This window comes from Halichoerus grypus, chromosome 6 (assembly GCF_964656455.1).
Source record: "Halichoerus grypus chromosome 6, mHalGry1.hap1.1, whole genome shotgun sequence".
Classification (NCBI taxonomy): domain Eukaryota; kingdom Metazoa; phylum Chordata; class Mammalia; order Carnivora; family Phocidae; genus Halichoerus; species Halichoerus grypus.
Window position 1 is genome coordinate 149,575,305 of NC_135717.1, and position 144,179 is coordinate 149,719,483.

The following is a 144,179-nucleotide window of genomic DNA, read 5'->3' on the forward strand; positions in this document are numbered from 1 at the left end:
ACATTTTATTTGAGAGAGAGAGTGATGAGAGGGAGAGAGAGTAGGAGCAGGGGCAGGGGGAGGGATAGAGGAAGAAGGAGAAGCAGACTTCGGGCTGAGCAGGGAGCCCGACACGGGCCTCGATCCCAGGACTCCAGGATTATGACCTGAGCTGAAGCCAATCGCTTAACCAACTGAGCCACCTAGGCACCCCTAATGATTGGTTTTTAATATAAAACAGATGTTGTTATAATAGGTGTTTAAGCAAGGAGAGGAAAAGGATCAGAGAATGTTTTCTGATGTTTAATCTAGGATTAGTTTGTCAGAGAACTTGGAGCAGGAAGTGACTAGAACTGGGGAATCTGTCCCCTCTCAAATCCATATTACATATGCCATAAATTAGGGCATCTTTAGTGGGAAGAGAGAGGTAGAAACATATGTCAGAAATGTATGGAGATAGAATTCACATTGAATTACTAACTTGAAAGAGAGCAAGTAGATGCAGAGATTTGGAGCATGGGTGACCATGACAGTGGGGGTGGGGGGAGATACTGAAAGCACTTGGGGGAACACAGCATTAGAAGCAGGTTCATGAGGGACATAATGAATTACATTTGAACTAATGAGGTTAAGATGTTGAGATTCCTAGGTGGAGGCTTTCAGAGAGTGGGTAGGACTGGAGATTTATATTTGGCAGTTGCTAGAGTAATAGCTAAAGCTGCTGGGATATATGAAATTACCTTTGAAGGACCACAGAGGAAGGCACAAAGAAAATTTAAGAATCCCCTAATTCGGGGTTGGGAAGAAAAATGATCTGAGAAAGAGAAGGGAGGCCAGAAAGGCAGAAGAAACATGAATGTTCAGGGCTAATGCAACCATGGAGGACAGAGATTCTAGATCACAGCGGGTTCAAATTCCTGGGGAAGCTTGAAGTGAACGGCATTTGAGGAAGGCTGTTTAAATTGGCTACAGGGGATTACTGAAGACCATTACAGCAAGGACAATTTAGAAAAGTTGCATGTGGGTAGCCAGATTTTTTTTTTTAAGATTTTATTTATTTGTCAGAGAGAGAGAGAGAGCACAAGAGCATAAACTGAGGGGGGAAGGGGAGCGGTAGGCAGAGGGAGAAGCAGGCTCCCCACTGAGCAAGGAGCCTGATGTGGGGACTCAATTCCAGAACCCTGGGATCATGACCTGAGCCCAAGGCAGATGCTTAACTGAGCCACCCAGGCGTCCTGGTGGGTGGCCAGATTATAACACTCAGGAACTAAAGGCAGCGAACATGGACTACTCTGATGAGAAGTTGGTTGGCAAAGTTTAAGAGTATGATAATTAAATTATTTAGGCTGAGGGAGGAGCACGGGTGAAGAAAATTTTCTTGGAATGTAGGAGACCTGAGCTAAGATCTACATTTGGGGCATGGAGGTGTTTTGCATGCTTTGGTCTATTGTTTGGCTACACTAAATAATCTGAAATGGTGAGTTGATAAGAAAATTGGAGCAGATGCATTCCAATCTGCACTAAACCTGGTACTTTTCTGATTTGTTGTAGAAAAATGATGTAATTCCATTTCTAAATTACTAAAACTGGCTGTGGAATGGCAGACTAGACCTCTGGAGGTGGTCTATTCTACCTGCTGGAGATGGTACACCCTGACCAGACAAATAACACTCATGCTGGTCTCCTGGTAGTGGTAGTGAACAGGATGATAAAGAATTGTAATGTTACAATGACATGCTAGACTGCCAGTCTGATCATACCATTATGAATGGACCTACAGCTATGTGTATTTGAAATTTTGATTTAATGATATGAGAATTATTGACTACCATTTCTGGTTGGAGCTGGAAGCAATATTCCCCAAGGCTGGTAGAATGTATATTACATATGAGTGAATGTCTGTCTATGTATCTATCTATGTATCTTGTATTTATCTATCTACACACACATATATAATAACTACTAGTTATTGAATGCTACTAGATTGAAGGTATGATAAAAGATGAATTAGAAATACCATCTATAATCATCATCCATACTTTACAAGGTAAAGAATATTATCCCATTTTTATAAATGAAGAAACTGGAACTTCAGAAGTGAAGCTCATTGTCCAAGGTCATACAGTTAGCAGGAAATTGTAATTGGGATACAAACCTAGCACTGCCTTTCATACTCTTTCTCCCTTTTGGATGTATAAACAGGGGACACACACAGGGATGAGGTATATTTTGTAAGGGATAGGAGGAAGCTATTATTGGAAAGTGTGTCCTGAATTGCATTGAATTCATGGAGCGACCTATTTTTCTTCATCTTTTATGGAACTTGTTGCAGAAAGTAGGAGTTGGAACCTCATTTTTGGAAGCCAAGGCTAGAGATTTTCTCAGCATCATCCAGGCTACTCAGACACGAGTAGCTGAGCCATGGCTGAGCTGGGACCACAACGAGATCTCCTGTCTCTAAGTCTTCAGTCTACTGTCCCAGGTCTAGCTTAACATGTATGAGAAAAGGTGAATTTATGGATTTCTCAGTGATTTGCTTACATCATTTAAAGGCTTCTTAGCATTCTGGGCAGAATCTCCTTGTAAACCTCTGGTGCCTTGAACTCATGTGGATTTTGTTATGCTAAAAAGTTTTCTCAGTAGGGTTCTGACTATTATGTTTTGACTGATACTTCATTTTTCTTTTACAAACTGAACGATATAAGGCTCTAAGGTGTATGGTGTAAAAGTAATTGCTAAAATAAAGAATGATGGCATGTCAAAGCGATTTATATTGGCAATTTAATTGGAAATACTGCCATTAGCATAAAACATTCCACTTGATATGGGTTTTATGTTCCCATTAAATAAGAGGGAGTTAACCTCTGCACAGCAGAGGCATATACAAATGATGATCGATACTGCAGTTTTTTTGCAGTGATATTTTATTAAAGCAGCACGAGCATGATGATCCTTCGGGTAGCGCATATTTATCTAGAATAAAGTCCGAAAGCTTCTTAAAGAAGTTTTGGCTTCTTCCAAAAACTGGCATGGGTCTGCACTTATATAAGGCACTATTGCTCCTTTTATTGTGGCTAAACTTTAGAAATAGATGCTGCAGAGATAAAACACCACCTGGGGTATTTCTCTCTTAAAGCAGGACAGTAATTGTAACAGGCTTGGTGCTTTTGTGGGTTTATTTTAAACATTCCTAAAAAAAGTCGGGTTTGTAATTTTCCTTCAGATTACAAGCTGACATTTTGAAAAAAAAAAAGTAGCAGGGAATGCAGTACTTCTGCGTGGTGGCAGCTGATAATTACCATAGTGTGAGTGGGGCTAGATATAACCCAGGCATTTTAAGAAACATGGCTGATTACAGTGCTTTAAGAGTAACTCAATTCGGGAATTTTGCTTTGTTAGGCAAATTGAACTGTCTTGCTTTACCGAACTCATCTCACTTCCTATTTTTGCTTTTCAACTAAGAGCCACCTTTCTGTCTTAAATTGCAGGGTTGTCCCTAGGAAGAGCTATGTACAAAACTAAAAAATGAAATGTAGAAATCTTCTGAAGGGAACAGTATGAAACTGAGTCTCACCATGTGTAATGCCTCTGGAAAGGTCTACTCTGCAGTAACATTTTGCATCATTTAAAATGTTTATACTCTTTTTTTTGCAGAGAAAGTAAGAAATCGTTTTGTAGCTAATGTCAAAATTAGAAAATGTCACACTGGCCAGGCTTGGATATGTGCACACCCGGGGAACTATGAGAAGAAATGAGAGAAAGACAGTTCCCCATAAAAGAAAAATGGGAAGGCTTCAAACATGTATTTTTGACAACAACATATACAATTTACTTTTTAAATTAATTGTACAGTTTAGTTGCCCAGTTCTGATTGTTGGCATAAAAATAAATGTGTCTATGGAGTGTGTGTGTATAAAAGAGAGATAGAGAAAGTGACACAAAGGGACTAGTACATGACATGACCAGGATGTTTCTGAGCACCTGTGGTTTGAAAGTCAGTCGAAGATCCAAATCCACAAAAACAAAGGTTATAGTAACTGCTATTGCAATGAAACATTATTATTCAAAGGCCACATTTTTATAATACATTACAGTTATAATTTGTCCCAAGTAGATACCCATTTCTAAGAGTTTAGCCTAAGAAATGCCCCAAACGTTTATGAAAATGGCTGAAAATACTTGCAATCAGGGACAGATGCAGGTTATTTGGAGTCCAAAGCCCTCTTAAGGAAAGAGACTACGAAATTATAAAATTAGAGCAATGGTTCTAGAAAGAGCTTTGAGGGGTGCTAAAGTTGAATTTCATTAGTTTTGTGGAAAATCCATTTCTACTCAGGAAAGGGTCTAGTTTATACAAGACTGAGGTAGAAACATCCACATTTGATGATCTATTGTTCTTCCAGAGATCACTATGGTAGTTAAGGCAGAGCTACCTTTGTCTTTATTGGTTACTTTCTTCGAATTCCAATCTTTTATCCCACTACGTGTGCCTTCATTAATTTCTACCCTCTCACCTACCTAACTCATATGATACGACCCTGCTTTGTATCTCTATCACTACTTCTCCAAGCCTACATCTCCAGTAAATACTATATATACAGTGAGTGTTATGAGCTGAATTGTGCCTCCCCTAATTCAAATGTTGAAGCCCTAACCCCCAGTACTTGACTATATTTGGAGATAGGGCCTTTAAAGGGGGTGATCAAGTTGAAATGAAGCTATTTGGATGGGTCCTAATCCATTTTGACTGGTGAACTTATAAGAAGAGGAAGTTTGAACACATAAAAGAACCAGCAGGGATGCACATATACAGACCATGTGAAGAGCCGGCAGCAAGACAGTGTCCATCTGCAAGCAAAACAGAGAAGCCTCGGAGGAGGCCAGCCCTGCTGGCTCCTTGATCTTGGACTTCCAGCCTCCAGAGCTGTGGTAAAATAAATTTCTGTTGTCTAAGCCACCACATCTGCAGTATTTTGTTATGGCAGCCCTAACAGACTAATACAGTTAGCGGAAATGTATCAAATAAACTGTCAGTAAGCAATACCCTCCTCACCTCAGTGTGCTCGATAACATAGGAGAAGCTAATTGTCTACAGGCACATCAAATATACTGATTGAGTGAAATAACAAGTGCTTGCATGCATGCATGCATGTAATTAGGGTAGATTTCAACAGGGATTCATGATGAGAAAAGCTTCCATCCTTACTTTCTTCCCTAGGACAATGTCAAACTAAAGAGAAGACTGTAGTGATGACATAAAACCCAGGTTTACTGATGATCAAATATATATATTCATTATGTCTGGATGCAATGGCATGTAGAGAAACAAAAGATGACCAAAGTTCCCTAAATGAATCAGAGCACTAAAATCATGCCGGACATTCCTTTCTTGATAGAAGGGGGTCCACAAGGTACAAAGTACACTTCTTTACATGGCATACGTGCACTGTACATTGGGATGGCTATTTACCACAAACCTCATAGGCTGCTCTCTGAAATTATAGAATTTCCTTGGGTTTAAGAACCTACATGGTCAGATCTTGGAAAAAACTCTAGGAAAACTGGTTCATACAACCCACATCTCATGGAACAAAGGGCTAATCTGTGTCCGAAAGCCAATTATATAACTTATAATCAGTTATAAATTACTATCCTTGTGAGTGTGACAATTCAGGAGAACTAATTACGGTCTATGTGGATCCTTGATGAAAGCATATGAAGAGCAAAGAGAAATAGTTGTTCTTTTTTTTTTTTTTTAAGATTTTATTATTTATTTGAGAGAGAGAGAGCACACATGCCCGTGAGCAGGGGGAGAGGTGGAGGGGGAGGGAGATAGAGAGAATCCCAAGAAGACTCTGTGCTGAGTGTAGAGCCCAACATAGGGCTTGATCCCAGGATCCTGAGATCCTAAGATCATGACCTGAGCCAAAACCAAGAGCCAATGCTCAACCGACTGAGCCACCCAGGTGCCCCTGGTAAAGGAGAGTTTCATCTAGCTTTAAGTGCCTTCTAATGAGTTGGTTTTCTATTTTCTGTAGATAATTTCATTTGGATTTAGAAGACTACTTATTCATTCATCTACTGTACTATTCACTTGTTTGATAAACATTATTTATTGAGCCTCTACAAAGGGCCAAAAATTGTGCTAGGCATTAGGAATACAGTGATGAACAAGGCCAACCTTAACTCTGTCTGAGTGGAACTTATATTTTACTTGTCATAGCTTAGCTAGTAAAAGTAACCATTTCCCATTGAGTAACATTTCTCTTTGGCTCAGAAGTGCTCATCTTTACCATCAGCAGTGCTTATTTCCATAAATGTCTATCAAAATATTGCATACATCTAATAAAACCCTTTTTGGAAGACTGATTCAAGTTTTCTATAAAAGATTAAGGCATTCCAAATTCAAGGTTCCTATGGCTCACACTTTAAAGCCCTAAGCATCATAACACAAATCAAAGTGACAGAAAAACGAATCTGAAAAATATCTCCAGGTAAACACATTTATTTCATAATTGGTCAAAATGCAATTAAATATTGAGATCTATGCATTTTCCCCCTGTGCTGGAAGGAGTCTCCTGGGCTAATTCTCTAAAAACAGAAGAAAAAAAAATCTAATTTCTGGGGGTTTCTATGGATCAATATTTGATTTTAGGTTTTCTCTTTCTATTGACACGAAATCAAATGAAATTTTGACTTGCCTGATTCTATGCATATACGTCAAAGACACCTATTCCTCTTCTCATGACTTCCTTGCCTACCCACCAACTTACTAAGATAAAATTGTCTGACCTTGATGAACCACAGTCATTGTTCTTGATGCCCACACATGGATGAAATAATTTTCTGGTTTAGGATGTTAGAAAAAAAGAAAAGAAAACATCTAATTTCAAGGCACCTTCTATTTTCTGGGTTGATTCCCTAGATTTTTATTCAAGGAGTGAGTTTGTAAAAGAATTGCCTGAGGTGGAAATGTATGAAGGCAAAGATCTACAGAAGCGGCCCTTTATCTAACCATATCACCTCTTAGAAGCCATGACCCCAGTGAATTGGATAAAGTGGCTGAGGCGTACAACAGCCTGAAGGGTACAAAAACTAGACATCTGAGGAGACTTTCTTGTTTCAAGGATATACCTAACCTACTTTAAAAATATTCCTTTGATGGGGAGTTTAAAGGAAGTTCCTTCCTATTATGAGGTCAACAACTCCCTAGTTAGATCTTCCCTTTGTCATTTTGGGTGACTTTAAATGGGATACTGCAATATTATCTCTGAAGAGAAGCCTTTGCTTTTGGCTTGCAGATAAATTAGATATGTCAAGAAGAGCAATTCTCTGCTTGTAGACACTGTGTACTTATAATTTCTTATTAGAGGCTGAACCAACATTTAAAAATGCTACTACAATGCACGTAAATACTACTGGCAAAGCTTTTATGGCTATTAATGCCACTGTAAAAATATGCCTTCATTTTAAGAACTCTAGAGGCTTTGTACATCTGCATAGCTCTTGAGTTCTCTCCTTCGTGGGGGAAGAACTAATGGGGAAGATGAGATCATTACCTACCTTCTAACCTGGTTTGAATTTGTGAGAAGCCTGATTAGAAAGTACTTTTCCTTACTGTAGTTCTGATATACTGAGTTTTATTACCTTCATAAGTTTATTAGATACATAATTGTCCTTATAAACATATTTTTAAAAATAATCATTGTTTAATCTTATATATTTGGTGCATTGTATTTTTTTAATTCACTTATGGGGATAAGCATTTTATTTTGGTCCTGGATCTTTTCATGCTGGTTAAGTGTAGGCTGATGATATACACAAAGAGAATCATGTCAAGGGCCTTTGGTCTTTCAATTTTTAAAGTTTTGTAAAATTATATGTGATTTTATTTCTCCTCCAGCACAACTGAGTACCTCCTTGACAGTGATTTCACTGTATTCTTCTTTAAGGATTCTTAGTGGTTTTAAAGGGTATCATCAGAGTTTCATATGGTTCCATACACCTTTGCTGAAAGAGATCAGACTCAAGAAAACACAGTCTTTGGCTCACTGTCATTTACTGAATTAATTTAATGAGATGTAGAAGAATGAGCTCCCACTCAGGTGTAGTTTTATGTGCAAGGACTTATTGAGGGACGGAAATTCATTCAACATTTGGTCACACTTAATCTCAACCTTAATCTCTCTCTTGAGAGTGGGGAAGGGAGCAGGACTGTTTGGTATTAATGTAGCTGTTCTGCCTAACTTTCTAAGCAAAATTCAACATGCTATTTATAAGAACATTTGAATACTGTACTTAAGATGATTATTTCTCTCTGTTTATGAATTTTGCACTATTTCTAGGTACTAGAATATATCAATTAAAAAAAACACAGCAAAGATCATTTCCTTGGAGCTTATGTTCTAGTGAAGAAGTAGGAGAGCTTGACAATTAATAGACGTAATAAAAAATTAAATAATGCAGTATGTTGTCCTATATCCTATGTACTACAGTATGTAATAAATACAATGTGGAAAAAAAAAGTTGAAGGGGGTTAGGGGATTAGGATGTTGGGGGAGGTGGTTTGTAATTTTAAATAGGCTTTGCAAGTGGGTTGCAGAGAGAAGGTGACATTTGAGCTTGAACTAAGTGAGGGAGTGAGCTGTATCAATATTTAGAGAAAAAGTGTTCCAAGCAGAGGAAACAGAAACCACAATAACACAAAAGTTGTACAGTGTCCCTAAGATATATCAAAGGGGCTAGGGTGATTGGAGCAGAGGGAACAAAGAAGAAGCAAGGGGCAGGTCACATAGGGCATTAGCTGAGCATTTTCCATTTGCTTCTCTGAACCCATTTTGTTCTCTTTCCACCCTGTTCAGTGCTTTGGAGGGCCAACATGGACTCTATCAACAAGTTCTGCCCACCAGCTACCAGTGGGGTTTAGCCAATGTGAGTTACAGACAGGGAATCTGAGGGCTGGAGAATAGTAAGTTCAGGAAATTTGTTCTCTGGCTTTCTCCTTGCTCGGTTGCTGTTTGTTGACTTTACCTTTTTACCAAAGGCCAAAGCTCCTGTCAGGCAGCCCTTTCCATGAAGCTACTCCCATGGGCTCCTGTAACTGTTTTCTCCTCTTGCTCTAGGAGTAAGAATGGTAATAGCTCCCCACTGTTGCTAGCCTCAGGGTAGTGCATCATTTATGTGATTTTTTTAACCCTCACCCTCACCTTTGTAAATTGTCCCTTTATTGAACTCCTCTCAATTACCAGTTTAATTTTACTACCTATCTTCTTTCCAGGCCCTTGATTAATAAAAATGTTGTAGATCATTATAAAGATATTGGTATTTATTCTGAGAGATGTGGAGAGATACAGAAGAGTGACTTTTATTTTTAAAAGAATCAGTCTGTCTTGTTGAAAGTTGTCTGTAAGAAGGCAAATTTGAAGCAAGTCAAACAGTTACGAGGTTACTGCTATAAACCAGGTGAGACACATTTCTCATTTGTATCCAGCTATATAGGCCAATTATTCTCAATCAATACCCAGTCAATCTCAAATGCATCTTTTTATTTTTATTTTTACTTTTTTTTAAAGATTTTATTTATTTATTTGACAGAGAGAGACACAGTGAGAGAGGGAACACAAGCAGGGGGAGTAGGAGAGGGAGAAGCAGGCTTCCCGCTGAGCAGGAAGCCCGATGCAGGGCTTGATCCCAGGACCCTGGGATCATGACCTGAGTCGAGGCAGATGCTTAACGACTGAGCCACCCAGGTGTCCCATGCATCTTTTAAAAAAATATTTTGTTTATTTATTTGAGAGAAAGAGTACGAGTGGAACAGGGAGGAGCAGAGGGAGAGGGAGAAGAAGGCTCCCCGCTAATCAGAGAGCCCAACATGGGGCTCGATCCTAGGACCTGGAGATCATGACCTGAGCCAAAGGCAGATGCTTAACCGACTGAGACACCCAGGCACCCCTCAAATGCATCTTACAAACCCTGCCACAAAACCATAAACTTTTACTATGGCCTAACATCCTAGATGGCTTGTAAAAAGCAATTTCTCCACAGCAGTTCTGGTTCTGTTGAAGCAAAATCCTGTGTATTACTAGTAGAATAATTAGTGATTATAAATAGAATTTTTAAAATTGAATTAAGTACCCATAACTTATTAAATGTCATTCCATTTTTCTTCATAGGTCATCTGCTCTCTGCTTTAAGAATAAAATGTATTTTTAAACACATTTTTACTGTTCTTTTAAAAAATTATTTTATTGTCATAAGAGCACTTCATATGAGATCTATGTTTTTAACAAATACATTATTATTGAATATTGTTGCAATGTTGCACAGAAGATCTCTATAGAGTTTATTCATCTTGCTCAACAGAAACTTTATGCCCACTGATTAGTAACTCCCCTTTCTCCTCCTCCCAGCCCCTGCCAACCATCATTCAACTCTTTGATTTTATAAATCTGACTATTTTAGATAACTCATCTAAGTAGAATCATATAGTATTTGTCTTCCTGGGACTGGCTTACTTCACTTAGCATAATGTTCTCAAGTTTTATCCATGTTGCTGCATATTACAGAATTTCCTTCTTTTTTTTAAAAGGCTGAATATTATTCCATTGCATGTATATACCACATTTTTTTTATCCTTTCATCTGTCAATGGATATTTAGTTTGTTGTTTCCACATCTTGGCTATTGTGAATACTGTTGCAATGAACATAGAAATGTTGATTCAGTTTTCCAACAATATTTTTGAACACCTACTATATTTTGTTCTAGGCAAATGTTTCAAAATTAAGGAGGATGGGATGGCAGTGGGGTTGGGTAAATACTAGTTGAATACAAAATTATAAGAGCTGTAATGGAAGGATACAGGAGTGCTGAGAGGCTATAGCAAGGAGACCTGACCTAGCTTGAGGACTTCCATGGAAGACTTCTCTTGCAAAGCAATATTTGATTTTTATAATAAATAGAACTATGTTCTACCTATAGTAGTGATACATACTTTCACCAAGAATAGGAGTTCCCTCATACTTGATAAAACCAGAATTCTTTTAGTAAATCTTCCACTTGGTTTATTTGAACATAAATGAGGCTACTTACTAGTTTGGTCAAAGCAATTGAGGTAAGATATAATCTACTTGCTCATGGTTGGGTTGTGGCCATGAGGTTAGACTTATGTTAGGGCCCCTCTTACAGATTCTCTGTGTAATTAGTTATATACATGACTTATTTCCCCCAAGTAAATTGTGTTTTGTTCTGAGAGAAGGGGACCGGATTTCCACATATTGAGTACAAACTCTGTGCCAGGCACCATTCCAAGAATTTGAGCGCATTCACTCTTCTCTCTTTCCTCAGAGCCCACATCTGATCTAGTCTGTCAGCACTACCATGAAAAATATACCCCCAATCTGACAACCTCTGCTTTTTCTGCTTTGGTTTAACCCACCACCATCTCAAATTTAGGCTTGTGTAATAGTCTTCTAATTGGTCTTCCTGTTTCTACTCATGTGTTCCCATAATCAGCTCTCCACACAGTGGCCAGACTGAGGTTAAACAGTTAATCAGAGCATGTCACCCCCCCTATTCAATGTTCTTCAGTGGTTTCCCTTTGCCTTGCCAAGCAAATGGGAACCCTGTACATTGATGGCAGGTCCTGGAGGATCTATCCTTTGACTTTCCACCCATCTTCTACTGCTCTCAGTCTCTTTCATCATGATCTGGCCTAATGACATTCTTGGTACACTCTAAGTATGTTATGACCTTGCAGCCCTGGCACTTGCCATTGCTTCTACTTTAGCCATACATACCCTTCACACAGATGATCACATAACTCATTTCTTCTCCTTATTCAGGTTTCTTCTCTAGTTCTCAGAGAAACTTTGCTGATCAGCTGATTCAAAATGCCAATGTGTCCCCTCAGTTCCTCACTCTTGCTCAACTTCGTTTTTCTTCATAGCCTTTACCACTTTCAATATAATGTGTGTTTATCTGCATATTTTCCAGGATATAAGTTTCAGGAGGACAGAGACATTTCCTTTTTGCGAAGATCACTCCGTATTCTCAGAACCAAGCACGGTGTCTGATATATAAGCATATTCTACAAATATTTCCAGAAACACGGACTGACTGATCTCATCCAAAACTCTTTGCCTATAATGATTGCCAAAAGTAAGTGCCAGAAGTTCAGAACCACTCCCTAGTAGTATGTTTGCATCCCTTTCAGTGCCTTGAACATAGTAGACATTTAGCAAATATTTCTTGAATAACAAATGGATATGATCCTGAACATTAAACTCTGCAAATTGCTGTGGAAAGGCAATACAATTTTATAGTAAGTGTGTGGTCTTTGTGGTTAGACTGGGCTGTTTGAATTTTGTATCTGCCATTTGCTTTGTCAGACTGAGCAAATCACTTAACCTCTCTGAGCCCGAGTTTCCTGACCTGAAAAATTAGGTTCATTATAGGACTAGCCTCAGGGAGGGTTGTTGTGAGGGTTAAATAAGATAAAGAATGTATGCAGCACTGAGTCTGCACGTGTTATCAATAAAATAATCCTCTAGCTTTTGTTAAGTAACCTCTTCTGTCCATTGGGGTTTCTTGTGGCAGAGCAGTTATCTCAGTCAATGTTTCCTGTTTGTCTGCTCCCCTACTAGGTTTTAAGCCTTTGAAAGGTAAGGACTCAATTTTATTAACCTTTAAATTCCCAGAACCAATACATTGAAGGTCCTTAATGAATCTGTTTTAAATCGGATAGGACTGAATTAGAGGTGACAACTCTTATTGTGCAAGAAGAAGGGCACCATGATATTGACTGGTGTCAATTTCAGTGAGTCCTTAATAAGTATTGATAAGGCACAGACACCTACCTGCAGGCATGTTTGTGAAAAGTTATTAGCAAAATCCATTCTAGACAAGCTGTAAACGGGGTGGGGGGTGCATCATTGTGGTGGTGGTGGTGGTGGTGGTGCGGAAGAGTAAATGAGGAAAGGAGTGTCTGCTGGAGGAGCAAGTCCTCCAGTACCTCAGTGCAGACCTCGTCCCCTTCCCCTGCCACTACCAGCTTTTGCCAAAGCTGGCCCCCAGAGGCTCCGGTTGGATCCTTTACCAGTTGGTAGGTACAGCCAGTTGTGCCAGCTGAACAAGTGGAAATTTCTATTCAACTTATAAATAGTTGAAGAGCCTGTCTTGGTGAAATGTGAAACGAGCAAATATTCCATTTTCTCCCAGGAGGGTGGATCGGGAATCGGTGTATGATGCTGTTACGTCAGCTGTGTCAGGGCTGTTGTTTATGAGGACACACAGCTATAAGTTATTCATGGGAACATAACAAACAAAGACTTAGCCTTAGCAAATAATGAGCATTCTTCTCCCGAAGCTGGCTCTCCAGCTAGAAGCTGAGACGCGTGGGGTCACCCTGTCAGAAGTAGGAATGGATCTCACATTCTTTAGGGTTAGTGTACTTTGCAAATACAAAAATGATGCACTGAGCAATTCAAGGAAGCTCCGGGAACTTCATGCTCTCCCCGGGGATGTGGCGGTGGGTGGGTGGTGGTGGTGGGGTTGGGGGTGGTGGTTCTCTTTTTCATTTCTACGGGAAGCAGACAAGATACTTCCAGTGGTGATCATGTTTCTATCCTGGTTGAATACCAGGTGTTTTTTGTTTGTCTATCCTGGTTGAATACCAGGTGTTTTTTGTTTGTTTGTTTTTGTTTTTTCGGCATGTGTTTTCTTAATATCGTTTCCTCATATATTCAGGTGTTTATTCTCTGCTGCCTATAACTAAAAGACCCGAGAGAAGAGAAATTTCTCAGAGTGACATCTCATTCTTTTATGTGTAACTACTATTATTATTTAAAGAGGATATAATTTCACAGAATGAATGAGAGTTTGTAGAAAGAAGTTCTTTTTTGGTCTTTGACTTGGAGGAGCTCGGGAATCTTCATGGTGGACAGTGGAAAAAAGTATTGGTTTTGGAATCAGATACAAGTTCAAACTCTAGGTCTTCTCTGAGACCAGAGGCAGGTTACCTAACTTCTCTGAGCTCTGTAATGGGGGAAATTAAGCCTTAGAAAGTTCTTATTAAATGACACGGGATGCCCAAAGCATTGAATACTCATCCTTTGTATATTAGGTGTCCAAAAAATGTTAATGTTAATTCCTTTTTTCTTCCAACATTTCTCAGAAACAATACTCTCCTTCTCATTATTGACTTATTTGAACATTGGTTTTTTGTTTTCTCGTCACCCTTCTGGTTATACTCACTACTCACTACTCTTAGCATAAATTCAAACTCTTTAGTCTCTTGTGCTCTGCTATCCCCCCTCGCTCACTGGCCACGGTTACCCTTTTTTGGTCCTATCTTCTCCATGCACCTAGCTAACTCATTCTTCAACATGTACCTTAGCTGTAACTAGCCACATGCCTTTTCTAAGTCTCAAGTTTGACTTCTGTGCTCCAGTGGGGCACCTGTTAGTGCCTCTTGTATAGCTTGTGCTATATTGTACTTGATTTTTCTGTATCTTCCACCAGACTGTAAGCTTCAGGTACCCACCATAGTGACTAGCAAATGGTGAGTGATTAATGAATGTGTTGAATGAACAGATAAATGAAAGACTAAATATCTTGAAGGGAGTTAAAAATGAAGACTTTTTGTCAGTACCTAAGGTATGCCTGGGCCAAACATCAAAGTTTTACTTCTTTTTTTTGGTTCAGAAATTTGATAGCTTATGGGTAATTCTGTTATTGTGGGCAAGAATACAGACTCTGGACCTTGATTGCCTAGGTTCAAATCCCAACTCTGCCACTGATTGCTGAGTGATCTTACATTAGTTACTCAATCTCTCTGTGGCCCAGTTTTCTCACTTGTAAAGTAAGGATAATAATAATTCATATTTCAGGGATTATAATGAAAATTAAATTAATTAGCTTAAAACACCTGTAAGAGCTTATACAAGCACATGGCATATTATAAATACTAAAAATTAAAAAAAATTAAAAAAGCATTCTTACAATTAAGTGAAAAGGACCAGATGTAAGCTCTGAATAGGGCAGAGTGCCCACAAACAAGAGGCATTATAAGATTGAAAGCATCTTATTACCCTTCAAAATCTGACAAAACTGAAGAATTAACATCTCTATAAAAAGTAATATCACTGCAACTGCTCCTTCTCCCCCTCCTATGTAGAGTGGGTGAGTTTAGTGACAGACTGTTTTGGAAGAGCTAGAAATATCAGTTTAAGAAATGCTTGGCAACCACTTTAGAATGATTATCTGACTTTGGGAGAAAGGGAGAATACTGAGGTATTCCTCTTACCCAAATTTAGAAATGTCATGGAGGCATAATGAATCATCTCTTAGAGGCTTTAAAAACATTTTTTCCCATACTAAGTGTTGCCTATTGCTTTCCATTGCTGGCGATTCTGAACTTCAGGATAACCCAGCAAACCCTGAGGAAGCTACCCAGTTTTGTGAATGATGGGATCTGCTTCAGGTCCAGTTCCTTTACCACACCTGGGTGGAAGCTGTGCTCGGCTCCCCAGCCTCTCTTCTACTCTGTCCCTGGTCCAAGTCAACAAAGGTAACCCCATCCCTTCTATCAGCCATGAGCTCAGACACAGGCCAATGCAATACAAGGAAAGGGATTTGGGTGAAAGAACTCAGTCTTTCTCTCCTGCTGGATGTTAACAAAGAAGCATGTTGCTCTGATTGCTGTTGGCAGCCATTTCCCTGCAAGGCCACCAGCCTTAGGATGAACCAATGCTGTGACTGGCAGCTTGGAGAGGTGGGAGGAAATGCCACCCTGACTACAGGGTCGAGCTACTAGAGTCTGCCCTAACTCTGTAATTCCTCTTTTGCATGACACTTAACTTCCTTACTGTTAAGCTAGTTTAATTTGGGTATCTGTTATGTGCAGCCCAAAAATTATTCTAACCAAACACTTCATCCACTCTGCCTTGTAAGGCAGTTATTTATGTCCATGTGGGTGGGTGTCCCTGTTAGATTGCCCATAACCTGAGGGCTGCCATGTCCCATCCATTTTTTATTTCTTTCAAAACATTTGACATAGTGTCTTACAAATAATCACAATTTCACTACTTGTTGATATAGAACAATGTTGAAAGCAATATACCCTGATACCCTTCAGCCCCATTTAGTGGCATTGAAGCCCCTATTAAAGCACAGTTTGCTTTTTCTGATCAGTAATCATAAAAGCCAATGCTTGGCAGAAGTAAATAAAAGCATGGCCTTTCAGTATCTTTTTCAGGTGGCCCATGCAATTGTTGGATATAAAAAATATTATTACAAATTAAACCACTGAATTATGTTTTCATAACATGCAACCATGTACACTCCCCCTAGTTTTCCTTCTATCAGGACTAATTTCAGGCAGTCCGTTTATCGAGTGGAGATGAATTTTATTGGTGACAAATGCACTCCTGCATTAACAAATTAAGTGCACTCTCAAAGGAGAAAAAACAAACTCGGAGAAAATTGGGTTGTCTGTTCTTGAAGTCTAAAAAAGGACTTCTTTCCTCAGGGGACATTCAGTATTTTCATAATCACATAGAAAGGAAAACATGTGCCTCTTGGGTATAACATTAAAATAAATTAATTTTGCTGTCTTCTTCATAATGGCTAATGGCAAACTGGGAGTGTTTATTTCTAGAGTCCTCTTGCTCATAAAACCAGAAAACTATGACCTCCATCTCACAAAAGATGAATAGCTGTGTCAACTTATAGGAGATGAAGAATGTGGTCTCTGTTTCTCTATTCTTGGCTTATTATTAATAGGTGAGTGGTCATGAGGAATAACAGGACCCTAAAGCCTCAAGATCCTGACTTCATGTCACTAGAATATCATCTTCTGCTTTTTGCTCTGTTGTTCTTGGGATATAAAATGTCTTCTATTCCTTTAGAAATAGCTTGCCTTATGATCAGACAGATGACAGTTTTTATTTTCCTCTATTCAGCCTAACTTGTGAATAGTTTTTATCCTTCCTTCCTCCTAACATACACTAACATAAAACATAGGCTTTTCTTCATCTGTTCTTCCATGAGCAGCTTCTGTCTGCATACCCATTCTCCTGAAATAGCAGAAATGCCACTAAGTCATGTGCAGCATTTCTTTGGCATTCTCCAAATCTAGTGTGAAGAGGCACCAATCCATCACACATAGAGGTTACTACATACGGGAGCTTCCAGTAAGATGAGATCCCCATTATATTTTTACTGCAGGATATTATAATTTTAAATACTTGACTTTCATGATGTTCAAAGTATTGGAGAGATGTGAATGACCTCTGCAACGGACACCGGAGTCACTGAGAAATTCTGAAAAATAGCAGTGTTTTCTGGAATTTCCCCAGCTTAAAATCTTATTTTATAGAGAAATATTGTAGTCATTGATGGGAAACTTAGTATTTCTTCACACAAAAAATAAGCTTTTATAAATAAATAGTTGCCATGTGATCATGAGTAGATTTGCATAAATCTGGGAATATTTTGAGGGCCCATACATGTGACTGTTACTTCTGTGCTCTCTTTTTTTTCTAAAGTTATTAATAGGGATAGCATTTGGCTAAGAATCAATACTATCAAAACCTGTTTTATACATAGTTGTATGCTCACTCACTCAGGGTAAATAATTCTTTCTAATACGTTGATTAGAGAATACAGGGTTTTTTTTTTTTTTTAATGTACTTACTTGCATTGGAATTTTTTGAAGGCATAGCTCTTAATCACAAGGTAGAATTAAGCCTGAGAAAAATGAGAATCATAACTCTTACAGGAGAGACTGGGAACAAAACACTAAACTGAAGTTCCTTTTGGAAATGAATCTCCCTAATATCTGGTCAGTTAGAAACTGGTTGAGCTGCAGCTTGTCTTGTCCTTGGTCTCGTCCCGCCTTGGAGCAGAGGTAAGTGGCCAAATATGGGAGGCGAGAATCATAGGGAAGATACTGTTCTCTGCAGGTATACCCCAGCAAGTGTAGAGGGATGTGTTATCTAATCCAAAATAATTCTTCACTTATAAGAAGAAACTATTTTTTATTTTTTTAAGATTTTATTTATTTATTTGACAGAGAGAGACACAGCGAGAGAGGGAACACAAGCAGGGGGAGTGGGAGAGGGAGAAGCAGGCTTCCCGTCAAGCAGGCAGCCTGATGTGGGGCTCGATCCCAGGACCCCGGGATCACGACCTGAACCGAAGGCAGATGCTTAACGACTGAGCCACCAGGCACCCCAAGAAGAAACTATTCTTTAGTAAAAGTGCTAACACATTTCTTGAAGCCATTTTTCTGACCTTCAGATTAAATTTGAAATCAAGATTAAGAAGTTGTCTTGTTACAACACATTCTGTCCCCTAACCTATTCCTGTTAGTTTTAAACATGATTAACCATTTGACATGACTACCCAAATGATAGACTGTTTGTATTAAACACATATTACGATTTATTTTCCTGTATATAATTAGGAATAATCATTGCTGCCAGAATCTAGAATGACACGTCAACGATAAGTAGAGGTAATAGCAGCTGCGTGTAAGACAAGGCGTACAAATACCTGAAGCCTGTAATTCCATCCCCTCCCACCCCTTGTATTTGTGTCATGATGCATCTTAGGTAGCACAGACCTTAGGTAGTCATTAAAATCACATGAATATGCTACTAGGATTTAATGCAAATGCAGAGGTATCTCATGGGTGCATGGATTGTCAATATCGAAAAAGGCTAATAACTTAGAATGCGTTTTACCAAAACAAAATTTCTTTTCGGAAAGTTTGAGTTATGCATCATCTTTATATTTTTATGCATTTAACAGGATATCGGCTCTGTGCTGAATATGGTGCTCATCACTTCGGAGGATACACAAAGGAGTGAGGCACCGCCTCCCCTCCAGAGACTTACAATCTCCCCAGGAGGTGAAAACAAGGCAGAACAGGTGAAGCGAGAAGAAATAATATCATACCCATCTACTGCTTCCTAAATTGTATACTCTGGAGAGCATCAGGGTTGCAGGAGTTTGGAGAGAGATCAGGAGGGACAGGGAGAGGATAGTTTGAGCTGAATCTTGATGGCTAAGAAGATTTATATAGGTGTAGACAGGTGTCAAAGATAGTGCCCGTGATCTAAGTTTCGTGACTTAGAATTAACTAGATTCTCTATTATCTGAGCTATATTCTATTCTCGTATTTAACCAGCATTATCTAAAATACAGATAATTGCATTTAGCTGGAGAGAGAGATTCAAAAAAACAAGAGGCATGCTCCCCTATCTGATCAGACTGAGCAGCAGAACAGACATCCATCAAGCTACTAGATAACAAATACAAAGAGAAGGTCTTTGGTTTTATCTCTATTTTAATTCCATGGGTATGAGGACCATATGGCTCTAAACTTCCTACCTTTTTCTCTACTCATAATTTAAGACTTTCTACACGGTAGGCCAAATAGGTTTTGGACAATCCAAAGACTTTTACAGGGTTCAATTTGGGGCAATGTCTGGCAGGTAAGTTGGTCAATTTTGCTTTCATTTGACTTGTTGAAAATGAAACTTCATAAAGCCATAGATTGACTCACAATGTTCTGTAGATTATGTTTTAATTCATGTAAAGAGAGAGATTTTTGTAAAGATCTATGATCCTTTTATTTTTGATACTAAACATTATTTTGTTCAAGTTGGCTGATTATCTATTTCTATCTGCAAAACACAAATCGACCATCCTAAGTCAATGACTTTACAGAGTTATTTAGGCAAAACATCTTAATCCAGTCTTGCCTAACATTATAGCTAAAGGCCAGGTTTGATTTTAGTGACTTAAAATGTTTTGTGACTGATCTGTGCTGACTTGTATAAGGATAATAAATTCCCTGAAGAGGTGTTGAGATCAGGAAATAGTAACCTTGATTTTATCTTTGAGCTATTTGTGGTCTTTGAGGCCCTTTTGGGCTGTTCTTTGTGAGAAAAATTGCCTCCAAGATCCCTGCTCACCCAGATATCACAGAGTAGTGAGGCCTGTAAAGAGTAGACCCCATGGTTCAGGATGCACCAAATTGTTTGTGTGAAAGCAACAGATGCAGACCAATGCTCTTTTCTAACCTGGTGGAGCTATAATAAAGACCTTCTTGTGATTCTGCAAGGGTACAATCAGAGAGAAGTACTCAGAATTTTAACTCTTGGAGAGCACCATCACAGGATCATCTCTGTGCATTGGCACAAGCGTTTTCATGCTCTCCCTGATTTCATAACCACAGCTTATGTCATCCAGATGCATCATGAGAATCAAATCACAAATACAGTTTTTATTTTAGGCTCCTGTGTAATCACATCACTTAGACCTATTGGGGTAGCCTGATATCACTACTCACTCATAAATACTCTTACAGAAAATAACACAGTCTTGAACCAATTAATTAAATTGTTATTGATTCAAGACAACAAATAACATAATACTTACTGCCAGGGTATTAAGTATTATGAGCAATACGCAGGTCATAAAAGAAAATCCTAACCTCAAAAAGAATGTAAAATCTAGTAAGAGACATTAGGACAAGAACTTACTAAACACTAATCAAAAGAGGAGAGCTATGTGCTTTGAAGTTGTGATAAGGTCCACAAAGAAGGCAGAACTATAGAAGAGAGATAGAGAAAAAATGTGTGTGTGTGTGTGTGAGAGAGAGAGAGAGATGATTTCTGAGTCAGAAGCATCAGAAAAGGCTTCACAAACGAGGCAGAACCAGAAATGGAACAGAAAGGGGGAACAAAGCAAATGTGATCTGATTTTGCAACTGATTTTTTCTTTTCTTTCTTTCTGTTTTTATTTTTTTGTTTGTAAATCTTCATTCCTGAGAATGGTTTTATTAAAAAAAAATCCTAGAGGCCCATAAATGAATGATTGTGCTATGGAGTAATAGCATCCAATATTCTGCAGATCACGAAGTATAAAAATGTGATACAGAACTTAACTCTGTGATATAGAACTGAATATTCAGCTGACACTGACTACACTTTAAGAGAGAGACGAAGGGATGTCTGTGTGTATCACTTATTTGGCTTGTTACTGTAATTACAACTTATTACATTGGTTATTGCAACTGAATCCTTTCATGCTGGAGTTGTGCTGCTGTTGATGCCCTTCCCCTAGAAGGATAGCATTACAAGTCTTGAACAGGTCCTAGAAATCATCTTATATGCCCCTTTCCCTTAAATTGTAGATGTCCAAACTAAAGCTAAGCCCAGAGAGAGGCAAAGTTCCATCTTTGGTAGCAGAATTCAGACGTTAACTCAGTTTGGTAGAGCTCAGTTTCCTAGAACTCATTCTACCATGCATAAAATAAGACCCCTCCTTTATATGGTTTAGCTTAATTGGGTGTGTCTCAGCTCTGCAAATGTATAGTTTCTGTAGTAGTTGCAGTAATTTAGTAACTTTCTATTTTGACTTATTTTGTTCTTCATAAAACCACCAGGAACATTTCTGAAACAACTGTGTCAGTGGCATTGGTCTTTACTTCCTGTTAATGGGTTCAAATATACATGAAAATAGTTTTGCATAATGCAGTTAAGATTAAATACATTCTGAAAAGTTCTAGAAAATCCCAGTGTTGATGTAAAAGGCTCTTTAATTTCTAAGAAGTCTTTCTATTTGGAGACACACACAGAGCTTACCAGTACTTTCTTTGGTTATTCAGGTGTAATATTAACTACAATGATACAAGTTAAATAGAATAAATTATAGATGTAATCTAATTTTATAAATTTACTACCAATTTTAAGGCAATTCTCATTTAGTGTTTTACCTACTTGTGAGGCCACATGTAAATAAACCTTGTCTCATATCGCACTTTGACTCATACTATGTGTCAATAAGTTTACTTGAACCCTGAGACTGTTGGAAAAAAATGATTGTAGATAGCATTCTAGGTTAATGAGTTTAGACCAATTCAACTTCTGAGGCTGTTTTATGACATACTGTGTAAAAAGAAAAAATAAAAAGGAGAAGGTCTCTTGTAAAAACAAAACAACAAAGTAATGTCTTCTTTTATCAAAACTTTTTATTGAGGTTGTCGTAACTTCATTAAAAACCTCACAGGTAGTATTGCAGGGCACTGGGTTCAGCCAGGAGAGGCACTGGGGTAACCTCCGTGCCCTGTGGAGACAGACACACTGATTGGAAATAAATCTACCCTTGGACTCAATAATCAAAATCTCGGTATTTGTCACAGGGAAGTCCTCTGATAGAGAAAACGTATGTGGATGCAAAGGGATGTGCCATGTCCTCCTTCATAACCATGTATAATTAGAAAAAATAAAGTTCGCGTCTAGTAATGTGGCATTAGCTGAGTAACTTATTGTGCATCCCCTGGGCCACATAGGATAAGGGCACTAAGAGTGCCTTTAAAATTATTTTTCTCAAACATTGCTATTATAACATCTCAACAAGAAATGTGACAAAATGTAACAATAATAAGGTAATCTTCAAAATACACATGCCCTTTTTGAACAGAATTATTAGTTTTGATATGTCACATGACATCAGACCAAATCCTTCAGCTACTTTGACTTTGAAATCAAAATGAACAAATAAATGTACTGCTTTGATTCCAAAACTAAACAAAATAAAGAAACTTAAGCACTGTCTTTTCAAAGAAATGGCCAAATGGCACCAGTAAAATAATGGTATTATATGAAGTTGTGAACTGTATGATAAGCCTAGATTAAAGCATTTACATAATGTTGTAAAATTAGTGTCTTTAAAACACTGATGCATCTTTCAACTCCAGTAATTCCTAATTATATGCTAAGGCCTCCCACCCATTGAAACTGGCATTTGCTGCTTCAGAAGGAAGATAGACACAACTACTACGACAAAGTTGTCCTCACTTGGCTCCAAATTTCATCTTTTTTTTTGAAAGTCCACAGCAGACAAAATCCTCTAAAAGCCCCAATATTGTCAGAAGCCACTTGGCAGAAAAAAGTTTTCACTGAAATAAAAAAAATTTGACTTGGTAAACCAAGAGCAAAGCCTACCAAACGGAGGTGCTGAACTTAGACCCTGCACCACACTCTGGAGGGATTGTGATACCTTTGGGACAGCTTTCCTTCCCACAGGGCATCTGGAGACCTTTGAGCCTTGTGAGGCTTAATTAAGGGAGCAGATCAGGGAGGATTTTCAAGGGAGAGCATGAGTGTGGATGTTGGAGATGGTCATGCTCCTTGGTCTCTGCAATCAAAGCTCTTCAATCAAAGATTAGGACTCTAATGGGCTCTGAAAGGAGGAAGTTCTGAAAGGAGGAGGGCTGATGTCCTGCTTCCTGTCTGGGCTTCTGGGAGGAGATATCTCTCAGGCTCTACATCTGGGTGGGCCTGCCAGAGTAGATGGAAATGGTGGTACAATACTTGGAACAGGGAAGGTCTACATTCCCTCTTCACTGCCTCACCTCACTACCCCCTTCGATGCATCTAGGAGATCTGAAACATTGTGCCTGAGAGAATATGACATGTAGTTGAAAACTGCCAGCCTTCTGCCAGGAGTCATCAGGGTGCTGAGAGGGCCGCCCCATGGTAGAGACTCAGGTGAGGAAGGCTTAGAGAATGAGCAACTGGAGCAAGGGCTGAGCCCACAACATAAGAGCAATGCTCCCTGAGTGGAGTTTGACAATGTTTGTTCTGGAGACTGGGTCGCATCACCATCTGGGAACACACCAAATCTGGCTGTAACACCTAAGACAGGAAGATGAGGTATGTGGCCTAGAATAGAGAAGGACTCTCAGACAAGAAGCCTCTGCCCTCAAACCAGGATGCTATGTAAGTTCTGAAAACTTAATCTCTCCTAAGAGAAAGGAGAAGAACTGCAGATGCAGTGGGGAGTGGGGAGGTAGGGAGCAAATTGCTAAGAGCCTGAGTTTGAAAATAGAAGAATCTCTTATCCTACCATTAGCAGAAATGGAGGCTTAAGGCCTAGGTTACTTTTAACTGTAAGAAATAAAGAAGTTTCTATTTCTGCACATCTGTGTTTTTGTGTCTCAAGAATTAGATACCTGCTAAAGTTTTGTGTGCATGTGTGCATGCATGCGTGCGGGCATGTGAGTGTAACACATATAAACCTCAAAGAGAATGAGATTTGTTTTTTTTAGTGATTCTCTGGCCTCAGAAACACACTGAGGCCTAAATTACAGTGGATCAAAGCTGGACAGATGAGTGGTAAAGATGCGGGGGCAGCAGGTGCAGAGGCTGTGAGAAAGAGAGATCTATCCTTGGCAGGATAGATAAGATATGGTCAGTAATCTCAGATTCACTTTTTACCCAGACAAGGTTGTAACTTTGGAAACTGGAGAATGGCTAGCAATTTGTCTAATCTGAGGTAAATCAGGGTTAGTCTGGTGGTTGGGAGAAGAAACCAATTTGTTTAGATCTTTAGATCCAAGATCTAAGAATTCAGGAGAGCCAAAAAAAAAAAAAAAAAAAAGAAAAGACTACAAACCATGGTATTTGAGGCATATTGCCTCTGGGATATTTTTACTTTGTTACCTATAAAAGTCAGGGACACAACTGGTTGCTCCTGGGCATATGGAAGGGACTGTTGCAGCTGGTTAAGAGTAAAAGAAACCTAGGGGTACCTGGTTGGCTCAGTCAGCTAAGCATCTGCCTTCTGCTGGCTTGGGCCATGATCCCAGGGTCCTGGGATGGAGCCCCGCATCTGTCTCCCTGCTCAGCAGAGAACCTGCTTCTCCCTCTCCCTCTGCCTCTGTACCCTCCCCCCACTTGTGCTCTCTACTCTCTCTCTCATGCTCTCTCTCAGATAAATAAATAAAATCTTAAAAAAAAAAAAAGAGTAAAAGAAACCTTGGTTACAAGTGTGCTCTGGGAGTGGCTCGGGTGAGAAGTAAGAGGTGCCGTAGAGTGTTGCAGAAAAGTGGACAATGGAGTTGAATGCATCTGGATTTAAATCCTGGGACTTCTGCTTACTTGGTGTGACTTGGGCAAGTCAATTTCTTCATCTGCAACATGGGAGCAATCACACTTGTGCTGCCAGGTTTCCATAAGTGTCAGGGCCACAGACAGAAAGCAGGCGACTCCTTCTCCAGCTCCTCTCTGCTAGGTGCTCGGTAAGTAGCCCAGACCACCAGAAAGAGATATATTCTTTGTGGGGGATTGTTTTACTAACACCTATCTTTTTGTTTTCTGTGTCTTCACCAATTATATAGATTTCTGTAGCTGCTATAACAAATTATTGCAAATGTGGTGGCTTAAAAAATCAGATTTGTTCTCTCATGGTTCTGGGGCCAGAAGTCTGAAATCACGGTGGTGGCTGCCTCTGGAAGCTCTAGTGGGTGAATCTCCTCCTTACCTCTTCTAGTTTCTGCTTGCTGTTGGCATTCCTTGGCTTGTGGTTACATCTCTCCTCTGTCTTCACATCACCTTCTCCTGTGTATGTGAGCCTAATCTCCCTTTACTTCTCTCCTAAGGGTACATGTGATTGCATTTAGAGCTAACCCAGACAATCCAGGATAAAGTCCTCCTCTTGTGGTCCTTAACTAAACCATATGTGTCACCACATCAGGTAATATTCACAGTTTCCGAGGATTAGGGAGTGAATATATACTGGGGGGCTATTTTGTCTGCCTGCCACACCTGTCTAAATCTTGTGCTATGCTGAAACTCTTAATGCCTCCTGTAATTGGATGAGGAGGTGGGGCCTTTGGGAAGTGCTTAGGTTATGGGAGTGGAGCCTTCATGAATGGGATTAGTGTTCTCATAAAAGAGGCCCTTGCAGAGATCACTTCACCCCTTCCTCCAGGTGCAGATATGATGATAAGTCTGCGAGCTGGAACCAGGCCTTCCACTCGACCCTGCTGCACCCTGATCTCAGACTTCCAGCCTCAAGAACTGTGAGAAAGACATTTCTGTTTGTTTCAGTCATGTGGTCTGTGGTATTTTGTTACAGCAGCCTGAACAGACTAAGACATCTTGTAAGAAAGTTTTATTAAAACTAAAGCCGAACAAAGCAAGATTTCAGAAACACATTAGACTTTGCCTTAAAGTGGGCTGAGGAGAGAATATGTGTGGGAACAGGGGGCCTAGTTGTGAAAATTAAGGAGAAGAAAACCCCAAAGATGAGCACTTGAAATAAAACAGGTGGGAAAGTGAAAAGGAGACTTGGAAGAAAGAGATATCTTTAAAAAATGCAGTATCACTTACTTTCCCAGATATTCTGACACATTTAGCTCTAAAGTGAATCCCTAGAAATCAAATCCTATTTTGCTACTGATTTCTACTATATAACTGAAAGTATGCGTTTGCAGAAAAATCTTCTCTGTCATCTGAACTGAAACTTTTTTCCAAGAGACTTACAGCCATGCCCATTCCCCTAGCATTGTATCTGTTTAGATACTGATGGTATAAATGTTGCTTACTTTACCTTTCTAAAACTGTTCTGAACAGTGGGAGTGCCTTACTGACTGGAGAATCACTGAATTGTATATTGGCAGGTTCTTTAATGATCCTCTACAAATAATATTTAAATATGACCTTTGGATTTAAGTGACATATATAACATATTTCCAGCTGCTTATTATTCTGTTTTTAAAGAGTATAGATGCATATAAAACATATATTTATATTGAAGTATAAAAATAATTCTATATTTAAAGCCCACTTAAAGGGAAGGAGTTATATGCAATTAGCAAAATGATGCTTTATTTTTTGTGTAGTCAGATTTTTGCCTGCAAAGAAATCATCTTATACTTATTCTTAAATTTGAGATTTCTTTCTTTCTGGTCCTGATATCAGCAATAGTTGTGCTATTCCAGAGCACTTTGTTTTGTTTTGTTTTAATCGCAGTGACACTGGATTGTGTAAATGGCCAGATTTCTGTTTTCATGTTGATAATTAAATTTATTGCCTGTCTGTAAGAGGAAGAAGCTGTTAAGACAAAAAGAAACCAGAACTTTGATGATTGCAAATATTCGAAGCTCAGCCAGATTGCGTGTTCTGGAAGCAGAGCCAAGGGGATTGCTGGACAAATTTTCCCTGAAGAGATCAGGTGTGTAACTCATGGATCTAATTAATCATTTCAGCAGAAGGCAGAAATGGAGATGGAGCTGTCCAGGAAACATCTATGGGAAACCCTCATGTCTGATATTGAAGATCCCCATGATATCCATGAAGACTGGTAAGATTTTTGAGAATTTTATACCAGCTGAAAAACTGCCAGCCTAGGCTGACAGGAACAAAGACGAAACAAAGTGAAGGAAGAATGGCTGAAGGCAGAACCATGGATGCAGAGGCCATGGGGAGCAGGACAGCCCATCCTGGAGAAACCAAAGGACAGAACACTGAGCCACAGAGGATCATTGCAGGCCTTCGAAACCTAATAGGATTTGCTTTCCCGTGTTGCAAACTGTTGTAGACCAGAAATCCCTTTATTCCTTGTATCTTTTCCCTTTCAGAATGAGAATGCCTCTTTCTGTCCCACTGTTGTATTTTGGAAGCAGATAACTTGTTTTCTAGTTTCATGGGTCTGTGGACAGAGGATAGAAGATACCTAGAGTCTCATTGACATTTAGATGATTATTTAGATGAAGAGATGTGAAACTTTTTTTGAATTGGTGGCATTTCAATGAGAATTTTGGATTTAGCGTTAATGTGGGAATGGCCTAAGCCTGTTTGGGATGTTGAGATGAGCTGAATGTATTTTGAACATGGGAAGCACATGAATTTTGGGGGGCAGAGGCAGACTGTAGTGGGTTGAATGGGGTCCCTCAAAAATTCATGCCTTCTTGCAACCTGTGATCTTATTTGAAAATAGGGTCTTTGCACATGTAATCAAGTTAAAGATAAATTCATACTGGGTAAAGGTGGGACCTAAATCCAATGTGACTATCATTCTTATAAGAAGAGGAAAGGGCAGACAGACACAGAGACACAGAGAGGCAAGATCATCCTGTGAAGATGGAGGCAGAGCTTGTGGCATTGTGTCTTCAAGCCGAGGAATGCCAAAGATTGCAGTCAACCACCAGACAGTAGGGAGAGTCAAGAAAGCATTATTTCCAGAGCCTTTAAAGGGATCATGACTCTAACATACTTTGATTTTGAACTTCTAGCTTCTATATCCACGAGAGAATAAATTTCTTTCAAGTTACCTAGCTTGTGGTATGTTGTTACTGCAGCCCTTGGACATTCATACAGCATCCATGTATTTCAGTGTGTGCATGTGTGTACTTGTGCATGTATGTGCAGTTTTACATCTGAGAGATGTTATCACTTCCTTCAAATTTTTGCCATCTAACTTAATTTTTTAACTGAAATTATTAAATAAATAAATATTCTTCTCCTATATTACTTAGATTTTATCTCTGTTTTTTTTTCAAGGTAGTTATTGAGATATATCCTCTTTGGATAAAAATGTGATGAGTTATATCGCTTCTAGGACAATGACCTAGGAGAGATTTTCTTAACCTATGTATTGTCCTGACTCTGTCAACAATAACCTTGATGGTATTTTTCAGGAAGTTGCCTCAGAATTCCAAACAAGGCTCAACATGATGAGGGAGCAAGTGACTTCTTGAGAGACCAGAGATTCCCTCTGTGTGGGCATTTCATTAAGATGAAGTGCATCTGGGATTTGCTAAGAGATGGGTCAGGCCAGCACAATCCAGGTTTGTCCCTCTATGGCATCTGCCCTATTTCGTGTGGTCACAGCAAGCAGATGCACTGGAGACATTTCCTAAGACAGAAACAGATGAGTGACAAAGGCATTTTCCCTCCTCATTTCCATTTTATGCATTTCAGGGTTTGGCAGGGGTGAGCTCTGCTTTCATGTAGATGATAATGCAATGCTGTAAAGGAATCAAATCAAGTAAGATTCTCTCTGAGCTACAGACTGCTTCCTGTTATTTTTTTTAATGTTTTCTTTTATTCTTGAAAACAGACAACAGTGAATCTTAAAAGCAGGGAGGCAGCTTTTAAGTTTGCTATCGTTATTCAGATCAATTTGGAACCAAGTACCACCTCCCATCTCTTCTAATTTTGATGTACATTCTCTGTTGGCCAATGGCCAGAGCAGGATTCAGGAAATGATAAATACTCATTTATTCCCAGACACAGCAGTTAGTGCTGAAATGGGTGTCAGCATTTACAGTCATTAAACCTATTGCATTTTTTGTGTTTATTAATATCAGCCTGGGTTAATGTTGGTGTCATTTCCACTAGATAGAGATGGTCAACTTTTGTTCGCTTTGGGAACAGGTTTGTTCTTAGTGACTTTCCTGCCCAATGGTCCGCATTCACTGTCTTCAAACTTCAGCAATGAATTATTATTATTTTTTAGATTTTTATGTATTTATTTGAGAGAGAGAGAGAGGAGGGGGAGTAGCAGAGGGAGAGGGACAAGCAGATTTCCTGCTGAGCACAGAGCCCGACATGGGGCTCGATTCCACGACCCTGAGATTATGACCTGAGCCAAAATCAAAAGTCAAACTGTTAACTGACTGAGCCACCCAGGTGCCCCTTCAACCTTCAGCAATGAATTATAATATGAATGCCAAATTAGGTTGAACCAATCTGGTTTAACATCAACTGGCCATGACCAGCTATCGCATAGCTGAGAAACTTCTTATAGCTTGCTATGGCAAATATCAGAGAAATCCAGCCCATCTTAAAGAAAATATCTTTAGAAGAGGAGAACAGCTTGTTTGTTCTAGTGCTCAAGGAGAAAAGCATCTTCGATTTTTAAAATTCTGAGTGTCTCGGGATGCATGGGTGGCTCAGTTGGTTAAGCATCCTACTCTTGGTTTTGGCTTAGGTCATGATCTCAGAGTTGTGAGATCAAGCCCGGCTTCCGGGCTCTGTACTGGGCATGGAGCTCGCTTAAGATTCTCTCTCTCCCTCTTCTTCTGCACCACGCTCCCCACTTAAAATCCTAAGTGTCTCTTGGCAAATAGGTCAGTTAGGTAACACAATGATGTTTTTTTCTCACTAGACAATTGGGTTGATCGTCAAGCTGAAGTTAGTGGAAGAAATACAAATCACGGTTCTCAATTTCTTGCTATGTTTTCATGCATTTGATACTCTGAATTGGCCTCAACCAGATATCACATAACTGAGAAACACCTTACATTCTTGTATTTGACAAGCATTACAAGCATCTGAAGCAATGAGTTGGCACAAATACATCAAGCCTTGGCAAAAGCATGGCCGGGCTTGATATGGTGTCCCACACAGACAGCACCTGCCCCTGAAATCAGGCCCAACGCTCTTCAAAAGACAGCCTCTCCCCCACAAATATGTCCTTTTATTTGTTAATTTTTAAATTAAAGATCGACTAAAGAAAAAAGAAAGCACAATTACTTTGGTTTGGACACACATACAGCTATGCAATTAACTTGAAATTACAAAGGTAAAAAGCACACTGACTAAATTATCATTTAATGGTTTGTAATAAAGAGAGATGTTTGCTTGCTTTCAAAACAGAACCCAGAAAAGGGAATGCAAGGTATGTGAGCATGACATGAAAGCACAGAGTGATATTTTGCTGGATTAAGTAAGACAAAGCACTTGAAAAATTAGAGAGGTGATTCCAAGCAATGTATAAATATACAATTTATACATTAAAGCCAGCCTCTGTACCTGGAAACATCAACGTCTTTAATCTAGCAAATTTATGTTTACTAAAAAGATTTGATCCTGTTTCTCCACCATATTTTTTCCCTTTTGAAAATTATAGATTGTTTATTTGTTTCTTCATGTACTTTAAGCTCAGTGACATCATTAACAAGAAGAGTTTCATCTAAACTAGAAGAATAAAAGGGATTAAACCTGAGGCAGTAATGATGGAAACAGAGGAAAAGGAGAAACTTCATGGTCAAATTATTATGAACTGTAAATTATATTTTTTCCCTTTTACACAGATGTTTGTTATTTTATTTCCAGATAGCATCAGAATGTCAGTATGATTATTACAATGTAGTCCTAAAAGTAATTCAGTATATTGATTCTATGATATGACATGCTTGATGCCATCAGGTATCTGATACCAAGCATGGTACCCAGAAGCAGAAACAACTCATAAAACATTGCAAACTGTTAAGATAAAACATTTTAGACAAGTAAAGTCAGACAACTTGAGTTTGAAACATGCTGCTATTCAACAGCTATGATCTGGGGCATTTACTCAACCACACAAATTTTCAGTTTCCTCATCTGTAAAATTAGGATAATAGTAAACCTAACACATGAAATTGTTGTGAAGACTAAATGGAGTAATGCATGTAAAGCCTCAAACAATACCAAGCACATTATAATGGCTTGATAAATGTTAGCTAGAATTAGTGTTGTTGTGCCCGCTGAAACACTAATTTTCAAATGAGCCATACAGCGCTTGAGCATCGTTTGGGAACTGAGCCATGATGCAGATGAAATCACCAAGGATTTGTTTTTGTTATTTGCATGAAAAGGGAAAAATGACAGCTAAAATTATTTTTAAAAAAGATTTTATTTATTTGTTTGCCATAGATAGAGTGAGAGCGAGAGAGAGCACAAAGCAGGGGGAGCGGCAGGCAGAGGGAGAAGCAGGCTTCTCGCTGGGCAAGGAGCCCGATGCAGACTCCATCCCAGGACCCCGGGATCACGACCTGAGCCAAAGGCAGATGCTCAACTGACTGAGCCACCCAGGCATTCCCACAGGTAACATCATTTTGTCCATCACGTGAACTAGATTATTTCTGTATTGGCCCTTGGTACACTTGATACCTCCTTGGCTGTATCCTGTATTGTAGGGACTGGAAGTCTGAGAGCTCTACATTTCTCTGTCTCCTTTGCTAGCAGGGTTCTGAATTTGTATTAAGTTCCATCAATGAAATACATATGTATAATATTGGGAAGGTAGAAGAGAGGCAGAAATCATGGTGTACTGACCTTGCTCATACAAGCTCAAAGAAAGCAATTGTGAGCATCTCTTCCCAGCTCTGCATTCAGTGGCTTTAAATCAGTGGAAGTGGGAGTATTTACTCCACAAAACTGGCAAATACTACAAATCAGCACTTTACTTCTGCACACCACTGAGTAGAAAGTATATTATTAATTTACTAGTATTGGCAGGCAGATAACCAGGCATTAGTAGAAGTGAGGTTTTGCAGTAATCTCTGGGTGTTCCTTTGCTTATCATCCCCTGTGTCAGTGCTGCAGACATCTGTGAGCATTGGGGGCAATTAAGTTGAATTCCTGACTAGGGATATATTTGTAATTTTCTGATTGTCTGAATCCAGTGGTAAACCTGTGCTGGGCTAGCCTCCTTGGGCCTTTGCCTTTCCAATAGTTTTGTAAGCACCACATTCTCTTTGTTAAATTACTTCTTGCCTAAAATACCTAGAATATATTTTCCTGATGAAACTTTGATAATACATTATGACTTAAATATGTGAATGAGTATGATTATCTCGGCAAAACTCATGTCAACTTGAAAAAATTAATAAAGGTTTTGAAAAATCAGTAATAACAAACATTGAGTATATCTCTGAGGGTGCCATCACTGAATTTACCTGAATGTGAAGATAAGCTCAATGGAAGACTTGAAGACTTTGGTACTTACAGGTTTTAGAAAATTTAAAATCAAAAGAACAGAAACACTGCTTAGCACTTTGAGTGAGGGAACCTTCTTTTTGCTTTTGTGCAGTCAGAGAGTCAACAGACTGTTGTCTTTGAATAAACTGAGCTCTTTCTAATAGAGCTGAACCTATACGTCAGCAACCCAATTAACATATTAAGAGAATATTTAGTGAAAATCTTCTGTGTTGAGTTTTGTGGTAGTGGTCTAGGGGAATATAAAGATAAAAAGATATAATTCTTGCCCTTAAAAATACTATAAAAGAAATACTCAAGTATAATTCAAGCTAGAAAGTTACAAATTTCTTACAAAAAAAACAGGTAAAGAACTCTGTGAATACTAATGTGAGAACATAATGCTTCCAGGTGAGTAACTCAATATTCTCTATTTAGTTTTCAGGCTGAAGCATGAGTCAATTTTAAAGGACTAGGTGGAAATGAGCACTGAGGTTGTTTGATGGGATGATAATGTGATAGAGAAGCTGGGTAAAAATGGAGAGGAAGGAAGTATTAATTCTGCAATGACTTCTTAGTATATATCATGTGCCAAGCTGACCCTGCAGTGATGGTCAATGTGGATATAACCCTGCCCAAGTCCATAGTCCCATGGATAAAACTGACAAGTGTAATGGGTTGAATAGAACCCAAAATTCATGTCCTCAGGAATGTAAGAATGCAACCTTATTTGGAAATAGTGACTTTGCATATATAATTAGTTAAGGATCTTGAGATGAAATCATTCTGGATTTAGGGTGTCTTTATAAGAAGAGGAGAAGACAGACACAGAAAAGAAGTCCATGTGATGACCAACCCAGAGATTGGAAGCCAAGGAAACCCAGGAACCACCATAAGCTGGAAGAGGTAAAGAGGGGTTCTCCCTCATACATTTCAGAGATGGTGTGACCTTGCTAAAACCTTGATTTTGGTTTCCTGGCCTCCAGAACTGTAAATAAATTTCTGTTTTTTTTAAGTTACCGAGTTTATGGTACTTTTTTTTTGTTGTTGTTTACAATAGCCCTAGGAAACTAATACCATGAAGTAAATAAATAGGTAGAATGTTGTATGGTAAGTTCTATAGTAGAAGATTAAGTAGCTCTATATGAGTAGATAGGAAAGTTGCTAACCTAGAGTAGGTGAGGTAAAGATTCGCTAACACTTTCTTGAAAAAAGACATATAAACTGAAGTCTGAAATATGGGTAGGAATTAGGAGTTAGCAAGGCCATATAAGTACACAGAGTATTCCAGGTAGAAATTGCTTTTGTGGTATGAGAGAGGCCTGAAGAGTTTAGGTCATTTTTAACAAGATCATTTTGGCTCAGTTATGAACAGTGAATATCAGGAAAACCGAGAGATGAGGCTGGAGAAGTAAATGGGAGCCAGATGATAAAGGAACTCTTGAGCCATTCTAAGAAATTTGGACTTGAGTAGCAATGGGAAGCCATTGAATGTACTTAGAAAAAGAAAGAACCTGAAACTTTTGGCATATCACTTATGGATACCATGTGGAGAATGGATTGGAGGGGAAGGGGGCAAGACTGGGGCCCGGGAGATTGGTTGGGAAATTTCTGAGTGATGCAGAGGAGAGATGAGAAAGACCTGTCTAGGCTTGTGACACAAGGCACATAGAGGAGTGGACTTTGATTTGAGATATGTACTGATTATAATAATAATACTAATAATTATGGTATTTATAGCCATAGGCAAAAATTATTGAATGCTTACTATGTGTTGGATGTCATATTTGCATTATTTTATTTACTTCTCAATAGTCACTATTTATATTTCTATTTTTTGAAAGGTGACACTGAAGCTTAGAAATCTTAAGCAATTTGCTCAAGATCATGCAGGGACTAATTTACAGAGCAAGGACCAACACTGTTCTCTAAACTTTTGAACTAAATATTTTAGAATATACACTTGGTAACTGGGAGTTAAAGATAATATGCACTGGATCATGGTGTCATTTGATGGTTACAAGGAACAAAGAAGAAGGAGCAGATTCATGAGGGAAGATCACATCATGCATTTAGTTTTAGACATGTTGATTTGGAGGTATCTCTGGGGCCCATATATACAAATCACTTGGGGGGAAGTTGAGGGGAGAGAGAGAGAGAGAGGGAGAGACAGAGAGAGGAGAATATGAAAGAGAATAAGCAGAGATAGCAATGTAGACTTGGGAGTCATCAGCATGAAAATATGAAGTAAAAACCATGGGATTTGTTGGGATTGTTCAGGAATATGGGTCAAATAAATTATTCATGATAGATTCCCAGGAATGTCAAGATTTCAGGGCTTGACAAAGGGAGAGGATCCAAGAATGAGACTAATGAGGAGTGTTAGACAAATGAAGATGGTTGAATACGTTTAAATATTTATGGGAAGAAGACAGTGGGAGTGGTGAAAATTTGTGAAAGAAGAAATACAGTAGAACAAATGCCTTGGGAGTCCTGGAGAGGATGTTATCCGAAGTATGAACACAGAGATTAGGTTTAAATAGAAAACATTCATTTTATTTATTTTTCATTTTTTAAAAAAACATTTTATTTTTTTATTTGAGAGAGAGAGAGAGAGAGCACAGGGGGAGACAGAACAGAGGGAGAAGCAGACTTCCCGCTAAGTAGAGAGCCTCATGCAGGGCTCAATCCCAGGACCCTGAAATCATGGCCTGAGCCAAAGGCAGATGCTTAACTGACTGAGCCACCCAGGCACCCCAGAAAACATTCATTTTAATAAGAAGTGCAAAGAAGGAATAGATGGCAGATGAGTCAGTTTGGAGGTTTGACTGCAGTAAGTTGGATTCATTGTATTTTCTAAGGAAGGTAAGATGCCAGGTTGCTCAACTGATCAGAGGTTTGAGAGGAGTGGAGAAAGTATGGAAACACTGTTGTGCCAAACATGAGTCCTGACTATGGAAGGTTAGTACTCATGGAACTGTGGAACTATGGAACAGTGTCTGGGCATCATCAATATCCTAGATGCACTGAAATTAAAGTGGCAGCAGTTTTTCCAGCTGGGTGATTTTCCCCAACAACACTCAGCAGATTGAGCACTGGACTAACTATAACTGGTGCTTTGCTAGGTGGGTGCCATGAAGGGAAAAGTCAACAGTCAAGAGAATTGAGAATGTTGGCAAGAGAGTGAGCACAGTAAAAGCCAGTGATGGGTAAATGGAGAGGTAAGTGGGGGGAAAAAAGTTCAGAATCTTGGGTTCTATTTTGGATCTACCATTAGCTAGTTGGGTCATGTTGGTGATATCTCTTAAACCCTGTGGGCTTTAGCTTTCCTTTTCTATAAAGTGAAGAACTGAACTACATGACCAATCTCTAAGGTTATTCCAGCCTGAAAATTGTGTGAGTCTATGACTACTACAGGAAGCAGTGAAGGCAGGATAGAAGGGAGTTGAAGGGTCAAAGTAAGCTGTAAAAACTCCCAAAGATTTGAGACTCTTGAATGTATTTATTCCAACTGAAATGTCTATATAAAACAAAATACATTGCTAAGTTTCAGCAAAAACTCTATTTTAATCAGAATTCTACTTGAACATAAAGAAACCTTGACAAGTCTGATTATTCCCTGTAGTAAGATAATTGGTATATTCAGGAATCCACAGTGAGATTTATGAGGACTGGGATACGGCATGTCCATGATGGAGGAGGCACATCAACTAGAGGATGAAGTCGAAACTGTGGAACCCCTTCCTAACTCAGCTACACCCACATGAGAAATGACACAACCTTACTTTATGAGTAGATAGTGAATAATTTGGTAGAACACTAGTAATCTCATGTTGGCTATGTAATTTGTAACTCATTTTTTTCAGCTGTTCATATCCTAATTTAAACTGGTTAAAATGAGTGAAAAGTCATTTGGGATTAAAGCTGAAGCTTTTAAAAGCTAATTTTGGAGACTTAGACTGCTTTTCTGTGACTGCCACTTACCATTATAAAATTAAGTGAATTCTTATAGAGTAGACTAAAGTCTAAGGTTATAAGGAATTTCCTTATCTCCTTTTGTATGGTTTTGTCCTGAATGGGAATAACAGTTTGAAGACTCTGAACCCAGTCACCCCTCACTTGGGATCTTTAGCACAAATGGCCCCATTTTAAGACTGATACACATGTCAGTGGATCTGGTGGTACATTTTAGGACATTTTGGGATGAAACATCCTTCTGTGTAACAGGATGCAACTGACATGACCTCAATATGTTATGACTCACTCCAGGAAGCTCTATAAGGAAATAAAATGGAAAAGAAATAAAATTTTCCAGTGTGAAGTTAGAGAAAGATTTTTGTGTGAAAGACAGATGATGGCATTATTAATAGTGAAGGGTAAAAGCTGAAACATTTGAATATTCGGCTAAACATCTCTAAATTTCTCATTTCAGTGTGGATAGAAATAACCACTCTTGAGGTATTTCCGTAAACTCAGTTTCAACTCTAGCCAGGAATCAAGAGGAAAAAAAAGAAGTCCCTTCTCAAGCAGTTTATAAACTAAAAATAAAGATGACAAAAAGTCAGATTCAGATTAAATTGGAAAAGCTGGTGGTTTGGAACAGTAGTTTTATCTCCCCAAGACAGAAATATATAGGCTACAGTAAGAGAACCGTAAGTATTTACTGACATACACAGAGAGAAATAACTAGTGCCCAGCCTTATTCAATACTCATTAACACATGATCAATTAAATTTTGGCAAACAACACTGATTATTAATGAGTCCCAAACAGTCACATTTTCTGATCACTGAGAGCTAGAATCTAAAGGAAATAATGTGTACCACTTGTTATACAATCCCTGTTGAATATATTCCAGGACTTTGGTGAGCTAAGACAGAAAAATATAGCTCCAGTTCTGCTGAGTTGTTCCCAAGGACTATAATTATATTTTATAGTATTTAGCTCAACCAAATCATTTTTCATTTTAAGTATAATGTAGCAACAATAGCTTGAGACCTTTGAATTTTGCCCCAAATATTATTGTTTTGTCACATATGTCCTAAAGCCCCACCTGTACCACAAGAGAACCCCAATTATATGCTTTTCCTATAATGTAACTCTGAGAAGGGGCTGTCTTGGTAAAATTTCAACCTTAGAAGTTATATATTTTGTCTTTACCGGGGAAGGCAACCTTTTAGAGTGGAAAGAACATTTAGTCTTTAGGATATCTGGCTTCCAGTTTGGGCTTTGTCTATCTGCTGTACGACCTTGGAGAACTCATAAAACTTCTCCGGGCTTTATTGGCTTCTATGTCAAATGAAGGATGGATTTAGACCCTCCAAGATGCCAATGCTAATTTTCATGATTCCATGAACACATAGGCAACTCACAAATGTGGATGATATCTATCAGCATATACTGTAATTTTCTGTTAAACAGATCTATGAGAAGTTGTAGAAGTCAGAAGTACTGGCTTCTGCTTTTGATTTGATTTATTGTTTTTAAAAAGTATCTCTGACACAGTTTGGGGTGACTCATTTCAGGGAAGGGTAGAGAGAGCAAATAAAGAGAAAATAAACTAATTTCAAATGGATGAATGGAGGAATGAGTCATCAAAAACAAAATTCAGACTTAGAGAAAAGCACTTGTGTAATCTAGATAATCTGTGAAATATTACAAAAGAATTATAAAAGAAGAAAAGATATAGGGCTTACAAATTTGGTGAAAGAAGTAAGAAAATTGAAAATATTATCCAGGAAGTTATTTTTTACTTTGGGATATATATATATATACATGAATATATATTTATGTGTGTATATATGCATACATAAATATACAAACATACATAATACATGTGCATATACATAAATATATAAATTAATCTCTCTCTCTTTTTTTAAAGATTTTACTTATTTATTTGACAGAGAGAGAGACAGCGAAAGAGGGAACACAAGCGGGGGAGTGGGAGACGGAGATGCAGGCTTCCCCCCTGAGCAGGGAGCCTGATGCGGGACTCGATCCCAGGACCCTGAGATCATGAACTGAGCCGAAGGCAGTCGCTTAACCAACTGAGCCACCCAGGCGCCCCTATAAATTAATCTCTTTAATGTGTACACCATGGAAAATGAGAGGGATTCAAAGACTGCTTTGTATGCTCTCACCTAAAGTTGAATTACCCATGGTAGAAGATAAGTGGCTTCTTCTATCTAATCTACAGATGTCATCAGAGATAGAGCATGGGGTTGGGTGCTAAGAAATGGTCATGCTAATTATGCTCATTTGCTTTCTACTGTCATAGACTTACTGAGAAGGTGTGCCATCTTCATGACAAGGACCAAGTCTTACTGGATGGGGGTGGGATCTCAGTGACTCAGGTGAGTATGGCCTATCCAGAGAACTGTGAATTGGAGATCCTTAAGTTAGTGTTAAGAAGAGCTTAAGATGTATTACTATTTGTTCTGGAGCAAGAGGAGAGCTATCAGGCTAGGTGATCACTGGATCTGGTGACTGCTAGTTACAGCAGCAGCAATGTGATGAATGCCTTCAACATGTAGAACACATCCTATAAACTATACAATATGGCTGTATTTAAGCTTCACAATAGCAGGACTAAAAGAACTTGAGATGGATTAGTGATTCTGGAAGAATGGTGATTCCACATGGTAAAATGGTGGGCCAAGGGTGATGTTGTTGACGGGCATCCAGGTTAAAATGGACTCAAATCCATGAATGATTTTGAGCAACTTGATTTTAGGTAAGGACCCGGGGTTTCTGGACAGCAGTAGTTTATACTGTCCAGATGAGAATTACAACTTCCACTGGGGACTTTGCTGATAGTATTTGCAATGGGTGACATAGAAACATTCCATTCATTCATTCATTCATTCATTCATTCTCTTTCATTCATTTACTTATTCATTAACCCATTTATCTAACTTTGCATCAGACATGATACAAGGCACTTAATGGTCTGAAAATGTGGTTCCTACCCTTTAAGAGTTTAAAAATTAACAATATCATATGTATTAACATATAATACATTTAATGTAGTAACATGATACATGTAATATTGTATAATGTGTATATGCATATGAATTGCACGTATATATTATATATACATATACACAAACGGTCATGGATATACAGACTAACTGAGGCTACTCTAATTGTCCTGGGGGTAAAGACCTTCAGATAGGCGAGGGTGGGTATATTTGAGGGCAGTGAGGAAGTTGGTGTGGCTGGAGCAGAGTTTCCCAGGAAGGGGTAGAAATGGAGGAGATAAGGTCAGAGAAGTGTTAGCATAAGAAAGCTCAGTAGGCCTTTGTGAGGACTTTGGCTTTTACCTTGAGTGAAATAGGCAGCCATTGTAAGATTATATGTAAAGTCAGAATTAACCACTTAGCGGGAGATTTCTCCAACAGAGTTAAAAAAAAAAAAAAAAATGACGAGTCTTGAGCTCCAAATCACTGGCCTAAAACTGATGGTATTCTATGAGTATAAACCAAAACATCTTTTTCTGTTTATGCCCTTTCTCTCAGGTACCACTGAATTTCCTGGGCTCTGGGTTCTAGGATTATGCTTTTGCCTGTGATAGTGCTCTAGAGGCTGGGGATTGGCATGCTCTAATTTTGTAGATGTGGGAATAGTGCTGTGAAATCTTGTTTCTGGTGGGAAGACCTGTGGCCTGCAGTTTGGGCCCATTTGGCCAGATTTGAGCCATATCCTCAAACATAGCTTACTAAGAATAAAGATAATATTTTGATCTCCACTTGAGATACTCCACTTTTATCTATCTCTCAATTAGTTCTAAAATGGAAGGAAAAGAGGGGTGTTAAAATCAATGTCTAAAACATGCTCCATTTGTTTCCACCTAGTGCCTAGGTGCTGCAGCTGAAGGCTAAGAGAAAGAGACAGGGAAAGAGGCAGAAGAGAATGAGGGTCTGCAAGAGGAATAATAGTATTTTTAAAAAAGATTATAATTGTAATAATTCATTATATTTAGAATTATATTTAAGAATATATTTGAGAATGCATCCTCTCTCTGTTCCTCAGTTTCTTGTCTCTCAGACCTAAAGAACTAGGGCAGTGATCAATTAAATATTCCTTAAGGTGCTCTGTTATGATGACAAAATGAAAACTCATCAACTAAAATGAAATTGTTAAAGGAAACAAGTAGATGCGGCAAATTGGTGTTGGGTGAATTGGTTTTCAGTGAAATGGCCATTTGGTGGATTGGTCAATTGGCAAACTGGCTTAAAACAAATTTGTCTTTAGCAATTTGACCTAGAACAAAATGATTAATGGATCCTCTGTGTAAGAACCATGACAAATGTCATCCAGCCTCAGCTTAAACAACCAATAATGAGAAATACACTGCAGTACAAAACAATCCAAAACAATTAAAAACATTTGTTTTTAAATACTTGCATTATATATGTCTCTTCATTTTGTACTAAAATTTGTCCACAGGTCATTATCTGACCCTCAGGACCAACATAGAATTTTTTTCTGGTCTGTTTTCCATATGTAAGCCTACTAGTAGAGATTAAATAAGCTATTGTGTCTTACCTACATTTTATCCAGCCTGAATAGTTGAGTTCCTTGGGTTGTCTCTTTTGTAATTTGATTTTTGCATCCTTTCTCCATCTTGGTAGCTCTGCCAACATCCTTCTTTAGGAACATCATACAGAATAGAACATAATCCTGGTCTGAGCACTGCTAAGAACACGATCATGTCCTTTATTCTGAAACTTATTGTCCCTGTTATTTTGAACAAGCAAACTTTGTGAGATAATCAAAATGTAAGTTTTTTGTTTTTTTTCTATCTTCTAATGTCCCTTTAAAATATTTCAATAGTGGAAGTTCTTCTCTTCCCTTCGAATAAAACAAATCTGTCAGGTTCCTGAGTTTTCTATCCATTCTAAGGTAATATTGAGGTATCTGGCCAATGTAATTCAACAAATACCATCTTAATTTGGCAATTAAAATAGCAACCTTTAGGTCTTCATTCCAAGTTAAGACTTCCTTCTCGAGCTAGGGCTTGACTGTAGGCAAGTGGCCTGCCTTCTAGAAAGTGGTGTTGTTGACTATTTGTCTCAGCTTACCTCCTTCTCTTTCAACCTACTAGCTGCTCTTTCTGGTTTCTTCAGGGTCTACTGATGGTGGGAGGTAGGATGGGGACAGATAAAGAAGTAAGAGGATAGGGTATTTCTCACTTGATGTTTACTCCTATAAAAAATACTCCTAGCTGGATGTTCTCTAGGTCTGGAAGATGGTAAAGCTTTATTTTTCTCTCCTGGGCACTTCTGTGGATTCTTAAGAGGTTTCCCTGCTGGTCCATCAGAATACTCATAATTCAAGTGATTTAGGTATCGAATCCAATACCCAAATTGGGCAATGTCTGGGGACATTTGTGATTGTCACAACTAAGAGGGGCTCCTGGCACGGAGTGGGGAGAGACCAGGGATGTTGCTCAACACCCTACAATGCATAGGATGGTCCCACCCCAGAGAATAATCCAGCCGCTGCTTCAGATCTCAACCTCAGACTCTGGTTTTCCATGGCTTTTCGGCTGCTGCTTCAGATCTCAACCTCAGACTCTGGTTTTTCCATGGCTCATTCCACACAGACCCTTGTTTGAGGTCTCTTATTCTCTGAATGAAGTCCTCTTGGGCAAATTCCCATCTAAAATGGCCACACCGGCTCTCCGGAAAACACATATTTATTCTTTACCTTGGTGAAACTCAAGAAGTTCAGACAAATTCCAGTGCAGTGGTGTCTCTCTCCTGACTCTGCCCTCAGGCCTCTCCTCTGTAGATCCCTAGGCAACTCTGGCACCAGCACGGCATGCTTCCTGACACCCAGCAAATGCACATGAAGCTCTCCGCAGGTCCTACTGAAGCCCTGGTCTCTGTGCTTTAGGCTAAGGGAAAAGTGTCCCACCTGCTGCTGTGAGGCTGGGAGCGGAGATTCAAAGTGCCAAAGCTGCTCTCCCCAAAAGATCTCTTCACAAATCTACTCTTACTTACTACTCCTATACCTTTTTATATCTTTCTCATGGACTTTAGAGCCTTTGAATCTGTCCTAGGTCATTACATTAGAAACTTCTGCTCACTGGTCTAACAGCTCACTTTGGAACCCAATATCGTACATACGGGGTTACCTCAGCCAAAACTTCCTATCTGTGCTTCTTTTAAATGCAGCCTAAGATCAAATTAAATTTTGTAGTATTTTTATGACTCTCTATCCTTCCTTGACCAAATTGCTCTACTTCTTAGTCTTGTAATTAGGGTGTTCGGAAGAAATGATAAGGTATTAGAAATAATAATACAGCTTAAGCATCTGTTACATATTTATTAACTACATTTAGAAACCTCTTTTGAGGAGCTTGAGGGCTCACATATCATACACAATCTTAAAAATCATGGCTTTTTGTACAGCTTGCCAGCTGGAGGAGGTAGAAAGAAAAGGAGGAGAGGGAGCTGAAGGCAAGGGAAGGAATGGTTGCTGTAGCCAGTGCACCAAGAGAATAAACAAGGCAGGAAAGCATCCACTCCAACCCTGAGACACAATTTCAAGGGCTGTGTTTACTTCCCTGGGACACCGATTGTTTTCCAAATAAGGTCTATGCATGGTAAAGAAAAGAGTGGCACGAGTTCTCCGGAAACTCATTCAAATGGAAAATAAATTCTTGGATTTAATCCGGTGCAAATTATCTTTCTAATCAGATGAGGGTATACTTCCATGTCCATATATAATATAAAAATCTTGAACTGAAATAAAACTCATACCCAAAAGAGAACAAATCCCCAGGAGCCATTTTCCACCAACCTGTTTTTATCTCCTGGAATTTATTCTCCTCCTTTACCAAGAGATTCCTGTGAAAGTATGACTCAGTTCCTCCAGCAGCTCTTGACAAGTACCTCTGAGACAAATTTCAAAACTGATCTTACACATTTTAAGAACGCTTATTCACACAGCATTTTCTGACACACTTTTCAGTGTTCTGGAACTGCTTCTTCATTCCATCCCCCACTCCTCAAATCCTTGTCCTTTATTTTTAGCCCCTCATTATAAAAGTAATGCACATTCATTAAAAAATAAAATACAGACAAGCAAAATCACATAAAGTACACTCGTGATTCAGCCAGAGATAACCACTATGAATGTTTTTCAGAGTATTTTTCTAATATCCTTTTTAGATGCATATGTTATTAATCTATAGATAGGAACCACATTTTAAATGCTATTATAACCAACTATATTAAACCAATCCAACAGTTCTTGACCACTTACATTGTGACATATTTTCTTACCATAAATATGGAAGAGAAGGAATAGTTAATGAGTTACATGTAAATAGCAAATATATACGGAAGAACTTTGAATACTGATTTTGAACAAATTTTCATTTTCACCAGATTATTGTGTTCTTCCCATGCTTCTAACTCTTTTCCTAAGTTCAGTTTGGTTTGTATCCTTCTACACTTATGCTCATTCTTATGCACACAAGCACACACATTTTTTTTTCTAAACAAAAACATACACACACATGTAACACCTTGGTGACTTGCATTTTTCACTTAACAATATCTCTTGGACATTATTTCATATCAATAAAGGTAGACCTAGCTAATCTTTTGAATAGTGGATTATAAGCTTTTGATTTTATCCTTACAAATAATGAAGAACTTAATATTTTACTAAGTTAGTATACCAGATGGCCAAATAGATTCTTTGATTGCTTATGGTAAGTAGTCTCTTAGAAATAACAATTTTACTTGCAGATTGAGACACTGCAAAATAACTCACTGTGGCTGACAATTATTCAAAGGCAAGCTGCACAACATCACCTTATACACCAATGTTACTATCTACTTCAAAGTCAAATACCAAAGAATTAAAAGTGAGAAGTACTTTTATAAATTATTTTCTCTATAAGTTAATTTTTAGAAAGCATATTAATAAAAATTACATTATATCCTTTTTGGAATAAGGCAAAGAGTAAAATTAAATTCATTATAGTTTTTAAAGAACTCTAAACTCAAATTTTTTTTAGCATTGATCGTGTGTGTGTATTTGTATGTGTGTGTGATTTGTGAATTTTTTGGGAAAAGACAAAAATCACTGTAATAATTTACAATTGTTTTTATAAATTGAAAAGAAAAAGCTAAGGAAACAGTTAGTATAGACTTTCTTTCCTGAGGCTTCATCCAAAAAAGCCCTTAATAAAACTTCTGTAGTTTATTCAAGCAAGATGGCAGAAGGTCTTATAACTTAGCAAGTGGCATAGGGGAAAAAAAAAAAAAAGAATACTAAAAATTCTTTTGGGAAACATGATTTTTTGTTTGTTTGTTTTTTGCTTATTTTTGTAGTCACAACCAACAATTTGCCTAAATCAGTGGTTCTCATTCTGGGGTGATTTTGCTTTTCAGAAAACATTTGACAGTGTCTGGAGATACCTAAACATACCCTAAAAAGTATTATTTCCCTATTTTATATATTAGGAAAACTGAGACTTAATGAAGCTAAGTAATTTGCCTAAGATTACATAGTCGTAACAGACATACCAGATAGTGTAGTATGTATATGGTTGTGTATACATGTACTTCCTACAGTGGAAGTGCAATGGAACATTTTTTAAAATAAATTTTTAAATAAAGCGGGAAAATAGGAATAAAGAGAATGTGCTATAATTGGAAAGTAAACTTTTATCCTCAAAGTGCTAAAAATCATTGTGATTTTTATGATGCTATTTTATGCTAAAAATGATTATGATTTGGGGGCTCCTGGGTGGCTCAGTCGATTAAGCGTCTGCCTTTGGCTCAGGTTGTGATCTCAGGGATCTAGCCTGCATTGGGCTCCCTGCTCTGCAGGGAGTCTGCTTCTCCCTCTCTCTCTGCCCCTCCACCCTGCTTGTGCTCTGTCTCTCTTTTTCTCTCTCAAATAAATAAAATCTTAAAAAAAATGATTATGATTTGATAATTGAGGACATTATGCTAAGTGAAATAATCCAGTCACAGAAAAACAAATACCTCATGAATCCACTTACATGTGGTATCTAAAAGAGTCAGATTCATAGAATCAAAGAGAAGAATGATGGTTGCCAGTGCTGGAGGGAGGGAGATATGGGGAGTCATCAATCAATTGGCATAAAGTTTCAGTTAAATAAGATGAATAACTTCTGGAAACCTGCTGTAAAACGATATTATATTGTGCACTTAAATTTTATTAAGAGGGTAGATCTCACATTAAATGTTCTTACCATAAAAACAACCAAACAAAAAAACACTGTAATACACCCATAACATAAAACTAAAAAAAAAAAACCAAAAACCCCAAAAAACAAAAAAACAAACAACCAAAAAATCTATTGATACATGCAACGACATGGATAAATCACAAATGTATTCTGCTATCTGAAAGAAGCCAGATCAAAAGGTTATAGACTAAGTGATTCCATTTATATGACATTATGGAAAAGGCAAAGCTACAAAAATGGAGGAATAGATCAGTGGGTGCTAGGAGCTCAGGGTCTGTGGGGAGGGGGTGGGGGGGGCACATGTCTTTTCCCCATGAAGAAACTTTTTGAGTTGATGGAACTATTTCCTGTCATGATTTTGGTTGTAGATACATGACTGTGCATTTGTCAAAACTCAGAACTGTACACCACAAAGAGTGAATTTATTGTATCTAACATAAAAAATAAATTAAAAAGAATTTCTAAAAGGTTTTAGTTTTCTGTGTCTTTCAGATCCTTACCAGAGTAATCAGTTATTACATGTTGGTTAAATTAAAATAATAGATACATGAGACCCTTCCTGTAGCTCAGTAGCCGCTTGCAGAACTCAGCAAAGATGAGGAGAGTGTACCGCTGAGGAGCCTATTTTGATTAGCCCTCCTTCCACTGAGCTGATGAGCAAGGCCTTAATTATTGGTCTATAACGCAGGAGGGAGTACAGATAAGTTTGGTCGCAGCAGCAATGCTATGTAGGGGGAATCGATGAAGCAAAATTGAAGATAGAGGTCACTCAGGTTTAATTTAACGTTGGCATCACATTCCTTTTCTTGTACTTCCATAAATTATTCTTAAATAAAATATATTCAAGTTAATAGTTCTATATCTGCTGAAGAAAAAAAAAAAACTACATTGACATCATGCAATCTTATATACCCTTCCATGAAAAAGACTTGTAATGCATACAGATTATAAACATATTATAAAAGGTCCTAGGAGGCATTGCTTCATGATTAATTTCATCTGCGGCGATTTGATATGTCTTTACTTAACAGATTTACTCCTTTCTTTTGAGACCTATAGGATGACTTCCTCATCTTATGATTGCTAAAATTAAAAGTTAACAATCTCAACGTTCTGCTGATAAAACAAGAAGAAATATATTAGCTTCATCAGAATCAGAGAGTAATAATAAAAATACTGTATTTTATTTGTAGATAAAGTAATAAGAAGAATACTGTTTGTTTTTTTTTTAATTTGTAGACAGTGTATTTCCAGGTATCTATTTTGAATTTGGTAGGCATTCATTCTCTGTGGCTAATGATACTGAAATACCTGGGTTGCCTCTAGACAAGGGGTTAACAACTGGCCTTCACTGGTTGGGGAAAATACAGTTTTTTCCTCATATACTAGTGACCACAATGTAAAAACCTTACACGCCTTATTTTATAGTTCCCATGGCTTCCAATCAAAATGTCCTTCAATGTTCAGACTTGAGTTCATCTGAATATGGAATATAGTAACTATAATTTCTAATAAGCAAGTTGGGCCATGGAAGGGAACAGGCACAGTTGACTAGTCTTTTGGCATTATAATAAAGTGAAAAAAAATCTGTGATTGGCTATTGCTGGTGTTGGCAGAAACAAATGAGAAGCATGTCAAAGAGGCAGATGTTTTTGTAAAACTGTACTAAATAAAATATTTTTCTTGATGTAGCTTTTGTGACTCACTTCACCAAGTTAGGTTTCAAATAAGGTCACATCCTCTTTACTTCCCTGATTATTATTTTTTGAGTATTGGTATAGGAGATTTGGGGGAAATCTTCCCTCGAAGGCCTGAACTTTGCAGATGCCTTATCAAATAATAATTTTAATTTCTTATGGGGAGAGAAAATATTAAAATTAAAACTGTTTCTAAAACAAGGTAAGCCAGGAATGCCTGGGTGGCTCAGTTAAGTGTCTGCCTTCGACTCAGGTCATGGCCCCAGGGTTCTGGGATTGAGCCCCGCATCGGTCTCCCTGCTCAGTGGGGAGCCTGCTTCTCCCTCTCCCGCTCCCCCTGCTTGTGCTCTCTCTCTTTCTCTGACAAATAAATAAATAAAATCTTTAAAAAATAATAAGGTAAGCCAGAGATCTTGTTATCTTTCTATAGGATTTTTGCACAACCACACTGAGGGGGAGAATTTTTTTTTAAACAATCTTGTTTGTTCTCTGTATCCCTCCATTTCATCTAGTCTGAGAGATCTGTGTCTTTGTTAAAGGATTTTCCTGAAACTTTCTCCTCTTCGAGGTCTAGTGGATTAAGCTTTGTGGATATTTCACCAATAAACTAAAACATCTGTCCTCTTAGCTTTGATAGAGGCTAAAGAAAAGAAGGCAACAGGACACTCCCTCTGACTGTTGTAGTGTAGCTCAGAATTCCTATAGGCTGCTGTGGCCCCCGCAGAATCATGGCCTCATGGGTGTCTATGTCCTAATCCCTGGAAACTGTGACTACATTATACAGCAAAATGATTTTGCAGATGTAATGAAGTTAAAGAACTTGAAATGGAGAGATCACCCTGGACTATTCTGGTGGGCCCAGTGTAATCAGAAGGGTCCCTATAAGGGAAAAGCAATCTAGGAGAGTGAGCGAAGATGTGAGAGTGAAAGCAGACGGAGGTCAGAGTGATTCATTTGTCCAAAGGTGGCCACAAGACAAGGGATGTGGGTGTCTCCAGAAGCTGGGAAAGGCAAGGAAATAGATTCTCCCCTAGAGCCTCCAGAAGGAATGCAGCCCTCCTGACACTTTGATTTTAGCTTAATGAGACCCATTTCAGACTTTTGGCCTCCAGAATTATAAGAAAATAAAGGTACGTGGTTTTTGAGCACCAAGTTTGTGTTCAGTTGTTATAGCAGCAACGGAACACTAATATAGATGCAGACCCTCTCTTGTTCATCTGCCACAATGAATAGGAAATGCCGGCTTGGGACTCCGGACTTCTGGAACACTTAAAATTCTCCAATTTCAGACTCAAGTCTCAAACAGTGTGGATAATGTTAAGTATGCATTAACATGAAAATAACATGTGTGTGCAAGCATTTAACTGATTTGTTTCTTCTGTCCTCTGATTTTCATTTATTTGTACTTAGAAGAATCAAAGTTCGTATTGGCTAGGGAGAGAAGCCTTTTTTAATGTTGGGCAGACAAGCACCCACCTATCCTTAATAACAGAAGCACAATAGCTCCCTTTTGATCACCATGCACTCCAATTGTTCAGAAATCCCAGAGGCTCATCAATGCAAAGAAGGAGGAGAGGCCTTCAATTGGTCTTCTGTTGGTTGAGATGACAAAAGAATGGAGAGGAGGCTTGGCGTCCTCCTGCTTTTACTGCTGTCTGCCACATGGTGTCCTGCCGAAGACGTGTCCGCACACATGAACTGATACTCCCTTCATTTGGTTATGCCTTTGCTGGCACATGTCCCCACACAGGTCAAACTGGCATGCTATACTTGGAGGCCAAGGTGGTTGCACATATATTTCATTATTCTTTAAACACAGTCCCCAGTAAACTACCACCCAAGGGATTTTCAGTCTCCGCTACACATGATACCACAACCAGCTCTTTCCCACAAACATCCTATGTGCTGAACTTAAAGCAATAAATGGTTTTCTTCTGTCCTCCTGATGAATTCTCCTTTTGGGGTCACCTTAGTCCTCACTTGTAAATTTCCCTAAATTTAAATCTTGGCACATGCAGGCCAGGATCTGAGTTTCTTGAGAACCATGGGCTTTCTTGTGTTAGTAGAACCATTTCCTTCCATAGAGATTGTTGAATGGGTTACCTTGGGGGAACTGTTAGGGCAATTGGGCATTGGCTGCCCACTCTACCTACATTTACCTATGGAGACCACTCAAGTGATTCTTTTCAGGAGCAAAATGATGTCTTCCACTTTAGTCGTACTACTCAAATGTTTAATCACTGCTTTCCATGGCACTGCATTTAATCTCTGCCTTAAGAGGAACCTCTCCTATTTCTATTGTGTTGAAATCTGACTCAGCAACTTCTCTCCTTTAATTCCTATCTTGCCTTTTGAAGCTCTCTGGATGATAGGACTATGTAGTGAATTCTCCTCACACCCCCACAGTGTAAGTCTTCTCTCAGCAAATGTGGTCACCTTTCTCTAATCCATTCTAGGACAGGATTAGATTCTTCATTATTGTAGTCAGTATCTTCTGGGTAGTGTTAATTTGTTAATTTAGAGCTAAAAATGATAATTTCCTTCCTCCTTCTGAACTCATATTGCTGTTCATGCAGCCCAGGAATGAGTTCATTCCCTTAGCAGCAACTTGTCACTGTTAATTCCTTGAACTCGGAGTCAAGTAAAATTCCTAACTTGCGCTGTTGTGTAGCCTATGTCTGAGAACTCTCCATGATATTTTCTTATTATCATTTCCTGCTCAGATTCCAATTCTTTCACTAACATATTACATATGTTTCGGAGTTATTTTCAGATTTGATTGTACTGCTGCCTCTATTATCATTCACATTTTTGAAAGGTGAAGAGGCCCAGCTACTTTAGGCCTCTCCTCAGTTTGTCGTCCCTTTATTTTAGTTAGCATATACTGTGTAACAATACACAGAAATACCCGTAATTGACAGAGAATAGTCAGAAAATTCTAGCTTCAGATTCATGATTTGCTGTTACTAGTTTTGTGACCTTGGACAAATTGCCTCACTCTAGGTTTCTCTGCAGCATGGGGATGTTTATTGCCCACATTAGATTTTTGTTCTGGTGTACATGTGGATATACGTGTATATGCATGTGTATATGTATTATATGAATAAATGTGTTTGGTGGGTATATGTGTGTACATAGTGTGTATACATGTGACATGTTTAGGTACATACGTGCATGTGTATATGCCCATGCATATTATGTGTAGAAGTATGTATATGTGCATACACACACGTTTATAGTGTTTATAGCATTTGTATGTGTGCATATGTGTGCACACATTTGCGTGTATATGTTTGCATGTTTATATATATTGCGCATATGTGTGCCTATGTGTATTACATGTATGTGTGGTGTGCAGTACATGTACACATATATGCGTGTATATTCTGAGACACAATAGATTGTCAATGAATTGTGGGTATTATTATAATTAACAAAGCAAACCGGTTATGACTGCAACCATCACACGTAATACTCTACTCTATCAGGACAGTGCCTCACATAGTACTTGGCATAATGAATATTCCCCTGGATCTCTCTGGTAAATGTAGTTCAAAAAGGAAATGATATAATCCCGGCCTGAACTGAACTTCATGAACCTATACTAGTCCTTAATGATTACCTCTTTGCTTCCTAAGTATTTACTCACCTTTTATACTCTAACATTTTGTTAGGGATCCATCTAATCTCTTTGGCATATAGTTTAAAGAATTTAACTTCTTTCACCTTTTTGAAAATGGAAACATTTATTTGCCCTTTTCCCACCTGCCAGCAAGACTTCTGTTCCCATAATTCTTCAAAGATGACTATTTACAGTTCACTGATGTCATCTGAGCCTTCTTTTGGTTTTATGGGATGGAACCAAAATCCTTTGAAAGGTGCATTTTTTTCAACCTCTGTATCTAGCTTGGACTTTAATTTTCTCCTCCCAACATGTGCTTTCTCTTTTCTAATCTGACAATTAAACTTCTCAACTAGTGTATTACTTAGGACTCCTTTGATTACAAATACAAGAAATTCAATTTAAACTCTCTTAGGATAAAAAGGAATTCCTTGGCTCTCAGAGCCGGGGGATTTAGGGGTAAAGCTTGTTTCAATCCTGGCTGGATTCAGGGATTCAGAGGATGTCATCAGTAGCTGAGGTATCTTGCAATACCTGGGTTCTGATTCCTTTTGTGGATGAACTTTCCACATGGTAGAGAAGAGAGTTACTGGGTTTGGATTAAATCCCAAAGGAAGAGAAAGGCTTTCTCAGTATTCATGTACCAAATCTCATGAGGAGCACCTGACTGGCCCTGTTTGGCCCCATGTTCATAGACAGCCAGGGAAGAGCGGGGACTGTGGCTGACAGACCCATTACAACCTCATGAAATGAGGGAGGATTGCAGGGCAGACAGAGAAACAGACCTGCCACAACAGAGAGAAGACCTGAGAAGCCTTGCTTTCTGCCTCTTTTCTAAAGGCTTCATAGTATTGTCCCCCAATCTTCCTGTTGCTCCCTGCATAACTTTAGAAAACCTATTTTCACTTTGGTTGGCAGTTTTCACAAGCTTTACTTTATTCCCTTGGTATTAGCTTTCATTTGTTTATGGTTACATGTTGGTCCTTCCACTCTTTATAAATGATGCCTTTAAAATATCTCCTTTTTGGGGCGCCTGGGTGGCTCAGATGGTTAAGCGTCTGCCTTCGGCTCAGGTCATGATCCCAGGGTCCTGGGATCGAGTCCCGCATCGGGCTCCCTGCTAGGCGGGGAGCCTGCTTCTCCCTCTGCCTCTGTCCCTCTCTCTCTCTGACTCTCATGAATAAATAAATAAAACATTTAAAAATAAATAAATAAAATAAAATATCTCCTTTTTTCTGAGAGCTGGTTGAGCTGCCAGAATGGTTTCCTTAGCTGCCTCTCTGTCACCTTCATGATTAGTTTCTCAGACCTGTGTGTTTAAAAGCCTAATGTCCTTCTTTGCTTCCCCAGTCTCTGACTATAAGATCATGCCTGTCTTCTCTCTGAACCTCTTGAAATCTGTCTTCTTTTAGTTTAGGCCATATATCTAGATTTGCTCAGGATTCAGAACATTGGTTATCATTGGTTATCACAAACTATAAGATAATATGCTGGTTCTCCCCTCCTCCTCAAGGATTCTATCATTTCCACTTTGCCAACCAGTACTTCCTTGCTTGTCAGAATTAGTTCCTAAGGAGTGATTCCCTTCATTGCTTTTTCTGCTTTCTAAAAGATGAGGTTGTCAGTAAGATGTATCCAGTGCTTTACTTTTGCTGACTGACTTCCTGGAGATGTCTAGATAAACACCATCCTTCATCACCTCTGCATCTTGCCTTTGTTTCTTTGCCAGATTTGTGATCGATGTCAGGATGTGACTGTCCATTCTTCTCTTCTCTCTGGAATGGCTGTTTTACCAGATTTCGCCTCCACCCTCCCCCACTTCAGCAATAATATCAGTTTGATGCTCTTTCCTTTTATCTCTACCCAGATGTTCTTTATCATTCTGCCACCCTTGATTTGGGGTTTTTGCATTCTTGACACAGAATGCTGCCCCCTTTGCAACATGTGGTGCATTCCATAAGGGCTGTCACTTAGGAATCTTATTTTGCCAAGATGCAATAATGCCTATGAGGGGCGTTGGTTTTCTTGCATGAACATCAAATTATATGTTTTGTATATTGTTATTCAAGCAACTAGGAACCTAAGTGCTATGTTCAACTGTCTCCTGGATTATTTTCTCCTGTGAATTACTAGGTATGTTCAGCACTGATCTCATACTTAAGAGTTTTATCTGAGTGTTCGCCTCTTTGTTTTTCTTCTTGCATTTTTTTTCAATTTAAAATCCTCTAGAGCAGACTGACAAACACCCCAGTGAACACACTCTTTTCTTTAGAAACACTGATCAAATTTTATTATAACAAATTCAGAGGAATGATTCTCATTTTTTTCTTGTTCTTTTGGGATTGTGAACTATCAAATGATACTTAAAACAAGTGGGCCCCTAGATTGGGCTTGCAGAATTCCCTCTTTTATAACTATTCTTGTAATGGAGTCCCATAGCATGTTTGAGCTGTGGCCAGTGTTTTGTTTGATTCACTGCACCACAACACACTCAAGGCTATCCACATCTACAGAACATGCTCCATGTGGGGATTTTAAGGACTCTTCTATCCCTAAGGGCCGAAGCAGGATAAATGGAAAAGTGAAAACTGGCTCATCAGTAGTAAGGGAAGATCTTTTTTGAAGCATGGCCAGTATCTGCTAGATTTGAAGGCTCATAGATAGAAAAGGTGCAGAAACACAGGAAGGAGCGTCCTCTATCTCTGCCTTCTTCTGCCTCTTTCTCGATTGTTTGCTATTGCCTCTGCCCTGCCCCCACCTTTATCCCAGTCTCAGACATTTCCCTTCTTCTTACCCCATCTCTGCCCATTCTTATGAATCTTGGCCCTACCTTAGTTTATGCCTGCCTTTAGCCCTGCCTCAGCCTCTTCTCTTATCTCAACATCTGCCCTCTCTTTGCAGCCAAATTTCCTGGAGATAATGGCCTTCTGAATTTGATGTGAGTTTCAGAACAGCGTGCCTGGGGATGTCAATGTTCAGTGTGTATCAGTTTCCTTTGCACTTCCTGTGGTAAAGATGGAGAAAAGGCACCAAACATTTAGAAAATAATTAAGGGGACTTCAGGCTTCTTCAGTTGAGTGCATCCCCTCAAGTGCAGATAAAATTCATCTCAAGGATCTCACAGGCCAGAGATAAAACTCCCATGGCAGAAAAACTGGGATTTGTAATGAGTAGGACTCAGCCCATGACTTCGCCAAACTGCCATACCTTGGGTGAGTCACTCACCATCTTTGAGCCTTTGCTTCTTTCCTTCTCTGTAAGACAAGGATGATAATGCCTATTGTGCCATGTTGGGTGGGCTTTTGGGATAAGTTATTAAAACAAGGGGGCTAAAATCAGAATTAGGCAGAGGCCAAAGTCAAACTTCGGGTTGTCCTGAATTGATCTGAAATGCCTGGAGCTTTACACGTGTCTTAGTCAGTTTGGGCTGCTATAACAAAAATACCATAGACCAGATGGATTAAAAAACAAAGATTTATTTCTCATAGTTCTGGAGGCCAGGAAGTCCAAGATCAAGGTGCCAGCTGATTCAGTGTCTGGTGAGGGCTCACTTCCTGATCAATCATCAAAGGATCAGGCTACAGTTCACACATAAATATTTATTAGATGCTAACTATGTGCAGGACGTTGGAAAAATGAATCTTTTCTGCCATAAAGTTATTCCTTGGTATTTTAACACTATAAATGGCAGAATATTTATGGAAATCACTGCACAGGATAATTGCTAATACATAATTTTTAATATACTATGACACCATTATAACAACATTTACATATTTTAGTACTTCTTGAAGAACAAAATTGAAAATACTTTTAAGTAAAAACACTCTCCCTAAAGAATATATAAATGGTAGTACAATTACCAAGGTTCAGGAAAAAAATAAAGGAAAATGCCATTTGATATGTTTTATTATCAACTGGAGAGCCAAAAATAAGTCATACGTAATGGAATTTCGTTATATGGCAGTGGAATTTCCCCCAGAGTTTATTAAAGGCTTTAACATAATTTGTACTCCTTAGGGAAGTCAACAGGCCTATCCAAGGGCTTAGTCAGCATTTTAAGTAAATATACTAATTTCTAAGCTCAACAAAGAAAAATGTTGCTTTCAGTGCATTTCCAATTTAAAACAATCTTTTACTCTATTGTTTATAAACCATTCAATGGAACCTAAGTGAATATTTTGATTGGTTACATTTAAATTTGTATTTCCTCAACAATCTGAGAACATTTTACTTGTTGACTGATCACAGTGGGAAGATTAAATTAGTAGTCCATGAATTAATAAAAGGTGTATTAGATGTTGATACAAAGCTTAGCGTAATTCATAACAGCGTTCATCTTGCATTTGTATTGTGTTTTACATTTTAAGAAGGATAAACGATGTAGTCCCTGGTTGCTTTAAAAAAAATGTTAGATGTATCTGTGCATGCAAATGAGAGCAAAGAATGAGAAAATCCAGAAAATCCATTTTCACACTTCCCCCACCTTCACCCTCTCTTTAAAAACAGTGCAGGAATAACACAAGAGTGTATAATCTTACCACTCAAAGTGGGAGCCTGGGACCAGCAGAGTTGCATCCCCTAGTTGCTTATTAAAATCCAGGATCTCAGGCCCCACCCCAAACCTGCTGAAGCAGAATCTGAATTTTAACAAGATCGCCAGGTGATCTGTGTGCATATTAAAGTTTGAGAAGCATTATTCTACCATTCTTTTGTTTCTAGCAAATTAAAACTAAAATTCCATTTTTTTCTTAAATTATCCAAATGATTGCTTCCTCCCTTTAGTTATAGGAATAAGTATGCATATAAAGAATTATGAGGCATAAAACTCAATACAGAAATGTGAGTTGCTGAATTTAATTTCTGTTTGGAAATTGGTAATTAAGGCATAAAGTTAGGAATTTTCTCTTAATAAAAATATTCAAGTTTTCTACTTACAAAACACGATTAATAAGCCTCACCTAATTTTTGTGTATCTTTCACTTTCTCCATCAGAGTGTTTTTTTTAGAATGTTAAATGGAGAATTTAGGAAGCAAGCGGAGAAAAAAAAATTCCCATCAAATAACGTTATTTGACCACTGCTTATATTGAGCCATCACCTTATGAACTGTCTTCTCATTTCTTTGCATTAGAGAAATTTTGAAACAATGTTTTCCCCCACTAACTTGCAGCAGGTAGGATAAGAGGATTTGCAATCCTGCTCGGTTTATGATTCTCATATTATTGACTTTGCAGAGAGATGAAATAGGGCCTCAAATGCAGCGGATGTTAAGGTTAAAGCCCCTCTTATGTCATTTAGAGATTGTTTTTTAGATTAAGGATCATTTGACCTTGAGTTGCAGTGGTTGCTTTGTTATCTGATCATGGTGCCTCCAGTAAGAGGGTGTCCAGTGCTTTCAGCACATTACCTGCCTATGTCATTCTAAAGCTTCTTGCTTCAGAAGATCTCTCCGCAGGGTTAGAGAAAAGTAAAGAGCTTAAATAAGCAAGCTATATTTATCAGCAATAAACAGCAGTCCCTGGAAATGTTCTACTCAGCAAATTAATCTATAAAGTGATGGCTCTAACTGTATGAGAATAGAAATGATTTGATAGTTAAAAAAGTATTTATTAGTATTATCATGAGCAGGTAGTACTCTATTGCTGATAAAAATAGAGACTTCTGTTAGGTCTCATTACAGTCTATATAAATATGTCAGAAATGATGATATTTCTACACTACAACAGTTTAACCAGACTAAAACTCCCCATGGTATATTCTGAAGCAGGAAAATCACAGAAAAGAGGGAACACCTAAAGCAGCTTAAACAAGATTATAAAGATAAACTTATAAAATATTTGAGTCTAAAATAAGAAAAGTTTGGTAAGACAGAAAGGTTTTTTTTCCAGGTGGTTCAAGTTGAGATAATTTTACTCAAAACACTGCAACTATGTGATCAATCAAGGAGGTCAAGGTTGGTGGCCCGTGATAAGGAGGCATTAGGTAGTAAAATGGAATTGGATTTGGAGAATCAAGATTTCTTCCAGCTGCAGTTACATTAATAGGTAGGACAACATTTAGATTACACATTCATGGTTAACCCTAAAATTTCAGTGGCTAAATAGCAAAACTTTTACTTTTTTTTTGTGGGAGTCCTGTCCACACCCCATTGCCACCCTGTTACCTAACCTAATGTATTATACATCATGGGTGATTATTACATGTTCATTAATGAGGATAAATTCTTAAGATTATTTTATGAAATGATGACCATAACATGACCTCAGATAGGGGAATAATTATAGCAGACCTGTTACTGACTTCTGTGATGAACTTAAATAAAGCAGTACCAGAGTTTTCATTGTGCCACTTAAGATACGTTCACAGATCACAGCTTCTCTTTCTCTGTCTCTTAAATATTGAAAAATGCTTGCAGCTCTGGCAAAAAGACATAAGGCAAACGTAGATCAAAGAAACATCTAGGTATTGTATTTCCTTAGCCTCTGATATGAAATGGGGTATCATAAAAGAGCAGTTGGCTGTCTTACAGAAATAGAAAAATATTTTATATATATTTTTGGTCACCATTCAAAGACAATATATTTAGATATTTTCCATATCATCAAAGGATTTCTGTCTTAACAACAGTGTATGATAATGGACTTAGACAACAGGGTTCAAATTATTATAATAAGGTTATACCAAATTCATCTGGGCCATAAAAGTAAAGACATAAAAATAGATTGGTCTTAATATGTGACTCACCCTCAGGAGGTCAGGTGCTTTTACAAATAGCAGTAATAGATCTGCCTGGATCCATTTCTACTCTCTTGCCTAGCAGCAGTCCTTGGTGGTGTGTTCATGTTCATTGGGAATTTATGACAGGCAGCATTATGAACAGTACTTGGGGAGGCAAGGAGTAGTTACAAGGCCTATTTTTACAGGTGTGGAATGACTGATGAGATTGTTATAACTGAGGAGAATCACTTTTTTTTTAAAAGATTGTATTTCTTTATTTGAGAGAGAGAGAGAGAGAGAAACAGCGAGAGCTAGCCTGAGCAGAGGGAGGGGCAGGGGGAGAGGGAGTAGCAGACTCCTCACTGAGTAGGGAGCACAACATGGGGCTTGATCCCAGGACCCCGAGATCAAGACCTGAGCCGAACTCAGACACTCAACTGACTGAGCCACCCAGGTGCCCCTGAGGAGAATCTTAAATGCAGATGTTGTCTTTATTAAAATACAGAGACTGTGAGTGAACAATATTATAAGTGTGTAAAGCAATATATAGTTGTTATTGTGGAACTTTGGAAAATAAATAAATGGCTTGTCCAATAACCATATATTATTGGTTGCAAAATATTAGTTAAGTGTAAGAACTAGCCCAGGTGATCTATGAATCCGCCATGAAAGAGATAACAAAGAATAAGTCTTCCACAAACATCGGTGAGAAGGGGGAGCAAAGTTCTAAAAGTACCAAGTGTTGAGTCAAAAAAAAAAAGATGAAATGAAGGGGCTAAGACATACATGACAGTGGAGAGAATCTAAATTAAAGTTGGTATTTGCCTACCTTAAAACTAGGTTGATTTATTATGCAGGAGCCATTACAGGAGCCAAATACAAAGTGAAAGTACCCCAGTCTTTCATTCAGAGTCAATGGGTAAAGAAGAGATGAAACAGAGCTGTTCCTTGTCTCTCAGACTAGGGTGAGAGGGGAAATCAGACAGTTTATTCAGAGTTAACATTAGTTGGGCGTCATTTTTGCTCGATTAGAACTCTGGGTAGGAAAAGAATTTTATACAAATTTGATAAAAGATTGTTTTTGCTCTGAAAGTCCAGTTGGGAACTAAAAGCATGTATACACGTTCTATCTGCAGAACAACTACAAGCCAGCGCCAAATAGGTACAACTGGTATTGTATTAGGTTTGGCCCTTAAGAAGTGAACCTCTGATAAGACCACCACTGATATTTGAAATGACATTTGTGGCCAAGATGGCTTGCTGGTTTTCAAAGATTGGTGCTTCCCTTCTTTAATATGGAATTGTTGGTAAGATATGCCTGTCCAGCCGGGAATTACATCTAGGTGGAGCCTTGTGTCCAGTTCTTGCTATTGGAAAATGAGCAGAAGTGATGTCTTTCTTCCCTTCACTTCCTTTTTCACCATCAATGGACTGGAAGTAAAAGATTTTCAGGCCTCCAAAGATGGTGTAGCCATGAGATGGTAGGAGCCTCAGGTCCTGAATCACTGCTTAGGAGGCTACCCCTGTAATACCAGCATTAACTACTCATGAATGAAGAAATGATTTCTATGGTGTTAAGCCACAAACATTTTCTAGGATGTCTGCTACAGCAGCTGTCGTATTGGTAGAGTGTGCCTACTATATTCAATTATTTTTCAACAAAATCAGATCATCAGGAAGAAACCATTGGGTTATGTGATCAACTTTTTTTGGGGTTTTTTAGTTGAGCAAAACGGCTCAACTGAAAAGTCCACTGACTATTTCCATAACATTCTTTTCTCTAACAGCCTTGTTAGTTGACATTTTTCTCACCAAACTTAATCTTTATCCTTAATAGCTTATATGGATTTCCAAGCCTCTGCTACGGACTGGTGGGGCTGACTTCTCGGCTAATTTGGTCAGTTCCTCATTTTCAAGTTTTAAGTAAAGTCACAAACTAAAGTACCTTTGCCTCCTTAAACCAAGCCTTATAGAAAAATTTCAAAATCGAGTATCCTTGATAGATATTATACCAATAAGCTCCTATTGAACTCCATTTGTCTTAAAGTTTCCACACCTTTATTTGCCCCTCTTCTTCTCTTTACTTTTTATGCTGCTTTCATCCATTTTCCCCTCTCACATCACATAAGGATTGCTTCCCATTTAGTTTCATTGTTAAACGACTGCCATGCAACTTACATTTCACTTTCTTGGTGGGTGGTTATCTTGGTTATGATTTTCCACATGTGAAGAATCTTCAGTCTCAACTGTGGGAATATTTAGGACGTCTGAACTGTTTTTTATGCCTCTTCAGCTTGAACTTTCCCTTCTCTTTTTTAAATTGCAAAGTATACAGGTTAACTGCATGGTAAAAGGTACCCGTGGAATAGGTTAAGGACAACATGATAATGGATTTAGCAAGATCTGAATAGTGTTTTCTAAAGTGCTTTTATTTATTTTTTAATTTATTTTTTATTTTATTTTTTTTAGAGCGAGTGCGTGTATGTGCACATGTGCAGGTGCTGGAGCGGCAGAGGGAGAGAGAGAAACTTGAGCAGGCTCCACACACACAGCCCGATGCTGGGCTTGATATCAGGACCCTGAGATCATGACTTGAGCTGAAATCAAGAGTCTGGCGCTTAACCCACTGAGCCCCCCAGGCACCCTTCTAAAGTGCTTTTAAAGTCGTTAGAGGGAAAAACTGAATAAAATACAAATATCATTCTCGCTGAGCAGGAGCTTCTTTGCAATGTGAATTAATCCTTTCAAATTTAAAGATCTGTTTATCTAATAATCTTTTCTTAGGATTAACATCTTAAAATTTTTCGGGGGCGCCTGGGTGGCGCAGTCCATTAAGCATCTGCCTTCGGCTCAGGTTATGATCTCAGAGTCATGGGACTGAGCCCTGCGTTGGGCTCCCTGCTCAGCGAGGAGTCTGCTTCTCCCTCTCCCTCTGCCCCTTCCCTCAGCTCATGCTCTTTCTCTCTCAAATAAATAAATAAAATCTTTAAAAAAACTATTAATAAAATTTTTCTGATTATAATGGATGCTCAGGTAAAAATGTGGGGGGAAAAAAAGCCTAAAAAGTATAACAAAGGAAATACAAGAAATACATATATGGCCCAATAAATCAGAGATATTTACATTTTGTTGAACCTTTTCCTCCAGATTTGTGTTGACTTTTCTGTTTTGTTTTAATTCTGTTTATTTTAAACTTTTAATAATAATGTACACAGTCACAGTATAAAAACACAAAAAATAAAAAAGTACTTGAAATAAAATGAGAAAGTCTCCTTTTACTTCGCCCAACCCTCCTATGCTGTCCAGAGTAAACACCATTTCCAATTTCAAGTGCAACCAACCAGACCTGTACTTTTGCATTTAGGCATATTTGTCCATGGATACATTTTCAAATATAATACATATGATATTTTAATATATGGATACATATGTCTGCATTGCATTTTTTATACTTAACATATTGAGAGGATTTTCCTACATAATGAAAAACAATGTTCTTCATATAGTTGTTTCATAATTCATTAAGTCATGACATCTTGGTAGCATAATTTATTTAATTGTTTTAAAGTTATAATTAACATTGCCATGGACATCTAGTACACATGTCTTTTCATATTTGATTATCTCTCTAAAACAGATTAATAAATTAAAATAGATATATCTAAAGATATAAACTCTTTCATGACTCGTGATATAAATATTAGTTTCCCTCTATTTTAATAAACGTAACCCCCAAATGCATACGTATGTCTTTAAGATTTCTTGATCTTATAAGTGTAGAAGTCAGAACAGAGAAGGAAATTCCTTATTTATCCTCCATTCTGAGAGTCTGTCTACCAGAAAGCAACCGGAGTCAGGAATGTCCTAGAACGGTGGTTCCCAAACTTTTCATTGCAGTCAGTTGGGCAATCATTAAAAACACTGATACTTGGCTTCCACCCACCAAATATTTTGGTTTAACTGCGATGAGTGCAACCTGGGCATTGGAATTTTTAATTTTTTAATTTTTTAACACTGGGCTTGAACTCATGACGCTGAGATTGAGACCTGAGCTGAGATCAAGAGTTGGATGCTTAACCGACTGAATCACCCAGGCAGCCCTGGGCATTGGGATTTTTAAAAGCTCTCTAGGTGATTCTAACATGCAGTAGTTTAGGAGCCATTGCCATGGAGCATTTAGCCTTTGGAAAATACCCAGACACATGTAATGAACAGGTCAAACGAAGGTCAGTGGGAAGATGTCTATGCTTGCTATTCAGAAGGAAGATTACTTCTTCTGATATTGAAAACATTGCTGATAGTACTCAATACTCTTAGTCACTTTGACTTTCAAATAAAATAAATCCAACTAGAAAAATAGGATCAACCTAACCTAATACTGTAATACTCTCAAGCATTAGATTTGTAAAAGCATCTTTCCCCAGTGACTCCTGGAGTGTTTGGAACAAAGCTTTCCCTTTTTGCAAATTGATTTTTGTCCTGGCGGTGCTGTTTGCTTGTTTAAGCATTAATGACTTGATTTGGAAAGAAATAGCTTCCTGTATGGCCTGGATTAAGAAAAGCCATCTTTACTTCTGCCAGAAATTGTGTACAAATGCTAGCGTGTAAACAGTGTATCCTGTGACGTTTTTTTTACAGTCAAACAAGTAAGGTGACACACATGGCTTAAGGGCTAACAGAAACATGAGAGCTGTAATGCAGAGTTATAGTCGGAAGTGCTAAATTTCCCCTGGGACCGCGAGGAAAGCTTCCTGTTCTTTGTAGATTGGCCTATTATTGGAATACATTTGCCCACAGTTAATCCTCAAAGTAATTAAATGGAAGGAAGTGATTAAATCACCAAGAAAAAAGTGACTGATGCATCTGAGGGATTCAGGCATAGTAAGATTTTCATTATTGTAAGTTAGGGGTACACATTATTGAAGGAGGCATCTTCCAGTTAACCTAGGCTACTATTATCTGTGTGTGTGTGCGTGTAAGCAAACTGTATTGAAATATAGAATAAATCTCTAATTTGACTAAGAGCAGGAATTTTTAAAATCACAGAGTCTTTGGTAGAATTATGGCAGATATAAATTTTATGTAGTACTCCCATCAGCTTATTTAAGCAGGGTTATATTATCTCCCCAATTTCTACAAACAAACAAACAAAAAATGTTTAATTGATCTGAGCTGAGATTGGAACTCAGAGATCCTAAAACCTCTTTAATAAATGTTAGTTTTCCTACGCCACTTCCATTTTTAATGGGCTCAGGAAACTTTGTTGTTAATCTTACTATTTTCTTTTTGGGCAAGTCATCTGACCTTTCTGAATTTCAGTAAAATAAAGGGATTGTGCTGTATGATCTTTAGGTTCCTTCTGGTTCTAAGAAGCTACAGATCCAAGAAAAACATACAAAAACACAATCAGAAAGCATATGTGATATGCTTAAATTTCAAGATACCATCAAAATAAATATGAGTGGAAAATAAAAGATGCATAATGGAATATTTTACATACGTATCTGTAACCCTTACAAAATAAGATTATATGTTCTTCCAGAACTTTGTCCTATGAGCAGGAATACAAAGCAATATGAACTAGAATCTTGTGAAGATATCTGTTTTCCCATGCTTCTCTGCATTTTTCAATGATTTCATGCATTGAAAATGCATTACATTTTCAGGATTTAATGCATTTAAATGAGGTAGTTCTAAACAGCAACCAAAAATTGTCCTTTTAAAGTAATGGTCTGTATTTATAAATAACTTTAAGACAGATGCACAAAATTAGATAATGAGTCTTGTCTTGGTAGCAAGAAGAAAATAAAGTGCCTGCTCTTTGGAGATAGAGTGCATTAACTCTTTTAGGCCATCTGTGTATTGTTAGCAACTTCTCTCCTTTAATGCTCTGAAAAATTGGAATAGTATTCCTAGTGTAAAATGATCTGATTGTCCCATGGGTGGCCCAGTCATTCTGGCTGAGTTAAATATCAGGGTAGATTGTTGCACACTTGATTTGGCCATAATGATTGGTGAGATGTGAGTGGACAGAATTATTTGACTATAATACTGTTAGCTTTGTATGCATGTATTTAATTTTAATAAATTTTTTTTAGTATTAACTTTTTTTTTCCATTTTTTAAATTATGTTCAGTTAGCCAATATATAGTACATCATAGTTTTTGATGTAGTGTTCAACAGTTCATAAATATTAACTGAGCTCCCATTATGTTCCATATTACACACCAAGGACACAAAGATCTGTGACCTTAAATCTTCATTCTTTAGTGACTAATGGTCAAGAGGCAGGTTGGGGCACAAAAGAAATATATAAACTACAACTATAACACAATGTTATATTCTCCTAGGATTAAAAATAAATTGCTCTGAAAAAAAAAAAAAAAGAAAAAAAAATAAATTGCTCTGGGGCAATAGAAGAAGAGGAAATTAATTAAAAAAATTTTTTTTAAATTTTTATTTTATTTTTTTAAGAAGAAACTAATTTTGACTGAAGTTATACGATGGGATAAAGTTGTGGATAATTTCACAAAAAAGATACTTAAAATAAACTTAAGAACATGAAGATGTAGTATCAGGAGTTTTAATCGTCATTGATGAGCGAAGGCAAAGGCATGGTGTAAACATACATGGCATGTAAGGGTGAGCAGTGCAAAGTCCTGGACCATAGACAGAACTGATGAATGTGATGAATAATGGAGTAGATGAGACAGGAAAGCATGTTGGAGCCAGACTTTGAAGGATCTTGACTTTATTGCTAGAGGAAGTTGTTGAAAAGTGTTAGAGAGGAGTGTGCATTGGCTACTATTAGCTCCCCTAAGTATTACACAAAGGAGATTAGATAAGGCAAGAACTGGCTGATTTTCAAGCAGAGATGGAAGGAAATAGAGAAAACCAGAGGGACTCCCTCAGGCAGCTGCAGTCAGTTGGTGGGTTGGCTGGTGGTTGCCTCAGCTGTGAAGGCTGAGTTGACTAGATATCTCTATCCTTGCCTTTCATTCTCAAGAAGACTACTAGGTTGGGGCTTTTCAGAGCATGGTGGTCTTAGGGTTCCAAGAGGGTGAGAGGAAGTGACAGGGATTCTTGACACCTTGTTTGAAAGTAGTGCTACATTGTTTCTCCTGCATTTTATTGGCCAAAGCAAATCAGATAGCAAGTCAGACCAGATTCAGGGGAAAAGAAATAGACCCCCTTTCTGCTGAGAGGAGCTTCAAAGAATCTGTGATTATTTTTTAATCTTCTACAAACTCCTAAAAAAGTGCCTGGAATATAGTAAGTGCTCAATAAATAGTTGTTGAATGCATACATGAATGGAGAGAAAGTTGTATGGAGCTCTGAAAAAAAAGGATAAAATATTGGCACAGCTGTGATTGAGAGTGGGGAAGGGAACCAATCATGGGTAAGTAAAAGAATTGCTGAGCAGCACTGACAGTCCAGCTGAGCTTGAAAATTATAAATTTGTTTTAGAGCCAATTTTCTCCAACTGCATTTGGTAGCTTGGGAGCAAGCCCACAGAAACAGATGGTTGGGTTGATCCAGGTTAGGGATTGGCACTCTGCAAACTAGCAGTAGTGAGAGATCAAGGCTACCCAACTTGGTTCTGTGCCTCCACAGCTCTCTGCTCACTCAGGGACTGGTCACTAGCAGTCCATAGAATTCTTTGCACCTTAAATGTCCTTACTTAGTTGGTCCATTATCTGACGCCAACCCTCCACGATGGATTCCAAAGTAATTCAATTGAAGCTGTGACTTATGTGATTCAGACCCAGAGTAAAGCACAGATACACATATACACACACCCAAAATGAAGAATTCCATTTATTTCCTTGGAAGGTCTAAATGGGATCCAATTTTTTAATTCTTTTTTTCTTTCCTTGGCAATTCTCATATACTTCTGGAGCCTCATATTTCCAACTTCCACCCCTCCGTCAGTCCAGCCCTGAGGGGGAGCTGTCCTGTTCATACTCATATTACTTTCCTCCAGCTCTTGATGGAGTCGATGAATTCCTTTCCTTCTCTTGGCCGACTAGGCCTTCCCTTTCATTCTGCACACACAAGTCCAGGAACAGATCTCCTCGCAGAGTCAGACTTGTTTCCAAAGGTGGAGATGAAGGTGAGAAGAAGGAATGTGAGGGGAATTTGAGCAGATAACCACGGGCAGCTAAGAGTGCTAACAACTGTAACAACGTCCATATTATTTTTTTTCTAGGTTTTTACCTGCCAGACTAATTTTACCTTGCTTCATTATACTTGATATTTTGGACCCATTCTTACTTCCCTGCTTTTCCTTGTTCAAGATGAGTCACCGATTTCCCTTTAGTTACGTGGCTCACAGTCCGTATCTCTTTTGCCCAGGGCTCCTAGCCTAAGTCAAACCCCTGCCTCCATCCGTCCTCCCCAATTCCTAATCAGCAGCCCCATAGAGGGGGAAAACAAGTAAACTGGCGAATCAAGAGTCTGGTGCTTGGATACAACACACTGAATCAGAGAAGGTCAGGGAATTAGAAGCTTAAATGATTTCTCAGTGTGATAGCAGAGTTGCCTAAGATGATGGTTGTAGACTATAGGAAGAGAAAAACTGTAAACCAAGTTCCAGTATCCTCAAAGAATGCAGTGAGGTACGCTGGATATTGGTAGATGGCAGATGGCACGGATAAGAGAGCAATCTCAATAGATGAAGGGTTTCAAGGAAGCAACAAAGGTGATGGAACAAGGCATGGTGACAGCTAAGGGAAAGGAGAATGTGCATTTAGCTTCCTTGATATGAGATGCCAAGAGGATACACAGGAGAAGCGCCCCCCATGGAAGGATCAGAGGAAGTGATAGAAGATGTAAAAAAGTTAAGTTGAAGGCGAGCCAATATTTTGGATAAAAGATTTTCCCCTTAATTTTTAAGTTGCTATGGCTCATAGCCCACTACAGCACTCCTCAGCTATTTCTGAGGAGAGTCCAGGAAATCTTGGAGCCGGTACTTCTAGTCTGTAGATTTTGGGATAACAGTAAGTGGATATAGTATGCTTAGTCTAAGAAAGTTACCATGTCAGGCATTTTGTGACTCCACATGGAATCTTACAGTATATAATCCCTTAGTTCATTCTTTTATCAAAGAATTATTGACCAGGAACAGAACTGGATGCTGGGTATATATGGAGGAATAAAATGGGATCCCTGCCATTAAGCAATTTGTGGATCTCATTATGGTAAAAGGCAAACAGGTAATTAAAAATAAGTTGTAAGTCATATGATAGAGGTAAGCATAGGGTACTATGGGAACACAGAGGGGGGCCGTCTAACCAGAGTTGGGAGCATGAGAGGGGGTCAAAGAGGACTGCAAAAGACTGCAAAGGAAGGAGACATTCAAGTTTGAAGGGTGTGTGTGCAGGGGGAGGATGGAGGTCAAGGACAAGAGGGAACACATTAGTCAAATTAACTGTACTTCAACTCTACTTCATCCTGAGTAGTCATAGCCTAAATATTTGAATCAAGTCTAACTGAATCTTCGGTGTGACAAGATTTTCCATTCTTGACTTTCGTAAGGGAGGTGGAGCCAAGCCCAAGCTCACATTTTGGCACCTAATTCTGTGTAAACTGTACCGCTCCCTGAGACGACCCTCTCCAAGGCCGGGACACTTGTGCTAAGGAGTTGATTTGATCACAGCACAGCTTGAAGGAAACCAGTATCAACATACCTCTCTTTGGGCAGGCACAAATAGCTTTTTCATTTTCTTTATTTGAAAGAATCTTGTGTCTTAAATCTCAAGATCAGCCAGATTGAGAATTGCCTGATTAATGTGTGAATTATTAAAAAGTCTGACAAACACAAACACAGAAACACCTCTCTATTTTAGTACTAACCACACATAGGCAGCAAATAATAGCGGCATTGTTTAATAGCCATTTTGAGGCAAAATGCAGAGCACCAGCGGAAGCTTGGCTGGTTATGATGCTCTGGTCAATCTGGATTGCTAAGAAGGTAATTTACATGGCTTCCACATGTATTACTGAAACTGCAGGACTGTTCTCCTATTTAAACTTCCAGAATGCATTGTGTTGCTTGCAGTGGGCGCTGTGCTTGTGTTAGGTTATTTATGGCTCCTGAAAATAGAGAACAGGAGATAGCAAACCTTTTATCTGATGTTCACTATAATTTGGACAATTGCACAGTAGTTTCAGTTCTTGGTCTATACCATTTGGTGGGACACTAAAGTTGCATTTGTGACATCACAACTACCTAAAAAGAATGGAGAGGGAAAATGGGTAAGAATTTGATAAGGAGATAGTTTTTTAGTTGTTAGGATTTTCCTATTTAAAGGTAAAGATACAACGTTCAACGTTAGAAAGAAAGCATTTTATCTTCCACAGGCTTGGTTAGGTGGAGAGGAGAGAATTCTAGTTGAAACTCACAGGCAGAGAGGCAAGGAATTTTAATGAAAAGACTAGGTACTTTAATCTTAAGCAGATATGAGTCAAGACAGTTCTGCCCACTAGAAACTGTTGCAGTAATCATTTCCTCTGGGACTTAAAAAAAATAACTATTGACATTAATTGCTCTTTGAGTATCTACAAAAGAGTGCCAGCTTCTTAGAAGAGCTATAATATTGTTAAGCAAGAAAGAAGCTATAATATATCTTACAGGTTTCACTAAAATCTGTAGTAATTATTCCATCAGCCAATCAATTTTTAGTGAGCACCTACTGTGTGCTTTCTTTTTAAGAGAAGAGGATAGAGCTATGAATAAGAAGGATAAAGTATTTATTCTCATGGAAATCTGAGTTCAGCAGAAAGAGAAAGAGCACTCCAATAATGAATTAATTATGATTATGAATATGTACCACAAAGGAAAAGTACTGAGCGGTAGGGGAATGTGCAATAGGATAAAGGAATATTAGGGGGAGTGGGAAGGGTGTGAAGTTAAAGCATCCAAGTAAAGATGTTTGCACACGTAAAGGGCCTGGGGTAGGAAGGTATTTAGCTCTTCAAAAGATTGAATGAAGCCTTGTCTGGCTGGAGAATGGAAAACATGGAGGAGAGTGGCACAAGTTAAGTTTGGAGACAGAGGGAGGGGCTAAATTGTGCTGGGCATCATGGACTTGACAGAAAGAGAAGGGGAGTCTTTGAAAGGCCTTAAGTAGGGGAACAATGCAATACACAATACAGCTTAATGGAATTTTAATAAAGCACACTATTGTTGATTATGGAAGTAATTTTCTTTTAGTTTTTTTCCCTACTGAAAACATACTTTTTCAATTTAATTTTTATTCTAATTTGTTTTGCAGATAGTAAAAAAGATAATTTTTTTTTTTTTAAGATTTTATTTATTTATTTGACAGAGAGAGACACAGCGAGAGAGGGAACACAAGCAGGGGGAGTGGGAGAGGGAGAAGCAGGCCTCCTGCGGAGCAGGGAGCCCGATGTGGGGCTCGATCCCAGGACCCTGAGATCATGACCTGAGCTGAAGGCAGACGCTTAACGACTGAGCCACCCAGGCGCCCCGTAAAAAAGATAATTTGTATGTAATAGAAAGACCACATTCTTCTTAGCTAGAAGTCACTGTGATGGCTATGAATTTATAAATAGCAAATCTTCTGCTGGATTTGGTTATCTGTCATGTTGGGATTTAGAAGTGGCAGATCCCTTATCAGTGACCAAATACCAAATATCAGAAATAGAGCCAGAGCAATTTTTAATTAAGAAAGTGGTATGTAGCTGTGATGAAACTGAAGTGAATTATCAAAGCATGCCTGCAAATGCCTACAACCCCTCCCCCCAAAAATATGTATCACAAATTTTTCAGTTCTAAAGTAAAATTTCTAAAGGATGATGGTGCTACATGAATGCCTTACTCAGTTCAATACAGGTGAGGACTCAATGCTATTGAATAGAGAGGTCCTAAAGAAAGGGGCTTCTTATTTAATTACACACTGGCAGCCCAACTCTAATATATATAAAAGGCTCTCCAAGATTTTTTGTCCCAGCTGGTAGTAACCCCAAGTCCAGATTTTCTAGGACAGTTTTGTTATAAATGATCTTTTGCATGCTAGGTTTACTGATGCATTTTAGACAACCACATGACTCACTCTTGTTTTAATTTCCTCTCTTCGTTTTCCACCTCATCCTGAACCCCTGAACTCAAGTCCCTATAATCCCAATTCACAAATTAAGTGTCTAATACAATTTGTGTCTGTTTTTTTCTGTCTTTGAAAATGACTCTTGCCTTAGTCTCTTAGTCCTTCTAAGCTTAGCTATACAAATTCATGAATGGCTAAGATGGGTTTAAGGGATCAAAAATATCAAAAAGATGAAGACCAGCTCATTGGTGGATAGCATTTCATTCCTGGTTTTCTTATTACTCCTGGTTAAATGTCAATTATGCCATGAACCCTAATTTGGGATTGCAAAAGAAGGGGGAAAAGCTATTAATCTATGTTTCATTTTGTGATGGTCCAGGGAAGAAATGTCATTCATGAGGAGCAATAGGCCGGACAATTCCTAAAGCATTAAAAAGGAAATGATGATGATAGTGATCAAATAGGTACCATTTTAGAAAACTTATTTTGTACCACCCCTGTGCTCAGTGCTTTACAGACATCTCATTTGATCTTCTCAACAACTGTGTAAGGTTGTGTTAGTATTTATTCTTACACTGGAGATGAAGAAACTGAGGCTTAGAGTGGTTAAAACAACTTTTCTGAAGTGATTGCATTGTAAGTGAAGAATCAGAATTCCATTCCTGTCTAGTCTGACTCCAGAGTCTATACTGTGAACAGCTACCTATCAAGAGGATTAACAGGTGAGCTGATCTATGGCCAAGAAATGTCCTTGGAGGTTCCATCAGTGTCTGTACTCTGTGGGGCATCTTACCCATTCTACCCTACCCTATTGCATCATTCTCTGTCCTCTGTTACTGAAGCTGAGCTTTCTTTCTATGGTTTGAAAAAACACAGTGGTTTACAATAGTTTCCTTGGCAGGGCCTGTGGCTTTAGAGCTGTAGTGAACACAGTATGCAAATAAAACATGGAACCTCCTACTGAGACACAAGTCCAAGCACTGCTGCTGCAGAGATCCAACAAAGTGAAATAAATCCCGGCTCTGGCAAGAAATAGCCTGGACATGTAGGGAAGCAGCTTGTCAACAAAGCTCTTGGGCGGACATAGATGGGGAAGCTCTGTGCCAGCACCCATCCCTCTCAATGGCAGTCATCAGTCACCCCTTTGGTAGCGTATAAAGAAAGGATTTGCATGCATCAGAGGTCACTGCCAGGAACTGGTATTCTATTCAACATGAACAACATAGATCCTAAGTGTTGTTTCTATAAGGAACAGGAACTTTACTACAGTTCTGGTGTCAGGATTTATTGTTAAGTAAACTGATGTCTGTGAAGTGCCTCTCAGTGCTTGAACAAGTCAGGATCTCTATCCCACCAAACAAGGACGGTAAAAGGTAATTTCTTAAGACCAAAAGCTCCTGATTCCAAAATAAGACTACACCTGTGAATGCATGCAGTAGAATATGAGATAACCAAAATACCAGTTCCTTTCTCTTCTCAATAGCTCAGGAAGTACATAAGCAGTGATTCCAGGATTTGGAGAGAACTTCTGGCTGAACTTTTTGTTTAGTTGGCTTCTACCCTTCCCCCTACTACCAGAAAATTTAAACGTAACAACCTGCTTTTGCCTGAATGACCCAGGTAACAACCTACTTTAGCTTGAACTGCTTAGATATTTCAGCTAAAAATGGCTTATTTCCATGAGTCACCTGGATAATTGCTTTACTCTGCTGGCCCACTTAGCGGGGTGGGCCAGGAGGTGTTAAGTGCAGGTGTCAGTGAGGACCTCATTGTTTTCAACTCTACAGAGAGCACTGTGGCAGTTCTTTAGTGCCTGGAGAAGTACATCTTAGATTCACTTTCAGCCCCTGAAATTCCTTTTAGGTGGTTCATCGATGTCATATGACAAAAAAGCCCCCTTCTATCTTTGTAGAACACTTTTCGTGTATGTGTGTGTGTGTGTGTGTGTGTGTAGCTCTGTGGTTTTGAAGAGGCAATAAATCAGCAAGTACTTCTTAAATATTTCCTGGCCCAGCACTATGGAAGATAAAAAGGGAGAAAAAGACAAGATTTCTTCCTCAAGATGTGGCTGCTTAGGGGGACTGGTGCATATGAACCATTAGAAAGTGCTTACGCATCTACTGTTGACCTGTTGGAAGTATAATCAGAACTAGAAAAGGACAAATTGGAGTTGGAGAAGGACAAAGTGGTTGGAGAAATCCTCCAGAGGGCTTAGTTTTGATTCCTGGAGGTATAGCTAGATTTGTCTTTTTCTTTTTTTCTTTTGCAAATGTATTATATTGTTTACTTTTACAAAATGCAGCCTCTTACCCCAGGCTGGTACCACTGAAGAGAGCTGTCGGTCTTATTTAGAGGGTAACTCAGAGTTCATGGTTCTACAAAGGAAAGGCAGCAGACAGCTTTGGCTATAAAAATACTTGAGGTATTTAGAAAAAAAAATCCACTATACAGTTTACTTTTATGACTGAGTCTTAGATGCTTGTAAGAACACAATAAATAGAAACATATACAGAAAAAGAAAAAAAAACAACAAACCCTGCTTCATGGAGAATGGTCAATGTTGAAAAACGAAATCTTACGTGATTTTTCTTGAAAATTCATTCATATATAAAAAAGGTACTTCATGCCCTAGCTTCAATTTAAAATTTCAATTGCTATAATTTGTTGTCATGAAATAACAAAGCAAAACAATGCTGTATTTTCTGTTTTTTGATCCCCTCCCCCCCCGGATTTAAAAATTAAGTGATGGGACAAAGTTTTTTTCTTTTCTTTTCTTTTTTAAATAGAGATTTGAACTTTGATGTAAGAGCCTGCTATTTCGATGCTTACACGGTTTAAATTCTCTGGCATGGAACTTTTAGACTTGAGATAAATGTCATGAACATGATTTTGAAGGTCAGGCTGGTGAACCACCAAAAATGTCTGACAGCTCCAAACGGGAATATTTACATCTGGCTCATGGCATCGTGCTCTCTGCTGTGATGAAGTCAGGTTGAATAAGTGGAACAGTGGGAACTGAACCTCGATAGAACTTGGCATTTGACCCCAGAGGCCTCTTTTTATCCTCTATCCTCTCCTGCCTCCCACCATGTGGGAAGAACAACCATAAAAATCTACTGGCTTTCTGTAGAAACACTTGGCCTGGTTTCCATGTAATACCTGTTAAACATGAATCAGCCCAAAATTAACTTTGGGGACAGCAGGATATTTCTGACCTTGCGCATTCAAGTATGAAATGCACTAGAATATATGATGAACCAGACTTCTTGGTAAATGGGTTGTTCTATTTAGTTGGATTTCTGGTTATTTAAGAGTGAATTCTATGAGTATATTTTATTTTAATCTTTGTTACTGAATAGGCATTCTGAAATGTATTAGTCAGCTTTCTTGTCATTGGAGGTATGGTTATCGAATGCCACTTGAACCTTCTTGAAGGTTTTAATCTTACAATGTCCTTGGATCATCATCCCAAACCTCAGTAATCTAAAAATACTAGCATAAATGCAGAAGGAGAAAAGAACTAGTTGTTGAAGGGTAGGATTGAAGCAAATTGGATGATAGGACATGGGCAGGAAACAGTTTAGTTTAGTTAACTGGGATTATATTTCAGGGTAATTTTCTGATAACTGGTCACAAAGCATTCAATAATGTACCCTGTAACCATTTAAGCTAGATTTTAATAGAAAACCCTAAAGAATTTATCTTAGTTTTGCATGAGATCGCCTCTTTAGAAAGAGTAGAATAAATTCTTTTCTGTTCCTAAAGTCATTTTGATAAAAGGAAAACATGTGCACACTAGGTGAAAAGAGTCCAGAAAATGATTATGAAATCATCTTAGTGTGGTATCTGGGGCATACATGGCAATTTCCTAAAAGTAGAAAATGCCACCATTTTTTAAAGCCACATTTTGTTGGATGAAGGCAGAAAAGATTAAGGAATCTGAAGTCTGAGTTACCCTCTTGTCATTAACCTTTGGTTTGTAGGTTGAAAGAAGCATTAAAATAAACAAAGCTGCTGAACTGTACTCTCTTAGCAGATAGAAATGGGTAGTTTGAGGGAAAAGCAAAATAGATGCAGGGCACTCTTAAGAGATTACTTGTAAATCCAGATATATGTCAGATTATTAGAATAATTAAACTTTTAGTGAATTAGGGAGAGAAAAAAGGAAGGTTCTGTCTGTATTTCTTGAAGCATGGCATATAACTCTATGCACAGTTTGAAATGCCATTTAGCAAGGGACCCAGAAGTGTCTACCATGAATGAACATTGATAAGGAATGTAATTTTTTCCTTAAATTGAAATACCTATCTGTGTTCTCTATAACACAACCATTTCTTTGGTCTGCTAATTGTAGGAAACAGCCCTATCTCCTCTGAACAGCATGCTTTCTTTAAGAACACTGAAAAGCATTTGAAGCTACTAAGATTTAAGGCATTCTTTACCTAAGTCAAGTGCAGATTGGCAATATGGAGTTCATACAGAGATAAAAAACTAGAAGGATATAGAGAAATAGTGTGTCAGAGGGGTCAGAGCACTGATGTTGGAAACAGACAGACCTGAGATTAAAAATCAGGTTTGCCACTTTCTCACTGTATGACCTTGGGCCAGTTACATAGTTTTAGTGAATTACAGTTTTCTTCCCACGTAAAATGGGGTTAATGGAAATTGTTGTAATGACTAAATTATGTGTATATCATTATCTGTATAGTTGCAGCTCTATATATTTTAAAATAACTGGTATAGCAGAAGTGCCCAATATTTCTCTTAATTTATTTTTATATGTATTCTTCTCAATTGAGGTATAATTGACAAATAAAATTGCAAGATATTTAAAGTTTACAATGTGACGATTTGATATACATGTGCATTGTGGAAAGATATCCCCCACCAAGCTTCTTAACATATCCATCCTTTCATATATTTACTTTTTTTTTGGTGAGAACATTTATGTTCCCCTGTTTTAGCAAATATCAATTATACAGTAGTGTATAGTCACCACCATGTTATACATTAGATCCTTAGGCCTTACTCATCTTATAACTGAAAATTTGTACCCTTTTACAACCTCTCCCTATTTCTCCCACCTTCAGCCCCTGACAATCATTTTTCTACTCTGTTTCTATGAGTTTGATTTCTTTCTTTTTTTTTTTTTTTAAGATTCTACATATAAGTGATACCATGTAGTATTTGTCTTCTTGTCTGGCTTATTTCACTTAGCATAATGCCCTCCAGATTCATCCATGTTGTTGCAAATGGTAGGATTTCCTTCCTTTTTTCTCTTTGAGATAATGGTTTTGTTTCTTCTGGATTACTTATCTTAATTTTAAGATTATAGGTTATAACACTCTTATACAGTTGTGAGAACCAAGTTCTCAGAAGACTATGTGATCTGGCAAAGGTATATTGATAAAGTGACATTCATTCACTCAGTTACTGATTGACCCATCAGTCCATGAATATAGCACATGCTTGCTGAGATTGCTATAGCTTCAAGGATAGATAGAAGCCAGACTTAATCGACACCTTCTCACTCCCAGTCTAATGCATTTTTTTTACTGCATTCTCAATAATAAAAATTTTCTAAAGGCGGGGAAAAAAGAAGAAGAAATTTAGAATTTTTAGAAGAATTTAATTAGGAATAAAAGGTGAAGAATTTTCTTTTAGAAAAACATATTCTGATAAGCAAGGAGCTAATCAGAACAGCTACTTGCTGAGAAAGCTTAATTTGGATAAAAAGCTCTGAGACTATAAGACACGAAGTAAAAAAAAAAATGTGAATATAAAAATAGCAATCAGGTTGTAGTCACAAAAGTTTAGGAAGATTAAACCTTATATATATGGTAGTCCAGAAAAGATGCTACAATTTGTGTTCAGGTCATAAATACTGATTAAATTTGCCCATGTAAGTGGTGTTCTATGAGTGGTGGTGGTGGTGATAGGGGCAAGGGACACAGTGGTAATAAGAAGTGTAGAAGGAGCAGCAAGAGCAGAGCAGATACAGATTGTGACTTGGAGGTGTTTATTATCTAGTTGGGATAATAAAACATTTACAAAAGTAAATCGAGAACATTTCCAAAGCAGCTGGTTAAGTACAAATTGATAAAGCATTAGGTGTAAAGGAGGTTGATAATCTGAGAGGTAATAAGCATTAACTCTGACCAGTCCATCTGTCCATTTTGTGCTAGGAAAATCACTGTGAGTTCTGGATTTCAATCGACCCATTTACAAATGGGTGAGAGGTGGCCATGTTGATAAAACATGGGTTTTAAGTTATCACTTAAAAAGTTATCACTTAAAAAGTTATCACTTTTATGGGTTAAGAAATACCTTTCAAGATACTACTTTGAAGTTCTACCATTACCACCTGTCTATTTTCTTTCCTCCACCTTCAGTTCCCAACAGAGAGGCAGGCACATACACATGTATTCACACACACACCCCGCATTCGAATATTATGTGATGACAGAAATGAACAACCTTATGAACCAATATATGAGTTACTACAACTTTTATGTTGAATCCCAGTGGGAATTACAGATTCCTCAATTTCCCTTTGATTCTCTGTTTTGCCACCACATATAGATAAGCTAAGATCTCCTGGTGAGGAGTTGCCAACATGTAGCAAAACAGGAGGGAAGGAACCCTGATAAAGAATGTTCTAATATTAGTTTTGTTAAAGAGCTGAGTTGATTAGTGGTAATGATGAGACTGAACTCTTGTAGATAAAATACAGCCCTTCGAGCCATATTTATTCATTCTTTTAAACATTCAACAAATACAGATTGGCATATCCAAATCCCATTTTGCATTATAAGGTGGTGGTTAGGATTAGCAAAACACTTGTGGAGAGATGCCTGCAATGAGTGGAGATGTGAATTGCTCAGAACAATTTCCTTTTGAGATTGCCAGTTCTACTTTGAGCCTAGACTTATGAACACAAACATCCAAGCTGTACCTTGGAGGCCCCTTGAGGTTTACCTGTCGGCAGCTATTCATTAGTTACTTAGTCATGAACTGGTAACATGTCAGGCATATAGAAGAAAGGGAGGTGCTTTCCTATTTACAAAAGCAAACTCTCTGTTCAATTCAAAGGTATGAGAGCTATTTCTCTTAGACTATTTCCTTTGAAATAGTCAAGGAACAGGTGGGTTATCGATGTTAAAAACTAATTGTATGTGTGTGTGTGTGTGTGTCAGTGTGCATGTGTGTCTAATTATTTTTCCCATCATTTCTTACTTTCTCAGAAACCCTCTCTCACTTCCCCCTACTCCAGCATCTCCACACCACTTTCTCTGAAATAGAACCATAGACAGACCCATAAGCCCTCACCATTTTTTCACCCCTCTCAAAACCTGATCATTCTCAAGCCTGAATTGAGTAACCATTTATGTTAGATGTTTTATTACCTAGCTCTGTAACTTGGGAATATCATTCAACTTCTTTTTCCCTTGGTTTTCTTGTTTGTTGACGGGAGAAGATTAGATAACTTATAAGCATGTTCCACACTCTCTGCCTGTGCAAAATGATGAATTTTAAATTCATTAAACTTATTTTAATGCGCCATAAACAATGTGGGAATGGGCAGCTAGGAGAGTGCCCGTTGATGTACTGTGTCCAACATAATATGCCCCTTGGCCTGTCATCACTGTAGCTGATGGGTAAAGAGCAGATACTCAATTTCTTTTACACATTCCTTTGGTCTTCAACCCTGGCTATCTAGAAATGTGGTCAGCATGGACTGTCTTAATTGCAGACTGTCTTAAATTTGGAGAATCTGACTAAGTCACCCTGTGGGCAGTGGAGTGAGAAGGATTGTTTTTCCAATGGTTTTCATCTGTGAGTTCGGATGTACAAGCGTTATCATTAAAATTGTCATAGACTATTTTAATGTGTCTTCTAACAATATTGTAGTGGATGATGATGACTTTGAAACTTGTCCAAAGTCACACAGCTGGTAAGTGTAAGACCCAGCACTGGTCTTTAGAGCTCTGATGTTGACACTTTCTGAAGTCTTCTATGACCTCATCATGGAAGTCATCACTCTTCTCTGTGTTCTCAAAGTATTTAATTTTTACTGCTAGCACAGCACTTATGACATTACACTGATTTTTGCATGAGGATGACTGGTACACGGTACTTGCTCAAAAAATAGTTTGTCAATTGAATATCTGAATGCCTATATATGTGTCTGCCTATGCTAAGGGGCCGTGAGCTCCTTAAAGAATGGACTGGATCTTACATGTTGTTATTTCTAGGTATTCAAATAGTGCCTGCTACTTGGATGGTACTCACCAAATATTTGTTGCATTGATTCTTAGCAAAAGAGTTCCGGCTTGTTTGGATCTCATCGCCCCTTATTACAACCTTCCTTTTATTTCAAGGTCCTTTCTACTTCTCCCTTCTTCTTCCACATCTCCTCTCTTTATCTTCCTTTGCTTTTTTCTACCATCTCATTTTAATGACATATATATATATGTGTGTGTGTGTGTATGTGTGTGTGTGTGTGTGTGTGTGTATATATATATATATATATATATATATATATATATATATATATATTTCCCCCTCCCCCATAGCTCTTCTATTTGCTTGTTATCTTGAGGGGTTGGTGAAAATGCCCATAGACAAATCTCACTGTAGCAAGTTATGAAGTTGCTATGAAGTGAGGTAAGGCAAGTTTTATGCCAGACTCACCCATTTTGTGTATGTATAGTGTTGTTTAGGAGGCAAGGGGCATTGTGCTTACAAACTTGGACTGAAGTGAGGAAGATAATGGTTGACTCCTTAAACCTTCAATATTTAATTCCTGGCTGAGAAGGCAACATTCACAGGAAACATTCAAAACACCAGATGCTGTTTGTTAGTGATTCGACATTAATGCCCATGACTAAGGTACAAGCATTTCACAGTCCAGGTTGCCTTCAGACCCATTTTGTATGAATAGGCCCCATGGACAGTTGTAGCTATTTTTTACCTAGTGACATTTTACTTGATTATGCCTAAAAGTCCAATTATTGTTTTATTGGGACTAAAGGAGCCTGAATTTGTTAATGAACAGTTCTGCCCCATCATTATGCAATTGAATATAGTGCCATGGCATGGATCTCAAACTTGCAGTGAATCTAAAAAATTGCGGAAGGGCTATGCTTCTCTCGGCTTGTCTGGTTTCTTCTCCAGTGCTTAAAACCAGAATTGGTATTTTTCATTTCTCTCTCCCCTGGCCTCAGTCAGTTCTCCTAAAGGCATTAATTTATTGGTTTTCAAATTAAAAATCCACGTGGAGTTTTGTCTCACTTATCTTCAGCTTATCTGCTCTCTTTTCCTATCCTCTTCTTCTTTGGACTGCTCCACCAAATACGAAAAATGTTCATCTTAGCAGACCCTTTCTTATTACTAGGTCCCAGCTTCTATTTCTTTCTCCTTAAATATCGAATGCCATTTCATAGCTGCATCAATTTAGCAGCTCTGTGACACTCTATGTTAGAAGGATCTTCTGGAAAGAAAAAGCTACATACTAATTCTAAAAATAAGAAGCATTTTAATTTTACATAATTTTTACTGCAATGGCTTCTGTATTATCTAAGATCACTAACCATAATTGACTTTCAGTTCTTCCTGTCTTCTCTAATTCATCACATGAGCTTGTGCTGGAGTGATTAACTCATTCACTTTCTGGATTCCAATAGCGGACTTGTTATGATATTGGAAGATTTTGGATTTCGATGGTTCATAAATATATATCAAGAACCTTAACAATTGACAAGATGGGATCTATGTAGCTAATGACCTACTTAGGCCATAAATTCTCTTACCCATTTTCAAATCTTTTGGAAGCATTAATTTTAATAGAAATTTTTTTGCATAGAACTGAAAAATGTTTGACTTGGAAGGGGCCTCAGAAATAACCTAGTCTTAGTTCTTTGCTTTATTGATAAGAGCCTGAGTGGAAGAATTGTATATTTTAAAGTCATCTAGTGGCTTAGTAGAAGAACCACAGTGAGTCTCAATTTTGGCTACACGTTAGAGTCATCTGGAAAGCTTAAAAAAGCTCATGTTTGAGCCCTATCTTAGAGAATTAATTAAAGTAAATTAAATTAATTAATTTATTTTAGTGAGAGAGAGAGCATGCACATGAGCGCGGGGGAAGAGGCAGAGGGAGAGAGAGAGAGAGAGGCTCAATCTCACCACCCTGACATCATGACCTGAGCCAATATCAAGAGATGGACACTTAACCGACTGAGCCACCCATGTGCCCCAAATTGGAGAATTTGATTTAATTGGCCTGGACATTGAGATTAAAAAAAAAAATCTTTGTACATAATCTAATTCTAATGGGCAGTAGCCTAGTCGTTCAGAGCTCAGGATTGGAAGTCAGAAAGAGCTAACTTACTTATTGTATGGAAGCCTCATTTTATTTATCTTTAAGATGGAATAATATGATATCTATCATACAGCTTTCTAATAATAGTTGAATGATATAATGCATCCAGTGGGCTAATCATAGGGGCTGGCACATTGGCAGTAGTATAGCTTACAGTGCCCAGCTCACCTGACTCCTAGCCTAGTATACTGTTGTGTTACTTCCACAATTCTTTCTGATCCTTTCCTTTCTGACCTGATGGTCATCTGCTTCCTTCTCTCCATTCCTTGGCTTCATTTCTGATGCTTTTAGAGCTGTGGAGCCAAAAATGTGACTGGATTTTCCATTTATGCATAGTGTAAGTCCAATTTAGTTTTCTTAAGATTCTGGTCAGAATCTTGTGCCCAGAGGTAACTTCTCTAGCTTCCAACATCCTGAAATATGCTTGCATGTGTATGCGTGACTAATTTCCTTTCTAGTGGTGATATGTTAGAAGTCCTCTTGCATATCCCTCTGCTTGCATGCTTGGCATAGAGTAGGTGCTTTTGCTGCATGTTCTTGTCACTCTGGAATACCCTCTATTACCATCCTTTATATTGTTGCTGATTTGATTATCTGTCCTTTTCACTACAGTGTATATTCTTTCAGGACAGGGCCAATGTAGATTCTGCTCACCATTAGATGATTCTTCTTATTTTTTTTTGAAGATTTATTTATTTATTTGGGGGGGCAAGGTGGGGGGGGAGAGAGAGAGGGAGTAAGAGAGAATCCCAAGCAGACCCCCTGCTGAGTGTGGAGCCTGATGCAGGGCTTGATCCTATGACCCTAAGATCATGACCTGAGCCAAAACCAAGAGTCAGATGCTCAACCAACTGAGTCACCCAGGTGCCCCTCACCACTAGATTCTTGAGGATTAGTTCAGTGCCTATCACACAGGAGACATGTTAAATATTTGAAAAATGTGGAACAAAGTAAAATGCTAAGAATTGTGCTTGCTTTTCTTTTTTTTTGTAGCAATCTTAACTGGAAAAAAATGAGTGGAAGACCTTGCCAGTTGCCTTTGGGCCCACAAATACAGAAGTCCCCATTATTGTGAAAATATTTGATTAATAGGCTCCACAGATCCTAGGTAACTTGTGTGCAGGAGTAACACAGACTACAATTTTGTTTTTCCTATTACAAAACAGTTGGCTCTAGTCCATGTCATTAAGGAGTCTCCAGTCTTTAACTTTCTCTGTGCATTTCTAAGAGAATCTCTACCCTAAGCAACAGGTAGAAAGTAATGCTATGCTGAAGGTAATATCTATCACTCTTGGCCCTATCACTAGGGAGACCTTGATTAGTTGGAGTTGTTATTGTAATGAAGTCCAAATGCTGTGGAGTTAAGTTATATGACTTTTAAAGGGCTTTTGAAATTAATCTTTTGTTTCTGGAGAAAGAGACACATTTGTCACTTACCAATCTCAAGTTCTAATGCATAAAGTAAAACAAAATGACATTTTGTTTTATTTATTAAAACTTTGAGAAGGAAATTGCAATATGATGAATTAAAATAAAATAGGCCCAAGAGAAAAACTGCAAAGGGTAAAAACATTTCAATTAATAATAAGGGAAATGATTAGAATAATAGTCCCACTGGGATTAAAAGAAAAGTTGTTATATATTAATAAGATATTGTTATATTAGAATGTTTTGGAGCACTGAGCTGTTCATGTCATAGTCTCATTAAGGTGGAGCTGGAAATCTCTATGTATTTACCTTTTTGGTTTTCAAAAACAAATATATTCCTTAGGCTACTACTGGTGAACTAAAAATAAACTATTTTCCAACACTTGCTGGCTAATGAATTCACTTTTGCCCTAGTGAAGAACTGGAGGGAAGCATGTACTTAATTTGGTCTGCAAAACCTTTTTCCTATGAAAATATTCATACAACAGAAGCTAGAGGACAGCTGGGGATTTGAGTTCTCTTCTTACTCTGCCAGGATTTCATTAGGTTTAGACTTAACTTTCATCTCCCTTGACTGCTTTTAAGATGTATAAAATTACTTTGAAGACATTCAATGAAAATAAGGCTTTTTAAATGATGTATTTAAAAGTGGAAGACCATGGTATTGAACTTAGTGAACCCTGGAGCATTTTACGGTATGTATTAGTTGGGACAGGCTAGGTTACACTGCAGTAACAAACAACCCTCAGATATCACTCAATTAAAACAGAGGTGTATTGCTATCCACTGAGAATTCACTGTGGTCACTGTTCCCACATTGTTGTTGTCCTTTCTTAGTGATTCAGCCTCTCCTCTGGAACATTGCCATTTACTGTGGGAGCGGTAAAAGAGCATGTGTTGACGTGCACAACGTATCTTAAAGCTTCTGCTTGGAAATGACATTCATCACATCCATTCATTGGCCAAAGAAAGTCACATGGCCATACCTGAGTTCATCGGGATGAGGCAGTGCTCTCCTGATAATAACTGATAGAAGTGTGGAAATAAACATTTGTGAATAGCCCTGAGACCTCAGTTACCCACAAGACTCTCATATACTATTGGTTGCAAATCTAGTATCATAAATAATTATTAAAATATATTTATTAGCCTTTACTCTGTGCTAACAAGAAGGCCTGGATTTATAAAAGTGTATATGACGCTTGCCTATTCAACCAGCAGGTGGCACCTTGCCAGACATTGTCTCCAGGGCAGTTATCACCCCTATCTATGGGGCAATCACAGAAGTGTGAACAGAGTAGGGCTATCACCCAGAAGACTCAGGCAAGATGAGCCAGCAGAATTGGTGGATGGTATCTTAAACCAGCCTTAGCAGTGATGCAGAGGTGATAGAAAAGATGAATTTCAATTGGTAGAAGAGAATAGGACATTTTATAAAGACTCAAATTGGATGTAATTTCTAATTGTGAAAAGCCACAAAAACTCTGACAGTCAGGAAAAGTCAGATTTATGGAAATATGTCCTAGACTGGAGTTTACTATTTCTCTTAAAAGTAGGCATTTCCCCTCCTCACTCATCCCTCCTCATGCCCCTGTACATTGTTCCTGCTTCTTCTTCAGCAGTCTGCAACCAGTAATCCTGCCTCTATTTTTAGGGTTTTAAATCCCGGCTTCAAAGGTACTCAGGCAGTAGACTGAGAAGCCTGTGGGAGTGTGGAGGATTAGCCTTAGGCAGCTGTATGACAAAGCAGTCTATTCACTCCAGATAAGAGTGAAGGAGGTTGAGATGTATAATTCATTTCACATACTTTTTTTTCTCTAGAACCCCCTTGATATAAAGGGGAGGAAGTTCCCTTCTCCACATCCCCACCCACCACCCTGCATTCTACCAGTCCCTTTGATTTCTGCCCCTGGGAAGTAGAAAGAGCTACTACTGCATACTGTGATCCCTAAGTGAGGTTGAATTTGGTCCACCCCAAGCAATTGCATTGCTGGGACGTCGCTTATGTTGTACTATATAACCCAGCCACACCCAGTGATGCATCAGCCATACAGGTGCTGCATCCACACCCAGTGGGTGGGAGAATGACTTCCATATCCTTTAGCACCTTGGGAAATATCTTCAATTGCTTAGCACACCACAGCGGAATGACTCAGATGAGACACTTCTACTTTCTCAGCAGCTTTCAAACACCTAACTGTAGTTCTCTGGCTTTTTCCTTTTGGTGTCAAAACGTAAGGCACTGTGCTTTGATTGAAAGGCAAGCCCTATCTTGGGTGCAGAATTTGCTGTATATCTGATCTAAATTTGCACCAACCCTCTGCTGGGATTTCTTCTCTTCCTGGGCACTGATTTGGTTAAAGAGGACAAGTGGGCTTAATTATGTCCTGTCTATGGGAACTCTGAGTTTTGTACCTATATTGAGTAATATTGAATCTCTGTATTTAATTTCTTTAAAGGAGCAAATTAACCAGTATATTAACCTTTTTTGACACTAAAACTTCATCAAAGGAATAGAACAGAACGCATTTGCGTGGCCTCAGGTAGTGATGGCAGAAAGATAAATTCATTAGTAAACAGAGAGTCTAAAATGGAGATAATCATGAAAACAAGTGGCCAGACTGTTCAATGTGGGTAGCTTGGCTTATCTGTAATTAAAAGAAGTTTTAAGCTTAAATGCTCTAAAACCCTATGTATTCAATTATCTCACTTTTCACAGAGTTATAAAGATGTTCAGTTATCTCTATCTCTTATTAGACTATAAGCTCAGGAGGGTATAAATTTTATTTATATTTTTATTCTAATTATTATCACTGTTACCTTAATAGACATTTGATGAGGGAATACTCCTCCTAAAAAAATACTCTTCTGAGGCAAGATACAGTGTTGGATGTACGCTTGGTCTTTGGAATTTCTGGTTTATATCGCTGACAATTCATCAGGAATTCTCTTCCTTCAGTTAGATTACCAAAGTTTACACATCAAGATCATAAGTTTCCCCTCATATATATATATAAGTTTCCCCATATATATATATCTATGTATTTATTTCAGGATAAAATCTTAGTCTACATTAAAGGTAAAATCTGAGATAAAAAATATGGTCATAATACAAGCCTACACTAAATTTTTAGTATGATTAGAAATATTTCTATACTCCAACAAATGGCCTGCTTATTTGAAATGAGGGTGACATACGATGACAGCTAACATGTATGGACTGTTTCCTATTAGTCAGGCTCTATTCCACATTTAACTTATCTAATCTTCAAAACATTTCCATTATGTAGATATTGTAATAGCCTTACTTTACGAATGAGGAAGCTGAAGTAAGAAATGGTTGGTTAATTTAACTGTGGTTCCACAGCTGGTAACTGGAAGGTCAGAAATTAAAATCTCACAGTGTGAATGCTGATAAATATTAACAGTGTAACTGCCTCCTCATTATTATGTTATACTAGAACAATCAAAGAAACCCAGGGAAATCTTTGATGTTCATTAAATATTGGTCAACTTTGATTTCCTTTATTAGCATTTGAATTTCGATTTTTGAGGGTTAGGATACTGAAATATTAGGTTCGGGCCTAAGAACATAGATAAAAACACATGTTACCTTTTCAAATTTCTGAAGCAAAGCTCTTTGTGATGGGTGGCATTGGGTATGTTTTTGTGGACAGAGAGGCCCTTGAGCATCATTTCACTGTGAATACATCAATGTGGCAAGGAAAAGTCCTGATGTATAAATAGGAATGTTGGAAATTGATAATCCACCGTTCAAAACAACCACTTGGTTTGTATGTTGACTTAACTAGTAACTCCAGTACAAAGTTTCCCAATTTTTTGAGCATAGGACTTTTTTTTTTCATGATCAAAATATTTTAGGACACATATGATAATAACTGAGTTTTAAATTATCTATGGATTAAAAAACACAGAATCACATAATTTCTATAATTTCTAAGAAAAGTTAATTTATGGAGATCAAAATGATTATGGGATCAAAAATGGATTTTTTTTTTGGAACCCTGGAGAAAAATCTAGAAGAGCTGGGGTGCTGTGGTCAGGATAAGGTGATGTCAATGCAGGGGTAGGCTAGGCTGCTTCCAATTTCCAGTGGCCACTGGAGAATATGGTTGAGGTGCAGAAATCACTGGAAAAGAGGAGAGATGGTCTTGTTGGGCCTGGAGCTTACACCACTAGGGGAAGACCCTCTTTAAAAAAGAATACAAGTAACAAATACAAATGACAAAGTAGCTCCCAGAGCCTTGGACAGGGCATATGCAAATAAAAGGGGACCCTGAAGCTTCAACCTTATTAGTTTCAAGGTAAATTCAATCCTGGAGATTAAGAGCTTGGAAATGAGTCAACACTGAGGATGCCAAAGTTTCTGTCATGACCCCATCCTTGAAGTAGAAAGGCAGCCTGGGAACCATGTGTCAAAGCTTTCAGTGACTCAGGGGGATGAATGAATGAGAGTTTTCTACATAGAAAGATCATGGAAGAGCAAGAGGACAGTAAGAGGGAATGTCTATTGTGTGCTCAATATGTGACAGACACTATTCTAAGCACCTAATTTATTTAGTCTTTGTAAGAGACAATGAGCAGATACTTTTATTTCTCAGACCAGAAACAAGTATAGGGAGGAGACTTAGTAACTAATTTGTCCATGACTACACAGCTAGGAAAAGGCTGAGCAGGCCTTTGAACCCCAGTTTTCTGGGGCCTGAGTCTTCATCTTTAACAACTGTGCATACCAACCATACCATAAACTGAATGCACAAGCCTTGAAGAAAGAATACTGGCCCTGTAGGGCAATAAACTTCTGTAGGTTGCAATGGGAAGCAAAAGGAAAATTACCTTAAGATATCTTAGAGTAAAAGGAGGAACAATCTCCTTAGCTCATTCTCTGGGTTTCACAATACTGCATGGCAGATTGGATTTATCTGTTTTGGCATTGCAAAGACAAAACTGTTTTTGTGTTTTTTGTTTGTTTGTTTGGTTTGGTTTGGTTTTAGCTTGCCTTGGTTTAGTGAGAAAAAAGCTGGAGAGACACCTTGGATGTCCTCAGATGGGTTAACAGTTTTTGAGGCACTAGAAGATCTTCCCATTTTCCTAAGACAGAAGTATAGGAGGATATAGATTTTCCCTGGGATGTAAATATTGTGCCTACAATTAGAAAGATAGGCAGGTAGGTCTATTGTTAGGAAAGTAAATAATGATATTTTGACTTCTACATTTTGAGGGAATCTCGAGATAGAGAGATTATCTTGCATCATCTATGCTGGCCATAAATACTGTCACATGTATTCTAAGAGGGAGGCAGACAGAGATTTCACACACACACACACACACTGAAGGCGGACAGGTGATGTGGCCCCAGAAGCAGATACTGGAGTGAAGTGCCATAAGCGAAAGTGTTGGCAGCCACCAGCTGGAAAAAGCAAGGGATGGATTCTCCCTTAGAACTACGGAGGGAGCATGGTGTTAGGTTCTGGCCTCCAGAACTGAGAGAATAAGGTTCAGTTGTTTTAGGCCACCAAGTCTGTAGTAATTTGTTACAGCAGCCACAGGAAATAAAATATACCATTTCTATCAAAGGTTTAGCCTTGAAGAGAGAGGAGTCATTTTCCCAGGGCATCTCTGGCGGTCTCTTTAGGGACCTGGATCTGTAGGGGTTTGTCGTATCTGTCAGGCTGACAGGACTACTTGCCAGGAGCCTTGTCCGTCCAGTAGATAGAGCTTCTTGTTCTAACTGAACTGTGTGGCAAAGAAAGGCAAACAGAAGTAAATCAATCAGACCCCCTGCTCTGACTACTTAAATATGGAAACCAGACCATCCCATCTCAACTGTCATTGTATGATCTTGGGAAAATTACCTAATCTTTCATTGCTTCCCCAGACCAGTTTGGCTTCAGAGTCTGTGCTCTTTCCTGTTATACTATGCTGGCTCTCTAGTGAGCTTCTTGCCAATATGACAGGTGAAAGCTTAGGTTTGTTAATTAGGAACTAAAGATACATGGCTTATTTGCACTCCAGGTTTATGGAGACATCCATAAGTGTCCCATTTGTAATTCTAATTTTGACTTACGTGGCAAAAACAATTCCCTCAAAAAGATTATTTATGTGTTGGGGGTTGAATGACACTATGAATTTTTTGCTTGGTTCTCTGCCCTGCTTTTCATTTTCCATTACAAATGAATTTCCAGAGATACTCTGCTTTCCTTCTTCAATTTCTCTGTAGGTCAGTCAAAGAAGCGTATTGAAAAAGCTCCCTTCGCTAGCAATTAACATCAATTTTGACTTGGAATAGTACTTTAATCCGAGACTGAGGCATTGGGATTAAGTTTTAACTTGCCCTACCTGCCACTCAATTGAATACTCTTTCTGAAGGTCACCTAGCCTTCTTTAATTATTTCTGTTTCCATTAGTGTTACAGAATAGAAATTTACTGATCTGTCTGGTGGGCATTTTAGTTTATGTAAGTTGAGATTTGGGAATTCATTTGGATGAAATAAGATGCTGGCTAAAACTCAAGGCAAACATTTTGCTGATGCTTGAACCTTAGGACCAAAAAAGTTTACACTCCCTGGTTTCCCTAGGGAGTGGGGATTGAGAAAACCATAGAAAATAGCTATTCTTGGAAACCCTGTTGCCAGGCAAATGCCATAGGGCGAGGGCTCAGAGAAGCTTACTTCTCCTCCCATAGCCAAAGGGTGAGCTAGCTCTGACTGGAACTGCTTGGTCAGGTTTTAGAATCCTTGGGACTGATTGAGAGGACAAGGAGGAGGAGGCCAGACAAAAAGGAAGATGACCGAATGGCTCTTAGAATTCAATCCCAGAATAGCTGCCCAGTTTACGTCTCTCTCAAACACTGTTGACTTCCTGGAAGCCCTCTCTGCATTTGATGTTTGGGTACTCTTCTTGTGTACCCTTTTCTACCAGGAAATATGGAGACCACTTGAAGAGAATTAGATCTGTCCTAAAGTTTCTACTTGAGATGGACTCCGGTGGTTTGGGACTAAAAATAATTTTTATCTTAGTTCATTTAGGGTCTGGGAGAGAAACTGAAGTGTTATAATTTACGTGATAATACTGAAAATATTAAGGAAGTGTAGTATAATTCTCAATAAGTACAATGCCACCTTTCCTTCAGAGCCCAGGGTGACTTGGTGGCCACTCTCATTGTCTTTGTCCTATCTCAGATTGATGTTACGGAGCAGGTTTATGTTCTAATTAGTACAAACTGCAGTTCACTACAATGCTCTATTTGCTATTCAATGAGTCATACTAAAAGCCCCATGTTCTTAAATGGCATGAAGGTAAAAATCATGATCACAAAATGTGCTGTTTCTGAAAACCTAGAGGGAGACAAAAAGATCGAGTATCTAAGTTCAAGGTTCCTTTGGAGTGGAACTTCTGTAGGGCAGCAGATTGCTTGAGGATGATATTGATTTTCCCAGGGAGAGGAGTAAGTTGCAGACAGTGGATTGTCTACTATTGAAACATTCCTCCAACATATTAGGTGTAGCCTTTAGTTCCTAATACATAGCAAATATATACACACACACACACAGCAAATGCACATTATCCTTAGCCATTTATCTTTGATTTAGCATGTCTCAACTCCAGTATCTGATGTTTTAGAAATGTTTCAATTACGTCATAAGATGATGTCCTTACTTGATACGTATTTGAAGTTTTCCTTTAATGTCCTCTACTGGTTTAGAGCTTCCTTTGATTCCTTTCCAAAGTGGACAAACTTTTCAAAGGCTTTTGTGTGGAGCTGCAGTGGATGGGAAAATACTTAAGTATTGTTAGCTACTAAGTAAGGGACTGGACTGAGGGGATGCAAAAGAGGAAGGGAGATCATAGATGGAGCTACCTAGTTAGCCAGGGAAGGTAGGAGAATAGGGGACAGGGGATCAAGAACTGGTGTGGAGGAAAAGGAAGGACAAAATCTGAGTGGAACCTTATAGGAAAAGGAACCACACTCATGTACCTCAAAGTCAGTAACCCAAGTGGGAAGACCAGAAATAGTTGAATGGATTTATTTTAAATAGTAAGATATAATTAAATAGTAATGGTAGAATGGATAAGGGTGGAAAAACGAATAGGATCATATGTTATATGTATCAGTATGCTGCAGGGGGACATTTTTAAATATTTAATACTATGTGAGCTTTACAGGATGTTATACTAGAAGCCTGTGGTATTGTAGCCAATTGTAAGTTAAAAAGAAAAACAATCATAAGGGAATAATGATTGCTGTTGACAAGTTTCTTTTTGAAGTAGAGATACTATGATCAGGTTTATGAAATGAAAGAAGGCATCTGCGCTAACTATCCAGACGCTTGTGATTTCATAATGTATGATGGGAAATCTTAAAAAAAAAATAGCATCACTAGCTACTTGCTCTATTCTAGGAAATTCCTGAAAAATCAGGTGGCACAAATTGCTCAGAAGAGGTGAAAGGGTTTTTCATAATCCAAACAGGAGGAGGAAGGGGAAATGTGTGAGTAATTACTGAATAAAGATCACTGAAAAAGGAGGCTGTCCTTAAGGGGGGGAGGCAGTTGGTTGGTAAATTTTTTATAGGAAAATTCTTTTTTTTTTCTTTTTTCTTTTTTATTTTATTTTTATTTTATTTTATTTTATTTTATTTTTTAAAGATTTTATTTATTTATTTGACAGAGAGAGACATAGTGAGAGAGGGAACACAAGCAGGGGGAGTGGGAGAGGGAGAAGCAGGCTTCCCGCGGAGCGGGGAGCCCGATGTGGGGCTCGATCCCAGGACCCTGGGATCATGACCTGAGCCGAAGGCAGACGCTTAACGACTGAGCCACCCAGGCGCCCCTTTTATAGGAAAATTCTTAAGTGGTTGCCAACAGCTAACCTCCAGGATGTGAAGTGCTTTGTGGGAAATATATTCTGGCTGGCAGGCAGGATTTGGGGGAATATTGCTTTCAGATTTATCTCAACCCATCCCCACTTACCTGAAGTCCTTTATTGCTCTAGGTCAGGGAAGAGTTATTTAGGGTTCCTGACTCTACTTAATCCTTAAAACTGGGTTGGAGAGAGAGAGAGAGAGAGAGATGCAGGAATTCTGGCATCTTTTAAGTCTGATAGCTTAAACAAAGGGTGATGTATATAAAGAGGAACATAACAAGAGGAGTTGAAGATTGGAAGGATGTACCCAGAGCTAGGAATACACTTGACCCTTTTGTTGCCCATACCATACGGCTGCCATTTTAATCACTACTTGACTAAATGGTAGAAAGCAATTACAGTAAGTACTCAATTTAATCACTTTGCATCCATACACAGACCCAAAGGGCTTCACTTACATATTTCATCACATAAAGTGTCCACAATTCTCTGCCTTGCTGAAATAGATGTTTCCTTCAAGGATCTGTAGATGATTTTCCGACTTATTTTCTCATCGGTTAAACTCACTGTTTCACATTTCTGCTATTTGCTTTAAAAGAAAGGGCAAAGCTAGCTCACATTTTGCATTCTGTAGGAAGTTTGTTTTACCCATTTGGAAAATCAGGACTGCATCTTTATGGGGCTAGAAGTTAAAGGGAAATCATTCCCTCCAACTCCCACCATTGGTCATCTCAGTCCAGTGAATAAAACCCAAGGTTAGTTGATTATTAAAAACAAACAAACAAACAAACAAAATGCTTAATCCAGGCTTCTATTGCTCTGGTGTTCAGTGGCTTCATTCTGGGACTGCTCCAGATTGCGCCCTTCTCCCATCCCACATCAAGCTGATTTGCAAATTTACACAACTGGCCCGAAAGAGAGAATAACTGATGACTCAGTATAAACCCATCACCACTCTTGGAAAATACAATTCATAAATACATTCCTTATTCAAATTTAGTAGCATTTTATAGGCAGGAGATCAGCATATTATCTGAGAAAGATTCATGCCACATTTTGTTTAAAAATCTGTTTCATTATTTCACAGCCACACTTCAGTAGGTCAGTCTATAATAGCTTCTTCTTGGCCCTTAAAATGACTCCTTTGTTTCTGCATTATAGAGAATCAGAATGAATTATTCACAGATACCCGTGTGCATTAAGAAATAATGGCCTAATTCTTGAATAAAGCCAGTGTTCCCTATTTAGTCATACCTGCAGGAAGAGCATATGCTTATTCCTTTCCCAGAAACACTTCTTAACCTTCTCTCCTCTGCATTCATTCAGTCCAACATTTTCATCCTTGGGTTTCAACTGAGATATAACTTTCTCTGGAAAGATTTCCTCCTCTCCTTCCCATACCCTAATACTGAATCAACTGATCCTATTTCATCCTATAAAATTCTGTGCCCTTCCTCCCCCATCACACTTACTACACTACACTGTAATTATCTGATTACTAATCTGCATCTATAATTACAAATAACGAGGGAACAGTTCCCATTTAATCTTCATCCCCCAATCAAATGCTTAAAAATAATAGGTGGTCTAAGGAAATCATGAACAAATAATAAATATCATTGAGAAATCAGTATTGCCAGATGTTGCTCTAAATGTTTTACACATATTAGCTCATTTAAGTGTTACAATAACTCCATGAGTTATGTACCATTAATATTCCCATTTTACAAATGGGCAAAACTTAGGTACAGTGAGGTTTCATAATGTATCCAAAGTCTCCTAGCTAGTAAATGGCAGAACAGGGTCAGGTCCCAAAAGGAGAGGGTAGAGGGTAGGCAAAAAGTAGCAGGCAGGTGTCACTACATATTCAATGGAATGTAGTATGGATTATTCAAATTATCTACTAATATTTGGAGATCTTGAAAGGCATGTTTGTATGAAAAGCTCATTAATATATTGTATTTCACAAACTGGATGTTTGGACCGGTATTTAGAATTTTATGCATTATCATATGTATATAAAAAGTCCTTCAAATTTATTGTTTTTCATGCAAGAAAAGCAGATAAACCAAACCATTCCCTCCCTAGTTCAAGCTCAAAATCAGCAGGCATAAACCCTTAAGTGTTAAGTTATATTATTTTTGAGACTGACGTGACATGTCCTAGATTTCAGAAGTAGATGCTGCGAAAGACTGAATGAACCTTTGAATAAAAAACCATTTATAGGACATAAACATTAAGGGAGAGGGGGAGGGGCAGAGCCATCTGATTAGAATCAGATCTGGATTACTGCCACCTAGTGATCTGAGACAACCATCTGCCCCCACATACTCCCCAAAACATACTCATCAGAATATATGTTTGCTGTGACTTTCCCCCCCACCCCCAAATATCCTAGTGACAAATTGTCCCTGCAACGTTTTAAGGCCACCCACCCATGATTAAGAAATAATCATAATAAAAAGGAAAACGGCTATGTAGGATTGGGAAAGAGAGGAGGGGAAAACAACAGGGGAAACTTCAATACAAGGCAGATACACCAGAACACTCACACAAATGAGATGGAGAAAAGTAAAGGCAAGATCAAAAGCGGTGGTAATTAAAAAATGACTGGTAGTAAGAGAAAATGGGAAAAATTGATACAAAGATAAGCAGCATGAAAAAAGAAATTTTTTAAAAGCAAGAAATAGAAGACAATAAAACTTTGAACTATTGGTGAAATTGTGAAATCACCAAACATAAAAGGACAGAGGAAAAAGACTAAAAGAGATGAAGCAAGAATGGCAGATGAAAGAAAGTGGATGGACTAAGAGATTGGTCTTGGGGTAGAAGGTTTGAGGATTTTTTTTTTTTTTAAATAATATATCAGAGTGTCACATTATTTTTTTTAGGATAATCAAGGGAGTATAAGGTTGTCATTTTTTTCTATTAAATACAGTTGGGGCTACCCAGTACCCTTGATGTGCAACTCATTTCTTTCTATTTTTTTCCTTCTGTGAAATCCAATGGTCTTCTTTGATATTTTTTCCTTGCTTCATTGAAATAGTTTTAACTGCCTTTACTCCTTTGAGATGATTTTAAACTTGCATCTGGAATTATGTGGATGTAGGGTGTCTCATACTGAACATTTATGTAGGGAATTTTATTTTTTTAGCATCGATTATAACCATATCGAGAAGCCACACCTTAAGGAAGTGTATTTAGGTGATCCTGATAAGCTCATAATTCAAACCGGGATAAAACAATAACAAATGCAATAGCAACAATAATAATACCTAACATGTATCTCATTTCATGTTTTAAAAAACACTCTAACATACATTATCTTACTTTATTCCCTGAAAATGGTGTTTGAAAGACAGGGCTGGTATCATCAGCCCATCAGCCCAGATAGATGTGAACTTTGAGCTCTGAAATATATATGAATTTTCCCAAAGTATTCGTTAGTGAGTGCCTTGTCAACTGACTCTAACTCTTGCAACAAGTATCTTTTCATCACTAATCTTCCTATTTTCTTTGAGAGAAGAAAGAGCTACCTTTTTGTTGTTGTTGTTCCAAAGTCTAATAATGGAACAGTAAAGAGTTTGAAGATGGTGTGGACAAAACTTGGAAGGAACTGTCACTACCTACCCTTTTAATGGGAATTCCTATGTAAAAGGATTGTTTTCTTTTCCCTGAGTGACCTCACACATTTTGCAATTTTCTAGGCAGGTTGTGAAGGAATTTATTGAGAAGTCCTTACCTTAAAGGCTTTCCAACTACTTCAATAGCTTCTTATTCCATTTCCGGATTCTGTTGTGCATTGCCATGCTGAGAATATTACTTCCTTTGGTGATATCCATGAATACACCTGTAAATTAAAAAAAAAGGAAGACTTCAATCCTTTTGAATGTCCCATCTGTACAAAGTACTATACAGAATCCTACAGGACACAGGAAAATAAGCAGGGGCACCTGCTTTCAAGAAGCTTTCCATTTATAAATAATAGAGAGTATTGAAATTGTGACTGGAATGGGGTAACTGGGTGATGGGCATTAAGGAGGGCACAGGATGTGATGAGCATCCTGTTATATGCAACCAATGAATCATTGAACACTACATCAAAAACTAACGATGTACTATATGTTGGCTAATTGAACTAAAATAAAAGAAACTGTGATTAGAAAGACACCCATCATTTATCTATTCAATAAATATTTAAGTATGTATGTCCAGGCACAAGGATACAAGGCAGAAACCACCCTGCTCTCATGGGGTTTATAGTTTAGGGAAGTATGACATGAATATCACTTTTGCTCCTATACTAGGGCAGCTACCCATAACTGCCTATCAATAATTCCAACTATTTCTCAGACTTAACTTTTTTCTATTTAAGATAAAAGCTGTCTTACAGCAGCCTCTTTGGTGTACAGCTCTGCAACTTCCACATCTGAAATCTAGGACATTTACTTCTGGTTTTCAAAAAGGAGTATATAGCTTGGCTTCTAACAACTTGTTTTCAACCTGAACTGGAAAAAAAATGACCTAGTTCATGAGATTTACCTAAAATGGAAGGGAACAGTGATGTAAATTGGTAGGCAAATGTCTAGCCAGTTCAACTTGATTTTCATGGATTCAATGGCTTTTAGATCTGCAAGATTTAGTCCAGTGTTCAAACTTTGTAGATCAGAAAACTGTTGTGTAGATGGAAGATAAAGGGAGAGGCAAAGAGATAAATTCAGAATACTTTTCAGCAATCCAGTCAAGAGCATTAGTGACTCACCTTGGTTGTCAGCTGTAAAATTTGAGAAAGAAGAAGATAGAAATGAGAGATTATGGAGGTAAAATCTGCAGTAATTAGAATAATTTGTGAGAAACAAAATAGAGAACATGAGACTACTCTGAAATTTTTGATCCTGGGGCCATTATCAGACATATGGACCATAGAATGAGGAAAGTTTTGAGAAGAATTTATAGGTAGGTGGGAACTACATTGCTGTGGGACCCAACAACTTAATATAAATAAGTCAGCAGGATATTCTGGCTGAATCTAAGCAGGGGTTGTGAGGCCAGGGACCCTACTCTCTGCCTCCTTGAGGTCTATAAGCATGGGTCAATAAGCATATGGGCTTTTGAAGGAGAGAAATGGAGGACATGGTGGAGTCTCCTCTTCAGTCTTGCTGCTGGGACTGAATTTATTACTGACAGAGAAAGGGCAATCCAAGCCGATAAATAAAGAGACATAAAAAGAGGACACAGAGAAAGAAGAAAAACCTTCATTACATCTGAAATACTGATTCAGCCCATGTGTGACCCTGGAGACTCTCAGGAGTAAGGGTGGGTAGAAGGAGCTCGCTTGGGAGCTGGAGATCTTTCATTAGTGGGTGGGGACAGAAACTAGAAAATGTAAATTATTATTATTAATGTAACTTTTTTTTTCTGACAATAAGTAGATGAGCCTTGGGAAATCTGGGTTATAAATAACAAGAGCCTCTGAGATTTAAACTATTAAATCTACATATAATGTATCAGATTAGAAATATAAACAATTCCATGTCCAATAGGACTGAGGTTTAACTTGACACATTTAAAAAGTTTCGGGGGAAAAGTGAAAGTGAAAAGTGCGTTGGCCGGGAATCAAACCCGGGTCAACTGCCTGGAAGGCAGCTATGCTCACCACTACACCACCAACACAGACTAATTTGACACGTTTAAAGATATATAGTAATTAAAAGAGAAATTGATCATCCATGGAAGCCTGCAGGGGGGAGGGGGGTACCAGTAATATCCATTTATTGAGCACTTGCTAAATGTGAGGGATTTTGTTAAATATTTTATATAATTATCTTACTAATCCTTAAAACAGTCCCCAAAGGTAGATCATATTCTTTTTTATTTTTCATACGAGGAAACAGAAGACAGAGAAGAAAAGAAACTTACTCAAGGTTACTCAGAGCTAAAATTCAAACCCAATCTATTACTATTAAGGATTGTTCAAGAGGGAGGAAGGATAAGTCAATATATTTCAAGTATCATGGCTCATGATGGAAGTAGTTACAGTGGATAAGATGACCAATCCCTAACTTTTCCAAGCTCAAACATTCAATCAAAGCACTGTGAAAGCAAAAGAAAAAATAGGTGCATTCTTAACTGTAAAATAATTATCTAGGCAGAAATAAAATATACACATGCACACTTATGTTAAATACAGAGCAGTAACACAAGAGTTAAATGAGTGTTACAGATTATAAGCATTATAAGATGTAAAGGCATTAAGGTATTAAGGTATTAAGGAGGTCAGATTTTATTTAGGCTAGGGAGGACAACTTGGCATCCATAATGGAAAGTGCAGCCGACTCGAGGTCAGCTTTTCTAAAACTAGGTATGTGATCATGAGCAGTCACTTTGCATTTCCACCTCCACTGCAGCTACCTCTGCTATAAAATGAAGGCTTTGCATTGGATTAATTCATTCAGAACATCCACTTAAAGTGCCCACAATAATGCACAGAACTAGGAATATCAAATAAATAAGATCTGGTTTTTGTTCTCAAGAAATTTACTGCCTAGGAGGGGAGATCTAAATGCCAATAAATAACATTCTTCTAAAATGATAATCACTATGATGTGGTTATGAACAAAGCACTGAGAGACACCTCAGCTGCCCACGGGTAAGGGAACACTCCACTTGAGACCATGGTTGGATAAATGTTGAACCGTGTTGTTGGGTGAATCAGGTAGTGACAGAAACTTCCACACAGGAAAGAATTGTGTAGATCTTTGCTAATGTCTCTTGCAGCATTAATATTTCATATGTCTTTGCTTCTGTCTTGTTTGGAGGAGGAGGAAGGGAGTGAACAAATGTAGAGTAGGAGTATGTGTATGAATTAATGAAGAGAAGAGAGAAGGAAGTAACTGCCTAGGCTTCTTCAAACCCCTAATATGTGTTCAATGTGAATGCTGTGAAGGAGAACACAAAAGAAAGTAGGTAATTAAAACTGTGCCACCTCTATATTTCCATCATACGCAAAGTCTTAAAGATACTGCAGATATGGTATAATGGTATATGGTAAATTTGTGCCCCTTGTCAACATTGAGGACTCCCATCTAGAGCCAGTAGGTGTAGTGCTTAAGAACTTGAGCATTGAGGGGTGCTTGGGTGGCTCGGTTGGTTAGCTTCGAACTCTTGATTTCACCGCAGGTCATGATCTCAGGGTCGTGGGATCGAGCCCCACCTTGAGCCCCACTTTGGGCTCCAAGCTCAGCAGGGAGTCTGCTGGAGATACTTTCTCTCTGTCTTCCTCTCCCTCTACCCCTCCCTCGCTTGCACTCTCCTCTCGCTCTCTCACTCCCTCTCAAATAAATACATAAATAAAATCTTTTTTTTTTTAAGATTTTACTTATTTATTTGAGAGGGAGCAAGAGAGAGCATGAGCAGGGCAGAGGCAGAGGGAAGAAGCAGACTCCCTGCTGAGCAGGGAGCCCGATGTGGGGCTCAATCCCACATGACTTGAGCTGAAGGCAGACACCTAACCGACTGAACCACCCAGGCACCCCGATAAACAGAATCTAAAAAAAGAACTTGGGCTTTGAGTCAGATCACACAAGTTCACATCACAATGCCCCCCTCACTTACTAGTTGTAAGATCCTAAAGAAGTTAAACTCTTTTGGGCCTTAGTCTTCTCGTCTGTAAAATGGGAATAATAACACTAGCTGTTTCATGATGTGAGAATTAAATGGGTTAAACATATAAAGTGCTTAGAGCCCAGTCTGGTGCACAAAAGTATCAGAGCTGTTATCACCTGTTTGTCTGTAGAGTGCCTACCATGAAGGATGAGGTGAGTCACTGGTGATATGTTTCCTCTGTGAGTAACATCAGGATGCTTCTCTGTCTATCCTTCAATAGGGAATGCTTAGAATACATTTATTTAGTCATGATACAAAGTCTGTTGAATTAGGCCCATTCGAGGCACTGTGGATCATATTAAAGGAAAAATAAGACTTGAAGTCCAATATTACCAAAACAAGGTAGTTATATTTTAATTATCAAATGAATGCTCAAGAGTTCAGAGGAGGCAGGGGACATCCAGAGAATCCTTCCTGGGTGGCACTGAAAGCATATCATGGTAGACATCACTTCAAGGATCTCACTCAGGATTTGCCTCAGCTGGTTTGTGCACTCCCTTTGCATTCACAAGCCCTTCTTCCCCCCACCCCCAACCCCACCCCCTAGTGCTTTTAGAGCAAAATCTGAGCCAGCCGACCCAGGATGCTGGAGGAGAGTCAAGGCTGGGAAAGTATCATGGACTGTGTTAGCAATCAACAGAAAAGATATTTTTAAACAAAAGAAGTTTTCCCAGCTTCCAAGAAAAGAAACAAAAGGCTTTTCTAAAATGAATCCTGGTAGAAACTGTTCTTCTTGTTCTGTGACTTTTATGTCACTTGGACAAGTCAGCACTTAGAAATGGTTATCTTCCTGTCGACATCACTGCATGGGTACTTCTCCTTAGAATGACGTAAGAGCCTTAGCGCTCAGTCCCATGCACTGCTCACCCTCCTGTGGCACTGCCTTTCAGAAACAATAAAGACATCTCTGCTCGGTCTCGCTCTCTCTTGATTATACTGCAGGCACAACCTGTGTGGGGAAACAATCTCCTGGATCATACTGAAGGTTCGCACAGATGGAACATTAGTGGGAGGAGTTGCCAGCTACTTTCCTGCCAACTTGTTAGTGCTGGAGACATTATCCTCTTGTTTTGCCAGTTTAATAGAGGATCAGTCGTAAAGATTCTCTGTAGGCTCAGCAACATAATTATTATCTATGGTCTCTGCATTAACTGTGAGAAAACATCATGGTCTGAATCTGCCTAATTTCAAATGCCAAGCTGTGCCCACATTCAGCCCACAATCGAACCTGAAAACTCAATATATCCTTAGCATTCTCACTGCTATCATGGCGGGTGTGAAGTCTATGTTTGCCCAAGCCATGATGTTTAACCATTGCTGTGCTGCTTCTGCACATAAAGGTTACTTCCTCTGTTCCCCGGACCTTTTCCAACATCAGTGCCCTTGTAATTCAAAATTAGCAAAAAGGTAAAAATCTGTGTCACATTTAGTTCTGGTACTCAGTCCAGAAGTGCCAAGCCCCTGAAAATTTGGAAAACAAACTTCTTAGCAGATGGGCTACATAAAGTTTACAACATGTGAAGTGTGGGAGGTAGTATGGCTCTGGGCGAGAAACAGAAGACTGGAAATTTAGGAGCTCAGACTTTTTGAATTTGCTCTTGTTTTTTGCCTGTACGTATATCACATAAGCTCATAGCCTTCATTTGTCTCACATGACCTCATATCTTAATCTTATAAGTGAGTAATAAGAAATCAGGCAAAGTTTTTCCTAATATGACACAGCATCAAAATGCTTATTGCTACTATTAGGATTATGTGCAGTTGGTATCAAATTGTTACTAATATGTGGCTGCAGGATCTAGAAAAATCCATGAAGTAATTTTAGAAGGAAAAGATCTCTTTCTTTGAGGGCAGGTATATAACTGGTAAGCAATCATCACAATGGGAAAGGATGTTGCCAGCCTTGGACAAATCATGACAAATGATTGGATTGTGACTTCTACTAGAATTTTTTTTTTTTTTAAGGAGGCTCCATGCCCAAGTTGGGGCTTGAACTCATGACCCTGAGATCACGAGTCACAAGCTCTACTGACTGAGCCAGCCAGGCACCCCTGGACTGTGATTTCTAAAGCTGAGTCTGCACTGTTCTTTTTACATAGCCTCTGGAAACTGAAGAGATGTCAGAAAATGTTTAGAACCAAATTATTATGACATGAATTTGCTAATAGTCTACTAACAAAGGTTCTCAACATGGATGATCACCAGTTTTATCCAGAGGCCTGCTGATTGGGAATTTCTGGAAGTAGAGTGAAGAAATAAGTATTTTGAAAAAGTATCTTAAATGATTCCAATGACCAGTCATACTTGAGATCAGTCACAATCATAAAAGTATGTGAATCATTAACAGAGTTTTTGACTAAATTGAGGTGACTGGAATTCCAAAACCAACAGGAAATACAGGAGTTGTCATTTAAGAGAATAGAGGACTGGCTTAGGAGAAGATGGGAGAGACATGAACGTCAAGAAGAGGAATCCATGGGTCAGCCTACCGGGAAGTAGAAAGGATGTTGCAGAATCATCATCCGCCCACAAAGGTAGAATATGAAATTCAGCACTATGAGCAGAGAAAGATCTCTTTACGCAGTCTACAGTGTACATGTAGAACTTATATTCTGCTTCCATATTTGCAGTGTCCCCTTTCTAATCCATCTTCCAGTATGAATTTAGAGTGCTCTCTCAAGAATTCAAATTTGAACTATGATACTGCCCCTTTTAAAGCACTTCAGTGGCACTCATATCTCTCAGGAGCAAAGACCAAGCCCTGTCCTGCATAAGCAGAATTCGGTATACTTCTATAACCAAACATTGCTCCTTTTCCTTATTGCTGACCACCTTTTAAGACAAACTGAGTTTTTGTCACTCTTAGGACACATCAAATTCCTTCCCACCTTGGGGTCTTCACACATATTGACCTTCTTTTTTTTAAAAAGATTTTATTTATTTATTTGACAGAGAGAGACACACAGCGAGAGAGGAGCACAAGCAGGGGGAGTGGGAGAGGGAGAAGCAGGCTTCCCTTGGAGCAGGGAGACTGATGTGGGGCTCAATCCCAGGACCCTGGGGCAGACGCTTAAGGACTGAGCCACCCAGGTGCCCCACATATTGACCTTTTTATGGCAATATTTCTCTGTTTTCCTCCATATCCGCCCCTCCCCCCAACTATTCACCTGGCAGATTTCTGGTCATCTCCTACACTACACATGAGAGACCACTTATTCAAGGAGGGCTCCTCTGACCATCCAGTCTAAATCAGGTCCCCTCATTATACCCTATATTTTCTTGATAGCATTAACCATAATCTAGAACTTTATGTTTACTTGCTTGACTATTTAAATTCTACAGTAGAGTGAGAGCTTTATAATGACAGTCTGTTTTGTTCATCACTACATATATTGTGTCTACCACAGTGCCTAGAACATAGTATGTTCTCAAAAAATAATTGTTGAAGTAATTAATGAGTGCAGCATAGATGTTCAGAGACCCAAGAAAATTAAGACAAAGTAAGAAAGATGACTTTCCTTATTAAGTCCTTTAGTGTACCATGTATACTATGCCACACAACTATCTAATGGTATTGTTCTAAGTGTTATGGGAGACACAGAGATGAATCACATGGTTGGAAAAGACAGATATGTAAGCAAAGATTATAATAATTGGCAAAATGAAGTGAGTTGTATGACAGAGGCACAACATCCAGGAGGAGTGACTAATTTTTTTTATAGATCCAGGCAAGATTGGCTGGAAACTTTAAACTGGACCTGAAAGCTACCCAGGATTTCCAGTAGTAGAATGTAGTGAACATTGAAGTTTCTGTCTTCAGTTATAGCCTCCTTCTGTTAAACTGATTTCCTCTCTATTCTGTTAGGTGAGATGCTTATTAGAGAAAAACAAAAGAAAACAAAAGTCTTTAGCCCACCAACCATAGCTGCTTGGATTTGAATTGATATACTAATCTAAGATAGTCAGTCAATTTCTCTTCCTGAGGTTTGTAGTTGAGACTTCAAACTTCCTGGTGGCTAGTGGCAGATGCTGGACCTGTTAATCTAGAGTTTAAGATGACTATATTATTTTCCTGTGTTCACAGAGAGACAGGGAAGGCTGGTCTAGGTGTAAAGAGAAGAGGGAAGACTATGTAAGAGGCAAGATTGAAAGAAGAAGAAATGAAGAGAAGAGACTAACTGCTATGGTTCTGTGTGATTTTCCAGATTCCATTTCTAGTGCCTGGTGAGTCCCTACTTTATCCCCTTTAATAAGCTGAAGTTAGGGGTGCCTGGGTCACTCAGCGTTAAGCGTCTGCCTTAGGTTCAGGTCATGATCCCAGGGTCCTGGGATCGAGCCCTACATCGGGCTCCCTGCTCCGTGGGAAGCCTGCTTCTCCCTCTCCCACTCCCCCTGCTTGTGTTCCTGCTCTCGCTAACTCTCTCTCTGTCAAATAAATAAATAAAATCTTTTAAAAAAAATGAGCTAGAGTTAATGTGTTTCTTTAATGAAGACAGACGAAAAAGTGAGGAAGGAAATTACAAACAGAGGAAAAACGGATGATCTACATGTTTTCCTATTTCACTGATCCCATTTTTGAATACCAGGAAGATGAATAAGTTATTGATAGAAATCTGGTGACTTAAACTACCAATTATGGAAAAATAAAAATTTAAATGCAAAATAACATGTGACATACATTTCCTAGCAGAAATCAGTATGAAAGTGTGGAGAAAGCACTGGAATTGAGGTCATACATGTCAACTGGGTTGCAGTCTTTCCTTTGCCAATGACTGGTTATATAATGCTCGTAAGTTACTTGATGTCTCCAGGCCTCAGCTGATAAGACAAATGTATGTGAGATCTATGGGCCCATCTAACTCAAAAGACATAATAGATAGCAACCAAAAGCATTTTCACTCTCTGGCCATTTCTAGTTTCTCTACTTTCTTTTGTACTCTGAAATTGAGTGCTTGACCTGATTTCAGGTCTTGTTTTAGGGGTTGAGACACCAACATGCATAATTCATGGCTCCTTTCCTAGAAGGTATCACAGGAAGAAATAAATGGCATAAGAGAGGCATACCAATGAATTTACTATACAAAAAGATATTTTTATAATGATATGGACAACATTCCAAAGAATTGTTTAGTTTTGCTTGGGCTCAGGATCTATGGTGGGAAAAGGCTTTAGAGAGGAGGCAACATTTGAACTAGACCATAAGGGATGGGCTTTCTGTGCTGAGAAAAAGGTGTGGGCATGTGCCATTTATCAAGTTACACCCCGTGGACCCAAACTCACCCTTCATTGCCTGCTCACCCTTCATCACCTACACCAATGGAGATGGTCTCTTTTGTAATTTTTCTTTGTCAGCTAGAAGGATGTTAAGCTTTGTCATTTGTGGGTGCTGGAGAGAAACTGCAAGAGAAGCGTTTCGCTTCCTAGTTCCAGGGTGCTCTCTGAAGAGACGCAATCGACTTTCCCAGCTTTTGGCCCCTGCAGTGCATAGCAGCAGCAGCACCCGGAAGGCAGCGCCACTCAGTGGCCAGTGGCTGCCCCTGGGAACCCCTGAGATCACTGCAGGGCCAAGGGCCTCTGATGAGACATCTCCCCATGAATAGCTTTCCTAGTAAATTCCAGAGAGTGAATTTTCAACAATTCCAAGTGGGATTGTTCCAGTGTAGCGCTATGGTGTCTTCTCTGCCATCAGTGAGCTATGGCCATGTCCTCCCTAATGAGGTCTGGATCTCAGCGTTGGGAGGAGATGGATCTCACTTGTATGCTCTATCTCAGGCCTGGAGAGGATGACTGCTCTTTATGCGGCTATTCCTATATTCATATGAATTCACTTTACTTCTTTCTAGCTAATCCTTCATCATTTCAATCCCCCGTTATTATTAATAATTCTTCATATTAAACTTTCAAACTCCCTGTTCAAATTTCTCTTTCTTAATGGGACCCTTCCTGATGCAAGGCAAAAACAGAGGGGCTTCAGAACATGCAGTATATTCAGGAAAGAATGAATAGAGGAGTCCTAGTGAAGTGCAGTTGGTGGGTAGAAGAGCAGGAGAAGTTACTGGCCTCAGAGCCTGGGGCTAGAGGATGAAGAGGTGTCAATGCCATAGTAAGAATATCAAGCTGGGTGGGCAAAACAGGGTGATCCACTTGGTCCTGGGTATATTCTGATCTGTTTGTTAGCTTCTGCACAGCAAAGGAAACAGTCAACAAAACTAAAAAGCAACCTATGGAATGGGAGAAGATATTTGAAAATGACATATCAGATAAAGGGCTAGTATCCAAGGTCTATAAAGAACTTATCAGGGGCTCTGGGTGGCTCAGTTCGTTAAGCGACTGCCTTCAGCTCAGGTCATGATCCCAGCATTCTGGGATCGAGTCCCCGCATCGGGCTCCCTGCTCAGAGGGGGCCTGCTTCTCCCTCTCCCTCTGCCGCTTCCACTGCTTGTGCTCTCCTGCTCTCTCGTCCTGTCAAATAACTAAATAAAATCTTTTAAAAAAAGAACTTACCAAACTCGACACCCAAAAAACAAATAATCCTGTGAAGAAATGGGCAGAAAACATGAACAGACATTTCTCCAAAGAAGACATACAAATGGCCAACAAACACATGAAAAAATGCTCCACATCACTTGGAATCAGGGAAATACAAATCAAAACCACAATGAGATACCACCTCACACCAGTCAGAATGGCTAAAATTAACAAGTCAGGAAACAACAAATGTTGGTGAGGATGCAGAGAAAGGCGAACCCCCTTACACTGTTGGTGGGAATGCAAGCTGGTACAGCTACTCTGGAAAACAGTATGGAGGTTCCTCAAGAAATTAAAAATAGAGCTACCCTATGACCCAGCAATTGCACTACTAGGTATTTAGTAGATACAAAGATACAAATGTAGTGATCCAGAGAGGCACCTGCCCCCAAATGTTTATAGCAGCAATGTCCACAATAGCCAAACTATGGAAAGAGCTGAGATGTCCATTGACAGATGAATGGATAAAGAAGATATGATATATAAATACAATGGAATATTACTCACCCATCAGAAAGGATTAATACTTACCATTTACATCGACATGGATGAAAGTGGAGGGATTTATGCTGAGCGAAATAAGTCAATCAGAGAAAGACAATTATCATATGGTTTCACTCATATGTGGAATATAAGAAACAGCGCAAAGGATCATAGGAGAAGGGAGGGAAAATGGAATGGGAAGAAATCAGAGAGGGAGACAAACCATGAGAGCCTCTTAACTATAGGAAATAAACTGAGGGTTGCTGGAGGGGAGGGGGGTGGGGTATGGGGTAACCGGGTGATGGGCATTAAGGAGGGCATGTGATGTGATGAGCACTGGGTGTCATATGCAACCGAGGAATTATTGAACACTACATCTGAAACTAATGATGTACTATATGTTGGCTGGTTGAATTTAAATTAAAAAAAGAAATAAAAAAAAGAATATCAAGCTGGGGGTGAAAGGTTTGCTTCTGTGTTTTAGAAAAAGTAACTGAAAGCAGTGTGGAGGATGAATTATTATAGAGAGCAGAGACTGGTGGCAAGGTGATCCTTTTTTTGCAGTGAGGGTATTATTATAATCCAGGAAACATGAGAAGGGACTGAATTAAAGCCCTGACAGTGACAGATGGAGAGAGAGGGAAGAACCCAAAGAAGACAGAATTGACAAAACTTGATGACCATTGTGATAGGGAGATGGAGAATATTTTTTTTTCCTGACTCTCTAGATTTGGAATTTCCCATTTGGGATGACTGAAGGGATGGGCATTCTATACCTGAGACATAAGTTACTAGGACCAACAGGTTTGGGGGAACAAGAAAGAAATACTTTTCTGTTTGTTTGTGTTATGCTGATTTTAAAGAGATTGTTATATTTGAGACTAGAAAAAAAACAGCGGTTATTACTCTGTCTGCTTCAAAGATACAATAGGTTCTGTGTTCAACTGAGTAGTTATTGACCCAATTTCTAAAGGTTTGAAAGACTGAAGTGAGGTTTCTCCCCCTGAAGTAAGTCTGTTCCTTGAACATATTTTTCCTATGCATTTGGTGCTTTGGATTGCTCCATAGGGTTTTGGGAATTTCTTCTTGAAACGTCTTATAGATGACAAACCCCTAAAATATAGAAGGTGGTAAGCACTTTATTATTTTTTAACATTTATATTTTAATGGTGCAGAATGAACATGAGAGTCCCAACGAATGAAGGGTCAGCACTAATACCCTTTTTCGGCTAAATATGCAGGCTTCGGATCTTGGCTCACATCACTTCAATAAGCAGTTCTCTGGGGTGTATTCATTCAGCTAGGTATCTGCCTTTCCAGAAGACTGTGTTCATTCCCTGAGTACTTTGGTAATGACCGGATAAACCATGGTAGCCTTTAGGGGATTGAAGACCTGGAGCAGCGTGCTCAGAAAGAACAGTGTGTGTGCAGACTGCAGCAGAGGACGCTGGAATGTGGCACTCGGCTGGGGCTGACACTTTCACCTGTGCAGCCCAGGTGCTGGACACCGCCCATTCCCCGAGGTGGGCAGCTGACAGGCAAGCAAAGAAGTCTTGAGAGACTGGCTTAGGATATTAGCATCAGGCAGTTATGGAATTGCAAGCCAGCAGCTGCCTCTGGAACATACCAGTGTGGGGTGTGTGGAGCTTCATTAGAATGCCATTTTCTGTGATGCCTCAGGAATGTATAAGCATGTGGCTTGTGGCAGATTAATACGATTTCACTTCAGAAAAGTAACTGTAGTTAAGTTTTACTTACTTGCTCCACTCCTCTTGTCTCTATTATTTAGCTGCTTAATTACTTAGCTCTTTAATTCTTATAAAAAGCATACAGGTGCATGTACACACACACACAAAATTGGGAAAAAGCACAAACTTTAAAGCAGTAATTATTAAAGACAGGAAAAGATTCACCCTCCTGTAATGAGATGAGCACAATCCTCAAGTGTGTTATCTTTTCTCTGCAAAATAGAATGAAAACAAGTGATTTATTAGATGCTTGAGTGTACTGTTTATGAAGATGGGAGTGGTGTGTTACCAGTCTGATTACTTTTTTGCTTAGTGCTGTACGTGCAATCAGTTCTACCTGTGTGTGTGTGTGCGTGTGTATACGTATGACTAAAAGTGGGGCTCAATAAAATTTTCTAGTAACCAAAGCAAAACATTTTAAGACAATTTTTTTAAAAAAGAGTGCATAAGGTGGTTTGAGGTAAGCTGTGCTTTTGCCATCCCTCTTCCCTTAGACTTGAATTGCTGAATGCCACACCTAGAATTCCAATGAAAGGAATTTGAGGAAAAATTCAATGTCGGCCCATCTCACGTAGGTTGTCAGTTCACAGAGAGCTACTCCCTTGTTTTATTTTGACAGTTTTGATTTCTTGATCTATCATGATATCATGCCATTTTTGTTATTTCTTCAAACACTTACTTTTAGAGGACATGTAGATATTGAACTGAGGGTCCCTGGCATCTTTTGCCCCATCCCCATATACCTCAGTTTCTTTGGGGTAACTCCCTCATCCTCCATCTGAATAGCTTTTGTGGAACAGTAAGTCTAGACACAACTCACCCCATGCCCTTGGAAATCCAAAGGCCAAGATTTTTCTCTAATTCCCCGATAACACCAATAATGGGAAAACAATTAAACCTTGCCCGACTTGGAGCTTTCTTCCAGGACTGTGAATGAAAGTAGAGCAAGGAATACAGGGGCCAGAAAAATGTGTAACATATTCTCATCTCTGTGGGCAGACTATTCTTGCCACGTGACGTTTTGTGTGTTTTTCTGCTACTTGTCTCCCAGAACTCCCAGGTCCCACCTATTCCCAAGTCTGATCTTCTGAGAATTGTCACAAATTTATATAGTCCAAAGCAACGTGTGTACTAGTTATCTATTGCTGCATAACTAATTACTCTAAAACTCAGTGGCTTAAAATAGCAATCCTCTATTATCTCCATATCTGTGGGTCAGGAATCAGAGCAAGTGTATTTGTTTCCAAGGGCTGCTGTAACAAAATATTACAAGCTGGGTGGCTTACAACAACAGAAATTTATTCTCTCATAGTTCTGGAAGCTAGACATCCAAGATCAAGGTGTCGGCAGGGCCATGTTTCATTTAAAACCTAAAGAGAAGCACTGCATGGGTGGCTCAGTTGGTTAAGCTTCCGACTCTTGGTTTTGGCTTAGGTCATGATCTCATGGGTCCTGGGATCAAGCCCCACACTGGGCTCCGTACTCAGCAAGGAGTCCGCTTGAAGATTCTCTCTCTCCTTCTCCCTCCACCCCTCCCCTCTCCATGCTCACTGTCTCTCTTTCCTTCTCTCTCCCAACTAAATAAATAAATCTTAAAAAACAAAAACAAAAACCTAAAGAAGAATCCTTTCTTCCTTTTTCCTGGCTTCTGGTGCTTGCTGGCAATCCCTGGGGTTCCTTGGCTTGCACGGGCATCACTCCTAGTCTCTGCCTTCGTCTTCGCATGTCATTCTACCTGTGTGGCTCTGTCTTCACATGACCATCTTTTCATAAGGACACCAGCCCTATTGGATGAGGGGCCCGCCTTACTTCAATGGGATTTCATCTTAACCAGTTACATCTGCAATGACCCTATTTCCAAATAAGGTCACATTCTGAGACACTGCAGGTTGGGATTTAAATTTTTTGCAGGGAACACAATTCAACCCATAAGAGCAAGCAGTGAGAAAATGAGAGCATCTAAGACAGAAGCCACAGTCTTTGTGTAACTTAGTCTCAAGGACTGAAATCCTAGCACCTCAGTTGCATCCTATATACTAGATGCAGGTCAGTAACTTCAGCCCCCACTCAGGGAACAGGATTACAGGGGCGTGAATACCAGGAGTGGAAGATCACTGGAGGCCATCTCAGAGCCTGACTATATGGTTTTGGGTTTGTTTTCAACTTTCATAAAAATAGCATTTTATTGTATATATCTTTTGAGACTTGAGACTTTTATTCATTCAATATATTATTTCTAAGGTTCATCTATGTTTTATGTATGATTATAATTAACTAGTTATAAGTAAATTGCGTTTATTATTACTAATTATAAATAAATTGTCCATCTACTGATGGACATTTAGATTGTTTCCAATATTCTGAAAAACTTTGCTCTTAACAACATTCTTAACATGAGCATAATTATTAATTTCACCCTACTACATATAAAATTCTATCAAAACTAGTGAAGTTTAATATTTCTTTATAGTTCTATTTGTCCATAGAATTGATTCTCTCAAGGACCTGCAGTTAAGAAACTGCATTCCCACGACATATAAAATAATTATCTGTGTGGCTATTATATCAACGTAATAGATGGTTAAGTTCATTTATTTCCATTTGTCTTCAGTTTTCAGGGTTTGCTTTTTTTCTTTTTCATTTATATTATTTTTGGAAGATGTCAACATTCTTACAATTCTGAAGCTGAATTACACAGCAAGGTATATTAAAAGAAGTCTTCCTTCTATTCTGATTACTCAACTTTACTCGCCCTTTCCCATAGAGGTAACCATTTTAGTTTGGGTTTCACTAGTAGGAACACCCTTTGCAAAGTTTTCTCACACATTCTGTTGTCCATGTTTTTATTCAGTGGTATTTTTTGATAAAGTTTTGATAGAAACTTTCTAATTATACTGATATCAGATTTATCAATCTTATCATTTATGGTTAGTACCTCTTTTGTTCTGTGTAAGAAATGTTTGTCTGCCCCAAAGCAGTGCAGATATTAAACGTTCAGATGAATGAAACCGAGAGGCGTCACTACCAGTTACTTGAGTTAAAGGAATTTTAGAGAAAATCAATTCAGAAAGAAGGAAAAAGCACCCAGAATGATGGCCAGAAATGCAAGAATAAATAATAGCAAATAAAATGGCTAATATATATGTAACCCAAACAAACATTGCTATATAAAACATGAATAATATCTAGTTTGTAGGGTAAAAAAGAAAACTAAAATAATGAAAAGAATATCATGTAAATATACAGGGAGTTGATCAGCTTTAAACTCTTCTAAGATCTTTATATTGTGGCATAGGGACTAAAACAGTATTTAACTTTTGACTTTGTTGAATTTAATATAAAAAAGGCTGAAAAATAAAATGTAAATTTCAACAATTTTTGAAGCCCTAAAATAAAACAAAGTATGTACTCTAACAATAGTGGAAGATTTGAAAATCAAGCAGTGCACTTTTAAATAATCCACTGGGCAAAGAAAAAATCACAGTGAAATATTTTGAGCTGAATGAAATAAAAATATGACATCAGGACATGCAGGATGCAGCTTAGAGGAAAACTGATAGACCAAAATAAATTAAGCATCCATCCCAAGAAGTCAGGAAAAGAACAGAAAAACAACTGCCCTCCTCACAAAAATTAAAACTAAAGACCAAACTAAGAAAAAAACCCAGAAGACAGAAAATAATGAAGATAAAAGTATAAACTGATGATATAAAAAGCAAGTGTACATTATAGTACAAAAAAGCAAGTATTTGGTTCTTTCAGAAGATTAATAAAATTGCTAAAACCCAAGCAAGACTTAAAAAAAAAGAATTGGCACAAATAACCATTATCAGTTTTTTTAAAAAAGATTTTATTTATTTCTTTGTCAGAGAGAGAGACAGCACAAGCAGGGGGAGTGGCAGGCAAAAGCAGAGGGAGAAGCAGGCTCCCCATCGAGCAAGGAGCCCAATGAGGGACTTGATCCCAGGACCCTGGGATCATGACCTGAGCCGAAGGCAGACGCTTAACCGAGCGACCCAGGTGTCCCCCATTATGAGTTATAAAAGTGGGACACCATTACAAATTCTATAGATATATAAAAAGATATTCAGAAAATGTTTTAATACACATAGGACAACAGATCACATTACAGATGCCATTTTGCACTGAAAGTCATTTTGGAATAAAATCTATTTAAGAAAATGCTTCAGTGAGGGGAAAGTAAGAAAATAAAAATTTCCTTGAAAAGATTCTCTATGTGAAATAAAAAAGAGCTTTATTTATTCAGCAATAAAGGAAAATGAAGTATTCTATATTCTCAAATTCTTAGAGATATAAAAGGGCTTCTTTGAGTGCCAAAATTAATATATATTTTTTCTATTTTTATTTGAAATATTTAAAAACCTATTATTTTATTTCATGTCCTCTTTGTTTTCCAAAATTTATTTTGAAAAATTTAGGGTTCTTTTTTTTTTTTTTAAAGATTTTATTTACTTATTTGAGAGAGAGAGAGAGAGAGAGAACATGAGCGGAGGAGAGAGGCAGATGGAGAGGGAGAGGCAGACTTCCCCATTAAGCAGGAAGCCTGATGCGGGGCTCGATCTCAGGACTCCGGGGTCATGACCTGAGCCGAGGGCAGATCCCTACCCGACTGAGCCACCCAGGTGCCCCCAAAATTTAGGGTTCTTATTCCATAATCAATTTCATGCAATTACTGATATAATTTGATTTAGGTCTGTTTAAAGTCCATCTGTACCTTTGCTGCTTTCTTTTGAATTATTTGTTATTTTTTTTAAGAATCCCATTTTAATATATTTATCATTTTGTTTAGCTATAACTACTTGTTATTTATTTTAGTGGTTGCTCTAAGGGTTAAAACATATAGTTTTTATAATCTACTTAGAGTTAATAATTGTAACGCTTTGGGAAGAAATGTAGAAAATTTGCAGTCTTTTTTAAAGAGTTTTTATTTATTTTATTTGAGAGAGAGAGAGCACAAGTAGTGGGAGGGGCAGAGGGAGAGGGAGAAGCAGACTCCCTGCTGAGTGGGGATCCCGACATGGGGCTCGATACCAGGACTCTGGAATCATGATCTGAGCCGAAGGCAGACACTTAACCAACTGAGCCACCCAGGTGCCCCAAAAAGTTGCAGTCTTAAGGGACCATTTTCTCCCACCCCTGTTTATGTTATAGCTGTCCTGTATGCATTATTTATTACACAAAATAATTTTTATTATTTTACTTTAAATAGCTCCACGTATGTTAAAGAAGTTAAAAGAAAAATATTCTTTTCTATTTTGCAGACATTTAGCACTTCTGATGTTCTTCGTTCCTTCCTGATGATCCAAATGTCCATCATTCTCTTTTAAGCATGGAATTTTTAACATTTTCTATAGCACAAGTTTGCTGGTCACTGTCACTCTTTGTGTGTGTGTGTGTGTGTGTGTGTGTGTGCTTACTTTAATATGAAAATGTCTTTGTTTACCATCATTCTTAAAAAATATTATCACTTAATAAAGAATTTTGGATTGCCATTTTTTTCCCTATTTATCACTTTAAAGATGTTTATTTCATTTCCTTCTGGCCTCCACAGTTTTTTATAAGAAGTCAGGAAATTTTCAAATAGCTGTTTCCCTGCATGTAGGGTGTTATTTTTCTCTGGTGACTTTCAAGATGTTCTCTTTGCCTCTAGTTTTCAGCAGGTTGATAATCTTATGCTGGGGCATAGTTTTCTTTGTATTTTTCCTGATTGTGATTTGTTGAATTTCTTAATCTGTAAATCTGTTTCTCCCCCAATTTGGAAAAATTTTAGTTGTTCTATCTCCAGATATTTGTTCTGTCACATTCTTTTTCTTCTGTGACTCCAATTACACAAATATTAGATCATCAGTTAATATCTCACAATCACTGAGGTTCTCTAATTTTCTTTTTTTAAATGTTTCTCTCTATACTCTTTGGATTGAACATTTTCTATTAACATATCTTCATATTCACTAACTCTTTCTTCTGTCATCTTCATTCTGTTATTAATTCAATCCAGTTAATATTTTATTTCTGTTACTGTTTTTCAGTTCTACAGTTTCCACTTTTAATATTTTTTTCTTTTTCTCTGCAGAGATTTCTTCATTACAAGCATATTTTCTTTACTTCATTGAACATAGTTATAAGGCTGTCTGAAATACATTGCCTGATAATTCCAAAATGTGGATCATCTCAGGGTTATCTTTCTTTTTGAGAATGGATCATACTTCCCTACATAATCTGATGTCAATTAATTTTAGATTATGCATAGTCATTGTGACTTCTATGGGGACTTTGGATTTTGTTATATATTCATCCACACAGTATTGACGTTTTTGTCTCAGTGGGCAATTAACTTGTTAGGTCCCAAACTACAAACTTTATTTTGTAGATGACAACTCAAATCTCAGTTCGTTAAAAACAAAACTTTAGTTAGACTGCTTTCAATCTGTCTTGTGCATGCATAGTTCATTGGGCAGTCAGGTAACTGGGTAAATTTATAAACAGAATTTGAAACCACCTCTCTAGGCTCTCCTTTTTGGGATTTCCTCCTCATTTTCTAAGATTTCTTTTTTGCCCCAAACTCTATCCTCTGAACCTTCAGGCAAGAAAGACTGCAAGGTTTTCCAACAGTATTTAAATGATAAATACCATGAAAACAGGCAACTTACTTCTTGTGATCCATTCTTCCAAATTTTAATTTCCCTCCAGAGTCTGCCTGTTTTGTACCCCTCTATGGTGCTTCTAGGTCATATTTTAAAAACTATTTTGTCTAGGACTTGAAGTGTTACCTTTAATAGGGTCAAGTAATATAGAAACTTATTCAACCATCTCAGGATATCACCTCATGTATTATTCAATTGAGATACTGAGCAAAACTTTTGACAATATTCTGATATCATATTATACAATTCAATAGAAGATTGATATTCTCATGAAATAAGCAGGTTGACAATAATTGGATCCTCCATTGGTCTTTTTTTTTTTTTTTTTTAAGTTTTGGATTTGTTATTTTGTAGTTTTTCTCTTTTCTACGACCCTGGACAACAGGAAGGCTGTCACCAACCACCTTTTGGCTTCTCCATAGCTTGGAGATGGGAACCAAGACAATTTGATGTGTGTTTGAAAATGGAGTGAAGAATGTTATGATCAAAGTCCTAAAAAGTCTCTTTTGAATGCAGTATGTGAAATTAAATAATTTTGGCCAACTAATATACTTAATTTTTCTCCTACTGATTGCAATTATATTCTCGACTTTTGTTCTATCAAATAAAAGAACCCAGGATAAGTAAAGAATATTAAGTTAACAAAGTTTGACTTTATTGACAAGTATGTTTTTTTTCTAAGTTCTACATTTACTTTCTTTCCCACAGAGAAGCTTCTTTAATCATGAAGGCCTACTTCCTGAACTTACCTAACTGCATTAATCTATTAGTTTTACTGTTAGAAAGACAAAAGAAATACAAAAAGAAAGATAGAAATATTTGCCACAAACCTTCCTTAGACTGTTCTCATTGAAATGTATTCTTAAATCAGTTTTATTCAAAATCTAAGATGATAAGAGTTTACAGAGCTTTGTAGTGGTACATAATAATAAGCAAATGAAACCCCAAAATCCTTTACTACTAGCAGTACTGTTGTCAAAACTGTTCTATAATAACAGCAAATTTTTAGGGGAAAACTTATTCCCAGCAGTGGGCTAGTATTTTCCACAGGAAACAGTGGTTCAGGACTCATACTAATTTTGTCCATGGGAATTTAAAACAAGACACATTTTCGTGGTTTAGGTTACACATAGTCATTTTGGGAGCCAAAAACACTACTTTAATATCCCCCAAAGAACTGTGATTTGAAAGTATCTTTTTCTCAGGGCAGATACAGTTGTGAAAAAAAGTATTGCTTTTTTTAAAGAAGTGAAAATTCTAACTAAAATGAACACCAACACACTGAGTTCCTTTAGAATTGTTCTAAAGGTAAATATTCTATTCTAATTAATCTTTCATTTAATTATTTTACTGCTACTCTTTGGTTCAGCTGAGTATATATGTAATTTTGGAATAATAAATACCTATGATAAATGAGAGTTGTTACACATTATTTTCTTAAGAAGTTGAATGTCTTTGAACAGTACATTTAAAAAAAAATGTAGGTTTCTAAAACAATTCCAAGCTTTCATGTTTTTGGAATCCTGTCCATAATTTTCTTGACAGTTATAATAAAAATATCATTAATATTTCAGTTTAATGATACAGTGCTCTGGAACAAAATTACAATAGAACAAAATTCCATCTGAAGAGCTGTACTGTACCCCATAATCATGCTAAATGAATTCATTATGATTAGTTTTATGAGCTTCAGACATGAAATTAGAGTTTGGATCATGCTAGAAAAAGAAAGCATTTTTTTTCTTTAAAAATATTATTTATTCATTTCTGCTATTGTTATTACATCTAGGTTCATTTCAGAAAATTCTGAATTGTTATCACAGTGATGGTGTGAACATGTTTTCTAGTTTCTTCTCAGGGAAGGTATTAGAATAAGGAGGTTTGGAAATTAATTTTGTAAGTAATTTGTAATTAATCTGGTAAGTATAAGTAACCTTGTAAATAAGTAATCGCTAAGAATCTCTGTCACTTGCTATTCTAATGAAACTATAAAATTCAGATGGGTCTTATCTCAATACTATTTCACATAGTATGCTTCACTTCTCTTAACCCCTTCTATTGCAGTGCATATCAGGAAAGTCAGAATTAAAGGATCTATTTCATGGAGAAGTTAAGAGACAATTAGCAGGTCTGGAACTTTTTGTATGCATCCAAAGACAGTGATCTGGCTCAGTGGAGACCAACAACAATGACTCACTCCATTCCCTACCCAGCAGACAGATAATTTTCTAGATAACTCTACAAGTTGAGGAGAAGGTAAAATGGTGTTGGCAGAGGCAACAGAAGGAATGGAAATATAAAGAAATCAAAAGAAGACTGGTTGACAGCATCATGATAAAATGCTGCCATGTATATACCTTTGACAGTTGTCTAAATATTCACAGCCACCTGCTGGCTCTGGTAGAAGAGAGTATGTATGTATGTATGTATGTATGTATGTATGTATTTGCTGTTTTGAATCACTTTATGCCATATTGGCTTTTTACCCTATTAGGTCTGAATTTATTTACAGAGTGTCTAAAATATATCAAAAGCTTCCACAACCTCTACATTGAATTTAAAAACATTAACTGTGTGCCTACCATTGCAAAGCATGGTGCTAACTGTGAGGAGTAAGGAGTCAAACACATTTATATTTGGGTACTTAAATGACAGGTACTATTCCAAGTAGAGCCTCCTAAAGATACCTTCCTATGAGGTAGTGTGATTATTAGCATCCCTCCTTAATAGATGAGAAAACCAAATCACAGCATATCTGACCTGGCATTAAGAAACTGCTTAGGTACAGCCCACATACTCTCTCTTCAAGGTAGATGTACTAAACCACTACCTGGACTGCAGCATGACTCGAGGATAAGATGCAATCACTGCTGTTAAGAATTTCACATATCTGAACCAAGTGGGAAATAATGCTTTGCTAAGTGATGTGAGCCATGAATACTATTTATCTCTGGGTTAGAACCTCTGCCTGTGTGATCCCACAGAACCCGTGCTGCACTTGCCTGTCTGTATTCCCCACTGCACTGGCTGCTCCTTGAGGTCAGGGGTTGTATCTTCTGCACTATTGTGCCTCTTGTGCCTGCAAAAGGAATAAATATTCCAATATTTACCTGGAGTTACAGACCTGGCATCCAATCACTTTTCCTAGTTGAGTGGTCATGCTACAGAATTTCTTGTTTTTAATCTCTCTAAAATGAGGGAATGCAAATCTATCTCATTGGTTTGTAGTGAACAGTAAACAAGGTATATAAAATGCTTGTCACATATACACTATTCAATAAAAAAGAAAAAAGCCCCAGCTCTTGGCTGCCTCATGAGGATAAATTTATTCAACAAATACTTACTTACTAATACTATATAATACTTACTTTTTTTGTGTGATCTGCAGAGGTAAGTGTGGGTAGGATAATAACATTTTCTTTCTCCTTTCTTTGTGTCTCCCCCAGAGATTGGGGTGGTCTTCAACAATAATTAAATTCTCTAAAATCAAAACCACAACTTTGGTGACCTTTTTACAAATAGGAAGAGGTAATGACCTGGCCATAGTCATTGTGCATTGCAGAGACATTATAAAAGCATAGGAAAAGCCAGGATGCTCTACCTTTCCATCCACTTCCTTCACTTTTTCATCATTCCCTTATCAATATATAGCCTTTTCTCTGTTTTTTCACACTGCTCTCCCAGTCTTAGGAGGACCTGGCCCTTGGCAGACCTATGGTTCTGGTTTCACCACAGGTGGTTTGCCTTCTCAATCACACACAGGTTCATAGGCGACCACAGCCCTAAAAACAATAGCTACTATTTATTGAGACCTTTTATATGGTAGGTCCTATGATAAGCAATTTTAAACGCAGTATCTCATTTAATCCTTACCATATTTATTAGCTTATTTGTGTTTTAAAGATGAAGGAAACTAGGTGGCAGAGCATATTCAAGGTCAAAAAGCTGCTAAGTGGTGGAGCTTCTATTTTTCCTAAGTCAGCCATGTGCACCATTATCATTATGGCTGAATGTGAGGGCATTATCTTCTATCAGTGTTTAGATGATGGAAAATGGGTCAATCGAGACGATACATTTTGAAGACAGAGAAAGGAAGCATAATGAAACCTTTATAAAGCATTCAAGATTTGCTTCTGCTCATGCAAATCAATATACAAAAGGAAGAATCAGAAACTTCAGGAATAAATAATTAACTAAAAATGATTTTAAGTGTTCTTTCAACTCCAAAAGAAGCTTCTCCTTTCAACTCCAAATGAAGCCATTCCTAATATTTATAGATAACCTGACCTTAAATAACCTCATCAATATGCTCAGGAAAAAAGAAAGATCTTTACATATCTTTACATAAGGGAGTTGAATTTAATTAAAAAAATAAAGGAGACCTGAAAAGTTATGGCAAGGAGCATAATTTCTGGAATAAAGCAACATACATTTTGCCAAATATATCATATTCTGTTGCTTATTTTTCAATAACTTCTAATTTCAAAACAGGTTTAGATTTACAGAATTATTGCAAAGCTAGTACAGAGAGTTCCTATAAAACCTGTGTCTAGTTCTCCTATTAATATTTGATATTAGTATAGTACATGTGTCCTAATGAACCAATATTGATAATTATTATTAACTGAAGTCCATCTTTTATTCACATTTCCTCAGTTTTTCCCTAATGTCATTTTTCTGTTCCAGAATCCCATCCAGGATACTACATTACATTCAGTTGTCATGACTCCTTAGGATCCTCTTGGTTGTGAGCAGTTTCTAAGATTTACCTTATTTTTAATGATCTTGATACTTTTGAAGAGTACCGGTCAGGTATTTTATAAAATGTTCCTCAACTGGAATTCTTCTGATTTTTTTTTAAATTTAGTTGGAGATATCATTTTAAAGTATGTAAACATAAACTAGTCAGCAGTAATAAGGTCTGTGGTATCTAAAAGTCATAAACTCTCTAGGAAATGGAATGAGTTCTTGGTTAAAGGATAAGGGATTTGACCTTCTTTAGAACCTTGTTTTTCAAAGCTATCAGGTTAATGTAATGGATTGAGAAGAGTGGCTGTTTAAAATGCTGGCACTCACAGGTAGGTCACGGGGAGAGAGGGAATGTAGGGATGCTCACAGGTATATAAGGCTGTTTAAAGAGACTGACCTGGGGCTGAACAGTACAAAGTAACCAGAGTATCCAGACAGTGAATAAACACTTGCCGTCAGGAATAGCACTGTGATTTCATAGTGGTTTTTAAATCAGGGCTTCCAACAAAATGGGGATTTTTTTATTTTTTTAAGATTTTATTTATTTGAGAGAGAAAGAATGAGTGAGAGAGAGCACGCACATGAGTGAGGGGAGGGTCAGAGGGAGAAGCATACTCCCTGCTCAGCAGGGAGCCCGATGCGGGACTCGATCCCGGGACTCCAGGATCATGATCTGAGCCGAAGGCAGTCGCTTAACCAACCGAGCCACCCAGGCATCCCCAAAATGGGGATATTTATCTGCAGAATTTAGCCCCCCTGAGAGGGAGGTCAGGGACCAGAATTTTTCCTTGCTATCTGGAGTTTGCAACAAGACTTCTATCCTGGTAGAAGAAGCAAATGTAATTGGGAAATCAAGACAGAGACCTTATCATAGGGTCTATACAAACATGGTAGGGATTAGGAATGAACTTGTGAAAGTTCATAGGCACAAGGGTGCAAAGTATGCCTTAGGAAAGCCAGACTCTCAGTTTAAGGGTAACTGGGTACATGACACATTCCACCTACATTTAATATCCTGCCAGGCCAAGTCAGGATTAGTTGGTTACCTGGGTGGAGGAGACCTGCCAGTTTATGGTCTTGGGTACCTTCAGATTTTCTGGGCAAGGGATGATGTCTGATTTATAAGGAGTTACCTGCAGGATGGCTCTGGAGACAAAGGGGTATGATCTACCCTTTGCCTGTATAGTCTCATTTTCTGTCCCTTTCTTAGAGGTAGATTTGATTTGGTGAATGAGAAACTTTTACTTTTCTTTTAAGTATCAGTGGGCCTCCACTGTTTGTATTCCAGGCTCTTTATAGAGGACTGGGGAAGTTTTAGATGGATGCTAATGAATTTCTCAGCCTGCCCACTTGTCACTCAACAACTTGCACTCAGTGATTTAGCATTGCTTAGGACTTGTGCACCCTTCAATTCCCCATACTTTTTCTCAGCTTTTTGCCTTTGTACATTGCATTTCTGCTGCCTTATATGTATAGATTCCTTTCTCCTCTTCTTAATTGCATTGATGTCCCTATTTCTAATTTTTCTCTATTTCCTCACAGCAGGCAGTACAATCTTTTAAAAAAATAGATTCTATCATCTCATGGCATCCTTTGTTTAAACTCACCGACAGCTTCCCACTACACTTAGAATAAAATCAAAGCCTTTACCATGACCATCAGGGTCCTCTATTATCCCTGAGCTCCCATCCCTCCCAATTTGTCTCCAACCCCAACTGCCTGCACCCAGGCTCCAGCCACACCTGCCTCCCTTCAGAATCTGGAGCACACCAGGACTCTTCTGGCTTTAAGGCTTTTTGTACTTCCCTCAGCCTGGAACATTCTTCTCCCCATCTTTTTTGTGTGTGTGTGTGTTCAGTTAGCCGCTGTATAGTACGTCATTAGTTTTTGAGGTAGTGTTCAATGATTCGTTAGTTGCGTATAACACCCACTGCTCATCTTTTCAGCCTGAGTTTATTCATGTTATCCATGTGTTAGTCAAAAGTCACATACTCAGAGAACCCTTCCTTGGCCACTCTGTAATGTTGCTTGCTTCTTGTTATATTTTCTTCATGGCCCCCATCACTCTCTTGAATGGCTGTACCTTGTGGAGCTTAACCATTTAGAGTGTTGGCCCTGGAGCCCACCTGCTTGAAATTCTACCCTGGTTCAGACTCGTCAGCTGGGCTGGGTGATCTCCAGGGAGCCACTTAACCTTGCCACGCCTAATTTACTTCTCTGTTGTGGTTGTAAAGATGAGATTCCTTAACACATGTAAAGGGTCTGTAGCCAACAGAGCATCAAGCTGTCAAGAGCTGAGCTGAAGAGAGCTGAGCTGCCAGGTGTTTAGGTGGCTGGTTAAGACAGCCAAAATGGAAGTCACAATCAAAACTGTAATCACTGAATTGTGATAGTACAAGCAAGAGGCTAAAAATGGCAGTTCCCCTTTGTTTTCTCACACAGAACAGTGTCAGATGGAGTAAGGGTCAGAAGTAACAGAACAGAGAGAGAGGCAGGAGAGGGTCATCTCACTGAGGAGGGAGCATGGAAAGAGGGAAGGGAAGTACTCAAGACTGAGTCAGTGAAGAAAAGTGTCTTGAAGGCCCCCAAATAAGGTGGTCTCAGTAGAGACATCTAAAGAGTTGGCTGTAAGTGCCTCAAATTAAGTAGGCCATAGAATGGAGTCTCCTGGGCTAGGAATGCAGCTATCCACAGAGCCTGAATCCTTGACTACAACTCCCATCTAGAGACTGCAAGGCAAGGTCCCCGTATCAAGTCTGGTATCCAGAGGGCAGCTTACCCCAAGGCACATAGGATTTTGGCCTGGAGCTGGACTCCTCAGCCATGTAGATGTCAGTTCTCCTTATTCTAAGTTTTATTGTTTCTTGATTATCTCACACCACCATTCTTAATTCCTTGAAACCTGGAACTATGCAAAATTCATCCCTCAGGTCTCGGGTCTAATGCTAGTTAGTATCTAATGCTGGTTCACCTAGAACTCAGTAACTATTCATTGAAAACATGGATATACTTATGTACATTCATAAAAAATATTTACTTCTTTAATGTAAAAAGTATCAATAAAAGTAAAATATACAAGAATTGAAAAGTAAGAACACTGCCATTTCCCAATAGCTAAAATATACAGTAAAATACCTAGTTATTGTGATCAGGGTTGGTTAAGTACAGAGTATTATATAATTTTAATATAATAAGTTAGACTAAGAGCTGAATATACACAATGAAAATTATTGTCAAAAATAACTTTTTACCCTGTGGTTTAGACCACAAGGTATAGTTCTTTTAGCTTTCTTGAAAACTTTCTTAGAGCTAAATTTACTTCTCTTAGCTTTCTTAGTAGACAGAAGAAACTGATTTTAATGTATGGCAGCAAGATTTGCTGCTGATGATTTTGCAAGGAATTTAGAAGGAACTTTTGCAGGAGATAGAGCAGGTAATTTTGATGCTGATTCAAGAGCAGTTTATTAACTTCTGAAAATCTGGGCAGGAGATGTTGAATTTTACTTCTTGGTATAGAGCATTGGTCATATGCTGTATTTCTATTAAATTTCTATGAAACTGAACTTCTTTTTAATTTGTGTAATAGGAATATTTTAATGCTGATTTCTATAAATTTACTTTTTCTATATTTTCTCCATAGGACCCTTCCATTTTGGGACCACATCTATTTGTCCTTCATTGTGAGAACTCATGTTTTAGCCACTATTTTTGATGCTGGATATCCAGCATTTAATACATATATTATTAGTATATGTATATTATTAGTTTATGTATTATTATTAATATAAGGGGAGGGGTGGAGGGAGAAGGAGAGAATCTTAAGCAGGATCCACACCCAGCGCAGAGCCTGACATGGGGCTTAATCTTACAACTCTGAGATTATGACCTGAGCCGAAATCAAGAGTCAGACACTTAACCGACTGAGCCACCCAGGTGCCCCTTAATATGCATTTTTAAATTTGTTATTTTCTTTTATAGTTAGCACAGAGTGAACTAATACGGCACAATGAGTATCTGATTAATGCTAAATTTAGTGATCTTGATCATTTGCTTGATACTTTTAATCTTTGACTCTATTACCACTAATATTAGTACTTTTACTTTCTCATTATAAATGTAAAAATAAAAAAAAATTCAAGTAAGTATTTTAAAAGTATAGTACTGACAGAGCCAGTGGAATTTACATATCCCCCCACAGCCCCCCTCCACACACACACACACACACACAATTTTTATGAATGGGAAACTTTGAGACCACATGGCATCATGAGTTTAAATTTATTGCCATTTTTATTACATTTTATTAAAACTATTTGTCTTCCTGATTAGCTTTATCCTTAAAGTTGTAGTATCCCTAAATTATCTGAGTTCTCCTTGAGTACTGAGATGTTCAGTTTGTCTGTGCTTCATCACTAAATACCAATGACTGGTAATGCAATTCTTAAATAAATGCTTGTTTAAAGTAACACATGTGATAGTCTTTATAATTTATAAGATACCTGGTGTATGACAGGCATTGTGTTAGATAATACACATTATACATATATTCATGTATTTTGTAGATAAGTTCTAATTAACCCTCACAAAATCCCAGTGTTGGTGTTACATGCTTCAATAAGAAAAAATTCAAAGCTCTTTCTCCCTACCATGCAGCTCAATGAAAGGCAGCTCGAATGAATGGTGTAGAACATGTTTGGCCCCTCATGGATTTTATGTCCTAGCTCTCAACCTTTCTTACTTGCAATTTAAGACTTTAAGACATGTTTTTAGAATGAAATCCATACTTTCTGCATTTAGTATAGAATGTATGGCTTTTTATTCAAAGCTGGTTATATTTTTCTAAGTAGTTGAAGCTCTTATTGCGTCTTACTGGCTAATTCTTGAGTTTGATTTGGGATATATGTATGTATATACATACACACGTATACGTATACATATACATGTACACATACATATACGTGTACACATATACTTGTACATACACATACATATGTATACACATATGTATATTCTCTATATATACACTCATATATTTCATGTTAATGGAATTATACATGTATAGAATATATATGTGTATATATATGTACATGTTTATATATACTATATGCTTTTGTATATAGTAGATAGATCAATAGTCTGCATTCTCCATTTAATAATAGGATTGTTCGGGGGCACCTGGGTGGCTCAGTCGTTAAGCGTCTGCCTTCGGCTCAGGTCATGATCCCAGGGTCCTGGGATCGAGTCCCACATAGGGCTCTCTGCTCCGCGGGAAGCCTGCTTCTCCCTCTCCCACTCCCCCTGCTTGTGTTCCCTCTCTCGCTGTCTCTCTCTGTCAAATAAATAAATAAAATCTTAAGAAAAAAAAATCTTTAAAAATAATAGGATTGTTCGAGTTGTAACAGACACATGATCACCCAGCTACAGACATTTCCTAGTCTGCTTTGCAACTAGGTGAGCCTTGTGACAGCATTTAGTATGTGCATGTGTAAGTGATGCCTACAACTCCTAGTGAATCTGCTTAAAGGAGATGGAGCTTTTCTCCTTGACCTTCTTTTCTCCTTTCCCATAGGGTAGAATGGAAATGTGGAGGTGGTCAGTTTCTACTTTGCAAGTAAAGACAATGTCCATGATGATGGTGGAGCCACAAGATAGAGGGGCTGTGTTCCTGAATAACCCTGTGGAACTAAGCTACTCTGACAGCTCTGCACATCTCTGGACTACCATGTGAGAGAGAAATAAATATCTGTCATATTTAAACCACTGTGTTTTTGAGTATCTTACATTATAGAATTTTAATATATAGTAACTATATAATGCATATATGTAAAATATATGTAACAGAAGTAATATATATGATATATAATATATATTAAATATAACACATGTATAATCCTCAATCATTAAAATAAGACGTTTATTTACTGGCTGTCTAGAGGAATGAAATGCAGTTCTAATTTACCTTTTCATTCAGAAACAAAAGGTTGTATTATTCTTGCTAAATAAGAGATAAATATCTGGTTTGACTTACATCTGCAGTACAGAGTCCAAGACCCTCTATTTTATTTATTTTTTAGATTTTTATTTATTTTTTGACAGAGAGAGACACAGCGAGAGAGGGAACACAAGCTGGGGGAGTGGGAGAGGGAGAAGCAGGCTTCCCGCGGAGCAGGGAGCCTGATGTGGGGCTCGATCCCAGGACCCTGGGATCATGACCTGAGCCGGAGGCAGACGCTTAACGACTGAGCCACCCAGGCGCCCCCAAGACCCTCTATTTTAATCTGTAGGTATTTGTCTCAGCTCCTGTACAATATTTGCTATAATAGATTTCAACTCTGGTCTACCAAGACAGAATTTCTAAGTTTGGCTTTACTATTCATGACACGAGCAATACTGTAATATGGATATCTACTTCATGTGCAAAGGGAAAATTCTCATAGAGATTTGGTGTAATAACTGAAGGTAGAAGAATAAATTTTAATCTAAGAAGTAAATGAAGATTTGGTAATTATATTCTACCATGAACCTTGCTTCTTTCCCTTTATCTCTTTTCTTTTCCCCCAAGTTACCTCTTTATAATTCATGTTTGTAAACTGCAATGCATTAGAATTACAGAAAAAGTACAGAAAATTACAAAGTCTATACTAGATGCACCAGAGGTCATAAATTCATTTTAGCTCTTAATAATTAAAAGATCATGGAAGTATTGACTAATTGGCATTTATTTCAGAATCATCTAATCAAAGAGATTTTGATTACAGGAAATATGTGATAAATAATATCATTTAAATGTCCATCACCAGCTGCAAAACATTTTTGAGCTCTTGAAGAATACTTGCTATTTTTCCAGAAATTTTCTCAAATGTTTTTAATTCTGCATATTTTTTTCTATAATTTGAAACCCTAAGGGCTACATTATATCTAAAAAAGAAAAAAAAGATTCTGATCACCTTTGTCACAGTTATAAAATTGTGAAAAATGTGAGTTTTTATCTTTTTAAGTACACTGTATACAAATATATGCTATGCAGAAAATTATTTGTCAGATATTTTCTAGCTTTTAATTTATTTTGAATGAAATTTAAATGCCTTCCACTATAAGAAATAAAAAATGGATTTCATGAGATTCCAAATGACCTAGTTTTGTGTTCTCACTCGAAAAACTTAGAAGCAATAAATTAAAGATGTTAGCAATTGACAAACTGAAAATTATAGAATTGGTTACTTTAGTATAAATACTAAGAAATAAAAAGATGAGTTTACTGACAACATTCCTTTTTTATTCATTTATTTTAATCATAGTTTGTAATCACTGAGGCAAAAGAGCCAAACTTTCTTGAAATATAATCTATGATAAATGAAATGTAAGTATATACTATGACATGTGTGGGTGAGCATATGGGTCTATAGACAAGGATTCACATTTATTGTTCACTTACTATGTTCTAGTCATTTGTTTTCTCATTCTTCATTCTACATTTTTGTTGAGAGACTGAAGGAGTCGAGGTTTCAAAACTTATTGATTAGCATCTTAAAATTTGTTTCCATATTGATACTAAAATTTAATAGAAGCATATTCTATAATAGATACATACCTATCTTACATTCAAACATATTACATTTATGATCACAAGGCCATTATTTGTTTTATTTCAGCTGTCCTAGGTTAATGAGTAAAGAATTGAGGTCAACTTACAACACAGATGATGTACTGGCAGTAATTGAAGGCCAAATCCCTTCACAGACAACCGTATAGATAAGATGACTTCAGTTCAGAATGCAAATTATGGAACTGGGTCCTCATATATAAAACAATTTGGGGATGGCTCTCACAAAAGAATAAAATAAATACATACTTGATATGTAATATCAAGTCAATAGTAGTGATTGATATGAAGGAAAATGTAGCAGCATAAGACAAAAAATAATTGTTTTATTACTTTTACAGAGGACAGTCAGAGTTTTCTTTGAGAAGCAGCATTTGTACAGAGCCCAGTGAGTTACAAGAATATCTGTGGAAAGAAATTGCCCAACCAAAGGGAAGCAGCAAATGCACGGGCCCTGAGGTGGGAGCATGCTTAGGATGGTCAAGGAAAACAACAACAACAACAACAAAAACAGAAAGGTAAATATAGGACAGCAGAGTGTAGGATATAGTGATTTGGCAAATTCTACACATGACACAATGCTTGCTGCAGTAAGTGTAGTAACCGTCTGCCACCATAAAATATTATTACAGGATTATTGACTATATTCCCTATGCTGTACTTTTCATCCCTGTGACTTGATGTATTTTATACTGGCATATTGTACCTCTTAATCCCCTTCACTGGGTTGCCTGGGTGGCTCAGTGGGTTGAGCTTCTGCCTTTGGCTCAGGTCATGATCCCAGGTCCCTGCTCAGCGGGAGCCTGCTTCTCCCTCTTCCTCTGCTCCTCTGCTCGTGCTTTCTCTCTCAAATAAATAAATAAAATCTTTAAAAAAAAAATCCCCTTCACATATTTCGCATAACCCCCCACTCCTCTGGCAACCACCAGTTTGTTCTCTGGATTTATGAATCTGTTTTTTTGTTTGTTCATTTGCTTTGTTTTTTAAGATTCCACGTATAAGTGAAATCATATGGTATTTGTCTTTCTTTGTTCGCCTTATTTCACTTAGCATCATAACCTCTAAATTCAGCCATGAAAGTTTTCCTTTGCACAGAGGTATTTTCCGCTTCTAGGGCTAGGCTGCCCAGTGGAGGCATCTTTTCCTAATTGGTCTGCCTAGAGGGTACTCCTTTCAAATTACAGAAAGGTGCCATATAAACTTAGACCATATGCAGCCTTAAAGTAACATGAAAATGGCAGAATTTGTGCATGTTTATTTTAGAATTCAACGCAGTGACAAGAGTGTCCAAAGTAAGTGGTGATAACCAGACACAACTAGAAGAAGATCCTGGCTTGGTCTTCAGCAAGCTGGAACTATGCTGGGCAAGTGAATCTATCTCTCCGGCAGTGTTTTCTTATCTATACAATGGAGACAGAGACTTCACAGGGAGTAAGATTTACAAAGTGCTTCACCCAGTGCTTTGTCCATGGCAAGACCTTAATGAGTGTGAGCTATCCTCATTATAATCATCAAGATGTTAAATTTGTTCTTGGGAAAATACAAAGACTGAAATGGACCAAAATAATAATGATGAGATTAGGAGGACAATTTTCAACAAATAGTTTTTGAGAGGCTTCTCAGGGTCATTGTTTTAGGTTCTAAGGATATAACAATAAGCTAAACATGAAAAATTTCTACCCTCTCAGACCTTTCATTTTAAAGTGAAGAGAAAGACAGATGAATAAACAAACCTATGCTGTGGAGTTGGTAAGTGAATACCCCTGCGAAAAAAAACAAAGCCGGTGAAGCAATAAAGAATGATGGTGGGCATAGTCATGGGGGCTGGGGCAACTATTTTATCTAGGATTATCAAGCAAGCACTATGCATACAAGTGACATTTACATAGAGCACTGAATTAAGGGAGTTCCAGGCATTTTAACAGCAGATGCAAAAGCCCTGCGGTGTATTTGGAAAGAGAAGGGATGCCACTGTGGCTGGGCTTAATTCCTGTTGGAAAGGGAAGCAAGCTGATGGGGGCAGTCAGATCAGAGATGCAGTATGATGATTTTTAATTTCTTATTTTCTAACAATCTCCTAGAAATCTAGGATGTCAATCACATTATTGATTAGTCTGTCGCTGATTTCATTGTTGACTTTGCTTCTAACAGTTTTCTTCCTAATCAGTTATCTAATGGTGGGTTTTAACCCGCATAGCACTTGACCCTGACAAGGCAGATTAAATAATTACCGATCACATTGCTACCTAATAAAATTATCTCTTCTTCAATTTAGAAGAGAATTAGTGGATATAAATTTGAGTTTCTACTTGCATGTGTCCAAAAGTTCCTGAGAATAGGAATTCATTAAGCTCCAGGTAAATGTAACACCATCAAGATATGCACATTTTAAAATTTAATTTCTGGAATTACAAGTAAGCTCTGCAAAGCTTTTTCTTACTTTTGTTCTTTTATTATAGGTTGTTTAAGCATATAATTAAAAAATTGAGTAAGTAGAAATGTTAAAAGGTGGTACTCTTCCCTAGATATAATCCCAGATCTCTCAATTTCTTTCTCACATCTCCTCTGTCTGCTTTGATTGTTTTCTGGAAGTATATTAACCTCTGTAAATTACAATTTGTCTGTACTTCAAAAACTATTGCCTTCAACTGTTACATAAAATAACAAAAATTAAAGGCAATTCGTCATCCTCCAAAAAAGTATGCTCCATTACATTCTAATGAATTTGGGAATGAATGTCTCTTTCTGCTTCTAGTGACTTTTAATCTTTGTCAACTTTTTATATTCCCCTTTAGTTTTGTACAGATCAGTCAGAGGATGTCAGTCTCATTTGAGTGTTTCACACGGAAACATCAACTAACACATTATCCTTCTACCATAAAATTGTGTGGGAAACCTAAGGAAAGCATACCAAATTATTTCCATTTTTATATGATAATTAGGGTTACTTCAGATCATTGTAGAAATAGAAAAATAGTTAAAATAACACATCTGGGTCTCGATTATGTTTGCAGAACAGTGATTCCCCCAATCACCTTGGTTCTTGCTCTAGCTCTCTGGATGTTGCTTTGACATTGTGACGAACACTCCTTTCACACCCAGCCCATGCACATCCTGCCCTCCTGTCTGGCATTGCTTCTCCAACCTGACTGATAATGCTGATGCTCCCTGGGGTACCATCTGGGAGTTATTAAACTATTAAACTCTTGCCTCTCAAACCTACCCTACTCTATCCTGCTGGGGTCAGGACACTGCAAGCCACAGTTATTTGCCCCTTTGCCAGGGGATCCACAGTAGGCTTTGCCAAAAGAGGGTATTTGGGGAGGTTGGAAGGCTGGAGGCAGGCTGGTTGGAAGCCTCCTTCTTTCTGTTTGATTCCTCTGCCTACTTGCTTCCTGTTTTCTTGTGCTTCTCAGGGTCTCCCAGCAATCTACCTCCTCACTTAGTAGTGGTGGTTCCTTCAAACAGTAGCATTTGCAGTTATTCTAACACTTTCGTGTGGGAGGCAGAATTTTAAGTTGGCCCTTAAATTCCCAGCCCTTAAAGTACGCACATTTTCTCCCAGTTATTCAAGTAAACAATAATCTAGGTGCTGCTGTGAAGGGCTTTTAAAAATGTATTTAAGATCCCCAATCAGTTGCCCTTGAAATAGGGAAATTATCCTTGGTGGGCCTGGCTTAATCAGGGAAGCCTCTGAAAAAGAAGGATGTGGTCTTTCCTGGACAAAAGAGATTAGAAACTAGGAAAGATTCAATGCAACAATGATTCTTTGTTATGATTTTGCAGATGAAAGTGGACACATCACAAAGAAGTCTGTTGGAGCTAAGAATGGCTTCAAGTTGACATGACAGCTAGCAAGGGGCCAGGCACCAGTCTCAGACTGCAAGGAACTGATTTCTGTCAGCAACCAGTGAACTTGAACTAACCTCAGATGGGACAGCAGTGCTGGCCAATATCTCATTTTCAGCTTTCTGAGCAGATACTTTGGACCTACAGAAATGTAAGCTAATAAGTGGGTGTCGATTTAAGCTGCTAAATTTGTTGTTGTTGTTTTTTTAAGATTTATTTATTATCTATTTGAGAGAGACAGAGAGTCCAAGCAGGGGGAGAGGCAGAGGCAGAGGGAGAGGGAGAAGCAGACTCCCCGCTGAGCTGGGAGCCCATCGTGGGGCTCGATCCCAGGACCTGGAGATCATGACCTGAGCCGAAGGCAGACCCTTAACCATCTGAGCCACCCAGGTGCCCCTAAGCTGCTAAATTTGTTACACAGTAATAGAAACTAACACAATAGCCTACATATGCCCCTTTGGGATTCTAATATCAACTGGAACTCTTCTTTGAATTAAAGACAACCAGCAGTAACCAAAGAATGTCCCCTTGTGCAGGAAAGGGTAACTCTGCTCTCAGGCCTATGGCAGCACCCCTCACCAATGGTGGCCTTGTCCTTCGACTCATTCTATTATTTTCTTGAAGGATAGCACAGGTTTCCAACTGAGCAGATTTATCAGCCTGTTTCCCCTGTAGAATTCCGGAAATCTGATAACCTTTCATCTCATTTCTGTTTCCTTCATTCCAAGCTAAAAGTGTTTGGGTGATATGGAATTCTTAAAATCCTGTCGCAAAATCCCCCCATGTGTAGCAGAGGATCCACAACATTAGACAGCTCTTTCCTAGATGACCCCATCTCTATTCCTGGCTTCTGTTCAGTTGGTTGACTGGATCCATGAGTCACATATCTAATCTCTTAAGCAGAAGTATGTCCAGCCACACCCTTGGTCCTGTCTCCCAGCATACTTTTTAGCATCTTGTGCAATCTGGACAGGATGAGAATTTTCCAAATCTAGCGCTGGTTCCTTTTTGCTTAGCAGTTCCTTCCTCAATTTATCTTTCTCATCTTGCATTCTACTGTAAGTAGCAAGGAGGAATCAGGCTGTGTCTTCAATACGTTGTTGGGCATTTACTCAGCTCAATACCCAAGTTCCTTGCTTCTCAGTTCCCCTCTTCACATTAACAAAAGAGCACAAGTCAGCTATATTTTTGCCACTTTGTAAACAAGAATCACTTTTCCTCCATTTTCCAACATCATGTTTCCCCCTTTCCTACTGAGATCTCGCCAGAAACAACTTTGATGTTCCTACTTCTAGCAACATTATGTTCATGACCACATATGTTTTCTTTCCACATGATAAAAGCTTTATATGCTCCTTACTTCTTTCTGAATTCTAGGTAGAATCACCTTTAGTATACTTATTTCCACCAACTTCCTCTTCACAGCAGTGTTGCTTTAAATCGTGTACCTCAAAATCCTTCCAGACTTCATGCATTACCGTACTCCAAAGCCACTTCCACATTCTCAGGTATTTGGCACAGTGCACCCCACTTCTTGGCGCCAAAATCTACATTAGTTTCCTGAGGCTGTTGAAAACAATTACCACAGACCGGGTGGTTTAAAACAACAGAAATTGACTCTCTCACAGTTCTGGAGGCCAAAAGTCTGAAATCAAGCTGTTGACAGGGCTATGCTCCCTCCAAAGGCTCTAGGGAAGAATTCTTCCTCATCTCTTCCAAGTCCTGGTGGTTCCTGGCATCCCTTAGTTTGTGGCAGTGTAACTCCAATCTCTGCCTCTGTCTTCACATGGCCTTCTTCCCTTTGTCTCTGTGCCTCCTCCTCTGTTAGAATGACACCAGTCCTTGAATGTAAGACCTATCCTAATTCCAATATGATATTATCTTGGGAGCCTCAACTTAGTAACGTCTGCAAAGACCCTATTTCCAAATAAGGTCACATTCACAAGTACCAATAATTAGGACTTGGACATAACTCTTCAGGGAGTATTATTCAACCTACCAAAGACACCTCCCCCCCAATAGAAACCCAATAACCAATAACCCCAAAACCCCATGGCTGGGGTGAGTTTCTCCAGTTGTCAAGACTTCACAGATGGCTTTTAATGTCACATATTTCTGGGAGAATTGAGTGCATCTCTTGGACTCCACTCAGAGGGGACACCTGGAAACATGCCCAGTTTCTTGGGGACTTCTCTCTATGCATCTTTTTCCTTTGCTGATTTTGATCTGTATCATTTTGCTCTAATAAATCATAACCCTGAGTATAACAGCTTTTCTGAGTCTGTGAGTCCTTCCAGTGAATCGAGGGTGAGGGTAATCTTGGGGACACTCAACACACCCCTCCTCAGGGATCTGAGAAGCAGTTCCTCAGGACCCCTTCTTGAAGCTTCTAAGTTTTAATAATCTCCACTTCTCCTGTTCTCCAGCCCTAGGGCTAGTAGCTGTCTGTGCTGTTGCTACGTTCATATTACCATTACCATTTCAACATTTTTAGTTCTTCAATACTAATTTAAGAATCCTCATATTAACCTTTCTCTGTTAAACAAACAAACAAACAATTGGTGTGGTTTCTGTCTCCTGAGCGGTCCCCAATAGGCATATGTTTTTATTTTCATCTCATTCTGTCTGCTTTTCCTTGGACAATGTCATTCTGTGCTGGTGTTTATGTGAACATTCAACTACACTGGGCATCTCCACTTGTTTTTTCCATGAGAACCTGCATTCACTTTATTGTCTCAATTGCATATCAAATGGCTTCTCCCTTATCCTTTGCTCTCCACCACCTCTGATTAGTTTTTCCATTATTTGACTTCCTAGTTTCTCTTTTGTCTATATTATTTTCTCATTCCCTCTGTCATGAAAGACAGTTCAGTGTGAAAAGAGAATAAGAGTTGAAATGAGGTGGACCTGGGTTGTAATCCTGGATCTCTCATTTTACGACAAATGAGATCATAAATCTATCCTCACAGTTATTGGCTGGAATAAAAAATGAATGGGTACGAAGTACCTAGGTGAGTGGTCTCTATCACATATCAGATACTCAAACATTCTTCCCTCCCTTTCCACTTGTCTTAGTCTGCTCAGGCTGCTATAACAAGTACCATCAACTGGGTGGCTTAAACAACAGAAATTTATCTCACAGTTCTAGAGGCTGGCAAGTCCAAGATCAAGATGCTGGCTGATTTAGTTCCTGGTGAGAACTTTCCTTCTGGCTTGCAAACAGTTATTTTCTTGCTATATCCTCACACAGAAGATTTTATTTATTTATTTGACAGAGAGAGACAATGAGAGAGGGAACACAAGCAGGGGGAGAGGGAGAGGGAGAAGCAGGCTTCTGCTGAGCAGGGAGCCTGACGTGGGGCTCGATCCCAGGACCCTGGGATCATGACCTGAGCCGAAGGCAGACGCTTAAGACTGAGCCACTCAGGTGCCCCTTTCATGTCTGTTCTCATAAAGGCATTAATTCTATTCATGAAGACTCCATCCTCATGACTCAATTCCCTCGTAAAGACTTCACCTCCAAATATCATCACATCAGGCATTAGGGGCTCCAACATATGACTTTTGGGGGGACACAAACATTCAGCTATAGCTAGCACAACTGCTATGTTTTACCTAGATTATCACTATTATTTCCTAGCTGCTCTCATTTTTCTCCTCTTGATTATCCATCCATACTACCCTCGAAGACACTTTTCCAAGAGACCACTTTAGTACGCTATTCTTTGGCTTAAAGTCCTTCAGTTGCTTCCTATAGCCTGTAGAATAAAATCCAAACATATTATCATGACAATCAGGGTTTTCTTGACCTGCAACCAGACCTATTGAGCTTCATAATCTCTTATTCTCTTCCATGTACTCTATGGTTGTAGCACAATTTTGCTGATGCTGTTTGCTCTGCTCTCAAATGCTCTCCTTATGCTGCCTGTTCCAGCTACCTCCCACCCCCCACCTCCCACCCCTTGCTTAGAAAATCCCACTTATCATTTAAGACTCAGCTCAAGCTGTTTTTGACAATGGGATTTTGGGTGGTTTTGGTCTCTGAATCCAAACACCTACTCATCCTCCTCCTTGAAGTTCCCTATTAGAAAGTGAGGGAACAAGGAATTATAGGCAAATGGGGAAATATGATTATTTTGGTTGCTAGGAAAGTACCCTCTATCGTTCCCATTGTCCATCATCTCTGGTGAGCTGTGACATAGCATATGATTCAGGTCTCGAATAAAAGGGGTATCCCCCTCCATTTCCGGAATCTAGAATATCTGAAGAACCAGAGTATCTGTTTGGATGAAAGTGGCTATGTCTCCATGCCTACCTCATAGGAGCAGGAAGTAAAAGGAAGGAAATGGAAGAATAGGCTATGAGTGCGTGGCCTTAGGCCTTTTACAACTCCAGGAACTGCCCCACTAGAAAGTAGGTTCCAGTGAATATTTTGGGATTTGACTAATAAAGTTAACAGCTCCTTTCTTATAAAGTTGACAAGACATGGCTAAAGAAAGACAGAAGTTTGGGCATAAAGTTCCCTCCTCCTTATGGGCAGAGGGGAAAATATGAAGGGCCAAAAATCCCCCTTCCACAAAAATAGTGAATTATTACGTCTTCTGAAAAAAAAATTGGTTCCCTAGTACCTCAAAGGTACCTTTCTCCAATGTCCATACTTGTCCCTACTTGTCCTAGCTCTGATCTTGCACCTGTCTGCTCTCACTGTTTATAGTTTTATCTCCCTATGAGATCGAGAGTTCATGATGTGTGTGTGTGTATGTGTGTGTGTGTATGTAAGGATGAATGGTTTTCCACTTTTCTACTTTTTGTAATTCTAATTCTATTGAAGTAAGTGCTCAAGGAATATTTGTTGAATAAATAAATTGATTGTGAAGCTTCAGGCAGGACCTTCTGAAATTACTCTCTCCTTTGTGTGTGTGTGTTCCTTTTTCCTTGGCAAGAGTAAAATAAACATTAAGACCTACCACTGCTAGCTCATTTAGAGGCTAAGTTTAAATATTTCACATTTTCTTATTATATGTATTACAGACCTCAGACTGATCACTCTGAAATTACCTGAAAACGAGGCTATACTTAATCCAACTACCAAGAAGAAGGCCTAATATTTTGGAAGGTAGATAATTTATATTCCATATTCCATGTGTTGGGCATAGTTTATTATAGTTAGTTTTTTTAAAGTTTAAAGGATCAAGGTTTCTGCATTCAGAAGCCATTCTTTCACATTTTAAAAGGAGATCTCAGCAATCTGGAGAGGGGTATATTTTATCACAACTACTAAGTCTAGAAAGATGTTGCCACTTCTTTTATAAGAATTATAGTTGAAGGGTTGGAAAATTATGGCTGAAGGGACTTACTACAAGGTTTGAGGCAGTCTACTTTTCTGAGCTGAGGGATATAGCAAAGTTGATTGATTTCTCTAGGTGGACAAGTATTCAATCTTTCAAGGCAAGCATGCCTGGGAGGAGCAGGACTCAACAGGAAGCCTTGTAGCTGAGGAAATATTTATATACAGCTGGGGAGAGTGAACAGGAATTTAAATGAGAGTCAGTCTGAATGACTAAGCATACATTTGGGAAGATATCTGAGAGGTGGGCTGGAGTGTGATGTGGGCAGTTTTGTTTGGAAAAGGGAAAGCTTGCTGAGCTCTATGTCAAGCAGGTGCTCAGTTGACGGATTCTATAGTAAGGGCCTATTGCTTATCCCCGATTCTTTGTTATAAATATCCTTCTTTTCCATTCTCCACTTATTTAAATCCTGATAATTTCCTAAGGCCCACTCTAATCACCTCTACCTCCCTGAAATTTGTTCCTCGTCTATCTAGCTGATAGTTCTCATCTTCCTTCTAGTACATTGTTCCAAATGACTCATGTCATTTTTCGTGCATTCTGGTTACATGCGTCCATGTCTCTCTATGAGATACAAGCCCAACCATAACAATAGGGTGGGGTCATTCAGTATAAGATTTCTGTTTTGTTCCTGCAGTCAGGATTTGTCTTCTGTTAATGACCTCATCTGTCTTTTCTGAACATCTTCTCAAATTCTTTGTGGATGAAGCTGGAGAGGAGGTGGGAAGAGTAAAATAGCTGATCTTAACAAATGACCTTATAATAATTACAAAACAATAATTAAAAATAGCAAACATTGTTAAAAACAGGTTGTGCCAGGCTCTGTTTTAAGTGCTTTGTTTCATTCTTATATAAGTCCTATGACTTAAGGACTATTATCCTATTTTATACATGAGAAAACCGAAGTATGGAGAGCTGAGTAACTCCCAAGTCACACAGCTAGACAATGGCTGACCCAGTATTTAAATCTAGGTAATTTAACTTCAAAGGGTATTTCCTTAGTACTCTACTACACATTAGTTTCATATTGCTGCTGTAATAAATTACCACAAACTGCATAGCTTAAAAAAATCACAAATTAGGGGTGCCTAGGTGACATAGTCTAAGCATCTGACTTTTGATTTCGGCTCAGGTCATGATCTTAAGGCTGTGAGATCAAGCCCCATTGTGGGGCTCCATGCTGGGTGTGGAGCCTGCTTAAGATTCTCTCCCTCTCCCTCTGCCTTTTCTTAGCCCACCCCTTCCCTGTTCATGCAATCTTTCTTTCTCTAAAAAGAAAAAAAGAAAAAAAATCACAAATTTATTATCTTACAATTTGGAAGTCAGAATTCCAAAATAGGTCACTGGGCTAAAATCAAGGTGTTAGCAGAGATTTTTTTTTTTTTTTTAATTTGTGTACTATAAAATTTAAACACTGCATGTATCTATTAAGTAGAAAGTGAAAAGCTGAGGTAATCAGCAGGAATGTGTTTTTCTCCGGAGTCTGTAGGAGACTGCTCTTGTAACCCGGGCTCATAGCCCTCTTCCTTCCTCACAGCCTGCAATAGCACCACCTTTCTCAGAATGCTATCTCTGTGATTCTGACTCATCTGCTTCCCTCTTCTCTAGTCAGTGACCTTTGCAATTACATTGGGCCCATGAGATAGTCCAGGATAGTCTCCTTATTTTGAGGTCACAATTTACCATGTAATCTAACATATTCATAAATTCCTGGGATTGGGACATAGATATTTTCGGTGAAATCAGGGTTTAAAAGGCTGAACTTCATGAAAATTAAACACATGCTTAATATGTTGCCCTTATTATTTAAACTAACAAGTTCGAGAAAGACTGAACAGAAACCAACATCTTTAGCGAACTGCTATGCACATGTAACATTTTATTTCATGTTATATTTGTTTATAATACTTAGTGCCAACAAAGGGGTAAGGCAAATACTATTCTGTCTGAAGGTCATAGGATGTCCATGGAAAACTGCATCTCACAGAAAATTTAATTCTGTTGTAAAGCTATATACACTCATGCAGCCAAAGTAAGATATTCACAACATTATATGAATCATTCAGGTCCCGAAATATAATTCTGACTTAGTTATTCACAATTGTGGGAAGAAGTTATTGTTTTAAATTACAGTGAATTTATTTCCATTGTTCTTGTGAGTACCAGGTAAACATTGATTTTACTTTGTAGGTGTTTTAAATAGTTCTGTTGTCTCTCCAGTTAGACTATATGCTCCTCAAGCATCTAAGAATGCCACTTCTTTGTATTGCATGACAGTGTACTATGCTTGCAGAAAGTACACTATGACTGTTTACTGAATGTGAATTGCTATCAGATCTCCAGGATCCCCCCTGAATCTCCATCTCCTGGTTTTGCCTTTGCATAACCTAAAATGCCAGGATACAATTTTCCTGAAGGGAAGGAAAGAAGAAAGATGTTTTGATGGGGAGTAGTCTGGCAAATGAAACGTCTTCAGGTCTGGGCCTTCTGAAGACATGCACTGGTATGCAGAGAGAAAAGTCTACAATGGCCAAACCAAGAAGAAGGGCCAGAGACAGATAATAAGATGCTATAGACCATCACCAGTGACTAGAGATTCAAGCATGAAGTAGTTGATCTGGAAATTAAACTTAAGGTTGATCCGTATCAAATAAATGAAATATATGCAATTGTTGGACTTTGGGTCCACTACCATATGTACAGGCCACATTTAAAGGTCCAGGGCCATGGTTGACAGGGGACAACTATGAGATAATGGATATTGCTAGAAATTAAAACTTGGAGGTAGAATAAATAAGAGTCTCTAGCTGGATGGCTTGAGAATATGCCTGTCAAGTTTTTGTACTATTCTTGATAGAGATAGCCAGGGCAAACAGGACTGAACTCATACTGATAATCATTCCCTCCAAAAATATTTAGCCACCTGCCCAAATTACTTTCTCTCTTCTCTCCAGAACAGCATCTCTTATTCCTGTGAAATACTAAAATTTTTATCTCCTATTAACCTTAGTGCGATAGTTTTGTTTGTGTCCCATATTTATTTTGATATGTCTGAAATTTTTCACTTCTAATGTATATCATAGGTCCTCCAGACAGGCACTAACCCTCCTTTAGTTCTTTGATTTGGGCTAGGAGAACTCTCAGGGCTCAGCAGGTAATAAGAGCAAGCCCACTGAGTCCTACAAGGTGAGAATATGGCCTTTGAAGAAGAAATTTCTGTCAATTTTTACAGCCAAATAATTTTATAGCACTTGACACATTGTGTCCTACTAGACATATTTCTGTTTGGTTTAGGATATGCAGAATGGGGAAGGAATATAAACAGTATCAAGATTTATGGTTTACTTTCTTATGAGCTGTGGTTTCTTTTTATATTCAGTCAAGATGTAATGGAGGTACTGTCTAGCACTCTCCCTCAATGAGAAAAACTAACAATTGGCCTCTGCGATGGGCAATTTTGGAAAAGAAAAGTTTAAGAATGAACCGTGTCATTCATAACCTCTAGATGTGCAACTGTTTGTTGTTTCTGAGCAATCTCTTCTCTCCTTGGCCACATGGCTGTCCTGTAAAGCTATTTAACTGCTTCCTAAGCAGCTGTTGTGTAAGTGCATGAATAAGTTTTTCATCGGTGAAAACTGAATGTAAGTGATGTATACCAATTCAACTTCATTCCTTAGAAAAAATTACTAATCTTGGACTCTCTCTCCTTCCCTCTTTGCACTAGACAGATAGGACTGGATTCATATTAATCTTCATGGTAGAAAGGACCATGAACAGGGCAACCTTGCAGGCCACTTCATGGAAATACAAGAACTTCTGCACCAGCCTGGGTCCCCAAATTACTTTATGGAACAGAGTCGGCTGACTCCCTTGAACTGTTGCAACCTGGAGAAATAAATATCTATGTATCTAAACTATTACTATATTTTGAGAAGTTTTTGTTACAGCAGCTTAGATTTTATTCTAACAATATATAGAGTGAAAATTAAATGGGAACACTTTTTCTAACTGCAAAGTTCTTCACTTCAATTAGAAATCTTGAAAGAAATGGAAATGAACTGAAGTCTTAAGATGCCAAACACTGAGGATTAGAACCAGGAGAATCTGACTTCATTCCTGAATGTCTAAGGCCCAGAGTGTCTAGAAATGTCAAGAGGAGCTATAAGAAGTGTCTACAGTAAAACTCAACATGTGTTTTGTGAAAATGGAAGAATGGCAAATTAAGTTGGATTCTCTTTTATGAGCTTGATTTTCATTTCAGAGAAGGATGGGACAGACGGCTTTAGAATTTAGTCTTTATAGAATGTTCCAAGGCAGACAAAGGGAACAGACTAAATCCATATGTATTTTGAAATGTGTTTTTGCCTAAGCTATACAACTGCAGTCCAGAAGACCTAATATTTGCTATGTGTCATTGTTTATGAGGAGGAGGTTTATTGCAGGGTGTGGATTACTGAAAATAATGCTAAAAAATACATAGAATCATTGTTTTCTGGAATCTCATTTCCCATGTACTTGCAACATTTTGAAAGTGATCAACTGGATCTAAGAAATCTTAAGAGGAGAAAACCAATATGACTTTAAATAAATTCAGTTGATTTTGCTTTGTGATATTGTTTGCTATTTGTGTTTAGCTTTTCCTGACTAGATCTTTATATATTATGATATTGTATACAGAGGTCAGGGTACAAAGTATCACATTCTAAATATTTCTAAGAGTGCAGTCTCCTCCTCCCATGAAAAAAAAATGGTCTAAGCATCGAATTTCCCAAAAGCCATTAGCCAAGCATAACAGGTAAATGATTTGAAATATTTCATGCTCTAAATATTAATACAGACATCTTTGGGGAGAATTCATTTGTTAGAATGGTCTACATAAAAGTATTCAGGGAAAGTTCTTAGTGTACAGTCCTGCTTTCTGCAGTAAGTTCTTAATAGAGTTCATTACCCAATTGCATGTTCAAATTGACAGTGTATTTTTTAAGATGTAGACTTCTTTCTATGTGTAGGTGCTGTAAAGTATTCTAGGAGCTACTTTGCTAAAAATAAGCCATCTATGTCAATAATGAGTGCTCACTGTATAATCTAATATCATTTGCACCTGCAAAGGTTCAAGAAGGTAACTTTAGGTGACATGAAAAGCCCTTTTATATAATTGAATGACATATCTTCCAAAATATTATTTATTAAGCTAGCTTGGTTCTTCTTTTTTTAAATTTTATTTTATTATGTTATGTTAATTACCATACATTATATCATTAGTTTTGAGGTAGTGTTCCATGATTCATTTTTTGTGTATAACACCCAGTGCTCCATTCAATACGTGCCCTCTTTAATACCCATCACCAGGCTAACCCATCTCCCCACCTGCCTCCCCTCTAGAACCCTCAGTTTGTTTCTCAGAGTCCATAGTTTCTCATGGTTCATCTCCCCCTCCAATTTCCCCCTCTTCATTTTTCCCTTCCTACTATCTTCTTCTTCTTTTTTTTTTTTAACATATAATGTATTATTTTTGTCAGAGGTACAGGTCTGTGATTCATCAGTCTTAAACAATTCACAGTGCTCACCATAGCACATACCCTCCCCAATGTCTATCACCCAGCCACCCCATCCCTCCCACACCCACCACTCCAGCAACCCTCAGTTTGTTTCCTGAGATTAAAAATTCCTCATATCAGTGAGATCATATGATACATGTCTTTCTCTGATTGACTTATTTCGCTCAGCATAATACCCTCTAGTTCCATCCATGTCGTTGCAAATGGCAAGATTTCATATTTTTTTGATGGCTGCATAATATTCCATTGTATATATATACCACCTCTTCTTTATCCATTCATCTGTTGATGGACATAGCTTGGTTCTTCTTAACGGGCTGCTGCCCTCCAAATCATAGATTCTTCACATAATAGGCACAATGGGATGATGCAGAAGTGAGACTAGGTGGAATACTGGGATTCAATAATAATTGTATATCCCTCAATCCACATGTTGCCTCTAAGACTCATCCTGGCCAGGGGTTATCGACCTGTAATATTTTGGCATCTGTGCAGTAACTGTGGAACCCAATGCCTCTTCTAATCCCCATTATCCCTGACCACATGCAAATGACCTTTCTATGCCACTTCCTGCCAGCCTTAACAGCCAGTGATTAGATTAGCCATATTTCTCCCAGTCTTGTTAGGTTCCTACCTCCCCTCAGCGGAATGATTACATTTTGGTCTTGGGCCATGGAGTTCATCTGTCAAAACCAAATGCAGATCATGCTAGACAATCTAACTGCAAGTCATTCTGGAAGTACAGATAGGCTAAGAAAAAAGTGAACTTGTAAGATGATGCTTAGCAGGGTTGTGTCTCAGGTCTGACAACCAGAACCAAGGAACCACAGACCCTCTGCCCTTTTAAATGTGTTGGTTAAATATGATTTCACTCATATGTAGAATTTAAGAGACAAAACAGATGAATGTAGGGGGAGGAGGGAAAGAGAGGGAGGCAAACCATAAGAGACTCTTAACTATAGCAAAGAAACTGAGGGTTGCCGGATGGGAGGTGGGCAGGGGATGGGCTAAATGGGTGTTGGGCATTGAGGAGGGCACTTGTTGTGATGAGCAATGGGTGTTGTGTGTGAGTGATGAATCACTAAATTCTACTCCTGAAACCAATATTACACTATATGTCAACTAACTAGAATTTAAATAAAAACTTGAAAAAAAAATAAATGTGCTGGTTAAAAAATAATCAAAGAATAACAAAAACAGAGATAGGAACAAGTAGTGATTAACTTTGCATGAAGATATGAGGTATCTTCTTCTTCTTGTCTGTGCATCCTTGCTTCTCTATAGAGGTCAAAATGAGGCCAGTCATGTCTTTACCATCTATTATGGTATTAGATGATCATTAATCTGTGTTACAAAGGCAATAAAAATATGCACTGATTTATGGAACAGTTTTACAAAGATGGTGGGATGGCCTTAGACTTCCTGCAGGGACTCATGTTTATGAGACGGCTGACTTGGGAGGGGTATGGCCCAGTCATGAGCTGTGGATCTGCTTCCTCTCCATTAAGATAAGGAGCCCACTCAGAGATCAAATCTCAAACCATTCCCTAATCAATCGTGATCCCGTAGAGACTCATACAGGACAACTGTATGAATTAATACAACAAATGTGCTAGAAAAATGCAGAGCTGAAAATATGAGGTATCTTTTCATTTTTGCTTGTCTTTGTGAATCCTTGCTGCTCTATCTAGGGCAAAATGAAGTCAATCATGAGAACGATATGCTATAATAAATCTTTCCAGTCTCGACTCCTACAGCCACTTTGACTTCTTACCTCCACAGGGTTGGATGGGAAGCAACCACACAGCCTGAGGAATATTCTCTTCCCTAATAGGGAAGCACATTTCAGCTGACTTGGGACCACATGTTTTTCTAAGGTGGGTCCATGGCTTAGCTGGGTTAAAGCCGTCCACCATTTCAGGCACAGCACAGCTTGGTCAGTATCATGGTCAGCTGGGGCCCCGGCCGTGATGCCAGTTCCCTCTTCCCATGACTTCACGAAGTGGGAGTGATGATGATGTTGACACTGATTGTAAGAATAAGAGCTATTGTATATTGAGCATTGTTGTAGTTCAAATAAATTAACTTTTCTCCTTCGTAGAGGAGGAAAAAGAACCTTAGAGACATTATGTAAATTGCCCATTATCATAGAATTAACTAGGTGGTGGAGCTACCAGAGTTCTTCCTCTTGATTTTTTCTCATTTCAATCATGACCTCAGGTCAGCCTCAGGGGATTCTCTTTTTATCCCACAGGGACTTTATTTTTATGTTAGTTTCCTAGGGATGCCATAAATGGGGTGGCTGAAAACAACAACAAATTATTCTCTCACAATTCTGGAGGCTAGAGGTATGTAATCAAGGTGTCAGCGAAGGTTGGTTCCTTCTGGAGGCTCTCAGGGAGGATCTGTTTCATACCTTTTCCCCAGCTTCTCCTGGTGGTTGCTGGCAAACCCTCAACTCACAGCTGCATCATTTTAAGTTTTGCCTCTTTTTTTCCTGTGGTATTCACCCTGTGTGTCTCTGTGCCTTCACATGGCTGTTTTCTAAGTGGCTAGTGAGTCACTGCATTTAAGGCTCATCCTAATCCGGTATGATCTCATCTTAACTCGATTACTACAAAGATCCTATTTCCAAGTTAGATCACATTCACAGGGACTGCAGATTTGAACTTCAGTATATCTTTTTGGGGGACACAATTCAACCAACACTTTTATTTCCTGTTGCTCTTTAAATTGTCCACTAGTAATTTTTCCAGAAACCCAACTGTAGGGAAAAAAGGGTGTCTTTTCTAGGCAACCTCTGCTATCAGCCTGCTAACACGAAGCTCCCTTGAAGCAAGAATGTGCATAGGGGCCTGGCTTCTCTCTTAAAATGGACAGGAGGGCAAAACACAAATCAATATCTCAAAGAATTATCCTGCCACTCCTATGGGATTGTATTTTGAGTGATTGCTTTGTACCATCTTTACTGTAGCTCACAGAAAAGGTGCCTCCCTCTCAAGTCATACACCACAGACAACATAAAAGCTCATGCCAGATGTTTCTTCTTTTGCTCATTGATAGAACCAAATTATTTATGAGCATGAATGGGTGCTACTCAAACTCCCCAACTACATACTTGCTCACATGTGATGAATGAGGGGCAAAGTGGAATTGCTTGGAATCAGGTGTCCTAATCAGCTCAGAGCAGAAAGGCTATAAGTGACAAGGTTAGAGGGAGCAATTCAGAGAAAGAAAATAGCAATGTTAAGATTATCAGTAAAAAACAAAACAAAACAAACAGAAGTGGAGAAATGTCACTTCTAATTGCTACCCATGCAATAAAACATGGTCACCGATTAGGGAATCCAAGCAAGCAGTCTCTCTTGGGTCCAGATGGTGAGAGTTAAGGCTATTATGTGTATTGAAACACCAT

General features: G+C 38.3%; 1 long non-coding RNA gene and 1 other non-coding gene across 2 annotated transcripts; one reads left to right on the forward strand and one right to left on the reverse strand.

Annotated features, from left to right (window-relative positions):
• The first annotated feature begins 31,526 nt into the window (after window positions 1-31,526).
• On the forward strand, window positions 31,527-102,606 carry LOC144382156 (uncharacterized). Its single transcript, XR_013448591.1, has 5 exons — window positions 31,527-31,651; window positions 33,321-33,430; window positions 35,650-35,745; window positions 38,805-38,880; window positions 102,318-102,606. It is a non-coding gene; the product is annotated as an uncharacterized LOC144382156 (long non-coding RNA).
• TRNAG-UCC (transfer RNA glycine (anticodon UCC)) lies at window positions 96,170-96,241 on the reverse strand. The gene has a single exon. It is a non-coding gene; the product is annotated as a tRNA-Gly (tRNA).
• Window positions 102,607-144,179: the final 41,573 nt, after the last annotated feature.